Below are 143,879 nucleotides of genomic sequence, written 5' to 3' on the forward strand. Positions count from 1 at the left end.
ATGTCATCGCTTCTTGTTTGGTGAAGGTGTGTTGTGGGTATGCTGTTTGACATCCACAGGTTCAATCAAGCTAAGGATGATTTGAAAAGGTAAATCAAATGGCTAAAAACAATAAAGCAAGCACTGGAAGACTGAATAAACACAAATACTTTGTGTGTGGTGAAGTTAAACCAATAGGGCTTCTTTGAGAGTGACTTAACTGAACAAAGTGGAAGCATTTGAGATGCAAACCAGTGGTGTCATTTATGGCTCCAGTAAGAGCTCTACAGCAAAAGAGCTGCAAAGCTAGACTGAGCTCATAAAGGCAAGAATGCATGGAAATGCCCATTTTCCTTTTTTGTGTATTTTAAATTACATTGCAATTATTTTCTTTTTAAAAAATACACTGTTAATGTAATTTTAAAGCATGGCATGATGTCAGGTGTTAACATTCTGCGATGTTCTTAAGAGGTTGAGAAACTAATAGAAAATGCATTGCCTTCTGATTCAGAAGTAACTCAGTACGGTGAATCTGCCTCCAGGCTTTGTGTGTGTTTTTTTTTTAATGGTGTGTCTAGTTGGTATTGTTGCTGGAGAGAGTTTCTGTTACCCAGAATAACTTGTTCTTTAGTAATCTCGTTATTTCCAAGGAAATTCTTACTTGTGTAGTGACAGTGATGCGACAGGGAGTCTCAGCTGAAGAGGCAGTCTTGATTCAGCCAAGCGTGTTTGTTGTGGGGATTTTGTTTTTTGAACTTTCTGTTCAAGCTGGCACTGTAACTAGAGCAACTGAAAGAAAGAAATCTTTCTCCTGTGATTACCTTATATGTAAATGTCTTTGGTACAGGCTGGGTGATCTGGTGAGGTCTTGAAACTCTAGTTTTCGGGCTTGGTTACCCTCCCACTGTTACTGGCTAAGCCTGTTGTAATTTTCTTTTCAATGCATTGCATTGTGGTTGGTTTCACTTGGCTATTATCATTGATCTGGTGGTTTGTTGACTACAACCAGTCTTGTTGGCAGATTGTTTACACTGTCTTGTAGTCTTCAGCTGAAGAGCTCTAAAGTCTGTTTATGGTACTTGGTATTTTAGATACTCAGACCATTGTGATCTAACCAAAACCAAACATAGAATAAAAGTAACGCTTTTCTTGAGAGTGTCTGGGAATGAACTGTAAGTGTTCTTTATTATTCCCCTCCCAATAATTCTGTGTGTTAAGTGGCCTGTTTGTAATGATAGAGGAAGCATGTGGTCTGCTTTGTCTAGCCTAAGTTAAAATACTTCTCAATGGAGTATTTATTTATACCAAATACGTTAAATATTTTTGGCTGCTGCTCTTCCCTACCTCTGCCTGTAGCGTTCTCTGGAAGTAATGTGTCTGATTCACAGTAATTAACTTTGCAGATGTTAAGATTTTAAACAACCCTAGCAAAAAGACAGATGCAACCCCCCTGAAAAAAATTGTGTCTGAGAGTTTCCCCACATGTGCATATGCTTAGGTGGATTTAGTAGAGTGTACTGCATGCTTTTCATGCACTTCTGAGTCTAGCGTCTCAAATTTTGTCTCTTGTCAACAAATTGGTGAGTTGAAGAAACTTTTAAATAGCTTGTAATATTCTGCTTAGGTCTCGCTTTCTTGCAAGTGTCCTATATTCACTTGGAATATTTTATGTGTTTTCTTTCCCACGTGGACTAGAAATGAGCATGGTATTTCTAATGGTGTTTAGATCCATGAGAAGAATGGATTGATTTATGGTCTTCAGAAGGTACCCAGCATTGAATGTCCCAAAAACCTGAAATGTTCCTCAATGGAAACAACTTTCAGAAAGCTGCTACTTCAGTTTTTCCTTCTAGATCTTAAAGAAAAAAGATGCTAAAACCAGACATCTGCCACTGAGGTTTTTTTTTTCTAGGTTCAGGGGGATTTAATGCGTTTGTGGGACATCAGATACGATTTAATCACAAGTCATTTAAAGGTTTAGGTATTGATGGAAAAGGAAGTACTCGGTGTAGGCTTTAGGAAGTAATTTAGATCGTAAAAGGTTGTCATATAAAAGCTTTCTTCCAACTTTCCTCAGCAGCAGTGAAGTTATGGATATCGAAAGTCTGCAGGAAGTGAAAAGTATTCTAGGAGGGAGGGGAAGGATGGGATCTTCTTTCCTCCTAAGCAATGGCCTGCTCATATTGGTGTGACTGATTACAGAAGAGGAAGAAAAATAGTGGTGCCATGGTTACACAAGTGTCACGTATTAGTCTTTCTTCCCCTTCCCTAATACGTCTCTGTTGTCCACACTTGTAAGTCTGTTTCTGCTGACAGCTGTGTAATTGGGAGGAGGGGTTTGCCTAGCTCTGTAAAATAGGCCTCTTAATATTTGCTTAGGTCATCAGTATAGGCTTAAATAGCTAGCAAGACCTTCTGAACAGAGAATAGGAGTATTAATTCATAGTTCTATGCAAGATAGATGACTTTTTGGTGTTGCAGATGATGCTTATATTTTATTTATTTAGCATATATTTTCAAATAGCTGTTTAAATTTTATACTACCTGTGTTTCACAGAGAAGTTACATTCCTCTTCTATGGATGATGAAACTTGACTGGTTAGCTAGTGGGAAGGGGCTAGTTCTCCGGTGAATAAAACTCCAGTCACCCTTGACCTCAATGCTTAGGTAAGGCAGACCTTTGAAAAGCAAGGCTTTGTTTTTTTAGATATATCTACCTCTAAGTTCCTTGCCTGTTACAGAAGCACTTGTACAAGAGAGAGGAGGAACTGGATCTTAAATATTTTTCAAGAGATATTCTAGAAATGTGACCATCTCAACTTCTTACTTGCATAGTTCTGGGACCTAGAGCGTTAGCAGTGGAGCAGAACCTAAATTTACCAGAGAATGCTAATTTTACTTTAATGGGATTTGGGTATAGAGAGGGAACACCTTGAATTTGGGTGATGCGGCCTTTTAGTGAACATAAGGAAGACCTTGTGCAGTTTAAAATAGAATTTATCATAAAACTTGGTATTAATTTAAACATCTCCACAAGTGTACTTGATAGTGATTATATAATGCAGCTTTTAAAATGTGATTTCCAGAATGATGTGTTCGCTGAGTGAGGGTAGAAGCCAGTACTGCCTTTTTACAGTGCTCGTGTAATGAATCCTGAGTCCTTGTTTGAAATTCCCTTTCTCCTTATCTGTGCAATGGTGAGGACCCACCTACTGCTTGCTGTGGCGATACAGTTCAGGATGTGTAGGTCCTTGCCTGGTGCTTCAGCGTTTCTTTCAGGATGAGGACGAACTTTATTGAGACAAATTGGTTTTACAGGACTGCAGAAAGGAGTGGGTGTGTTGTGGAGGGGTATTAGGGTTGAGAGTTGGCAATTAAAGGATGAGAGCTAATCATATATTTTTTTTCTCACTTTTTCTGGTGTACTTTGCCTGAGAGCTGACTATGAATTTGCATGAAGTAACTAAGCAGTACCTTTTTTCTTTCTCCTGCAGGCTGGTACGTGGTTTGGCAATTGTTTTTGTCTAAATTCAAATTCCTGCGAGAATTGATAGGTGATACGGGGTCCCAACAGGGAGACAACGAGCCCTCGGAGGCTGAAGCTGAACAGGAAACTCCACCCTCGCCTCAGAGAGGTAGACAGAAATCCGCTCGACAGCGAAGGGCACCTACAGAAGACACAACTTAAAGTACTCCATTGAACTTCTGAGTAACTATGAATGATTAAGCACCTCTGCACTGTGTTGTTCAGTGGTTTGATCTTACTGAAAAACTGACTTAAGAGGTAATATTAATGCCTGTGGACCTTTAGTTCTGAACTACCAATGTATGCTACTTCAGTAGAGGTTCAGGGAGGGCTTCAGCAGCAAGCTGTGCAAAAGTGCTGGGAGAAAGGATGGGTGAAGAGAAAACTCCGTCAGAAAAATGCTGAGCTGCTGTAGCTCCTGTCTCTGCACGCAGATTAAAAACAGGTCCTGCACCATAGGCTTAGCCTTCGTGTTAGTCTGAACATAGTAAGCATTTCATACTTGAAATGTTTTCTAAATTATTTTCTCTTTACAGCACTGTAACAGCATATAATGAAATTGAGTTTTATTTGCTTAGCTATATATGAATATATATTTTTCCTTCAACCTTGAGAATGCATGTGAACTTGAAAAATGGTTGCAAGATCATCCGGCTTTAGAAATACTCTAAAGTGAGATTTTAGTTATGTTCTTCTATATATAAAAAGTATAAGCAGAATATGAAAAATCAATATTAGGTGCACATGACTTGGAGGTGTTTATTATCTCCTTTTAAAAAAAAAAAAAAGACGGCAAAAAAGGAATCAGGTGGTAAGACCTGTTTTCTTGGTTTTGGTATGAGAAGGGTTACAGGTTAAACAGTCCTGCTAGGTTTCTGTATGTTTTTCCTTAACGTTTTACTCTTAAGTCCAACTCGTGTTGGAGAGGGGAAGGTGCCTGGGTTATTGTTTAGTATTCTGAAGTGTCATCGTTGGTTTTTGGATACTAAACACTTCTCTAGTTCACTTTATACACCTTTACATCAGGTATATGGTACTCCATGTAACTTCTGTCCTGGAACCAGTTAAGGCATTCTGACCGGTTTGGTAGGCATCACTGTAACACTTTGGTAGTGTTATAGCAATGAATTTGGTACCTCATGTTCGGTGGAGGACTTCCTGATTTTTACTGGTAATAAGCAGTTGCTCCTGTTTTCTTTGAGAATGAGCTATACAGCTATTTTGACATGGCACTTCAGAATGCAGAGCTCCACTTCTGTTTATCTAGCAGCTCTGAAGATTGATGCACAAGGTCTTTGGAAAGAGGAGGAACATGCATGTACCACCTCTGGGGTGTGTGTGTGAGAGAGAACTACTAACAGGTCTTGTCATGAACAGCTCCAGTTTTCTCTCAAAGCTTGGATATGTGGTGGTGTCTGGATCACTGTTCCCTGTATATAAACTTATCAGGACTACAAAACTGGTGTTATACTCTCAGCTGTTAAGAAGGTTAAACCTACAACTTCCAAACTTGTGGTTTGGTTCAATTATACAGCTAAAAGCAGCAGCATTTAGCTTTTTCTTCAAGTAGGCCTACATCTGGGAAAAGAGCACTCTTCTAGTGCCTTTATGTTTTAATTTGTCATTTGTGAATACTGTTCAAAAGCTAACAAGAGCATTCACATTATAAAATAATTGGGATGTTTCAGTATTAAAATATGTAAGGTTGGCCCTAACCTTCCTTTGGAGTCTAAAAGTCTTTGTTTTGTTTACTAGCATGTATATATAAGCATGCTTTGTATTACAGGGTTACATTTTCAAGCATGATTAGGCAGTGCTATGCACATATCCTTTAAACACATGTAGAAATACTGATTGTCTCCTTTCTCTAATCCTGTCTGCTGGTAAGGGAATGCCTAAGGATGACTTTTTTTTTTTATTAGTAAAACTCCTATTTATTCAAACGGAGCAAAAGCAATCGGATTCTATTCCCTGCTGCTTTCAGTTTGCCTTGCACAACTTAATGTCACAATATTCTCATGTCTGTATGTCTTCTCACATGATGAGACTTCCAGTTTAGTAGTGCTGACCAAGTACTGGTACGTTTTGCTTAAGAAGCATCTTCAGTATCTTTGTCTTGAGCTTTGCTAATATAGGCTTACAAATAAAGATACCTTTTTTTGTACTGACATAGGATATTGACACTCCACTGCACTTCACTTTTTACCTAGACTTTAGTGCACAAAGATGGCAAAAGCCTGATGCTTGTAGTATCCCAGGCTGAGATAAGTAACAGTTGACTCAGTCTCTGCTTTTAGTAGCTGTTGAAGAAATGTGAAGTTATAGCAATATACATAGCTAGTCAGGGTAGCTCTAAAGGTGCAAGAATCAAGACTGGAGCGAGATTATGAAGGAAAAATCCATGCGGGTTTGAATGCTGACACTGATCAAATATGCAATAAGATGGACATGGAACCTCTGGGTAGCTCATCTGCTTTAGCCAAACAACTTCTTTCTCCCTTCCTTGCTGTATGTAGGTGTACATTTCACTCCTCCAGGTTATTTTCAGTCTGTTTTTTTGTTTTTAAACAGCTGGCACTATTTTTTTAATGTTGCTGTGACATAGCTGCCAATAATAATGCTGTCTGCCTAGTGTGTAACTTCGATGATCTTATTAATAGCAGGCCAAAGGGTTTCTATTATGTGGTTTGGAAGAATTTTGGAATGCTGATGTCTTCTGTTAATATGTAATTTTTCCTAAAGGAATCTGTAGTAAAATCTTTGTACAGGGCACTTCATGCAAAACTGTAAAAGCAAAGCTATGTGTGTGAAAGCGTAACTTGTGATAAGACCTGGGTTGTGATTGCTGGCAGTCCAATATACTCACGTCTTTGAATATTTTTACTGATGTATTTCTGAAATGTTGCTGGTGGGTAAGCACTTAACTTTGAATTGATGCATTCAAGTCTGAAACCTTATGGAGGCAGCAGGTTACACGGTTGGTCTGGTTTTGTTTAGTAGGATCTGTTTTTAAAACTGTTTATTGCCTTATTGTTGCAGCCATTATCTTGAATGTATTTTGGGTTCTTGTTTGAAATATAGTCATATCACCTTTGTTGCAGGGGCTGTGTAACTTTGAATAAGCAGTAATTACCAATGTTGTATGTGACAGCTAATTGAAAACGGTTACTGCAATGAAGGCTGGAATAGACAGCATAGACTGGTTGAAAAAATACAAAAGCTATTGCTAAAATTTGAGTTTTGTTCATGCTGGATTGCATAATTCGGACCTGTTAGGGAGCCACTAAGGTTATTATTGTGGTGTTTTAACGTTTGCCCATGAGGCTAATTCTATGCAGTTCATCCACTAAGCACTGCTGCTGTAGCTATTTGCAGTAAATGCCATATACTGCGCTGCAATTTGTGAGCAACTTGCTGCTTAATATCAGGTTTTACACTGAACTAGACCTGTGTATGTACTTGTTTTGTTTGGAAATGACCAGCATAAAGAATGTGTTCAATGTGGTCATTCGCTTCAGTGTTACGATACTGTACTCAAAGCTTCTGTGGTTGTCTGTTTTCATCGTTAACTGTTCTTTTAACTGACTGCACAGATGAAAAATAAAGTAACCAGACTTGATATGAATATCCAACCCAAGTGGTTTTCTGACTGACTTTGGGATTTTGCCTGCAGAATAAGACTTCTTGTTTGAGTGTGCAGCACTGCAAAAGACTTGTCGAAAGTCATGTTCTCGCTGGTGTAATACCTACAGATGACTGTAATATTAAAAGGGCGGGTTAGTGTATATCTTTCACAGCAGTTGTTACTAAAGGTGGCTTTCCTGCCTTTTTCTTGAAAGTTGTCATTTTGTTTTAGCAATTAAAAAAAACCACAACCCCAAACAAACAACAAACCCAACAAAAATCAAACCACCCTCCTTTATTCTTCATACTTTTAAGGTTGGTTGTAGACTTCTTAGTTTTTCTAAAAGTAAGTATGTTGATAAAGTAGGAAATATTTCTTTTGGAAATGAAGATGTACAGGAGAAAGTAATGAGAACACGCTTCATCCTTGATTGCTTCTCTTAAGTAAAATGCATAAATTGAATCCTGGGTTCTTTTGTTGACTAATAAGGTATTAGAAGTAAAATTTGAAGAAAACAAAGATAAAATCTTGAATCTTGAGAGGCTGAGCTGTTTTGCTGTTGTCCTGCTTGTCTCATCTGTAGAAACAGGCTACTAATAGAGTACAGTAGACGGCCATGGCATGTTGTAACTCAAGCACTTGGGTCTTATCACCTCAAAAAGTTTTGAGTTGTACATGGGCTTGTGTGTTTGGGTGGGCTAATGTAAGTGGGAACAGTTGATGATGGGCTACTGGGGTCAGATCCCTGTAAAACACGTTTGCTTTTTCTGCTTTGGTACCGATCTGAAGGGAACGCTTTGTGGTCTGTTCCAGTAGAATTATACAAGTGCCATTGTACAGCTCTGCTCTGCCCAAAGTTCCACCAAGGGCTGTTTTAACCGATTCTGCTCCTTCCCCGTGGCACTTGTGTGTTGTCAGGTATCTCCTGGGGCCTTGATCCTACACGATTAAAATACACTATCTTTGTAAAACACAAGCAGTGTTTCATATTGCTTGGGTAATATTTCTATGAATTTTATTATATTTTTTTTAGATGTAGGATTAGGTTGGAAGTTGGCAGCGTGAACATGCTGGATTTTATGTTAAACCTTTAAGATGTACATCAGCTGTATTCTTCATGTAGATCAGAAGCTCTGATCCCCCAGTATCTCTGTTCCCCCAGTGGGTGTTCTGTAGTCAGCAAAGCGTCATCTCTGAAAGCTGGGTAGGGTGGAGGCTGTTCCACGCTGCTTCATGGACCGCCTGTGAGAAGGGTTTGCATCTGGTCTAGGACTTCTGTTGACGTGTAGCGAAGCGGCACTCTGCTTCAGGCAGAAGGAATGGCAAGATGAACCTGTGGGTGGACGGAGCAGCATCATGGAGCTAACAGAAGGGCTAAGCGGTGCCAGTGTCTGGGAGTTCTTGGGGTGCAGCTACCTTTGGAGGAGTTGCAGCTATGGAAATCTGGGGGTGAAGTCTCTCAAAGGCGTGAGATCTCCCATCAGTAGAACTCGGACAGAGACTAACATCCTGGTTTTTACAAATGGGGACACTGAGACAAAATACAGCTTGGCCTTTATATTCCTGCATTTCTATTAATTTCTTTTCAGCTTCAGCAATGGGAAATGGGTAACACAAATGTTCCTTTAGCTTTGGTAGCAGAGAGACCATAATATCCAGGGGAGGATAGGATGGGGCCATAACTGGTCACTTTGGGGTTATTGTCAAAGTGTTGCTCGTGCACCGTCGGTGGTGTACCTCCCTCTGCTGGCATACTTTGTGTGTACTGCCACAAGGACTCATCCTGAAATGCTAGCAGTGTACTTTGAATGCAGAAGGGTCAGAAGAAGGTATCCCTTGCCCCGGGGAGCTGTGGCCTGAGAGGTTCTTGGCTGTGGATCCCTCGCAGCTGGGCCTGTGTGTGCTGTACAATTCATGTGACTGACTTCCACGCTGTTAAAGCTTCCAACCTTCTGTGCAGATGACTGCAGAGTTTTGAAATGAAACTCTTGCCAAGGTGTGTGTCACTTGTGTTGCCCTCTGAACTGCTGCAGAGGATTGCTTGCTGTATGTCATATCAATTTCCTCTGTCCTAGAGTATTTTAACATCTTGTATGGGGAGGTGAAAGCCTGTCAGCAAATCTGTGTGTTCAGAAGTAACGCTAGCTCTGGCTTGAAGCAAGTTTTGCTCCCACAGTGTGCTAGGTTGAACTGCTGGGGCTCCGTTGACGCTGAATTTTTATTCTAGTCAGTCTTGAACTTCCTAGTGCAGTGCCCTGCTCCTTGATTAAGGACCTAATCAGGAGCCTTCTGTCCTCCTGAGAACTTCTTGCTTTGAGTTAATTGCAGTTCCTGTATCTCAAATCAGCCCTTCAATGCCAGCTCATGAGCTGCTAGCCTTTCTGTGTTTAAAGATGTCAAGCAACATCCTTGCCATGGTAGAGCGCATCAACGTGTCTTTTGCACACTGGTTGTTTCCAACATGAGTGATTTCAGCTTCTTAAGAATGCAAAGGGTTGCTACCCTCAAGTTCTGTAAGATCCTGCTTTGAGGACTTCCTAGAAGAAACAGGAGGCGCTGTCTGGGGATGTGAGAGGGCTGAGCTTGGTGCAGGGTGCTGGTGTCTGCAAGGCACAGAGAGGCGGCTCTAGGAGGTGACACGGTTAGCTCGGGCACGCCAGGTCTGCAGCGCTCAGTGCCTTCTCCAGTGCTGATAACCCCCAAAAGCCTGCTCGGTTTTGTGGCTGGATGGCACCGTATCTGCTGTGACTTCTGATCCTGGCACAACTTGGCCTTTGTCCTTCCAGGAACAGAACTGGTCTGATGGACCACTGGTGCCAGCCGGGTGGGGGCACTCCGGCCACGTGGGGAGATGCTCGGCCTCCCTGCAGACCAGCGGAGGGGCCATGCCAAGGCAGAAGGTAGGGAGCTGGGAATTGCACTTGGTGGCTCTGAGTTGCAGGTCTTCTACAGACTTTCTGTGCTAGCCCCTTCGTTCTCACGTATTTAACAACTGCGACATTTAAGTACTAGCAATGACATTTGTTGCAGCCTTAGTTTTTACGCTTTCCAAAGGATTCATATACTGAGGGGCGGACGGTTTTCCTTTTCCTTGTGCTCACTTCCAGGATGTCTTCACGTTTCTCCTGGATCCTGGAGCGAGTGTGGATAGAAGAAAGTGCCAATCCCTGGACTGGCTGCTTCAACAGGTGGATTACTCCCAGTGCAGGTCCAGTCTGAAACCCTGGAGGCTTTTAGTACCCGAGCTGGTAGAAAGGGAGCTTTGGGGCTGGCTTCTCACCACTAGATGGCACGGGCCATCCAGCTTTGCGGGTAGAGGGCCACCTCGCAGGAAAAACGTTGAGCATCCATCAGGTCCGATCCCTTGAGCTCCTTCATGGTTTTTTCTGGTTTTAGTAATTCCCAGTGTTTACCGGGGCTGGGAAGTAGAGGGGCAGCTCAGCTCCTTGCAGGGGCTTGTTCAGCTGTATGCTTCGTGCCCAAAAGGCTTGGAGTCCTGTGTCTCATGGGACTTGTGCGTTGTTCTGTGGCACAGCAGGAACACCGGGTTTTGCTTTGTAAAGGAAAGCTACCTCCAAAATTATCAGCCCCACAAAGAGAAATCTCAAAAGTGCCAGGAGTGATCTGCTTTTCTTACCTCACGCCGTGCTTAAAGAAAAAAAAACAACAAAACACCCCAAAACACATCACAGCGGCACATCTTTGGATTCCAGGGTTACAAACATAGTGCAGCACTGTGAAGGGCAGCTGAAGGAGTGGGTTGGTGTCCTGGGATTTTCCCCCTAGGCTAATCCAAGGACAAGCTGCCTGCTGTCAAGATCTCTTCAAAACGAAATCACAACTGTCCCTGGCTTCTCAGTTTCACTGCAGAGATGTCAGGTGAAATGCCACCCCACCAGAGCTGGTCTTTGTGCTGCTGGTTATCGAGCGAGTAAAACAGGGGCTCGTGATCGGCTCGCTTTAAAAATCTTCTCCCCAAGTCTAATATTCATATTAGACCAATAGTAGTCTAATATTAATAGTACAAGTATAACATTATTAATGTAATACTAATAATATGAATATTAGACTTGGGGACAGAGAGCCTGTGTCCCGTTTTCTTTGCGTTAAAGCCCAAAACCCTTGAGCAGAGCAATGAGATAGAGGTACAGTGGGGGCTGGGTCACCCTGCCGCTGGATCTCTGTGGTTAAGCACTTTGTGGCTTTGGAGAAACCTGTTTTCCCTTTATTGAGCCCCTCGTTTATTACTTAAGAGTAACAGCTCGTCCCCGTTAGCAAATCTAACATTTACACTTAGAGAGCTGCTGGCGTTTAAAAAAAAATAAATTAATTCTTTTCTCAGCCTGTATGACTTGCCAGGGAAACGAGGCTTGTTCCAGCTGTGTGGGTACGTGCCCGAGGAGCCCTTCGTCCACTGTTTGGCTCTGGGGGGCTGCTGCCCTGGTGGTAATGGGATGATCCCTAGTGCCTGGCGAGACCGTCTGGCTCAAAACCGGGAATGAATACATTGGGCCTAGAAATGGGGCTGTGTGTAATCACCTAGCAGGGCTGAGAGTGACACTGGCTCTTACGCCGCTGCTCTGCCTGGCAGCAGGCAGCTCCATGGGCAGCAGGAGCACTGCTGGGGCGTGGGACCACCTCTGGAGAGGACTTGCTTGCCCACACGCTGGGCCACTGCAGCTGTGGCTGCCTGCCCACCCCGTGGGGGCTTGAGCAGGAGGAAGAAGCCTCTGCCCTGCATCCAGCAGGAGGAACAGCTGAAGCCTGCCTCTGGCATGTGTGTATTTAAGTCCTAAACCAGATGTGGCTTCTGGTTTTTTCTTGTCTGAACTCCACCCTGAGGCTGACTAGCCAGGATCCATCCATCACACCAGGGAAGACAACAATCATGCTGGATTTTCTCCCATCTCCAAGACCCTTCCTCTCAGTTCATGTTAGGTGAGATGTGCTTGTCATCAACACTCACCAGGACTGGAAGATGCTTCGAAAGTGATTGTGAGGGACAGCGGGATGAACCTGTTCTAGGGAAGGGAAGAAAGTGTGTGGACAAGAAGAGAGCGTGGGGCTGGTGGGGTTCAGTGTGGGCTTCCTGCTCTGAGAAGAGGACACAACAACCCGAGCACACTGTCTCGAGGTACAGGTACATGACAGGAGCGGTGTTTTTTCTAGGAACGCCAAGTACTGCAGTGGTAGCTGCAGCACTGGGTTTCTTGAGATGTCCCACAGAGAGATAAAGAAACGTACATCCTACAGTAGGTAACAAAAGCCTGCAACCTGCTGCCACAGGGTGTCAGGAAGATGCGGTTGTGAACCTGCAGATACAGGCTGATGGAGACTTCCATCTGCATCCCAAGTTCATAGGATGATGGGTGGTATAGGCAGAGCTGTATTTCCTAACTTGCCTGGTCCAACGATTGCAAGCACTAGGGAGAGCCAGGTTTGTGGCTTTACCCCGAAATACCCATCTGCCCCTGTCAGAAACAGAATACAGGGCTGTGTGCACCAGGGCCCAAGCCAACAGGGCCGTCCTTACCTTCTCAAAAGGTTGGCAGGCTGATAGTTAGAGATGCTCAGAGAACAAAAACCAGCGGCATATCACGCACACACGCACGTCCCCTCAGCTAAGGAAATCTCCAAAGTCCAGAATGAATAATAAAAAAAAAGCCTTTGTTTTACAGATAGCTCTTGTGTTCACTGCTAAAGTGATAGGCAAGAAACCAGCATTCAGTACAGTCCGTGGGAGATCGCAGCCTTTCCTGCCCACCCGTGGCCTGGGATGCTCCGTGTGCTGAACAGGACCAGCAGGGATCAGAGCCAGGCTCTGCTTTTGGGCTTTGTGCTGCAGTCAGCAGGTACAAGACTGTCCCACCCTCTGTGCAGTTGATTTCACCTGTGTAAGGAAGCTGTGAAAAGCTACTTAGTTCCCACTTGTGCAAAAGGTAGGGTATAGAAAGCCTTTTTTTTATTTATTTATTTTATTTTTTTGCATTCTTTACCTGAAGTGTAAGGGCTACAGGCAAACCAAGCCTGGAGGACTTGCTGCTGTGTGCACGGGATGGGCTTTAAAAATAGATGCATCTCAGCTGGTGATGGGGCTGCAGCTGTGACTTTCTGTGCATAGGGCTTGTGTCTTTATTTTTGTGTCTGTAGAAAAGAAGCATTGCTGAGGAAGGGGAGTCTGCTGAACTGCTTGCCTGGCTGCTTGTCGTACAGTTTCCTCCTGGGAGGCTATGGATGCATCCAGGTAGAAAACACTGTATTTCAATTTTCTACCTGATTGGGAGGGTTTTTTTGAGGTTGGGTTTTTTTGGTTTTTTTTTTTGTTTTTTTTTTAAGGATGGGAAATGGAGCTATGTTCGAAAGGGCATGGAGATTTTATTCTCTGCTGCCTTGCCTGGAAGCAAAGGTTAGCATTTTCTGCCAAAGTTATTCCTTGTGGATGGGTTGCTCCACAGATTTTGGTTTGCTATGGAAGAGATGCCACAGGCTCCTGTGCCACTGCCCTATTATGGGACTTGGAGCAGAAAAAATTTATCTGTAGCAGAGCCCCTATGACAAGTAGCTGCTGGGATGTAATGGTTTTGTATGAAATGCATGGGTTGTGGAATTTCCCCCTATGCTAGCACAGCCTAAGGCAGGTTAATTTGCTGGAAAACTCATCACCTGAAGGAGTCTGGGTTGCGTGGTGATGGTCTGGTATCTTACGTTGGCCTCCACGTAGGTGCTTTTGTTTCCTCTAATAGTAGTATTGTCGGTTTGTGGTACAGGAGCAGCTTGTGAGTCTCTTGATGCTTCCCTGTGTGGTTAACTGTTAATTACAGAGCCCAAATACCTGGCTGTTTATTCCTGTGCTGCCAGCTGCCCCTGCAGTTCATTGCACAGGCAGTTCCTTGCTGATACAGGGCTTTGCTTGTGTCATTAGATAAAGCATCGAGAATAAGCTCTTTGAAGGTTTGTTCCCAAATATTATGAAGAGAAAAGCAAAAACGTGCAAACACTGTAGAAGTGAAAGCTCATTCAGCTGGATGTGTGCGCTTACTGCGTACGGTAAATATTACTTGCAGTTGTGTCATCCTTGTCCCCATATGAGCAAAAAACGCACAGAAATGGGATGAGGCATATGTGCTGGTAGTGGAGAAGCAGTCAGAGTAAATGGAAAAGAACTTTCACAAAACAGTTCTAACTTGTAAAAAAAAAAAAAAACCAAACCCAAAACCAAACAAAAAGCAAGCTTACTTTGTCAGAAACTCATTTTGAAACCCAGACTTCAAAATTAAATGCTGTTTGCTTGCATGAAGCTCCTTTAGTCTTTCTTGGTGATTCAGCCCATCCCGTGCCAAGGACAGCTGCTCCAGATGTGCAGCCGCTTAGCTCCACATCTGGCACATGCTCCCCCTGAAAATGTGTAATCACAGTTTCAAATACTTTTTTCCAGCAAGGCAGGGAGGCATGCAGGACTGCTTATTGAAGGGGAGCTAAACATCACCTAAAGAACTCTCCCTGTGACCCTAACCTGATGGATTCTCCTGTCCTGACCCCTGTGTTTCTCGGGCCCAGTACGAGGAAGAGCAGCCCAGCCCGGGAATGCCTTCAGGGTGGGAGCTGGGAGCTCTGACAAGCCCTCCATGACCACCTGGGCTCCCGTGCTGCCATGAGCCCAGAGCTGGCAAGAAAGCTGCCGGGAGAGCGGAGGCGCGGGGGTGTGCGCTACCTGTGTGCCCAGCTTTTCCCCATCTGGCACAGAGCACGTTTTGGCTGATGGGACTTTGGTCAGGTCTGATCCCAACCCCCGGAGGCTGCCTGCGCGTGGGGGAGGTGGCTGGGCTGGGGGGATTAGCTCGGATGTGGGTTGTGATGTTTGCAGCCTCAGGCTCCAGGGCTGCTCCCACTCGTTGGACCCTCGGGACCAGCGATTTGCCGGTCCCGATACCAGCTCCAGGCTGGTATCCTGAGGGGTTCTGGTGTTCAGGTTGTGGCTTGAACTGTGTACATGGCCACACCAAGTTTCAAGAAGAAGATACGGGGTCTGTGGGAAGGATCCATCATCCTCAAAATTCAGGAGCCTGTGATGTGGTCATTTGCTGCCGAACTACTTCTCTCGGCCACCCTTGAAGACCTAAGGAGACCTAATCATTGGAGTCCGGCGAGGGTTTATCTCATCCTAAAGTAGATTTAAACATATGGCTTGGTCTCTAATCAGTTTAATGAGGACCCTGATGGTATCTCACATGCAAATGTCTTCAGGTAGGTGAGATGAATCGCATCTGGGTTGTCTTGAACCGGGAGCAGAGATGGGCTAATCCAAACTGGGGCACTTCTGAGCATCACTATCCCCATGGAGAAGAAAGGAGGGAGTGAGAAAGAGGCTTCCTCATTTGTGTATCTCCGGGCCTTCAGCAGCTTTACTCCTTGGGTGGAGCTGGTGGTTCTGTGTGCTGCCCACGGTGTGACAGACAAGTGCCCACCTTCGCGCTGTGCAGAGGCGGCTCCACCTGCCCACTGCTCTGGGATGGAAGCGCTGGATCCCGCATCCACCTTCTGCCTGTGTACGCAGGGGAATGAGGTGTCCAGTGCAGCACAGCCCTGCTCGAGGAACGTCCTTTTGGTCGTCGTAGCGCTTCCTATGGAAGTGGTGTAAGTTGCCAGCAGGGCTGTGCTCGCTCCTTAAGTAAATCTGTGCGTGGAAAACGGAGAGCAACGTCTTGAGCCGTGAGGCCTGAAAATAACTGCAGGTCAGGCACTGCAGAGTGCACATGCTCATTCTCATTTATCAAAAAATAATTTCTCTTTGAAATGCAGCATGAAGAAAAGCCAAGTAAGTTAACTTCTCCCCTTCTGGAATGCAAGTTAATTACAGGTACCTGTTTCTAGCTTAAATCACCTGAGATAAAAGGCTTTCGGGTGGGCTGCTCCTTCCATCCTTCATAAAAACAAAGCACAGGGTAGAAAAAACAGTAAAAGTCCATAGGGTTTTTTTTCCTTTTTTGTGTTTGTGGCCACTCACCCTTGTAGTTTTTTCTCTTTGAACCTCACTGGGAATAAAGGCAGACTTGAATCACTGCACAGGGAATGCCCTGGAGCCTTCTGCATGCACAAAAAGTTTTTATATACTTTTGATTCCTTTTTGTAAGACAATCTAAAGCCAGAGCAAGCTTTTTTCTTTTTTTTCTTTTTTTTTCTTTTTTTTCTTCTTTTTTTCTTTTTTTCTTTTTTTCTTTTTTTCTTTTTTCTTTTTTTTTTCTTTTTTTCTTTTTTCTTTATTCTTTTTTTTCTTTTTTTTTCTTTTTTTTCTTCTTTTTTCTTTTTTTCTTTTTTTCTTTTTTCTTTTTTCTTTTTTTTTTTCTTTTTTTTTCTTTTTTCTTTTTTTTCTTTTTTTTCTTTTTTTCTTTTTTCTTTTTTTTCTTTTTTTTCTTTTTTTTCTTTTTTTTTTTTTTTCTTTTTTTCTTTTTTTTCTTTTTTTCTTTTTTTCTTTTTTCTTTTTTTCTTTTTTTCTTTTTTTCTTTTTTTCTTTTTTTTCTTTTTTTTCTTTTTTTTCTTTTTTTTCTTTTTTTTCTTTTTTTTCTTTTTTTTCTTTTTTTTCTTTTTTTTCTTTTTTTTCTTTTTTTTCTTTTTTTTCTTTTTTTTCTTTTTTTCTTTTTTTTCTTTTTTTTCTCCTTTCTCTTGGCTCTCTTCTTTCAGCTTTTGTCCTTCACTACTTGTCCTTCACTGTAACCTTCATTTAACCACACTTAAGTCTGCCTTCATATAAATAGCAGATGCTTCAGGGACACTTACTGTGCCTTCCTGGTTTGCAGCAGTTTGGGTAGCCCTGCCTGCAGTGTTGTGTGAGATAAAGCTCGTTGGGTAGGAAGCTACCAAGGGCCTCTTGGATTTGGTTTCCTGCAGCTTTGCATCAAAGAAAGAGCTCTAATCATTTTTTCCTGTAATTAAGGGAAATTACAGGGAAGGAGAAAAAGAAAAATCCCTCTGATTTCAGGGGACAACCCCCCGACCCAGTAGCAAGATTTTTACATCCTTCCCTTGGCTGACAGAAGCTGATACCCCGTGGGTGCAAGCGTGTGTGGACCCAGGGAATCGTGATTTTTGTTTGGGCTTATGGTATGTGTAACCTCCTGGGAGCCGACTGCCTGCGGAGGCGGCGGCTTGTGCAGCAACGCCGAGGCCGCGCGTTGCAGATGCGATGAGCTTTGTATATCTCCTGGAGACCTGATACTTCGTGCTCCCCCGTTCTGTTTTTTTTCTGTAGTCAGCCTGATGTATCGACTTGTGGCTTGTACAGAAAAAGACGCTGTGTCTCTCGGCGTGCAGCAGAGGGAAGGCAAGCCCCGGCGGGGAGGTGGTGCGTGTGCCCAGTCCATGGTGCCTGCAGCAGCGCTCCTCAGGTGCTGGGCTTTGCCCTGGGTAGGGGCTCAGGGGGCTCATGGAGAGGTCCATAGCAGCAAGGCGAACTCCTGTGAGAAATGTTGACTTGATGGACTTTGCTTGTGGGTGGTGCAGGGCCAGAGGTTAAACGCAGAGAGGTGCAGAAGAGCCGGTGGCAAGCTGCAGATCCAGTCTGGGCTGAGCCCAGCTCGGCGCTGCCCGCTGAAAGGACAGAACTGAAGCACAGAGTCCTGTGAGTCACCTCCTACCGCAAACTAAACCCTAGGAGAGGTGGGAAAGTCATGTTCTGCGCAGCATTGCCTCTCCCTCGGAGCATTTCAGCTTCTCCTGCTCAGAAATCCATGGCAACTGCAAGGCAAGACCACGTGGCCGTGGGTTTATCAGGAGGCACAAGGAGCTTTTGTCTCCTTGCTTCTTGCCACGGAACTGCCAGCTCCTGATGTTCTGCTGCGCTGGGAGGCTGAAGAGGTGGGCTCAGCTGCGTGTGTGCCCAGCGGTGCCCTGATGTTTTGACCTGAAACTATCCTTGTTGGTCCTTTGCTCCAGGAGGCCATCCCAAAGTGGTCCTAGCCACTGACCTGGAAGGTGGTGGGATGAAGAGCACCCAGCAGCTCCCCAGAGGCACAGAGCAATGCCCTGGGAAGGTGTCTCCCCCGAGGTCAGGCTGCGAGCTGAGTGCACCGTGCCCTGCATAACTGGTGAAGGTTAAATATTTGAGTTTTGAACGGAGAACGACATACTTGTGTTTCCAAAGTGAGTCCAGTGGCCAGCAGCATGTCCAGCATGATCAGGCGTTGTTAATGATGTGAACTGCACTCCAGATTTAGCTCCGGTTTAAACAAAGTAAGATTGCTTCTGGAGGGAAGCAGCTTGCTGGAGGGAAACAGGGGGTACAGGTTACTGAGAGCCTGTGCTCGCCCTCGTGCTGGCTCCCAGGAGGTTAAGCCTCATGTCACTCCTGCTCCATCTCTGAAGTCAGCAGGTTTATGATAAGGCTGGGTTAGATGTTTCTCCTGCTGCTGTTCACTTCATCAAGGTACTCTCCAGCCTGGATTCATCGCTCTCTTTGAGTCCGAAGAACATCTGGGAGGACTCTGCATTGCTGGATGTAACTGTCTGTTTACTCTGATGTTGAATATCCACACAGCTGTATCCAGGGCTCTTAAGACAGAGAAAGCTGCTGTCTTAGGTGGAATTTGGGTGCAAACAGCAAAAAAAAATATTATTTTTAAAAAAGAAATATAAATAAATCTGCATTATCTGGACAGTTCATCTCTAAGATGACAAAATCTAGCGGAAAAAGGGCTCGGCTGATTCAAGAGTGATGTGTATATGTTGCTTGTGAAACTGCCAGCGTAACAGGTTAAGATGAAATGAACAGCCACGTTTCAGAGTTGGGAGGAACACTCTGTGTCGTCCTCTGGGGGTGGCGAGACCCTGTCTTTGCCCTGGAAAGGTTCCTGTCCAAACGCGAACTAATGCTGTGAACATTGTCAGAGGAGAAAGGGGCAAGGGAGGGAGGGTTAGTACCTTTGGAGTAAATACTACGAGTTTCTAAAGCCTTTTGGTTGAGACTGAGGCACGTTAAGATGGAGCAGGCAGCCTGGAAGTGGTGTTCAACAGGGAAAAGCGGGATTTGGAGCAGAACAGCTACAGATGCTCGGCTCGTGGGCACAGGGAAGGTGTCACTGGCACAGCAATACTCCGAAGAGCGCTGGCAGTAGACGTGGGAGGGATGTTTCTGCAACATAGCCCAGATGTATGTGGCAGAGAGCGCCAGAAGCTCTAGGGTCTAGAAGTTAGAGGGGATGTGAAGATGCTGGGGTGTGATCTAGCATCAGGCAACGGGCTGGGACGTTGGTTTCCTACACCTTGGGTTTGCCAAGCTGCAGCGGCGCACAGCTAATGAAAACACAGCAGCTGGGCAGCCCTGGCTTGCAAGAAATGGCAGAGGTAGCCCCAGGGGGCTCTGCAGTTTGGGGTGCAATGAAGTTATGTCCTGCATCGATGCGAACTGATAATTTCTCTAAAACCCGCTCACTTCAAGGCTAGCTTTTGCCTCTTTCTCCCTCGCTCATCATCCTGGACGAGAGAAGAGAGGCAGCATTTTTCTAATTAATATGAATTGATATTTACTTAATGTCTAGACTAAGCAGCCAAATGTGTTCTGCTTTTGCCACTAGTGTGAGGCAGACTTTTTTTTTTTTTTTTTTTTTTTCACACTGGACACCAGAGAATCTTTTCATGCTGGTCATCAACTTGGTTGCCAAACAGCAGCCGTGTCTTGGCAGCTGTGTGGGGACGCTGTGGCTCAGGGAGGGGAGCAAAGAGGCTCTTTTGCCTGTTCTGAACCATTCTGGCTGTCCAGTCCCTCCTCTGTTGTTAGCTGACCTTTTTAAATTTAGCAGAGGAACAAAATGGAGCACTCTTGGGAAGCAACCGTGCATCGTTGGCCGTCCCCTTGCGAGGACACGATGAGCCAAACCATTTTTTTGGTTTGCTCTCAAGGCTTTTGTGGCGCTCACGTTCCCCAGCAGGGATGTTGTTCGTTGGCAGCTGGGAACTGGTGTAAGCACAGAGCCAAGCCAGTCCCAGGCTGCTTTTCTCCTCCTTCCACACGTGGGGTGTTGACAGAAGGTAGGGCAGTGCACGGGAGAGTAACTTTTGGGAAAGACTCCGTGATCCTTAAAGCCACGTGGCTGTTTCAGATGGAACCCACACCTTGCTAATGCTTGACTTGGCGTGTAGTAGAAAAGGGGTCCTCTTACTGCTGGGGGGAAGGGTGGCTATGCTGAGTGAAGGTGCTCTTCCCATTCCTGCATGGATTGTGGCTTCACCAGTAAATGCTGGAGAGGGGGAACAGGGCAGAATGGGTGGACAGTCACACCTGTGTCCTGCCACCCCCCCTCATCCTGGGTTTGCATTGAGAGGACCTGCCGTTCACCCCGAGGACCACGCTGAGCCGGTTCCGGATGCAGCTCATGCAGCAGGAACAGACACCGGGAGTGGGGCAGGAGCGTGACCCCACGCACCGTAGGCACCAACGGCCGTATTTTGGGCTTGATGCCTTATGTAGCTGAGTTGCATAAAAGCTTCACCGGCTTCTTCTGGAGAGGCAGAGAAACTGTCCTTCCCCTTGTTTTATACCCTCAGGTTCTCACTTCACACTTAGAAGCACTGATTAGTGAAAAGATGGAAAGAAAGCAAACTCCTAATTTTAGAATGTCTTTGATAGTATTGGCAAGCAGCAACAATATTTCCTTTTAACATGCTTAGAGGACTCTGAAAACAAGAAAAAACAAGACCCAGTGCTGCCTTTTTTTATATAAAAAAAGCTAGTAATTTAATAATTTTAAAATGACTCTCTACAAGATAACAAACTGTAATACAAGCTTGCAATAAAGGTTCTCCTTTTGAAAGCACAAACTATCAACGTAACTGCTAAGCTTCGAAACACCTTCTTGCTTTCTAAGAATACACGGCGAAAAAAAATGGACAAGGGATCCTGACAGAATCCCAAACAACACTAGCACAAAAGAGGTTTGCTTGGATTGCTTTTCAGCAACTGGCTGTTGGTTACGATAGTGTAACTGCCCTTTCGGGGTGTTACGCCAGAGCCAAGCCCTGGAGCCCATTCTGGGCCAGCTGAGGTTGTGCTGGCTCCTGCTGCCCTTCCAGGAACATTCTGGAACTCTGGAAGCGATATTATGGCAGCCATGAGCCACCTTCACTCTGGGACAATACATTAAGGCTGCAAGATTTCACGTGCTGCTGAAATGGTTTTGTTATCCAAGACGACAAATCCCATTTCAATGAGGCATGTGCGTGGACACTAACTGGGAAGGTGAGCGGTCAGGCAGGAGTGCCTATTTTCTGGGTGCTGTTGATCTCATAACTGGGTATTTACCAGTGATCCGCTTGCTGATGCAAACGCTCGGGACACATCAGTGTGGGACTACCTCGAATTACACAAGGACGCTAGTGTTTCTGCTTTAAAAACACCAGAATCGCCCAAAATTTGCCTTAGCCATCGCTCACTTTGAGGCGTGGATTTTAGTCTGAGGACCCCAGGCAAATGGTGTTCTGTGACTTATTTTTAGGGAGTTTGCAAAAAGCAACCGCGACAAATAAGCTTATGTGTTTTGGAGCAGCCAGCACGTGTGAAATTTCTAAAGCAGTCTACTGCTCTGATAACAGTTTTTAAGGGTCTAAATTGAAAATTACTGGGTAGGATTGTGTGTACTTAGTGATGGAATGGCCCCATTAAAACAGGAGGTCATTTTTCACAACAGTGTAGTGCAGAAGGACCAGCACCTATGCAACAGAATTTGGAAAAAAAGCCCAATAATTGAATGGAAGTCAGAACTGCAACAGATACAATTCCCAAGAATGTCCTAGAAGAATAAGTGCTATTTCTTCATTAAATTTTGTATATGCCTAGAGATGTTTAAGTTATCTGTTATTTCAAATTAAGCTGTCTTCTTTCCATATGAATTACCATGTGCATGTTTATCCCTCTGGAAGGGACTGGTATTCTAAGACACTGCTCATCTGCAGCCTCAAAGACGAGCCCAGTGGATCCTGGGATGCTCTCAGGAGAACTCTGAGTCCATGAACAATAAGGCTTTCCAGCCTCACTGTTAAATTTAATTGCTGATGCAAAGACATACAAGGTAAACACGTATGAATTTACATTGCTGGGAATTCATCCACATTTTGAAATCCCACGTTGCACAGTTACTAGAAATAGCAAAGTTTGAATGCCATCAGATATTAAATACATACGATTTTGCCTTCCTCCTCAGAAGGCTCTACTTCTTATATATCCTAAAAACGCTGTTCTCCCAAATGCTGTATGCCTTGCTTGATGTGTTGCTGCTTGCAGTTGTGCATATACGCTAGTCAGAATGGTCAAATGCTGTACATAATAAAGCAACATCAAGAGGAGAGTTAAATCTCATGGAATTAACCTATAGAAAGTAATTTCTAAGAAGAGAATGGAGTTCTATGAGAACCATCACACTTGCTTCATGGATTGCTACAAGAAGGTTTCACAACCAAGTTCATGTGCCAAAATCAAGATGGAATGAAAGAAGAGTGCAGCATCCAGTTAACAAATATACTGAGGAAACGGGCAGTATATACAAAAAGATAGGCGCTGCTTACCCGACGCGTAGTTTTTAAGGTGCTTAATTGATGTTTTAAGGAATGTAGCAACATATACATATATGCAGTGTATACAAACCTAAATGTGTATTAGAAACATAATATAGAACCAGATATATTCCCAAATCCCTGATTTCATTAGATTCTCTAACGCGTAAGAATGTATTTAAAATTTTTCATTAAAAAAAAAATAATGATAACATTTACATAAAAATAGCTCCAGTTTGTCTGCTTTGCTGCTCATGGATTGGATTCCACTGGGTTTCATGAGGATGCCATTTGGACCAGCGAGAGTTTGAACAACTGTGCGTGACGAGACATCTCTGTGACTCGGTCCACCATCTTCTGTAGGGCTGCGGTGTTGGGGTAATGCAAGGCAGCCACCTTGGTAGCCAGAACAACGCTCTTCAGCAGTTCACACAGCTGGTTGCTGGAGTTCATCACTTTGTTACGTATGTCCTGAGTTGTCACTTGCCTCATAAGCATGTCCCCAATGAACACAAGTTTGTGAGCGCTCAAAATGACAAATTTGCTGTGAGCCACGAAGATTCGGGGGGGCTGAGAAGCATTGACGCAACTGAAGAAGGCGTCAATGGCGTTTAGGAGGGAGTTGAAGTGAGTCTCGCACTGGTCAGAATAGAATAAAAGCAGCTGGCTGTCACGGGAGGTGGCAGTGCTGTTTGCAGTCTGGAGACCTTGAGGTGGTTTCCATTTTGAGATGTCATTCTCTACTGGCTTTGTGATCTCTTGCTCCAGACGTTGGAACTGATTGATCTGAAAGGCAAATGAAAAGGCTCTCTTCAAAGAGCATTCTCCTAAGACGTTGTTATGTGTTACGATTTCACCTTACGCCTCAGGACAGCCCTGGGCATCCCAGCTTGACCTTATGCTAAATAAGAAGTATGTTTTCTAAGATCTTTTATTTTTGGAGAGTGAGGGGCACTGAAGTGCTTTGGTTACCATAAATCCAAATACATAGAGTTCAGAAGGGAAAACCATCTAAAATACTTTATTTGCATTTCAACAAAAAGAAACCAACTAAAAAAACAACCAACCAGCCTCCTGAATTTACAGGCTGTTTGAATTTACAGGCTGTTGCTCATTTGGAATATTCTGAAATCACAAATGAGAGAGATGGAGCCAAGTGGCAGTGACTCCTACACAATCTTTAAAAAGCTGCCATCTCCGTGGGATTTTGAGATGACAAACCTTTAACTCTCACCTCCACATTGCTTGTACAATTTTCTGCCATGCAATATGGCAACAACATATTGAAGAATTAATGAGGGCACAGTGACAGCCCTCCATCTTATATGACCTATTTTTTTTTTAGCATTTAAAGTGATGTTAAGCACGATATTTAATTAATGGTATCACTGTTTACCGAACAAACGTGCAGGGGGCGCGTGTATTCAGTGTGGCCCAGTGATTAAGGCACTGAACTGCAGGTCGGGAAGGCCAAGTTCTCACGCTGGCTTTGTGACTGGCCCACTGTGAGACACTGCAGAAGTCTGTTTCCCCTCTGTGGTAAACTTTTGGAGACAGAAACTGCTTTTTCTTATATGTACGCGCCGGGCCCACCACAATGGTGCATTGTATAAAAAATAATTACCTTCTGAAGTTGAGAGGGTTGGAAATTGTTTGCAAGGGAAAGGCTTATTTCTGCCACAAGAGGTGTCACTCTAAACACTGACAGCTGTGGCTAGGCTTCTGCTCAGGTATGGAGTGGCAACAAGGAAATGAACAGGGCAGAGATGCTGATCTTCGGAATAGCTGCTCTGCAGCAAATACCGAGGGTTTCTTTGGCATAAGCAATCACAGCACACATGGTGCCAGGAAGGTGCTAAAATTTTGATGCTTATCATTTCCCATTTGGAGCATGACAGTATGCGGCTTTGTCCTTCGCAGTCATAAATCCATTAATGGTGGAGCCTGACTGGTATAAATCCCACTTGGAAAGAAACTAACCTGGAGCTGCTGTTTAGCCAAGACCTAATACCTGTCATCTTCATCATCTAGCACCTGGGACAACTGTGTGTGCTGGCGCTCACACACACCTCACAGCCATGATGCTAGCAGTTGCACACTGCTAAGGGAAGGGCCCCTCCTGCTTTACTTGACAAATACTCCTTACGTGCAAGCAACACTGCATATTAATGTGATTACTGCACCTGAGCAAACATACCTGATGGTGCTCTAGCTCCATTTTGCTTTGCTTGATGATATTTTCTTTCTCCAGCAGCTCCCTCTGTTGCCTTTCAAACTCTTCTTTCCCCTGTTTTGCATAACGTAAGACACCGTGTTAAATCAAACCCACTAAATGACATCTCATAGGTCGAATAACAGGCTGCTTTGCATCGGCTTTTTCACTGGTAGTGCACCACTAAGAGTATGGAGAAGAAAAGGATAGTGTGGCACAGCAAAAGGCTACTGCTATTTTTATATATATTATATATATAAGGCTATATATATATATATATATATATATATATATATATCACCCCGGTGGAATTACTCTTGAATGTAATACGTATTAGTGCGGCAATCTAATTGCTGCTTGCTTCCCTGAAAACAGCTTCTGCAAAAACCAGACAACTCTTACGTGGCCTTGTGCAGAACAAGGTGTTGGGTTTACCTACCTGCAGGTGAACATAATCGTAGTCGTCCATCCAGCTCTTTTCTGAGCTCTCACTGGTGGTACTGGGAGGGTGCTGACCCTTACTCAGGAGCGGAGGAAGGGAACTGCAGTGGTTCTGTGCTTTTTCTCCATGACGCTGCATGTGAGGATTGTCATATAGATAGTCAGGAGCGTTCATGATATTCTCTGGTATGTTTTTGAAACGTGAGCTACTCAACGCCTGTTTGAAGAGCACCTCTGCGTTGATGCTGATGGTAGTGGTCAGTTGCTTGGCATCATCCGGGACTGTCCTTGCCACCATAACAAACCGATCCAGGTCATCACACTTGTTCTGCAGTCTGTTGACAGCTAGAACGTTCAAAGACCAGTTGTAGCTGTTCAAGTCGTGACTGGTTTGGGTAAGGATCTGGTGAGAGTCCTCCAACCTTTGCACTTCCCTTCTCATTTTGTTAAGAAGGCTGAACTCAGATAGGCAGGAAGCATTGGCTGCTGATCCTTTCGCAAACTGGAGGTACTCCAACAGTGACTGCTCAACCTTATCCACAGCAGTGTGAATTTCATTGATGTGTTTCTCCATATATCCATAAGACCGCCAGTCTGCTGTAATGAAGGCCATAAGGTTACTGACAGCTGTCTCCACCATCTGCTGGAGGCGATAAAGCCTCTCTATAGCAGTGTCTGGGTCAAGGATTAGTCTTTTGTCCTGTGCAGTTGATGCTGAGAAAGAAGAGTCTTTTGATGTTGTTGAAGATGTGGACATATTACTCCTTGTGCTTCCTGTGCTGGAGAAAGACAACCTGTTTATCCCATCAGTCACATCCTGTAAGCCTTTAGTGTCTTGGAGGACTGGTGGTGGCACGTCATATACACCTTCTCTTCCTTCTGGGATGAGACTTTCGCTGAGTCCTGTCTGTTGTCCTGGGAATGCAACTCCTCTTGGGGTATCATAAACATCTTTTTGAGGTGCAATTTGCTGTCCAAGAAAATGGTTTTGATGGTTCACAGGGATGTCATAAACATTCTGTTTCTGTGGCACTCCATCTGGCAATAAAACGCTCTCAGGAGAAAATTTATTAAGTTCTTTCCCAGTTGCTTTGGTGATGGGAGGAGGAATATCATATACTCCTTCTTGTCTTACACTGTGGCCAACTGGAGACGAAAAATCCTGCAAATTTTCCCTCAGGCCTGTATCATCTCGGCATGCAGATGGAGGTGTAGCATAGACCTGCATCACAGAAAGCAAACCATGAAACTGGCTAGAACAAAAAATATTTTACATCTTCCACATGGCCTATAAAATGCTGGGGTGGATGACCTGCCATTGACTTTCATGGAGTCAGCTACTTATCCTGCGTCTGACGGAGCATCACTTTCAGAATCTCACTTTTTAGCATTCATCTTGATGCAAATTTTTAAAAGTAGCAAAATCCAAAGACAGCACGCTGCCACAAAGAGAATATAGGTCTAATTATCAATTCACACTCCATAACATTAATAACTTCGATGCAGTGCATCACTTTACCAGTTTTAACGGTTTAAAAAACCAAGGAAATCTTTAAAGTACTGAATCTCCTTTTCCGTCAGGATCACGTATGAACTCTTGTTTAAATATGTCTTTGGTCAGACATGAAAATACAGGATCTTGTGGAAACAGCGTAATACTTACCCCTTTGGCGGGTGGTATGTCATAGACTCCTAAAGCTTTTGCTTCGCCCATGGGAACTGGAAGCGCAGGCCCCTTAACCGATGCAGGGGGAATGTCATATATCTAAAGAAAGAATAAATTGATACAGACAAGTCACCTCAGGAAAGCTCTGGTCTCAGGTGAGTTTTCCTGGTTTCTGTGTTTCCTCTCATACAGCTCAAAGATGATCAGAACTCTTCAACTTTGTTTCGTATGGGAGAGCTGCTGGGATTGGCCTGGGATTTTGGACAGTTAGGAGGAAATGCACTTTGCTGGGCCCGCTCTGGGCAACTGTGTGGACAGCAAGCTGGAGAGATGAAGTCATGGCTGACTTCCGTCCTGACAGTTAAATCAAGGCCAGTCTATTATACATACCTGTTGGGGTGAACAGGGGAGCAGTATAGTCACGTTACCAGAACGAATCACACCCTTAGTGACAGAGATCAGAGGGGCTGAGGAATAAGCTTGTACTAGTACGCACTAAACTCTGAAACTAAGGCTGCCCTTGTCAGCATCACCTATCTGCTTTATCAGGTGCAGTGTGAGCTGTCTCACTAGCAGAGAGTACAGCTGTCAGATGTTTCAAGCATCCCGTTTGGTGGCGTGTCCAACGTTACAGTGGGTTCTGCATGTAGTCTAAGGCCACCGTCTGAATGTCTCTTAAGCCAGACTTCCCAACAGTTCTGGCCATTCGGTGTCAGCCTGTGTTATGTACTACTGAGCTTCAACGTTATCCTCTAAAGGAGCTGCTCTTTCAAAGAGCCGTGGAGAGATGCAGGATCGTTGGGTTATAGGTCCTGCAAGCATTTAGATGTCTGTGGTCTTGGGGACTGAATGCTAAGGGTGTTCCCCAGAACAAAGATGTATTTAAGTTCAGTGACATGGTGCAGTAGACGTGGTGAAAATAACTCCCTGCATAGTAGCTGTTCATCTAGGCGATAATTTTACCCTTACTGAGTAAATTACTGTCAACTATGCAACAACAAAGTAAGGGGGAAAAAAAGATTGTTCCCAGGGAGCAAGTTTATTCTGTTTAGATACAGTCTTTGATCAAAACACAGAAAACAAATGGGACTTTTGCGTTTGGTGTGCTGCCAAATCTTAGTCAACATCAAATACAACTTTGAAATACTTCTGCGCTCTGTGAATAAGCCACAGCATCTAATTAAAACATATTTTCCCTCTGAAATGAGAGAATTTGCTTTGCTCATAAACTTCCAGTAGACATTCATCACCTTCTGTGCCCTGTCAGTGCTGCTGGCAGTTTTATTGGTACTTACCCCTTGGAGAGGGCGAGCAGGGGGGATATCGTAGGTATCCTTCTGGTATTTGGAAGGGAATTCATAAACATAACCTTGTCCTGACCTGACTGGAGTTATTACCTGTGCGATAAAAGAAAAGAGGAAACTAAGTCTCTGAGGATGTTGGCGTATTCTCTCTGTAACTGCACAGGGTATAAACAATCTAGTGCTATTAACATTCACTCTTTACGTGGCAACGTTAGTAACACGAGTCTACATGCACTTCTGACAGTTGAACACCACCAAGTGACTGTTAGTAGCTACAAATGCACCATCTTTTCCTTTTAGACCATGTTCTGACATGGCTGCTTGCTAGTGCTACAGCATCTTCTGTTTGTCAAGCACAGGTTCTCCAGCAGGGCTACGGGAGTTTCGTCCCTTCCTCCCACTGAGCACAGACCACACAAGCTGACAGCTGACGGTTACACCACCCGACATACACGCTGATCCTGCTGAGGTGGAGTGTCCCCACTTACTGGCAGAGGCTTAAAATACTACGTTCAGGCTCTGGGAGGTACTTCCCACCTACTCTGGCAGGGTGTCTTGTGCTACTGTGCTCCATAGCACAACATCCTGGATAACTGGGTGTGAGCTGTGGCTCTGGGAATTCTTTACATAGAAAAGCTATGCTTAACCCTTCCAAAGCGGGACGTTCAGCTTTCCTCTCTGTTTGGTTCGCCTATATTAGTGGCTAAGAGATAGGAAACATTAAGCCATTCTTGGAAGTATATAATGCAAGAACAGCCTGTGAAAGAAAAAAAAAAACTAACTTAGAATTTTCATTTTTTGACATTTTCTACACCATTAACTACCATAATGACTTCAAATAAACCTTGGTAAAATGCCTCGTGTCTTGGACAGCATCTGCATGGCAGAATTTCAGTATAGTGTGGTATAAAACAAATGTTACCTAACCTCAAGAAAGAGCTGGGTTTACAGTGGAAATGCTGACATCTTAACCTCTGCTGGTGCTATTTAGCTCTAACAAAAAAATAGAAATACTGTAACACAAAGGCATAAAATGTCAAATTACAGAGGCCTGTACAAGATGTAGCTCTGTACTCATATGGGGAGAATTCTGTATGACAGCTCCCTAACTGTCTTTGGAAATGTATGTATGACATACAACAGAGTTTCTGCCCAAATGCTCAGTAAAGATCCTGTAAGTTTTTGCTGTAAGGAATGCTAGTATCCCGGCCAGATTCCACAGGGAGCTTTGCTTGACTGAGGTCTGCAGGGAAAGCCCCTGATGCTAACCTGCTACCCCCTCTCCGCTATGGTAACAACACAGGCTTTCCTTCTTGTACCAAATATTGCTGTGTAATCTCTCTCCCTGTGCCACGAAACAACCACTGGATTTTCCCCCTGGGGTGACTGCCGTACCAGTATGCAGTACACGCCTGACCGACTGGGAGCAGCCCAAGGCGGTGTGGCCACTGCCCCAGGCGAAGGAAGGCCATTCAGCCTGGCAGGCGGGGAACCAGTGGGTTTTGCAGCTGCTTTTCCTTGAATTAGCATCAGAGGAAGGAACTGGAAGCTCTATGGTCTCCAGAGTGCTGGGTCACTTTGCTGCCCATGAGAGAACTCCTGCTGAATTGGGTGTGCGGTTAATAGGGCTTACATACAAGAGTTGCTTAAAAAGAATCTAAAAAGGTATCGAATTTATGACAGACTGTTCTCTCCCACCGAGTCACCTACTGCACTGTAAAAGGTACCTACAGACACAACTTTCAGAAAGTTCTCCCTTAAATTACTGGAAGAAGCTTCCCATAATGGATCGCTCCAGACATTACTCCTCCCAGGCCACTCTCATGTAATACTGGGATTATTTTGTTTGCCTGAGAAACTGCTAACCTGGATCAACATTGCTTCCTCATGCTTTTTCTGCCGGTGAGGGCTGGTGATCAGACTAGCTGTCTATTTTTTGCCCCCCCCCTTTTTTTTTTTCCCCCTTTTTTCTTTCAGTTGGGTGCTGCCAGTCAAACGCTTTCCACCCAAGCCAGGAACAGAAAGATTTGGTTTTAGGCAATGTTTACTCAGACTTCCAGGGACTTCAAAATTACCATCATAGTGTTGCTTTAATAATGAGTCACTGGGTGTTTAAAAATGCTCCTGCGGGAGAACAGCCAATGCACAGTAAACACGCAGGGCTGTTTCCTGGGTAGCCCGTCTCTGTGATCCCTTCTGCTACTGTGAACACTGTGGCACTAGGCTGCTTGCTAATATGCCGGGAAACTGCTTGACCGCTCCAGAGGAAAAAAACCCAGTCTGTCCATGGCAGGCAGCCAGAGACCCCCCCACCAGTTGCACCCCTGCAGTTTGGCTCTGCTTTCCCCACTGCCTAGCAGAACAAAGCAGGAGGCAGGCTCCAAAAGGCAGGTATTGGTCCCTTGGTCTGAAATTTTTATAAACCCTTGCTCAGCTGTGGTCTGCTTCAGAAGCTGAACTCTTATCGTAAACCCAGAGCAGGAATAAAATTTGACCACATCTCTTCCAGGCCTCAGATGTGTGATGCTTCTTGCAGTCCTGCCCATGGAGGCAACGTATGGCACCTCTGCAGCAGCTTTATGGCACCTCAGTTCTCCGAGGTTTGCACAGCACTTTAGAGAAGCGCCTTTCCACAGGCTCAGCCCTAACTGTCCTACCCATCTCATGCCTAAGCGCGTTCAGGATACAAGACACCACCACCCTCTCCTTGCTCAGAGAATTAATTGCCACGAGCAAACTCAAAGAAAAGTCACAGGCTTCCAATATAAAAAAGGGAGCTCAGCTGAGCAGCGCAGGGAATAAGGCATAGAATCACAGAAGGTTGGAAAGGACCTTGAAGATCATCGAGCCAACCCTAAATCTAACACTGCCAAACCCACCACTAAATCACATTCCTAAGCACACACAAGTAAAAGCACTTGCTGTGGTTGTTACAGGTAAACACGGTGTTTCGCTTTTGTAAAAAGAAGCTCTGCTGGCAAAGCAGATGATATCCTTACGCTGTGGAGACCAGAACACATGTGGAGAAGCTACGCTCGTGCTCAGTATTTACAGAGAGATCCTCCCTCGCTCTGCGTACAGGAGTATCATGCAGCTGTGATTATTCTTGTAGCTCATCCTTAGAGACCTTTCCCATTTTTCACAAGAGACTGACACACCAGATGATATAGGAAAGGTTTACAGTACTGCAGGGCTGCTTATATACTGTGCCATTATACAATCCTGAATAACTCCACTAAAGCCAGACCGGCCAGATGAAGGCGGCCCGTCTCACCCAGAGCTGCAGGGCTTCTGCTATCACGTATCTTGACACTTGCTCTCTTTCCCATACTTGACTAACCCCAAGGAGCGGCCAGGCAGAGTCACTCCTTTATTTAGGTGAAACAACCCCCTGCCCTGAGTGCTTCTGGCTGTTGTCAAAGGAAGCGAGAGGCTAAACCACGACGTGCCTGATTCTGGGTATTCATGGGTACAGCCTGCCTGTAGGGTGACTGCAGGCAGGAGACCTGAGCTGCCTGCAGCGCTGTGCTTAGCGGTGCACTCTACTTAAGGTGGCATTTATTTTCCAAATAAAAATGCATCAGAGGCTTCTATGTCGGCTCCTTTTTAGGCTTGTGAAAAAGCTATACAGAAGACAGAAAATACAACTTTAAGAAACCCAGCAACAACCAAGCTGTTGTTAACATGAAAGACAATTTTTCCTCCCAGTGACTCAGGTATATTTCCCCGTGTGGAGGATTATTATCTAGTAACAACATGTTCTGAGCGATTTCACATAAAATCTTCTGCAAATGCTGATCTGGTCTGCAGTGAGTACCAGAACATTTCCTGCTGTACCTCTACTCCTCTTCCAACACTCCTCACTAGGTTAAACGTGCCTGTGAACTGCTTGTTCCTAGTCCATTCAGAACAGCAGCAGCTCATCGCCAAAACCTATCCTGAGCGAACGTTGTGTAACAGTAATTCAAACAATATCCACGCTACTTCACAAAGTGAAACTGTGGAGCTTTGTTCTGATTCTCATGTCTCCAAGACATGTCTCATGTCTCCTCATAGGTCATGTGAGCCAGGACATGTGGCTGCACTGCTGCTTCTGCATGAGGAAGAGGGAGGTAGCAGAGTAGGTGAATTAAGAGAAGTACCAAACCCAGTATTTTCAGAAGTAACTTTTGATTTTGGATCTTCATCCATAAACACATTGAATGAACTTGCTGCTTCTGAATGAGATGCTCAGCCCTTTCAGTGCATTGTTCGACCATTTTTTATGGTTTTGAATGTTTGATGGCGGTTTAATTTTGAAGATGGACTTCAGAAGGAAGGAGGTGGCTGCAAAAGAAAAGGTCCTCTTCTCTCACTTCTGGAACAGGGATAGAAGCTCTATCTGGTACTTCAGAGTTTATTTCCTAACAAATGTCACTGAACTTCAGGCCTTGCGAAGATTTTTCCTCCTTTTACCTGTTCTCTTTTAAGAATGCCTGTGGTCATCTAAGTTTAAATAATCCTGCATTTCAAACCAGCAATTTTCCTTGTTTACGCGTTAAGGGAAACAGATGGTGTTCCCACAAATTATCTAGCCGAACATTCTCAAAACATTGTTAACCACTTAATCCATGCAGAGTAACTAACCGGGACCTGGTTTGGCTCTGGCAAAACATGTAATGAGCCTACTTCAAACTTCCAGTACCGCAAAAGAAAGACAACTGTGCAGAAAGTTTGTTCTGTTCTTGCTAAAGACCATACTCTTCCAAAAGCAATTACTTGGGTCTTTTCCATGCCAATGGCATGTTACTAACCAAGAAAAAGAGCTGAATGTGCATGTACTTTGCAAAACATCCAGTCCTGTGGTTCATTAAATCCCTCTTCCTTAAATACAAGGAAAAAAACCCCAACTCATTCTATTCCTTCCAGGATTAAAATGGATGTTAGGCTGCAATAGAGAACATTCCTAACCCAGGCAGCAATAAAACAGTTCTCATGCTTACGGCAGACGCACAGCAGCGTAGTTTACATTGTTTAACAAGGAAAAATAGCAAATAAACCTACTGAAGCCAACAGAGTTACTCTGAATTCATAGCAGCACCGTGGAGGGCAGAATTTGGACTGTTCCCATAAGCAGCAATACCTGAGATGCAGAATGATGGTGGGAGGTGGGAGAACTGAAGCTGAGGTTTGCTGCACCTCCGCAACACCTCACCTCACCCAAACCACAGGCACACAGGGGAGCTGAAAAGGGCAGCTTGCTATTTCCCAGCACAGTCTCTTAACCCCAAGAATGTCTGCTGACGACTTTTAAAATAGATCAGTTCTTTTTGGAGGTAGAAAAGAAGAGGCACGTGAGGTGAAATTTCACGTATTCATTTTAAATCTGGATGAAGAATTGTATTAAAATATATCTCCTCCCATTATGCTCCCCTCTTCACCCCATGGTAACTCTCAGCAGTTGGTGAGCTATTGCCACCAGCTGCTGCTAATCTCAGCTGTCAGCCCCGTATCTATTAAAACCAGCTGTACCTTACCCTGGGAAGGGTCCTGCCCTGGAGGAGGCCAAGTGGTGGGGTATAAAATGGGGCTGCTAGTAAACCCTGAATGTGGGGAAAAATGACTCAAAATGTAAGTAAAGGGGAAAAGAGCATGTTTGTTTTCTGTTGTGAAGTATTTCTGTAAGTTTAATACAAAGCTCTAGTGGTTGAAATCCTGTTCCTAAGCCTCTTGGGTGGATATGTAACAGCTACCTGGGCTTTCTTAGGCTTGTAAGAAAAATCAAATAGTTAAAGAAAATATGGGGAAATTGTAAGAGAGAGGAATTAAGGGGAAGAATGTAATTCCTGCTCTCTTGAACTCCCAGTCCTTTGGAAGGCAGTGGCAGGAGCCACTGAACAATGCAAAATCAGGCTGTGAGCTGCCTCTTGGCCATTCTGTTTTGCTGTATGTATTTAAGAAAGCCAGGTATGTCTCCTTAAATCATTTTTCTTTGGGAAAGTCCCTGTGGCAAAGTTGAACAGCAAGAAGGTTGTGTTAAAGAACGGAGTTTCTAAGGTAATCTGGGTATTTGAAAGAACCTAGCTAGCTGGCTAAAACCCTGTCCTTTTTACAGAGAGCACGTAGGGTGTCCTCTCTGTCTTTTGCAAGCTGCGTTAAGATTCCCAATAACTGATAATGAATTTTCTGACAGTAATACCTATTGTATCACTTGGTACTGCTTACTGTAAAAAAAGAGCAAAAACGCTCTTATGATGCAGTAGCCCCAGCTTCTTTATTTTCTATATATGATGACACACAATGTGTTTTTCAGCTGTCAGTGAGTAAAGGTTGGGGTTTCATTCTCACATGTGTTACGGATATTCACTCATAAATGTATTTGTAGGCTGATCTAGGTCTTAGGATTATGAAATGGTAATGCTTTAACCTAAATAACGTATCAACATTGGGCCACTATAAACTGTCACATTGGAATATTTTCTGCCACAACTGAACCATTGAGGAGCTTTCGATCAAAGCTCACAGGCTGAAAGAGCGGGGAAGAAGCTTGTAGAGGCATTTCTTCTAACGCACCAGGCTTGTAGCTGCCACTGTGAGTTGTGTCTAGCAATGAGCCCAAACATTTCTGCAAGGTAAGAGGAAATCAGCAGAAATGACTGCATTTTCTTTCCTGGGTTGAGTGAGTTATCACCTCTGTGTGGTGGAAAGAAACGTGGTATGAACACACACAGTGATACTACCACTTGCCTTTGGGTGTTCCCCAGTGAATTTTCTGAGAAGAAGATTCAGATACGTGAAGAAAAGGAAATGTGACAATTACTACCCTGATACAGAACTGATTTATTTCCTGATCTTGCTTTCAAGATACACCTGCTTATTTTCTCCTATGCTTACAAAGATCTGCTTTTCTCCTGAAAGTGAACATGCTCTTAGGGCTAAAGCGTGTCCAGATGTCGCTGATTCATGGTGCGTTAAATTAAAAATGCTTAACATTGCAGGCTCAGGGATTTAAAGAGCAGGTTTTAAATGTGGCTCTGTAGTGCCTCACCAGTAGATGCCCAGTCTTAAAAAATGCCTGTGATATTGTAATGCAAATGACAACAATGAAAATGGGTGTTTCACTTTTCTCCTTTTGAAGTCATATTATTTCAACCAGATTTATGCAAGTTTTGGGTTGTAAGTCTTGAAGATGTAGAGCTGAAGTTGTGAAACTGATTTAAAACACAAAATGTGAAGTCATGAGCTGGCCTTGATTCAAACCATCAGCTGCTGGTGATAATGGTATAGCCATAGCCAACTGCTTTGCAACTAGCCTAATTCTGACTCTTTAACTTCTGCTGTGACCTTTTCCATTAATTGGCACACAAAAGCAGGTTAATTACACTAATTTTCAGTTTTGTTTCTCCTATATTTTGTCTCTCCAAATATTTTTTTTTTAATCTATGGAGTTACATAAATGACCTAAGCTCTGATTCACATGAGGGCTGTATTAAGTGTAGGGGAATGCTGCTGACTTGCATCAGATGTTGCTTTGGATTATAGTGTCGAGTTTTTGCTTGCTGCTGGTGTTCATGATCACAAACTAACTGCAGATACAAAGGTCTGTCTCTCTGCAGACCTTACTGAATGAGCAGTACAAGGCACAAAAAACCTCAACAACTTTGTCACTGACAAGACTTGACTGGGGTTTTTTTTGCTTTGTTTTATGATGTTTTTGTGACCTGGTTCTGCTCTCTCTCGTACCAACTCTAGGGCTTTCTGCTAGTTGTGTTATGAGCAATGTTTCTGCTTGCTTCAGTGGAACAGGCTTGGTGCTGGCTGGCCTTGAATTGCAAAGCTGACTCAGAAGGGGTATTTCCTAGCTTCTGGTGGAGTCATTCTTGCTTACAAAATGAGATTAAAAGGAGCCAAACTAACATTTCTGAGGATCTCCCATTTTTGAGAGGAGAGGAAGAGAATAAGAGATGAGCAAAATATCCCCATTATTATGAAATTATCAGGATTTCTAAGAGAAGTGTGAAAGAGGATACTTTGCCCAATACTCTTGTTACGAGTTTTACCAGCGCTGTCCCTGTGACAATTACTTCTTTTTAGACAGTGAGATCCCCATTTCTGCATGGATCGGCCAACAGGACTAAAGAGCTGCTGTGTTACCGTACTGGTGATAGAACAGGCATGGGCTTTGAAATAAATGTCTGTGGATGGCTCTTACAGAGAAAGAAACCCCCCAGATTATTGTGTGCTAAGTTCTAGTGGAGAAATAGGTGCAACTGCTAAAGCATTCTCTGGAAACCTGTGCTTAAATTTGAGCTGGAGTTTTAATTAATGAAAGTGTGTGGCGAAACTCAAAGTGTTTTGGTGTCTGGCCTGTAGTAAATATTTAAAGCAGCATCTTGCTTTGGCTGTCCCAGCCTGTCTAGTCTTCCCATTTTAAAAAGGTTGTCACATTAAGAACCATTTGGCAAATACGCATTTGTTTTCTATGCCAGTAATACTATGACTTCTCTTCTCAAAGACAGAAGCCTGAACTTAGGGCAAGTTTGAAGGAGGAGAGGAAACGAAGAAAAGGATGTGAAGGTGAGGTGCTGGGACAGGTAGAACACTGTGGTCTTACTGTTGTGAATGACATGAAATCCTAAGGTCTCACAAACAATAAATCAGTTTGTTCACTCCGAACAACTTGTTTCAATTCCTTTGAGGAGCTTCATCTTATTTCAGTTATTTTTTCCCTTCTACGCTGAATTTCTAGATGGAATGCTAGGGGCTGGAGGGGAATAAAACTTCATTTGGGATTTGCTGAAGTATGGTATTTCCATGACTACTTGTTTCCTGTCAAATATTTTATTTCTTCTTTTAAGACATTTCTCAGAACAGGTCCTTCCCTGTCAACAGTTCCAGTTTTGGTGACTGGCAATTCCCAGTGGGTAAAAAAAAAAAAATATGGTTGAGATAAAGTACTGCCAAAGAGTTTCAGTTCCACAAGACTGTCCTCAGAGGTACACTTGGGCAGAAACCAATGGAAGTGTCCCTAAAGCCTTTAGGTTGGCAACCATCTTGCTGAGAGAAGTAGGCTAAGAAAACCTTCCATCAGGAAGAAGCTCAACTTAATTTGATTTATAGAGGCTGTCTGGCTCACAAGCTGTATTTTAGCTCCATTTTTGTATGGCTTCCTCAAGGCAGCTGTACAGACAAGTGCTCCCATTAACTGGTGTTTAGAATAGCTTGCTTTGGCAAGTTTGTGGAAGGTATAGACACCTTTTAAACAGATGTAAACGGCATCCTTAACTGTCTGTTGCATCTATATAATAATTATCCCAGACCTTAGTCAGGACTGGTTGTGAATATAAAATGTTCTGATGAGACCCTATAGGAATAGGTTAGTTTCTTTTAAGGATTAGGGATGGACTCTTACGGAATGTTTCTGTCTCCTAAGAACTTAACTACATTCATTTCACTTTGATTCCATTCTAACAATCTGTTTTTGTAGAAAGATTTAGAATCAATTTTTTGAAAAAATGGATGAAATATTAGCACTGCTATTTTGAAAAGAACAATTGAGATGTTTCATGCCAGACATGTGGAGTGATGATATTCTGATGCTAATTAGTCTTCCTCCAAAACAAAATGTCTACAAAATCACTGAACATCTGTAAAGCCTTTAGATTGCAATAGAATTGTTTTCTGTCAGCAACCTGTCTTCATCTATTCATTTCCTATCTCCAGAAACCATGCTTCCTCCTTATGATGAAATTCACTCTCTGAATAATCGGTTTTCCACTTGTGTTTTTGTAAAATGCTGCTGTGTTTAGGTTTTAGTCCTTACAGGGAAACTTAGATTACCCCAAATCAATGCTTGGTTAGTGGGCTTCCAGATGTAACCAAAGGTCTGGTTAGGTTTCTAACCACCACAAAAAGAGCCCATAAAATTGCATTTTTCTTTTTATAGTTTTTTTTAGCTAAGGTTTGATCCTGCACTTGTCCCTGTGCAGGCGGGTTTGTGTCCCAAGGGACCTCAGTTATTGGATGAGATTGCAGGACTTGCCTTTTTTCAGATACTAAAGGGAAAAAAAATGCATGCCTCTGGTCTACAAATAGAACTGATTAAAAAGAGCCCCACGCTTAGGAAGAAACGGGGAGTAATGTTGAGCTCATATGTTTACTCAGCCTAATAAAATGCAGTCTTTTTCTTAAAATACTTCTCTACACATAGCATCAGTGACTAACTGCTGCTTACTCTGTCTTGTGGATGAGGGTTTCTTCACTCTGTGGTTTTCACAGAGATCAGATCAGGAGGACAGATTAACTGCACAGGCTCTTTATCAGTAAAATATGTGACATTAATAGAAGAAAAGCCAGAAAGTTACAAGTGGAACTCTCAAGCCTAAGTAAAAGCCTGTGTGCCATTTTTACCATTGAGTTTGCATTGAATTTGAGAGAACTTCACCCTTTAGAGTGCACTTTGAAACAGAGCATTGAGTGCTGAGGTATGTGTTACTGCCCCTGCTCCACTCAGCAAATTTGCTGTGGGTTCAGCACTTTAACATTGAAGTGATGTTTTGTTACTAATGTGAAAGCAGAAGAAACGAGGGACTGTAAGATGACTGGCTGGGTCATTTGAGTAAACCATTTCACAGGAAGCTGTGGTATTTCAGACTTGAGGGTAAACGGGGACATCATTCAATCTTGTAATATAGATACAACTTGCCAGCAAACTACAGAATACTAGATATGTTTGTGGTCTTTCTGATGACAAAATATACCTGCCACACAACTCCTTACTATGCTTAATGTAGGTCTCACTTCATAAATGTGAAAATAGGCAAGAAAAAAGTTAATAATGTGAAAGCAGGCTTATTTCTAGAACAAATGTTTTATATAGCAGTTTTTTCCTCCCGGCTAAGACAGCACTTGTTTAATTGGAAGGAAAAACGTCATAACGTGGCTAACTGGCTCCTGCTACTAAAGTCTGTGCCAGAACTGTCAGGGTGGTGCTGCTTGTGGGGTGGTGTCTCCACTTCTCATGGATTCACCCAACACAACTCTAAAATAAGGACCAGGAAACAAGGTCTGTTCCCTTGGCTGTGGCTTACCCAAACCTCCTGCTGAACACAGTGAACCCTTGAAAAAGGTGGAGATAGCAGGATGGTGGGGTGTGAAACCCTTGATCTGTCAAGGGCATGTTTATACTTGGAAATGGGCCAGAGATGTTCACATGTGGACATGAGTTCCTTCCCTGTTCTGCTTTATCCACTTTTAAAAGGTGGATAAAGCTTGAGTGTTTCCTGAACTGTAAAGTTCTAGTTCAAACAGAACAACAAACAAAAAAGCTGATATGTTCCAAGTTGGCATTAATCTCTATTTGCCTGGCTTAGTCCATGCCTTGTGAGAGCTGCAGTTCAGGGCTGGTAACCCCTACAGTGCAGCCTCTTCCCTGCTCAAACAGCTGTGGTGCATCAGCCTTATATTCTGTTTTGTGCCAATTTCCCTTGATCTAAAGTTCTCTGGAAAGCTACTGATTCCTACAGAAAGCCTTCAGAATTTGTCAAAACTGTATTTCAACAAGGAAATGTTTCCCTTGTGTGTTTTGGCCAATGCTATTTCCAGGATAATAGGGAGTGCACAACAGATCAGTTAGGGGTAACACTGCACCAGAAAAAGCGTGTTTACAGTTAGGGGTAACACTGCACCAGAAAAAGCGTGTTTAAATTACGGTAGTGACTTTTTTTACATATAGCCTTCCCTGTTTAAAGCTCATGTGTAAACTAATAATTAAACACAGATGCAAAAGAGACTTTGTGCTTTGACAGCATCTTTCTCAAAGGGTGTTCTCGAAGCAGTCTGTACAGAACAAGTTCCTCTCATAATTACCCCACATATTTTGCAGGTGAGATTGCTGAGGTGCAAAAACACTATTCAAGACTATGCAGCAGTCTGGCAAGGATAAAAACCCCAGGTCTCCTGAATGTCAGATTTGTCTAAAGGCTCCTTCTCTTTGCTGGCTGCAGCAAAAGAGAGTAAGTTTGAAGGCAGAGCACAAAGAAGGAAAAAATTCTAAGATACAGCTTTTGTATCTTTATGCTCCTCAGACTCTCTTCACACTTAGGGGTGTAACCGTTCAGTGACTAGACTTGCAGAAGAGCTATAAAAGCTTGGGGCTAACCAAGACTAATTTTAAACCATCCCTTGTTATCGGTTTTGTTTATAGGGTGAGTTTTAGAAGGTGGCATTTCTATGTGATAGAAGGAGCTGATACAGCTCTGTTGTCAACAGCTTGCTTGGCCAGAATCAATTAATCACTATAATTACCTGCCTCAGGACTCCTTTTTGACTTGCTTTGCCTTTCTGGCTAACAAGATGAGTTACCTCAGCACAGCTTTACAACATGCATGCTGTTGATTTACTGTTCCTTAAGGCTAGGCAATTCCTGCCTGACAGCAGTTCCTAAGCTCTGCCTGTAAAACTCGTATCACATCCAAACCACAATTTGCACAAAGAAAACAGGCAAATGCGTGTAGAAATGGATAGGTCAGAAACTGCTGCTGGTCCTGCTTAGAACGGTGTCTAGAGCCTTCTCTAGCTACTGCTATGGGAAAGGAGAAGGCTTGCGTATAGGATGCCCTCACCGCAAACCCCTTCCACACCCTGAAAACTGCTGAAATGCAGAGCTTGCTAACCAGCTGTTTCTGCTGATGGGAGAAGGCAGAGTGGCTCACTTAAGCCACTGGCACAGGTGTCACAAGTCTGAGAAGAGATTAATCATTCTGGAAGCCAAAGCAAAGATTCTCAAAATCAAATCTTCAAGGTTTCCAGCTTTCCTTTGTACAAAGGATTGCTTTTAATGATTCCTAGAGGAGGAGAATCTGGAGGATGGACTGTTTCCTCCGACAAAGGAGATGAGTGCTGAAGTGCTTCCTCTTAATTAGGCTTTTCTTTCACAAAGGCATAAGCAGATAGTTGCCGCTGTAGCAGTAAAAAGCAGTCTTGCAAGGTTAGGATGACAAAGAAGGGAGTATGTTTTGCATCAGACTCCTCTCTTACTAATAACCCTACACTTCTCTTGTCTACTAGGGTTTCAATCCCACTGAGCTATTTTTAAGTGTAGGACTAGCAATTCCAAGGGAGTAGAGGCATGTCTGCCCCTTGCCGAAGCAAGCCATTGCCATGAGGTTTGCCATCTAGCATGCCTGCCACTAGCAAGACAGTAGCTGAGACTCAGAGCTCTTAAGCTAAATAAATTTAAAGTTGGGATTAAAGTGATCCTACCCTAAGTAGCAAGAATTGGCTAGTGCTAAGCATATCAGTAGCTACTTTGCTGAGGGTAAAATGATTTATAAATGTGCATGTTTAGTTTATTTTGTAGTTGGCAACGTAGCCATTTGTTTTTATACAGCATAGCTGACCTTTCATAGGTTGCAAGGAATTAAAATGAAACAAGTCAGCCAAATAAATGGTCTTGATTTTCTACAGAAGGTGACCTGAATTCAGGAAAAAATCATATTCGAGCTTGTTGAAAAATTTCCAGGCAGAAACTTGGAGAAAATAGATGCTTTAATGCTTCTGATTTTTGCATCTCAACAGAAGTCTGCACTTACACTGAGACTCTGAAATCTTTGGTTTAATTTATCTAGGGTTTTAACAGTCCCTGTAGCAACCAAGTCTATGTAGAATGTCCTATTTCAGAGAGAACAGACTTCACATGCAGTTGGAGAATGCTTTCCTTTCAGGCTTAAATTGTGCAGGGTACACATACACACTTGCGTTACGCTAACTATGCCAGTGGTTGTTTAGGTAGGTCAGGTCCTAAAATTAAAGTACATAACACTCCAAGCTGTTAGCTTGGGCTTCCCAACAGACTTCAGTGCAGCTCCTGTGGCATCTCTGCTGCAGCGCTGTAATGCTTCATGCAATGTACAGTAAAGTGGGATCTCTTCTGTGCTGTACCATCAAAAGGCTGTTCACCAGGTGCCCATAAACTACCTTGGAGGATATCTAAATGCTGCTGTGGATAGGTAAACTATATTGCCCCTGAAAAAGATTTCACTGTATCTAGTCTGTAGGGAAAGGAGAAATGGAGAGAAAAGATGTAATATTTCTCAGAAAACCTGCATAACTGCTCTAACAAAACTCCTATCTCTACATGAGCAGCAAGTGCAATTTTCTCACTTTATCTTTTTGGACACCCCGCAAAATTTCATTGTGGAAAAGCTGAGCAAACAAACCTCTTTATAACCTGACTTAGTATGATTTCACAGGTCTCTTTCTCTTGCTCAGGAGGAAGAAAAAAAAATAATCAATTTTTACCAGGGAAAATGAAATTGTAACAAGGAAATAAAAGCATTAGTAGATGCCTTCCAAAGGCCTGATATGAAAAAGGCTTAGTTGGGGGTGAGGTGGGGGAAAAACCTGAAACAGCCTGTCTTGTTGATCTAAATTAGGTGATGAAAGTTTAAACTGCTCAGGAACTTCTTGACAGAGACATCATCTGCTCACATACCTTTAGAGATTAAGGCATAGTAATCTGCAAGTTAAGGAGGATGCTAGCATCTGGAGCTGTTGAGCAAGGAATGGAGGGAATGTAGGAGCTTCTCTTTGGCTTAGCAATAAGGGATCTGGAAGACAAGGAGAATCTCCTTCCTCCCTTGGGTACCTTCCTTAACCCTTTGCAGCCATTGGGGTACCTGGCTGGTACCCCATGAAGGTACAATGAGGGAGTGACAGGGGATGGGGAGAGCCTTAGAAGGTCAGCAGGAATAAGGGACCCACATAATGCAGTGCCTCTCATGGGAGCCTTGGGAGTTCTCAGCTGCTGCAGCGATGAAAGTGGGAGCTGCAACAGCTCCGTGGTGCAATCAAGAAATTTAGCTGGAGACAACCATCAAGTGCACCCTTATAAACTTCAGGTTCAGTATTAAAAACATCCCTCGCTATCATCATCCTCTTGCGCCCTCAGACTTCCAAGTATGGCCCTTGTCTCATCAATCACTGTTTTCTTTGTAGTTTAGACCCACTGGGACTTCTCCAGCAAGGCAGTACATCATTTTTAATTAAACAAAAATTACTTGGGCAGATGATGTTAATTTGTGGGAGAGTTAATCTTACTGCAGCAGCTCTCTTTGAGCCTATAATGCAAGAGTGCCACAGGCAAAACGTGCTTCAGCTTCCTTGGGGAGCCTGTGAGGACACAAGCTCACGTACTCTCCCTCATCTTTAGATCCTGCGGAAGCGCAGCTCCAAAATCCTCTGCTGTGTATCTTCGTGGCAAATTAAGCAAGCAGTTAAGAACTGGGCTTTTATTTGCCTCCCACAGGCAAATATACACCGATCCTTCCTATCATAGGCTATCACTGGCCATTAACTACTTTACTGGTGCTCAGCACAAGTGAGCTGCTTTGGAGCTATGACATAAAAGCAAATGCACACACACCTTGTTAGTCAGAGCTGAACCATCAATACATCTCTGCATGGAAGGTGGCACTTGGTAAATATCTTGTCGCACGAGACCGTGACCGGTGGGTATTTGGTAAATTCCCTGATTCGGATGGGAAGGTGGCACTTGGTAGACAGGATCACGTGCTGAGGCATGTGAGCTTGGCACTTGGTAGATCTTTTGCTGGTTGAAGGATTGATGCATCAGTCCTGAATTGGACATATCCTGGCCAGAAGGACTGTCCTGTACCACTGGACCTATCAGGAGTTTCACACGGTTGCCTGGAACAATGCCTTGCCGGCCATGCAAGGAGCAGAGCCACCATCCTTCAAGACCTTCAGTGTTCTGTTCTATCACCGTCAAAATGTCTCCTTTGCGGAAGGCCAACTCTTCTGCACATTCAGGGACATTGTCATACAGGGCTCTTGCCATAAGATTCTGTGGAGAAAGAAGGGCAAGAAAAACACATGAACAAACATACTAGAATCTTCTAAAACTTCACATTCTAAGTGGAGAGAAATAAGAACTTATTTTGTAAAGAGTACAGGAAATCAAAATAACATGGGAAAATAATGCAGCACAGGATTTCTCTGCCCTACGCAGGAAAAATGAGAGGCTTGTGTTAGCAACACTGCTAGTGAGAAGTCTTCCAGTAATGCTAGGTCAGGTAGGAGCTCTTTATGTGGTCTAGTCACCTGAACAGACAGGGAGTCAGGAGAGCTCTGCTCTTGGCATTGAGATGCTCTTCCTGTGAATGGGGGCTTGTACCTTCATCACTTGACATTGACTTCCCTGTAACTGTGCTGTGTGCTGCTACAGCCAGCTGATACTTAAAATAAAACTTGAATAAGGCTCTCGGGGACATAATCCAGAGCAGTTGTTTCCAAACATTTTTTAAGTTTTTCAGGGTCCCCAAAGACTTTCTGCTAGAGGTGCAGATCCCATTAGTGTGAAGGCGGTGAGCTGGCTTGTCTTAGCTGTCACCTGTAGGCTCCTTTAAAGTCAGGGATCTGTAGATCACCTCATGAGAAAAACCAGCCAAAACTAAAAATTGACAAGACGTCACGGGTTTTGAACTATGATGCTCACATTGGTATGTAGTGCTCTGCCTTCTCATTCTTTCTGTAAACTTCCTTAGCGGTGTGGTGCAGCACAGCACTGGCTTAATGGGCAAAAAGCTTCTTCCCCCCACTGCCTCAAAACCACCATCACCAAAAAAACCCCAAAACAACCAAAAAACCTCAAAGGAAAAGGTTCCCCAGAGTCCCCCTCTCTGTAGAGAGATCTTGAAGAGAACGTTTTTTACAAAGGTGTCCAGTGACCCCAGATGGAGTCATGCCTTTGCTGTGGGGAAAGCTGTAGCAATATGTATGGGCTTGTCCTTATGTTGAAGAGCGTTAAGAATTTAGGTTCCAAACGTTACCATAGAGTGCATCTGTATGCAACCTGGGAGGAGTCTAAAAGCAGTCAAGTGCCTTTGAGCTGTGCCAACGTACCTCAAGCACACTTACATTCATTTTGCTTGACTATGTCAGTGGAGCAGTAATAATACAGGGAACTTCACCACACGGATCTACTCCCAAGCATTTGCCTACTGTTTCAGGCAGGCTTTGCAGCCTGCCCTGACCTCTGTTTTGTTGTAGCTATGCTACCGGCAGTACCTCTACTAAGAAGTTTTAAGCCAGCTCTGAGTTGATGTATGATTGTGGTCTGACTCTCAGGGACTGAACCAGCTCCCTTTGCAGGCCCACATGGCACATCCAGGTCTGAGTAACTGGCCAAGTGTCGGTATTCAATGGAAAGTAGGCAAGCTGTCTGCACTGACATTCTTGGACCCCTCACAAAGGCAGTGAACACTTAATTTCTTGGCTCTGGTGATATTTCCAAATGCATTGGCAACAACTGTTCCATGCCTGCCTGCTTTTTGGTGAAGGCAGTCAGCAGAGACAGTTATAAACTAATTGTAAGCACTTGAAAAAAAACACAGGAAGCCCTGGGTCTGGAGTGTTCTAGCTGAAGCATGTGAATGCTGTACACAAACCGAAATGGTGCTAATCCACCCTAAGATAGGATATGCAGCTGTCTTGACGACTTATCTTCCCTCTATTAAAGGGATAGCATCAAGTTCAGTTTAGTGTTTTCATCTGTCGTGTTTATTCTCCTTCTTGGACATATCAAAACTTTTTATTTTATCCCCCACTTGTATCTTTCCCCATTGACAAGCACTGATGTTTTTGCATCATCTCTGTGCTTCATCAAAACAGCAGGCTTCCATTTGACCTTGCTCAGTTCAACTTTTCCTAAGTGTAGTATACAGCTGGGAGGCTGTATGAAGGGGCTGACTGGTGGATGGAGGAAGGGTCAGCTCAGATGTCACATAAAAGGTAGAAGAATATGCTTTTCCCAAGACGTAGTGTTGAAATGGGGTGCGTGAGATCAGTTTTCTCGTCTCTGAATGGGGGATCAGCTTTCAAATGTATGAGAAACACTGGCTTTGCCTTTCATCGGTATCATTAGTGAGGCCAGCATAAATCAAGTTTGGCTTGGAAAAGTAGGATTGCCATTTTAAACTCCCATGTAAACAGCAGCACTGGGGCCCACCATTCTCTCTGTACAGCTACTCAGCTCATCAGTCAACAACACTCAGAAATGCAAATAGAGATAAAGCAGGGAGCAGTTTTGTCCGTGCCTTGGCAGAACTGTAAAACTATTCTTTAGCATGGTCAAAAAACAGTGGTGTCATCTTGAGCACTGTATCTATGCTCTTGCCATGTTGACTTGGCTGCTCAGCTGAGTCGAAAGAGCTCAGAAAAGATAAGTTCCTGCCCAGTCTGAATATTCAAGTTAATCTCTTACCTTTCTACATTTCTTTCTAGTTTGTCTTGCACAGGATAAATCTACTAATGTGACTAGCTCAGGCTGTGCAACTGACTGTTTAAAGGAAGCTTTTGCAGAGAGTATTATTTAACAAAGGAGGAAGGTTGGGCGGGGGCACAAAACAAGCAGGCTAAATCAAAGATCAACGCTTATTCTTCCATACTTTAGTGATTAAAGGTATTTGAAAAGCTCGATTAGCTTCTGTAGCAAAGCAATTCTCAGAACAAAGCTGGAAAACTGGTAGAATTAGAGCAGATAAAAGTTCCCATGTGAATTTTTTTCCAGTTGCTCATTATCTCTGTCCCAGTGACCTTCTCACCACCTGGCATGCAGCATGTTAATACTTTCTGGATATGCTTCAAGAACTTCTTTGCTGCAAACGGCTTCAGATTCTCGTTGTCAGTGTTAACTCAGGCACCAGTATGTGAATTATACTAATTGGTTGCCACTTGTTTCACAGCAATATCCTCAAGGCCTTTTAAATGGCCCATGCCACCAGCATCAGCCACTGATGGAGTACTGAAGCCGGCAAAATATTCCTGCAAATAAGAACTGGGACCAGAAATCCTAAGCCTGCTGCTTGTTGCCAGCAACACAGCCACTGTTCCTGCTAAGCAAACCTGTGTTTTGAGCATTTCCCTGATTTCATTCTTCCTTCACAGGATTTCTTAATATGAGCTTCAGGAACACTGTCACAGTTGCTTTCATTAGTCAGCAGAGTCAGTCTTCAGAAAAAAGAAATTATCACCACAGAATGTCATCAGGAAAGCTTTTGAAAACCACAGAGCACCTTTGACCTGCTGTGGTGATCAAGACTGTAGTCCCTACTTTTACACACACAAAAAGAAGTCCTGATCAAAGGCACCCCTGAACACTTGTGGGCTGTATCTGGATTGATTTGACAAATGCAAATAATTTTTGGATGCTGTGGGCATCACAGCCTGCATCTCGGAACACTCCCCCTCACTGGTCTCACCAGCTCAGAGACTGGGGAGGGTTATCTGGAATTAACTGGACTTGCTCTTAGAGGCAAGGATCTGTCACTCACCTGTCTGTGAAATAGGCACCGAATAAGCACTAACACGTCTGATATAAGAAGGTAAGGCAACAGCAGTGACCTTTTTGTATGACTAAGTGCTATACAAATAAACTTGACCATTTCCTAAACAAATTGTCAATAGAGAGGGCTGCTGAGAAACTTGTCTTGAAGCTAGTTTTTCACAGCTGGCAAGTTGCACAGGTGTCCCTTTATTTCTAATACAAAGAGAAAAAAAATATATAGGTAAATATACAGCTCTATCATCCTGAGCCCTCTGTATTATAGCAGCTATTACTTCCATTAGTGCTTCTCTACAACTAATGGTTGACTGGAAAGGTTCAGTTCAGCTTTTGTATCCTCAAGCCTTGCTAGCAATACTGGGATGTTTGGAAGTGGAAGCCAGGGTCAGGCCCCCACTGTGTTTGTACTCTATACAGGCAAAACAAAAAGAAAATATTTGTTCTCAAGAAGCTTAAATTCCTCTTAACCTTGGACTCTTTGAGTGCAGTAGAAAGCACCTTCTGTAAAATCACTGAATAAAATGAAGTTTTTTAGTTGTCTGCTAAATAAAGTGCTATCCCAATTGTCATCAAGTCAAAGTGAAAGTGAGCCTGACCCTAATGACTGCTGCCTGGGGACTGTAGCTGGAACATGCTGCAGGAAGAGGCTCACCAGACTTTGTTGCTGCCCTGAAAGCTGTCAGCTGTTCTACTTGCAGAACCTAAACAACAAAACCTCAAAACCCTCTGTAAACTATTTTTCTTCTTAGATGCTGAAGGAATTACAAGCCAAATTCAGATGCATAAATGAGGTCTATCATTGAACGGTCAAAGGTGTGTCTAATCTCTCCTTAGCCTACTGCATCTGATGGTTAACATGCCTGCAGTTGAATAAAGACATGTGAAAATACTTTGAAGAATATGATCTATTTTGGTTCGCCTTCCCTGCAGTGAAGGGATCTGGTAGAATTCTGTAATTTGAGGTTTGGAGGATGAAAAGGTTGTTTGTTGATGAGGCTGAATGGCAGAAGAGTTAAAGAGTGGTGGAAATATCTACTCTTTCTATTAGTGTGAACACATCCAGTGACGTGGGTAACAAGAGCGTGTGAGGTGCCCACAGCCATGGAAGCAAACACAGGAATAATAAATGACACGCTATGAGGTTAAATACAATGGAGTCTTTAAGGGCTGAGTGTCGCGGTGCCAAGCTCCTAGCGCAGGGCTGCCGACTTGACTCCTCGGCCAGCTCTGCAATGAATGAACGCTCGAGGAAAAGGTTCAACCAACCATAAGCTTGAAGAATTTCAGTCACTTCCACAAAAGTGCCACATTAGGATGTTCCAGAGCACACAGGCTTGTGGATACCGATCCCTGCGCTGTGCTTGGTTGGTGGGACATGTTGTTTTGTTCTGCTTTGTCTTGTTTTTAAATATTGCTTCCTATATGTAGAGTTTTATGTGCAAACAGAACTAGGGAAATCACCTCTGCTTTTAAATGAAAAAGGGTGGGACCCTTTTAGTCTATTATTGGACAAACTGTTTCTTAAAATGCCAAACAGCTTTTCTACGTTTAGCTAGATCGGGAGAAGGAAGGAAGAGAAGAACAAAGGAAGGAAAGGTGGGGGGAGACACCCCAAAGGAGTGTCTGTGCTCTAACCAGTAGCTTCATTTTGGTTGGCTCACTCTTAATTATCCATCACATAATAATTTTCAGTATAGATTCCCCCGTCTTTTAGGTTTCTTTAAAACTAATCACTGCCATTCAAAAGCAAGCTTAAGCGTTTATGTACCCATGTATGGTTGCAGTAGGTCTAATAGTAATGATTTGCCTGTGAGACTGAAGAACTGATCTGAAAACCCAGTAAAGAATGAGTTTTATTCTGAGAAACGGTTTTGACTACAAGCAGTACTGGCAGAAGATAGGCAAGTTTGTGCTCTGCGCCTTCTGACATAAGGGCTTCAGTGCAAGAGTCACTGGACAGTTTAACATCGGTGCTTTTTAGCACCTTCTCTGCTTCTCACTGTCACTGCCCCTGAAATAAAGAATTTATTGCATGGTGTTTACAACACAAGAAACTATCGAGGCACAGTAGGTAACAGGTATATATCTATAACAAGCATCTTTTCATGAAGTCTACTTAATACAAGTTGACAGAGGTCACTGAATAAGACACGCAACCTTGAATAATGTGTGTTGCTGGTCTCCTCAAACCTGGAAGCAGGCAGCGCTTTTTGTCACACACCAAGATGCACCGGCATGTTCTTAGGTATGTCCATGTGGGTGCCAACATGGGAAATGAACTACAAAATGATGCCTTGTTGCTTGGCCGTAACAGCCCCTACCTGTGTGCAGACCTGTAACTGCTAATTGCCAGCAGCAAGCTGTGTGCAGGCACTTAGTATTTATCTTAAGTCGATAGCGAAGCAGAGGTGGCAGGAAGTGCTACCACAGCGTGTAGAAAAAGCTTGCTGCACAACCAAGGTGTTGCAGTTAACTGCAGCTTTGGCAGGAGGACTCTGCCAGGCCCTTGGCATCTCGTTCAGGCTGCGGGTCTGCTCTGGGAACTGTGAGCTTCCCTGGCTCTCAGCTAACGACAAAAGAGGGAGCCTGGTTGTAAATGCTCGCCATGGTAATGTTTCAGTTCACGCTTACAGACAAAGCCCCCAGTTCCAATTTTCAGGCACTTTCTTGCTTTCTTCCACCAAATTTTCTTTTAGTGCAGATACTTTTCTGGTCAAGCATTGCTAGCCCAAATAACTGCAGGTCCTGCTGGATGGAAATTAAGGCTGTTTTCCATGTGCAGATTTGGAAGTTTGGCTTTACAGCTAATGAGAGTTAACAGCCTCAGCAGAGCCCTAAGGAGGACAGGTCTTCATCCACCCTGAGTATCCTTGCACTCTAGCCCTATGCATCTCCAGAACAGAGGCAGTCAGTCACGCTCAAGTACGCCAAAATGCCTGGAGGTTGTGATGTGGAAAATCTTGGGTCTGCAGGGGAGAAAAGCAAGTGCCTTATTTTGGTGTTCTAGCTGTCCCAGCCCCTCTGTCTGGCCCGAAAGGTCTGAATTTCAGTTTGTTCTGCCTGGGGTTGTTTTGTAGCATGACCATTACACAGAAAGTTAAGGATGAAAAATGGGAATGTCCCCTTCTTACTGGATTGTACTTGGATAAGATGAAGTAGGCCTTATGGCTGTCATGCTTTGGATATATTTACTGTCAGTTTTTGCAGGTACAGCACTCCAGCCAGCTCAGGTGGCAGGCAGGCAGTGAGCAGACCAGGCAGGGCCCAGGCACTTCACACTCCTGCTCAAGATGCTGCTGTGGTCCATCAGTTCACCCAAAACTTGTATTCAAACTTAATGTGAACATGCAAGAGACTGAAGGCTCTCCGGCCTGAGAACATCTCTTGTTTCAGCAAAGCTGTTCTGTTTTAAGCAAGTGCAAGATATTTGTGTAGCCATTATTTTTTTTATGCAGTCAGCAAAGTGCTTTGTGACACTGAGATGTGGCAGTGAACCTGCAACTTGGGAGAGAATCTAAATGTGTGAATCCAAAAGAAGGAATAAGGAGGGTAGAAAAGGCTGGGAGGGAAGTAAAAAAGGAAAAATGTGAAAATGAAGGTTAGAGATCTTAACTGAAGCTTTGGCCTGTGTGAATAAAATACTTCATTGTTCTGCACTGAGTGCATCACCATGAAGTGCCTGACATTTCAAACTAGACAAGTGAGTTGAAAAGGAAGTATTCTGGCTCTGTGTCTGTTGAAGAGTAACAAAACGGTAACTCTACATTGCCTAGAAGGACAATAAACCAGGCTCTTGATCGAGTTTTGGGTTTTGGCTGGGCTGGTTTTGCTTTATTTTAGTTAGAGAAGTTAGAGAACATAGATGCAGGGGTGTGCTGCTCTGATTTCCTGGGCACTACAAAGGTAATCGCAGAAACAGAATTTGAGGTCAGATGTTAAATAAGGAGAGCTGACTTAGCCGCTTCTGTTTCTGACGCAGTGAAGGATGGATGTATTGGATGACAAACACCCTTTGAATCATGTAAAACCTCTGAGGTGCTCAGAAGCATGTAGGGGAAGTCTGACAGAAGTGGCAACTCCCTTTTACTACATAGCAACCCTCTGTTTGCAGCCTGTGCCTTGAGACGCAACAGGTCATCGCTACGCTAGCAAAGGGCATATCTGAGGTAATGCTCACCCGCTCAGCCCTGGGGAACACCCCGAGATTAATGCCCACTGCTTCTGTGCTGTCAGACCACCCACCCTGTTTTGGAGCATCACAGAAGACTGATATGGTTTGTGACAGTAACATTTGCAGCGAAGTAGAGCAGTGATTTCCTGTGATATATCCTGATCTTGAGCTTATTCCCCTGCCCTCTGAGTTAGTGGGGTTTTACAGGAGTGCTGAAATACCACTTTCTCTGCTCTTTCTGGGAATGCAAACCACATCCCCTGACTTACCTTCAAGACCTATTAATATTTTGGGAAATTCCACCACACCTAACTCACAAAGTTTTCTATGTATGTTTTACCCTTGTAACCGGTTTCCTTTCCCCCCACCCAAGGAAGGGTGTGATCTAGTTCCATGACTTTAAAAGGCCTTTTCAAATCCATCCCAGGGCTGTGTGCCTTCTGTGACATCAGCTGGGGCTGGGGGGGGAGGGAGGAAAAAATAAAGCATGCAAACAATAGCCTTAGAGTAAATATGATCTCACTGTGATTAAACCACAGTACATCAAAATCAAAAAGCAGATGGAAAACCTAACCTCTTTCCTTCAGGCAAGCAATTAAAAACTTAATGAAAGGAGATCGGATGTTGAATGCTTAAGAATTGAAGGAGCAGAGGAGAAGGGAAAGGAAAAAAAAATGGAAAGAAAGAATCCTGAAATGTGTGTTTCAAGTTCTTAGTTTTCCATCTTCTGGCATTTGCGAGCAGTCTTCTCCCAGACAAAGCTTCCTTAAAAAAAAAAAAAAACACCACACCATCCTCCTCCCAAATTTAACCCCTCTCTGTACAGCTCTGAGGAAACATTCACAACTAGACTGTCAAGAGACCATAGCTGTGCAGACACAGGACCTCGGTATTGTCACCAGCTTATTTCTGTCTGATGTCTTCAGCTTTGGGGAAGTATGATTTTTTATTTTTTTTTTTTTAAATCTAGAACTTAGCTGAACCAGGACATGCTCTTCTTCTCCCAAGTCTCTCCAAAAATTCTCCATAGAAGGGAAAGCCACCCTTCTCTGTCACTTTAGTGTCACCACCTGGGATACTACATAGCAGCAACAACTTGGGGTGCTCTTAAGAGTCCAGCTTACTTAAAAAAAAAAACCCCAAGCTTGGGAACTCCTGTGCCCAGGTTCCTGCCAGCCCTCAGCAAGCTGGTGGGGGGAGAGGCAGCAAGTTGCTTGTGAATCAGAGATGCTTCCAGGGGAGCAGAGGAGGCTCTGCCAGGTCTGGTCAGGGTCTTCTCCATACCACAAGGCAGCAGCCAGAAGTCAACAACCCCCCAGAACAGCTTGATTTTGGCAAGCTGATGTTTTCTAGGGAAGCATACCCCTGGAGAAGGGAGAGGGAGGGAGAGTGCAGGTGTGCTTTAAGCAGTTAGTTATTACGCTTAGTCTCAGATTGAAATACAACTTTAACTGTGTTCTTAATCATATGAGAGATTGGCTTGTGCAGTTTCCGTGCAGTTGGGCTGCAAACGAGATAAAGCAGTGTAAGCAAGGAGAGAGGAAAAAAAGAGAAGATATCTGCTTGTAAAATAGGCTCTTTTATAACAGTAAAAATTGGTTTATTACCCTAAGCATTTTATCTGGATGTAAAGTCCATAGGACAATGATATTCATGACCCTACCTACTGGAAGCTGCATGTTAAAACACTGCATGCTTCCAGTTGTTTTATACTTAACAGTTTTGGTCAAAAAATTCCTTTGAAAGAGAATCATTGAATTTTCGTGGTCTGTATTTTCCTCCTCCTGCCCTCAACTAAGCAGGACATTCATTGGAGGAGTTGAGACTTACTCCTAGGATGCTTCAGCATTTTCTATGGTTTGTTGTCATCAAATGATCCACCGTATTGCTAAAACTTTCAACCTTGCTGTGAATGAGGCCTGCTTATGAAAGGCCTTCCGATGCACTGATGGCATTCCTGTAAACTTACTCTTATTACTCTTCCTTTTCCAGACAGGCTAATCCTCTCTGACTGTGAATGAAGTGTTTTTAAAATGAATACAAAAATAGAAAGGCAAGAATGGGCCTCATCCCTATAGAGAAAAAAAAATATACAATTTTTGTCATGCTATGCACTTCTGTTTCTAAAACTGCAAATTATAGCTTTAGCAGTCCTGTTTCTTGTCAAACACAAGCTATGTCCAAATCTGCTGTGGAAAAATGAACTTAAAATTAAGACAGTTTCCACTACTGTAATGTCTAGACCAAAAGGCAAAATAAAAAGGCCACTTGCCAAGAAAATGGGAACAGTAGAAGATAAGGGTTCTCCACAATCGTTGCAGCTAAGGCAGGCACCCATGCATGCTCTTAAGTGCTTACGTTGCTTTAAAAATGAAATTAAACTCTAGATCTTGGAGACAGGTGGGTTCCTAATTCCTATTAGTATGAGTGGGATTTAAGTACTTAAATGTCTGTGGTGAGCTAGTCCAAACAAAATAAGCAAAACAAAAGTGACTTTACCTAGGCCCCTAAGTAACCTAAACCCATCTATTGTATGCAGAAGTCATGCCTATGCCCCTAACATCTTTGATAACAGCAGCATGACAAGAAGCCCTATGCTCTAGTCATGGTTTTCTACTTCTTGTAGGCACAGAGACACAAGTTTGTTTACTGTTTCCAGATACTGAGGGAATGTCCTCTTCTCCTGTATGTCTGTGCAAGAACAGGATCTTGTGCTTGGCTAAGGAGTACCATGAACGCAAGCTATTTGCCAGATGACTTTGCAAGCAGAATAGGATTGTTGTCTCCTAGCGTTTCTAAAGTTGGTCAAAATAGCTAGTAGGTACACCCATGCCAGCTGTGGTGCATGGAGGTGTATGTGACTCAGGATTGCCTCACTTGAGCTTTTATTCGGGTCACTAGACACACCTGGCCTTGCTGCAATGATTCTGATATTTGTAATGGAGCACAGGCAGTTCAAAAATATGAACTTCTCCTAAGCCACCACACGTTTGAGTTCAACGTTCAGTGATAGGATACTGGTGCAGGTATAATCTTTCCTAACCCGACCTGTTGCTGTGCTTAAGATCAGAAGATTCCAAAGGTGAATTTGAACATGGTCTTAGGAACTGTGCTCCAACACTTACTTAACGAGTTCACAGTAATGCTTCATGAGACTTCTCCCAAGTCTAGCCGGTATTCTGCAAAATAGTGGTAATTAGCTTAGAAGGGCTGCAGAACATTCCTGAAATGTACTTTCACTTTTCCTTTGCAGAAGATGTTTGTCTAATAGTAAGACTTTATGGAGTTCTTCTGCTCTCTGATCTGGCAGGTCCCCCACTGATCAGCTCTTTTTACAGTATGGCACCATTTGGAATGACTAATGTTGGGTCAAGGTACCTCAAGGCAAAGTAACAGTCTAATGTGACTACAACCTCTAGCAGGATGTTAAAAGCATAAGTAAAACCCCCAGGTCAGTATCCTCTTGTACTATCTAGGGTCAAACTGAATTGCAACTATCAAAAATACAAGGAAGACTGTTCATCTGGCAGTTCTGCTTCCCCATCACATACTAGGAACTACTGGACAGAGACAGATTAGGCTACCCCAGTTTCTTGATGAAACAGATTTACAGCTACATTACTCAGGAGCAGGCATTAGCATTAAAACATAGAAATTGGAAAATCTGCAAACAACTGCAGGTTGTTTAGCTATAATGCTTTCTGACGGCTCTTCTTCCTCTGAAACAAGTCCTGTAACATCCCTGAGCCTCAGCACCTCCATCTGTACATAAAAGAGAATTAACAGCACCTTGCCATCCCACCAAGTCTTTAGGAGCGCAAACAAATTCTATTGTGGAAGTTTCTCAAATATCCTGAGGTACTGAGGCAGTTACCTCTGTTAAGTATACAAATACATACTTGACCCACAACTGAAGGCTTATAAGCAGTACATAGGTCTGCAGGAGGGGAGGGGGCCACAGTGGGGAAGAGCAGGAATCTGAAAATGACAGTGGCCCTCCAAGCTTTGGGAAGGACCCAGTCCTATTGCTGCATCTCGCTCGTGCTGCTGCCGATTTAGGCCTGATGCTGCTAGACTTCTGCCACCTCCCTCCCTCCATGCCCAGAGGAAAGAAAAATCACAAAACTTGCACTGCAAATTCACGACGGTAACAGAGACAGTGCTTGGACAGTTTTTTCCTTTGTTGGTTTGCTCCTCTAGTACTACCTTTTACAAGGTTTTACAGTTCCTATTTACTTCTAACTTTGACTGTCACCCTCTGATTGCTGAGGTATTAAAAAAAAAAAAAAAGGGGGAAACAAAGAGGAATGTGAGGAATAAATGAAACTGAGAGGATTTGATTAGTAAAGTACAGGCAGTTCTTTTCCCTTTACACGGCCCGACATTCAGTCTTTCATTGCCAGGGTTACAAGCAGCTTTTCACAAGCATTTCTGGTTGGGAATATAGTATTTCTTCCCAGGGACACTATTTTGTTTGTCTTGGCGTGCAGGCATTGTAATCAAGTCTATATATTACAGGACTGTGCCTTAGCACAAATGGCAGGCATTTCAAACCCTATTTAGGTTTCTTCCTTGCCCAACAAATTATCTAAAAATAGATAATCAAGACCTCATACTTTACATCTACGTCATTCCTTTTGGCTTAAATGAGGTAAGGAATGTAGTTGTTTTTCCTCTCCCCTTTCACTAACTGTTTGGATCTTTCAGTAAACAGATTAAGTCCCCCTTTTTCCTTCCCCCTCTCTTTTTGTTTTGCTTGTGAACAGCCAACAAGCTACAAAAGCCTTGTTATGATAATGTCTTCTCCCTTTTGCTTCTGTCACACTTTATTGGCTGAGGTATGGGCATTGGAATTGCTGGCCAGCTATATCCTCTCCCTTCCATGTTCTTCTCTCATCATGGCAATCCATTAGTATTTCAGTTCCTACATAGTTAATTTTAGCTGCAACTACCTCATCCTTGGAATCACAGTCCGAGTTTGATTTCAGAAAGGATTGATCCTACATTCTGAACTACAGAATATTAGAATGGCATCCTGTGAGAACTTGATGGGATGCAGTTTTGTACATGGAGATTCAGTGCAAAAGGATGCTGTTGTCATTGAATGAAGAACTGGGGTGTTGCCATAATAAAGTGCACCCTACAGGAATTAGTTTCTGAAAGTAGCTTACAGACAAGTAGGACTACGAAATATGACCAACCAACACTTAAGTATTTGTTATACTTAACGTTTCCCATCTTTCCATGGCTCAGTTAGAATAACTTTTGTGTCCTCCAATATTTAACTGGTAGACCAGGACTTAACATCGGGTCAAATCTGTCTTTGCTTTGAACAGTCACATCTTCACTGAATTTCACACGATGCGCAAAAGATAGACGTGTAGAGACATATATATAAGGTAAAATTCTGAACTGGCTTAAATCCACAGGGATTTTCCCAGTAGCTTTCAGAGGATTCAGACTTGAGTATTAAGTTGGAAGAATGTTTAAAAGAGTGGGGTGGACAATAAAAGAAGCTTAGGTGAAAGAGGAGAGGGAACAAGTTTTCAAAACACTTGAGTGAAAAAAAGGTAGACTGAGCAGTGTAAAGGATTTTTAGACCAGAAATTACCTCGGGTTTAGTCACAGTGAAAGTGAAGCCATGAGTGATGGAGAGACATACTCAGGGTCTCACACGTGAGTCAGTTCCTGTTCTGTCCAACTCTTAATACTCTAATTAAACTGTAATAAGCACCTCAATCGTTTCACTAAATGAGGCTACATCTTATGGACTATCACAACATAAGTAGACAGGCCCCAATACAACACTAGGAACAGTTAAACAGACCCAATTCTGCACCTGAAAGCTAAGCCACCTCTTGTGATGCTAAGTGATGCTTGTGGCCTGCCTTCGGGACATACCATGCTCTGTATTTTCTGTATACAAGAAAAACTACAGGACCACTGTTTTTCTATAGAAAAATAAAAGGGGAAAAAATACAGAAAGAAAATGCCAAAGACTGAATGAGCAAGTATTTTCTTTATATGTTACTCCTGGGATAAGAAACAGCTCTAAGAATGTTTGTCCAAGTTAAACAGTGTAACTACCTACTTCACAATTCTCAGGGAAAGTAAACACCCTAGTCTGACAAGAAGGTTTGTGAGGCCAAACCCCTTCGTCTCCCCCCCCCCCCCCCCTTTTTTTTTTAAATAGCTTTTTCTTTCTTTGTCTAGCTTTCTCTATCTAGAATTATGTAATCACAAAACCAAACCAAAATGCTCATTCCAACCAGACAAGGCAAAGAAAACTTCCCCCTTTTGAACCACCTTCTCATTCCCTACGCTAACAGGGATACTGCTCTTCTACCCCCGAGTGCCTGACACTTTGTAGTAAGAGCCACAGCTTCTCCAAGCAGGTACAAAGTCTACCTGAACTGATCTGAGATGGAGTAGAAAGGGGCAGGAGATGAATTTGATCTCAGACTTCGAATCAGCCAGTAGTGAGATACAAGGCGGAAAAAAACCCCAAAGGTCATTAGAACCAGATAAAAATTTTCAAACTCATGGAGTATCTTTGTCTGTCTATATCTTACACAATTTCTTTTCCCCGGTTATTTTTAACCAACCATCATGAAATGGAGAAACTGGCAGCAGCTTTGAAAACTTCACTCCAGTGACCTCTCCCAAAGTTTGGGTATGAGAGATCCTGAAAGCTTGGGCTGAGCTTAGAGATATATGGAAAAGCATGAAAATCTGTGTATATTTACCTAGGCATCACTCACACATCTCATTCTACCCAGATTTATAAGCCTTATAGAACTTTATAGCATCAGGGCTGTTTTACAGTACGCTGCCTAAATCCACTGAGAAGATGGCCCTCACTTCCAAACTAAGCATATAACGTGTGACATTTCCAAATCACCTTTTTATTGATGCTTAAGTTATTTCTGGCAGAGGAAGGAAAGTTTTTCCTTCGCTCCCCCTTTTTTCCAATCGCACAAGCTGATGGTATGTCTGTACAGTAACCTAATGCCCCATGGGCAACTCTGTGCCTTGCCCAAAGTTCTTTTGAGTAATATTGGGATGAAAGCCTTGACATTTGTGTCTTTTGGGGAAAAAAAACCACCAACCAACCTCTGATAAAAAGTTAAGCCGAAATGACGTACCGTATTTAACATGGGAGACAGGCTACCCATTTTTTAATGAGATGGCTGGGTTTTGGTGGGGTTTTTTTCCCCGACTTGCGACCCATCAAACAGACCCCCCCCCCACCCCTGGAAAAGTGCCCTGGGCTCAGGATGCAGTCACGAAGGGCTGGCGAACGGGCGAGGGACACGGCGGGGAGAAGCCGCGATACCTGTCCCGGAGCGCGGCGGGCCCCGCGGACCAGCCCACCCCTCCCGAGCCGCCGGGCTCGCACCGAGCGCCGTCGGCAGCGGCACCGCGCCACGCCGGGCTCGGGGGACAGCCCGCCACCCCACCGCCACCCGCCGGCCTGTCCCCTCCGCTGCCCCCCTCGTCCCACCGCGGGCGCCTCCCCTGGGGCTCCGCGCCTGGACACAGCGCGCAGGGCTCGGCCGCCCCGTCCCGGCTGGACCCGCTTGACCCGGGCGGGGGAGTGCTGAGGGGAGCCCCGAGCCGGCCGCCTCCTGTCAGGACGGCGGGCCGCTGGCAGGCTCTGGACGCCCGCCCGTACCCCGGCCCCGGGACGGCCCCCGCCGCCGGCTCACCTTGTACTTCATGGCTGCGGAGCGCTGAGGAGGCCGGCGGGGCTGCTACAGCGCCCGCCGCCGCATCGCCGCTGCCTCTCTGCGCCCCGCCGCCCTCCCCGCCGCCAGGCTCCCCCGCTCATTTGCATAGCGCCTCCCCATTGGCCACGCTCGGGAACAAGGTGGGCCCTCCTGCCCCCGCCCACTTCATTTCCCGCCTTCCCGCCACCGGCGGCGCAGCGCGGGTTACGCGGCGGCGCTGAGGGGAGCGGGCGGGGGGGGTTGGGCCCAGCTGCTCCCGGGGGGGGAAAGCCCCGCACGGAGCGGGGGCGGCGGCCCTGCTCTCTGTCACCCAGCGACTCTGCCCCCGCCGTTTCAAAGCCTCTCACCTCCAGTTCTCTGCGTGAAACAGGCACTCTGAACAACAGGCCTTCTGTGCCGCCCCCGCCACTGCCTCCTGCGCTGGGGGATTGCTGGGCCTGTCGAGGTTCAAAGCGCCTGGGCTATCGGTGAAGGGAGTGCTGGGAAGAGTGACTGAAGTGACAGAGTGGTGTGGCACTTCTAATGCCTGTTGCAGCCTGGCCTGGGCCGGCCCTGCCAGCTAGGCTCTTGCAGGGGTCCCAGCCTGTTGTCAAACCCGCCCGGTGCTAAACCTTTTCCATCCATCCCTTCCGTAGTCACCTTGTGCAGCTTTTGGAGGGCTTGAACACTTACTTCATGCTGCTCGGTTCTTCTCTTTGCATTGTTTCCTTGTTGATTTTTGTTCTCCTTTTAACTTTTTACTTTAAACTAGTACCTCGGGAATCAAAATGCCAAGTGTTCGCTTTGCCTGGGAAAGCCTGCTATTTAAACACTGGTTAGGCACCAGAGGCCAAGATGTCTTTAATGATCGAAAGCTGTCCATTATAAAGAGTGACCATGGCAAATAAGAACTATTTAGAAAAGAGTAATAATTAACTCTGGTATCTTGGGGGTAGGAAAGAGCGGGGAAAATAAGTGTGTGCTGATCCTCCATGCTTTTTAAGTCTAACCCCTTAATCAGGCATGATTGACAAGATGCACATAATAGGAATCTTTGTGTATGGGGCATACTCCAGCTTGTTTGGGTGAAGGGGAAATTAATTCTCTCCTTTTTGCCCGAGTTGGAACTTACCCAACATTTCTAGGTCACAGATGGACGCAAGACTATTTCTAGTGGCCTAAGGAAAAACAGCAAAGGATAATCTTGTACTACCAGATTACAAACATAACTTCATTCCATAGTACAGTGATATCCATAAATTCTCATGTGACTACTCTTCTAGAGAGGGATCCTATTGCTAAAATGGCTTCATGGCTTCTAAGGAATGTCATACTTTTATCTGCAATCTCCTCCGTTCTCTAGTTTCAGCATAAAATACATGCTTGTACTAATTGAATGTGAATTTTTTTTTCTAGACTACCCTTGACAGTATATGCCCTAGTAGTTCATCGGTGTGAGTCCCTGTCAGTCCAAAAGATGTCACAGTTATTAGCGAGAAAAGCGAGCTTCTGCTTTCTGTGTTGCAGAGCATGCCACTGTGACTGGGCTCCCTGTGCAGTGCTATAGCTTCACTGGCTATAACCCCTTGTAAGGGTTTTTCTTTCCATTTTTGTTGTTGTTGTTGATTCTTCTCATTTTCCAAGAAGATACTTGTTATCATTTTGTATGTGCTGAGTTTGGGGCAGCATTTTTTTAAGTGTAGCATCAAAATAAATTTGGTTAGTTTCAGGAGAATAATACTCATTTGTATGTTGTGTCCTTAGACACTGTATTTTAGAAAAGAATTCTTCCAGTGATTATGCATAACCAGCTTACTATTAGGAGAGTGCAAATCTCTTTGGAGTGATTCTTAACTGTAGAGTTTAACCTTTGATTTTCTTTTTGCATGTTTTTCCCCTTAATACTCTAAGGATAAAACTTTCTCCTGGGCGGAGAAAAATTTCTCCTAAGTACAGAGGACGCAATGGCTAAGGTGTTAGCATGGTATTGGACTAGCATGCAAATCCTGTTTCCTGACCAAGCTCTGAATAATCTCTTTATGTGGCACCGTTGTCATGAAGATAAACGCATTCAAGACTGTAAAACCACATTAATAAGAACTGGATAAGTATCAGAGACAAAAATAAGAAAAGTAGAATCATATTTCTGACTTCATCTAATACGGAGTGCATCTGGTTTCCAGTCACTCCACCAATACTGATACTTTTAATTGTTGTTTTTTCCTTTTTCAGAATGCTTTACAATCACATTATGAAACGTAAGCACATTTGAGAAGCTGTGCCTTCTACTTTTGTCTTAGCTTGTGTTGCTTTTAATGTATGTAAAATGTCCCTGACTGATCTTAATATAAGGTAACTGATGTGTTAATGTAGAATTCTAGTTGGGTGGTTCTATGGTAGATTTTGTTTTGCCTTTATCACTCTCTGTAAGTCATATTAAAAACTTTTAATTAGATGCCATTGAAATGACACTTCGTGTCATTGATAGCTATACTTTACAATTCTGAAGAAGCAGAAGCAAGAGTTGGTATTTTACAGGGAGAAAAAGAGATTGCCATTGCACACCTCCTCCTCAGTGAAGTCCCACTGCTCATTTAATGTGCGTACCCTCCCTCAACCTCTCACCTACTTCGTTTACTGTCTCAAGTTTTCTTTGCACTTTGAGGGAGTTTTTAATCTCCCCAAGGGTGAAATACTCCCGCTTAGTGCAACACTTCTAGCAGAGCTAGCAGCATGGTAGAGGTCCCCGATCTATCGTGAATATCAGGAATTAGATCTACCTTGAAAAGGAGATTTGTAAATATGATCCTCTAGCCTTGACACATTACTAAAAGAAGTCAGGATTGTGGCAAGTTCACATTTGTGGTTAGCGCAAGCACTTTGCTTTTCTTGATGACCTTCTTGACTGCCGTGCATTTACTATGTAATACTGTATTTCAGGCGTAGTCTAGGAAAGTTTTGAGTTGGTTGCCTTGGATAATCAGCTCAATTATGCAATGGAACATGCTGATGAGGAAGCCAAGACCTGGTATTACTGATGTCTGTCTTGTAGAGGCAACTTGAGCTATATTGCCAGGATTTATAACTACAGGATCCTATTGAAGTTCTCAGGAGGGTAATTCCTGTAATGTGTCTTCTTGCTTCACAGCACAGCCATGGCTTGATTCACTGCCTCATATTTTATGCTGCTGGAATTCTAGCAGAGTAGCAAATGGGTTCTGTGACTTGGTCTTGTGCCTGCATCAATGGCTTTTGTTTCTTTGCTTCTGCTGACGGCAACTAATATTACTCTCTGCTCCTTTGGGCAACCTGCTGCTTGCCTCCTACTCTCATACACCATCCTGGTAAACTTATCACTTGCTTTATTTTTCACTCTATCACTGGTCTGTGTCTTCCTGGTGCCCTCCTGATTGCTGCTTGGGGTTCCGAGGTATTTGGGGGATGGCGGCAAGTAAAATGGTAGGGCAGCCAAAAGGACTGCTTGTCAGCCAGGCTCTGCGGCTCACCGGCCACAGCCCTAGGCACACAACATGAAACAGCTGTCAGCCGGGCTGGGACGGGAATACCCGTTGAAGCAAATCAGCCAGCTATCACCCTGTGACAATGGATAGGAGAAGAACACAAGACAGATATCCTGCTCTGAAAGGTTACTCAAACAAAAATCCCTTGTTCCTATTTCCCCATGATACAACCTGAGAAAAGAGAGACACAGCAGAGTGTCTCCCTTACAACTGAGAGACTCTTTTCAGGAAGGGTCTGTGAGCTCTGTGTTTGGGAAACACTGAGCTATCTTTTTTCTTCCCTCCCCCCTCCCCCCCCACTGCACAAAGCTCTAACTATCCTTTGGATAATGTTGTGTGGCATCTGCATCACTTCTTGCTGTGATACTTGGCCGGGGGGGGGGGGGGCGGGAATTGGGATTAAAATTAATTTAGTTATAGTGCCACTGCACTTTACGCGCAAAGGAGTCGTGGTGATTAGCCTTGGTCCTGCTGCCTATATAACGCTACCCAGACTGGTTCAGCAGGTATGCAGTGGATGGAATTCCTTCAGTATAGAATAGTTCTATACACACGCAGAGTGGTGGAATTTGCTTGCTTGGACAAATCTGTTAAAAAAGATGAAACGCTGCTGTTTCCTGAAAAGAACACTAACAAAAATTCACCACTGATGTGGGCAGGCTTCTGTGTCTGTCTGCACAGAAAGGCCCCCTCTCCCACCTCACTAGGAGATAATGAGAAAAAGATTTCATTCTCACCCAAAGAAGGGAATATTTTGCATTTCAGCAAACCAAAACAAAGTCTGCTCTGTTTTTCTTTGACCAGCGATGGAAATCTTTTCAAGCAAGTGGTCTGTTCCATTTAATGGTAACAGAAGTCTGTCCTGGCAGACAGAGGGGTGAGTGGTGATCGCTGTAGTAGTCAGGTTTACATTATTACATTCTCAAATTATGAGGATAAAAATTGTTAATAGAACAGTCTATTTAAATTTGACTGTCCTTTGCCATTCTACCTAAGATGCATTTTAACCGTGGAGCTAGTTCACTTGCCTTGCTCTTGAATTCTAAATTTCTTTTAATATATATGAACTAATCCTACACGCATTCCACCTACCTTCACAGTCAAGCACAAAAGCTGTTCACATTCTCAAGAAGGGCATTTTATGCAGTGTTTCTTCAGAAATCACTCATTTAACTTTGTAAGTCAACCATCAAGGCCCTGTTTAGTGACCCTCCTTCAGATAAAGGGAATAAATGGAGCTCAGCTCCCTCTGTCCTTTCTGTTTTGCTTCAAATGCCAGCCAGAGAGAAACATACTGGTGTCCTCCCACCCAAAAGATTTTGAAAGTGAATCCGGCCTTTGTTAGCTTGAGAAATTATGGCAGTCAGTTGGGATTTAGATATTCTGGCACTGGCCATCACTGAGCCACCAGCCTGACCCAGTGAATGAAATCTGAAAAGTCTGTTTAATTAAAAAAAAAAAAAAAAAAGAAAGAAAAAAAAAAAGAAAGAAAGAAATGGGAGGAAAATAAATACCACTACGATTTTCATTTGTTATGAGAAGCAGGCCGTCACCTTCTCAGGGGAAAATGAACACAGGAGAAGGAAACAATGGAATCGCTACTAAAAGAGCATGAGGGACCCATCTCACTCTGCAGAAAGGAAAAGAGAGAATGTAAAATCAAAATGAAATACATTTATCTGTGATCCAGTGCTGAGCACTAGCTGCAGATGAGGATGGATAAGAAAAGCTTTTCCAGGTCCATGCAGCACAGCAGCTCCCCAGCCACCTGGCTGGTGTAGAGCACGCGGGTCAGGGGGACTCTATGTTCTCAGCAGCACTGCGAGGAATTTGTGTGAAGACGGCAGCAAGCGTAGCTGAGCTGCCACATACACTTTGCAAAGCTGAGGCAAGTAAGAGCTCTGCAACCCTTGGTATGTGCACTGGTGCAGGTAACGGTGGTGCTTTGGGTGGGAGAGATGGCAGAAGCCGGTGGCTTCAAGCCAGGTGCAGGGCTGTGGCAGACTGGGTTCCCAGTGCTTGCCTGCCCACAAACTGGTATGTTAGGAGGGCAGGAAAAATGTCAGGTATGCGGGGAATACTGGAGAGGGAAAAGAATGTCAGGATGGAGCATGCACTGGCCTATTCCTTCCAGAGATACTGTCAAAGACTTACTCATTTCCCAAACAAACCAACCAGTCTAACAGTGGTGCTCACAGAATACACTCCTTTATTTTCCCCTCTGGCACTGAATATTTTTTATATATGGGTTAAAAAATACAGGCTTGCTTCCAGACGTGTGGCATGCATGCCATTCAACCTACAGACGCCAAAAGAGGCTTTTTTTTGTTTTTCTTAATAAAAGCTGAAAAATAGCACAACTATGGAGACTGCAAAATAATTCTGTTCTCTGGTTCACAGTTGTGTGGATGAAAAATGATAAATGTAATACATGGAGGTTGCTCAAGAGGAAATGTATATTTAGACATCACAGCTCGTTTAAGATGAAAGGAATCCAGAATTGGAACCGGAATTGCCTCAGACGAGAAACTTAGGCACAAAGTTTAGGTGTGTTAAGCTTTTCATGCAGTCGTAATTAGTCATAGTGCTGGCATCCAAAAGCTCAGATCTTTACCTGAACTTTCTACTTGAACTTTCCCCAGTTTGGGCAAAACTCTGGAGCTGAGATTTTATTCACATGGATCATGTTACATTAGTCCACTAGGTATTAAAATTGTTAAAATAGGAGTGAGTCGAGTAAGGTTTTTCTTTGGGTTGGGTTTTGGTGGGTTTTTTTTGGTGGAGGCCAACCAGCCAACCACAGGACTATGATCCCAGATTGGAAACAGCCCAGACTTTTTTTAAATACATGCATCCAGAATACTAGTTTGTGGGAATGAAGTCCTGAGTCAAGTAGCGCATAAGCCACCCGCAGAGGAGTTCCTTCGTAAAAGCAGGACTGCGAGTGTGGACAATAAAGTAGGAAACAATGGCCTGGACTAAAAAGGTTTGCTGACGTCCTGTTTGGTATCTAGGAAGATAATAGTTTTTAGACTATCATCACTAAGTTTTTTTCTCAGCAGGCGTGATCTTGTCTCCACACATGCACACACAGAGTAATATCAGCAATTCCCATGCCCAGAAGCTTTGTCTTGAATGCAGTAGTGCATGGCTTTGCTCTTTCCAGGCTCTGGTGCCGTGCTGCTGCCTGCTCTTCCTGCCTGCCTCTCCTTCACCTCCTCCTGCCTTCCCAGTCCTGCAGTCAATGGGGTGGAGAGCCCTGAATCCAAACACACGTGCCAGCACTTTTCTCTGAATTTGTGGATGTTTTGGTCCATCTGTTGCAGAAACAGCCTAACATTTATTCCTGAAGTGGTATTTAGAAAAAGGTCCTGCGATTCAGTGGGAAACATTTAGGTCTAAAGATCACAAGGATGTTGCACAGAAACATGAAGCTACAAAACAGCATATAAAGAGGGGTGTGAACTGAAGTCCTTACACATCTGTTAGACTATAAATACTGCATCAAAATCCTTGAAATCTCATGAATCCTCTGTGCAGAGCATTTCTGCATCTTAGCCCCATCTCAGGGAGCTAGGACCAAAGAAACCCTTATCTAAATACTCTCCCCTTCCCCCCGAAACAGCGTTTCATCTTTTGTAACAGGCACACTAACTTGGCAAAAACTCAAAACTGACCCTAAAATACAATCCCTTGACCATAAACTGTCCATCAGTTTTATACATCATCCAGGGAATCGTCCTGTGACTGGACTAGCCAACTGTGTCCATTTCGCTTGCAAAACCTGTTATATTTTTGTTTTCTCTGGTTTTAGGAACCTTTTGTTGCATGTCTCCCACACTTCTTTTAGCAAAGGTAATCTGCTGTCGTTATATTTTATATCCTCATGTTTTCCCTCTCCCCATCTCTCACCCGGAACTCTTGCACAGCACCAAACCCATTTCTCCCTGGTAGGGCCAGCAGCTTGGTTGTTGTCCAGTAGCCAGCAACTAGTTCTTTCCACTGGGAGAAGGGGAAGCAAAAATGAAAATTTAATAAAATGCAAGTTAGCAATTAAAAAAGAAATCAATTAATCCAAAGGGGAAACTTATGTTTTGCCTTTACCACCAAGCTTCCCCTGAAGTCTCAGCCCGGAGGTGTTTTGAGGCTTGAGGAATTTCAGGGAAATTTGCTTCTTTTGGAGGTGCTTGGAGCAAGGATATATGAAAGGAAAGCATTCAACTTTTCTCTCTTTTGCCTCAGCTAGATCTGTGGAGGTCAGTTGATATCCATAACAACAGGGAACTGCACGTGAAATGTCTCACACTGTCTGACTTATTTTTCTCTTCTTTGGGTGTTGGTGTTTAAGCTCTCATCTCATACTCAGTGTAAATTTGCATCTCCACAAAACTGCCAAAAATGGTTATCTTTGCTGCCATCTAAATCTGTTTTTGGTCTACTCTCCCAAAATCATTCTTTAAAGGCAAACGACTGGTTTCCAAATGCCTCCTCCTCTTCTGTTATTTTTAACAAGCAATTCAGTCTGATGTTGTTTAAAGAAAAAAAATCATTGCCTTACTGCGTGTTGCAGGACTCAGGAAACAATACTAGAAGAGAAGGAACGTGGGAACTCTGTTCCCTCTCTTTTCCATTGCTCTCGTTTGCAAACTCTGAATGCTTCCAGCAATGGGGTAGCCAAAGACGGGGTGAAAAGGACAGAACATGTTCCCATTGGCAAAGCTTCCCTCGACTTAAATGGGACCAGAATTTGGCCTGCGCCGTGTAGCATCCCAAGCCTTGGCTTTGACTTAATTGGCTCCTCATAGTAGACTGTCTCTGCTGAGGGAGACAGCGCTTGCAGATAACTTGGCTCTCACAAGTATCCACCACAGTTACTCTTCTGCTTGCTTCAGTCTGGATACTTACACTTGCACAGCTGATAGAAGCACCGGTCTTGGGATGACATGAAAGGAAGGCTGCACACAACCATTTGCTGGTCTGTCCTTCAACACCTACGTTCTCTTCTCTGTCTGCCCTTTCGCTCACATCGCAGTTGACTCACAGTGTTTGCTCCTGAAGTCTGATGAGGGCTTGAGTCATAAGTGCTGACACGAGGGTTTGACTCCTCTCCTCCTCAGAGTTCAGCCCTGCTGTCTGGGAGCTGTAAAGATCTGTGTCCGTGTGTGCTCATGCCTTTTGAGGAGGGGCTTAGCTCATTTCTTGTGCCATAAGGTCCTGGAGATGTATGTCTGGAAGCCATTGCTGAAAATCCCTGGGACTGTCAGGGTGCTGTAGAGGCTCTCCTTTAAAGTTTTGACACAGAGCGTGTTGGCTCTGGCTCACTAGACAGTAAGTAGGCACTGCAGAAGCACCTTAGTCGTGCTTTCAAAAGTAAGGCAGCGTGGTGTGCCATAGTGAGCGCAGCTGCCATGGGATGGGTCCACAGTAGCTGTTCCAGGAATTGTTGTTTCCAGTGAAAGACCATGGTATGGATGAGTGTTTGCCCAAAAAGAAAGCCATGAAGGCTGTACGTGTGCAATCCCCTCTCCCCAGAACATAAGCAGTGGTCTGACATGAGTACCTAGTGATCTAAATGCTGGCTCAGAGACGTGAAACTCAAAGATGTGCTGGGGGAGCAGGTTTCGGGTATATATGTGTAGATGGGTAACAAGGTTTGGACTAAAGCTGGTGGAATAGACTCCTTGGACTGGTCTTATCGTTTTGTTTTCCATATTTCTCAGAGATGGATATTCTGGTGCAGAGATGAGAAGTGGGAAAGCATAAGAAATGCAAGGTTCCAAATGCTGACTCCTGATCTAAGCACATGGGTGAAAGAAAAGTCTGTCTGACCAAGTTGCATTTGTAGGGGTGGAATGGAGGGAGACAATTCTTTGAATTTGTGGGAAAAGGGGCAAGAAAAGGAAGGTGGGCAAAGAAATAGGCGATTATTAATCAAAATAAAGGAGACAAGTAGTCAGGGGCATTAGGGATACAAAGCACCTCACACCTTATGTGGATCAGAACAGATTATAGCCTTTTCTGTCTTCTGAGAAATCTGTTCCCCTCACTTTCTTATTTAAAACATTCTGCACGTGATAAATAACAAAAAATATAGTTCTTAAAGACTGAACCACATTCTGGTAGCAGCCAAGATAACTTTATGAAGACAGACAAACTTGTGTTAAATTAAAAAATACATATATCATGCTAGAAAGTTATGTAAGATTCTATTTTAAAATCATCTGGTCCTAATTTGCTAAATTTACTGCCTCAGAGCTAATGCCAAACTGCTACATTTGATTTATAGAAATACTTTAGCACATTTTTCCATCAGGCTATTGTAGAGTATATTTACTGCCTTTTTATTATTGTTAAAAATGCAGACTTCTTTAAAGGAAAGGAACATTTTTGAAGAGCTTATTGATAGTTTCTCACAGGATGCCAGGAGACATGCAGATAGTAAACAATGCTGTGTGCTTAGGAACATTCCACTCGATTTTCAACTCCTTCACCATCTATTTTTTTTCTTTGTAATTGAACAAAGCAATCCATCTGGTAAATGGATGTTTGAAAATGTCCAGTTTGTGCCAAACCACTTTTCTTAAGCACAGACTACATTTTTTTCAGGCAAATATTTAAACAGCAGCCGTACTATGATGCATTGCTAACCATTAAACAAACACACACAAAACCCAGACAGCGGGCAGGGGGCAGTCAGGGTGGAAGAAAGCTTAACAAATATTCCATTAAAAAAATCTATCTAAAAATATCATGCTAAACAACCCTCCTTCTTCCCCTTTCTCTCCTTGAGAAGGGCTTCCAAATGGGAAATGACTGCTAGGGAGTGGAACCTATGCCCTGTGTTCAGCAAAGTGATTGAATGCGGGCTTAAATTCATTTGTATGTGTGTGCTTCACTAAACTGGGTCCTTGATGAGCTTTGTACGCTTGTGCAACAAAATTGTATTCCAGAGGAGTTACGTTTCTCAAGATTTTGAGAATTCATCATAGGTTTTTTTCTCCTGCATCTATCTCCTGTTGAACATATCTGCAAAGTTTGCACCATATGCAGTGAGTTCTCAAGTTTATGGATGCTGGATGGAGCTCTGGTTCAGGCCTGTCCCTAATTTTTATTCATCTCTGTATACTGATTGACTGAACCCAGAAGTGCCACAAGCAGAGGGAATTTTTCTAGTATTTCCAGCTTGAGCAGAAGTAGCTGGTATTACACATCTCCTCTTCTGCTGTGGTAAACTCAGACTAACTCAGACCAAATCTAGCAGTCATACCAGTACCTCTTCTCCAAAAGTCCCCACACAGTTACCTGAAACTTGTGTTGCCTGCTTTCATTTTGATGCCTCTCTTTTCTTATCCATCTCTACAACTGTTCTCTGTTCAGTCTTAGATTCAAATTCAGTCTCCTAAAGTCACACAACCAACTAACCAAGTTCAAGGACTTTAACTTCAGCCTTGTTTTGAGTCCATAAACTCCCTCCTATTTTGAAGTCCTAATCTTTGAGTAATTTTGAAGCTTAATTAATGAAGACTGATATTTTTTTGCCTTGATGCAGCAAGACATCAGACTTTTAATGGCAGCTTCAAAAAAAGCATCAATGCTTTTAAAGTGTCTGGTCTCAATAGCAATACTTCTAGGTGAGTTGGGTTTGCACAGCTGAAGAGGCTCTTACCTCAGCAAAAGAATGGGAGGGTGTGATGCTCATCCTAGCAAAGCTGTGGCTCGTGTAGCTGTGACTCCACGTTATTATCTGTTTAGTCTCAAGATAGAGAAGACCTAGTCAGTTATGCCAGTCTTACAGTGCCAAGGTAAAATTTATGAATTTTATGAAAAAAAATGAATCCCTTGCCACTGTGTCTGCTTGTAACATCCCAAGATTTTAGGGCATTTCTATTTTGTGAAACAGGTACTAGACTATTGTAGTTTTTGTAGATGTTGCTATGGTTGTTGGAGAAGGACTGTTAGAAAAGGGTAACTGTGTGTGTTGCTCAGTGTGAAAGGCTCCATGCTAAGAAAATTTCCCTGCAGCTCATCAAGTACAAATCCACCAAATCTTCTCAAATGCTTCTGTGATATAGATGCATGAGAGCCGCTCATGAAGAAATGGGCTGACATGAAAGGGAAGGAGGGTAAAAAGGTCACAGCTCAGAAAAGAAATGATTCAGCAGTAGTTTTTGTGAGCTGGCATTTGTGTTTGCAGGTCAAAGTCAGTGTAAGGTTGCAAATGTTCTTTTGTGTTCTGCTCTGGAAAGGAGATAACGGTGCAAGACAAGCAAAGCACTAAAGTCTAAATTTAATTTGACACACCATGAAAATGAGACAATTGTGTGCTAGCTGGTTGAGGTCCAGAGATGTCACCTCCCATTACTATCATTTGCTGAGTGGTTGCCAACATTTGCCCGTTTTCACAGCCCCATCAATGCTATAGATGAATATTTCTGGGACTCCTCAGTAGTCTGAAGAAAAGTGGAGCTTTGTTTTTCGGGAGCTAATCCCCTTAAACCACTTCCTCTTCCCATTGGAGTGAGGTTTTCTTAATGCCTTTTTGTGTGTTTTGTTTTGTTTTAATGACCAGTGCTCTTGGGGCTGTTTCCAGGTCTCCCTGAAAGGTCAGGTCTGCTTTTCTCTTTGCTTGCCATTCATATGGTGAGTAGCAAGTGCTCCTCCTGACTGCTTCCCTCAGGCTTTGAGACAGCTGTTTGCTGACCTCAATTCCTTTCTTTGAGGTTGACAGTGATTATTTCGTTATTTCAGTCTTCGGAAAAATAAGAGAGTTCCTTACAAACTTGTGAATTTATATCCCTTTTTGCTATTTATCACTACTTTGCCCAAATCCCTGGGTAAATAAAAAGTACATCTGCATCTTTCCACCTTTTCTTAACACAGTGATAGAATGAAAGACACCTGATGCAGAGAAGAATTTTTTTACCTGCAGCTCTGGAGAGCTTTCATCTCTGCTTTAATGTTTGCCTTTGTTGTTGCAGGGTTTGTTCTGCGTTTCAGAAAACAAAACCACACTTGTGACATGTTTATATAGTCATGGTTCTAGACTTCAGATGTATTGTGTGTCAGCAGGTGTCCGCAGATAATATGAAATACATCAGGCATGCCATTTTTATAGATAGATATGATAAAGCCCCTTAATTAAACTAGTCATACATCCTAAAGAAAGACTGCACCTGTCTTTGGTTCATTCAAGATCCTGGTGGTGTTGAGAACCTGGAAAGCTATACTTAAGCTGCTTAGTTTTATGAGTGATAACTGTCTCTTGGGACCAGTCCAGTTGATAAGGCTTATGTTGAAGTAGGTGACAGGGTATGGCATTCGTATGTGTAGCGTAATAATTCTGACTTACTACATATAGATAACTTCATACCTTCATACCAGATTAATTCCAAGTGTCACCATGAATGGTGAAGTTAGATACAAAAAAATATGTCAGAGTATGAGAAGATTTAACTAAGTCCAGCCTTCAAAGCAGAAACTATCTCCTCTGTAATCAAGGACATGTCTTTTTATAACAGTATTAAGTTCCAAAGTTTGGTGCTAGATAGCTAATGTGAGCTGGATTAATTTTGCTTATTTCTCTCTCCATTACTTATTTACAAAAAAAATTGTACTATTTCTTGGGTTCACTGATATATTTTCAAAATAATTTGGGGCTTTTTGGCTCGTATCATGGCTCCAATTCCATAGAAGAATCATCTCATGATTTTTTTTCCTGCTATTCGTGACTCTATGATCCATTCCTCTTCAAGGTTTCAAAAATGAATTGATTGGAGAGAGTGCCACTTTTGGACCAGATGAGGTCAGAAGACAATTGCTGAGATGCTAATATGAACACATCTCTGGTCTACAACCACAATATGAGAAATGGAGTACTAGAGAAAAAGTTGGTTCGTTTAGCTGTGTTCTTTATCAGAGGAAAATAAGGGAAGGACTGCATACATCTTAGCCTGTCAATGGTATATTGACCACACGGTGGCTGAATTTTGGTTAAAAGAACATCTTCCAGTGTTTAAATATTTATTGACCTAGAACTATATATGACAGAGATGTAATACAACTGTTTGATCACGTTGTCCCTTGCATTTAAGAAAATTTACTGCATCCTCTACTCCATTTTTTTTCCTTGATGGAAGTAGTAGGTCAGCAATCTCTGAACTGCTGGCTGTGCTTTGACATAGAGTAGTATCATCAGTATTTTGCTGGAAGGAAAACTGAGGCACTTGGTGATTTGCTCATGATCACACAAGAAATGCAAAAAAGTTGAGGTACAGGCAGCTGTGAGATGAATGGCAGGGAGAATTGGCTGCTCAGCTGCGACAACAGTGCTTAATAGGGGAGCATGGACATCGCTCAGTGGCGCTGCTGTGTCTTCATTGAATCTCCCCCATTATACCCTTGGCTGTATTGTAATGCTACAAAGAACACCTAGCTAGATTGCCCTTGCTCTCCGGTCTGTGTCATCCTCCTCCTCAAAAATCAAAGTGGTTTGGAGGTTTGGTTCACTTAGGCATGTGAATGTTTGAGGGCTAGGCTTCCAAAGATAAATGTGGGTCCACCAGGCATGGGACTGGGCTGACTGAGCATGGAGTCTATGGACAGGTCTACCTTAAGGTATCCCAGCTGACATATGGCTGCAACTCCAGGAAGGCAGTGGTATCCAAAAGGTCCCGTTGCCTTATACCCACCCTTTTATGGTTGGTTGAGAGTTGGGTGCATGAGCCTCTTGAATCCAATGCCTGAACATTTGTTGGGATCATGGCCAAGATACCTGAATGTCCTGGCTCAGCAAAGCTGAGCTGGACTTGGAGACCTGCATCTCCCCTGTCCACAAATGCATTTCTTCTGGCAGAAACAAGACATGCAGAGTAGAAAACACATAAAATAATAATAATCACATCTTCAAAGTATGTTTGAGCTGTTTCCAGGTAAAATTTTGGTCCAGGAATTCTGGGAGCTGGAGAGATTTGGTAGTCAGAGTAATAGTAGTAGAAAAATCTGGGCCCAGTTTCCAGTCCCTGATGTTCAGCCAAGTGAAAATTCATCCATTGTGTAATTGTCACAGCCTGCTTGCTTAGACGGCCACGACCTCTGCCACTTTTATCCTGTAAATACAAAGTGGCCTCTTCCCTGGTTCTGTTCCCAAGGAACAGAAAATTATTTCACTGCAGTCAACCATCTCAGTGCTCAAAGTAGCCAGTAAGTTTTTCCCAGGACTTCTGAAAATCCTCTTCATTTGATGGAATGCACACAGAAGACAAAGATACCTTAGAGGGAAACTACTTTTTTCAATTGTTTTCTGCTTCTACTAATTTGCGCCATACATAAAAAAATAGAGACCCTTAAATCCATTACTGATTCAGTAACTTCTACATCAATATCCTGCTCTCTGCACCAGCAGTCTTGCCTACCTTGCTAGCTGCAGTGACAAAATGTGTCTTTCTGGTTCTTTAGCACGAAATCACACCTCACACTGGGAGTTTCTAGGTCTCACATTCCGAAATGCTCACTTTCAGAAAGGATGTGGTTTTCCTGTTCTGTATGTTGCAGCACAGAGCTGCACCAAAACGCACTCTGATGAAGCTTGCTGTGTAGTGTCAGCTGTGACAAATGCTTTACCATTTTTCTTCACAAAGGATGGAACCTGCCGTTTTAGTCTTCTGAACTGCATCTGGCCTGCTGGAAAGGCTAGACTCAGGTTTAACTTGCATGCTGGGCGCAGTAGGACAATAGGACAATCATTAGGACAGAGGAACAAATGGAGACATACAGTGCAATGATTCTTGCCTAAGTGCTTAGTAAAACTGGCCCTGACTTACTCTTTGCTTTGGCTTCTTCTGATATTAAGGTGCCACCACAATAAATCTTTACTCTTTCAACCTCTGTGGCAGGTACCTAACTAGACTTTACGTCCTGGCTTGACTCCATACCCACAAAGCTGCACCATACAAGGAAACCTTACATGTCACCTTTTTGCTTGCCAAACATCTGCTAAGTCCCTGAGAGCGCTTAAGAGGTCTAGTCTGGGCCCTCTGGATTTGGAGTCTGCAAAGGGCCATGCTCACTGGAGCTAGTGTCTGCAACTCAGTTGCGAAAGGTATAGCAGACTTCCCAGGAGCATGGAAGAAATGCAGGTGGGAACATCTCCTTAAACCAAATGGTGGGGAAAAGCAGATGCAGCGGTTCCTCTGAAGCGTCTTCCAAAAGGGCTACACATTTCTAGGAACACAGGGCTAGTTCGGCAGGGACTAGCTGTGTCACTGAAGAAGCTATATTCATTCGCTCAACCCAATCCTGCTACACGTCATAACACACAAACAATTTTCTTTCCTTTTTGCCAGCAGGCAGCCATGGTTCATCATCAGTGCATTTATATCTTCAGGGAGGGATACACTCCTCTCTGCTGGGACTGCAGTAGTCTGCAGGTCTTTATGCATGAGGACCAAAGTTTCTCTGTTCTTCCTGACCAATTTGCTAATAAATTGAGAAGAAAAAGGGTTCACCATGTTAATGCTATTTCTCCACTCACTGGCCAGCAGTGGACACCTCTTGTGCTAGGTGTCGAGGATGGCCCTAAGGTGACTAGGAGATGCGCACAGCTGTGCAATTAAAACATCCACCTGCCTTCTGGGAGCATTTGCCATACTTGCTGCTCTTGGCCAGAGGGCCATGCTGGCTAATGCTCCGTGGTAAACCTGTAGCGACACCGATTTGACAGAACTGGAACTGCTGAACATACTCAGCATGGAGTTCCTTAACTGCTAGTATGGCAATGATGTCTCCATCTTTCTTCTCCATAGAGAACACACACACACAAAAAAAAGCTTTATAATCTAAAATCCCTCAAAGTTGTGGTTTGAAACTGCTACCAAATAAAAGTGTTGAGGAAATATTTGCCCACCGATTAGTAAACAGTTCTTTAAGGACAAGTTCTTGAGATTATTGCACAATTCCTGGTCTGCAACCCCATAATGAAAAAAAGTGACTCTTCTCTAAAACCACTGCCTGGCCACAAGTCAGGATTTCATTTCAAGGAAATGCTGATATCAAAATAATGAGACCAATTCCATTCATTACATTTTAATAATTTTCCAGACCATCTCATTTATGCTGAAGTGGCTTCTGTTTTTCTCAAAAGAAAATATGTAAAGCGTAGTCATCATACATAGGTTGGGTTCTTTTCCCCATGTATATGTTTTGAGTGTGAAACACGGGCTTCCAACAATTTGCTTTTGGTCTTGATTTCATCTGGGTTTTTAATGGGACGCACAACAATTTTGAAACAGCTTCTGACCTAAACAGCTCATTGTTCTCCTTGTATGGCTGAGGACCACACCATGGCGATTTAAGAGACGGTAGTTGCTAGTAGATCTCAGGTATTTTCTCCCTCTCCTGACAGAAGGTAACGTTTTACATACAGGAGATGTTGTGGCAAAATTTCAGCCGATACTGAAAAAAACCCAAGTCAGGACAGACATGGTAGTATGGGGACTGCAAAAGCAAAGGACTAGCTCAGGGCATGTTTGCACTAACCTGGAGGAACTAGATAAATTCTCCAGACTCTTTTTTTTTCCTTTTTTTTTTTTTTCCCCCCCCAAGATAGCCTCAGGTCTTCTGAATCATACATAACATTCAGCAATGGAAAGTTTCTGAAATTTTGCATTGGTTGAATTTTCACAGTGCATCTTCCAAAAGTACCCATGGCAGCGTGCAATATTTATATCCAATCCAGTATTTTCAGACCTGTTCTGCAACTGTGCAGCTTCTTCCTGGAGCAGTGAAAAAGCTCCAGGGGGACTCCCGCTCATGTGCCAGGCCCTCAGTTTAACAGCGAGGCAGTTTGATGCACTAGCACGTGAGCATCTCTTTTCTCTCTCATTCCTCAAGTTCAAAGAATACCAAACACAGATGAAAATGGCCCTGACCTTTCTACCAAGCCAGCAGTATTGTTCCATTTTTGCCTTCTAGTAAGCAGCTCTGACAGCCCAAGGCCTGCCTAATTCTACCTATATTTAACTATGTTTTGTTCTGCTAATAGTGTAAATTATTTCACATGGAACAAAGGCTGCCAGGGGAACTGGATGCTCTTCCCCTTGAATAGCACACTGAGGATCTATTCCCAGGTCATTCTTGTCGCTGAATATTTTCTGAACACTTGCATTTTGATTTGTTCCTACCAGCCTGGCATGTAAATATCTAAATGGTGATGACTGCACCAGCTCTTATAGAAGTCTTACAGAATTCCATAGGCCAGATTATTAAAGCTATCTCTAGGGGAGGATTCTACTTTATTTGTGAAGTATCATAAGTGATTTAAATGATACTACTCATCAGTTGAGGTGTTTTCAGTCAGAATAACGAAATACTGGATTCTGTACCTTCTAAAAAGGATTCCTGCTTTCAGTAACCTCATTTCTAATTTATAATGGATATTAAAATATCTGCATGTGTGTGCAAATTATATCCACATGTAAAAATACTCATTTTACAGTTGATCTTGTTTACAACTAATGTGGTAAAACATTCCTCTGTTTTTTAAATAACATAAGTGCACCTTAACACAGTCAGTAAGTACCGACTGCCACTTCATTCGAAGCACTGGTATTTCCTTTCTTTACTCATGTATTTCCTTTCTTTACTCATGTATTTCCTTTCTTTACTCATGTTGGGTGATATCACTCATCTTAAATTGTCTTATCTTCTTTCGTAAGTCCAACTGAGAAGTAAATATTGTGGTTAAGAAAGTGTAACCAAGTCTAACCCAAGTACCTGTGCTGGTTAATGTAGTATGTAATTTTGCAGCAAGCACCTCAAATAAAAAGGAGTGTGAAATCAATTTGACACATTTATTTCCTATTTTTTGTCATATTACAGTGATTATCGAAAGGTTGATTTAGAGATTCCAACTTAAAAGATAGCCTCCTGAGTAAAGAAGAGAAATGGCTAAAAACATTATCTTTTTTTTAAAAAAAGACAACAATCCCTAGAACGTGATTTATCTGAAATATAAAAAAAGCCCCACTTGGTGTTAAGTGCAGACTGAAGAACAAGTGTGAAGATTTCAGGCTTGTCCCCTGGCTTAGCACAAATCATCCTGGTTCCGCTGATTTGACTGAATCGATACACATCTTCGCTAACCAAGGACCTGGCCTTTACAAATATGTGAAATGATCTCTGGTTTCACAGTATTCATGACTGACAATCCATTCATTTCAACTGGATTAAGGTCCAGTGTCTTTCTGTTAGATTGCAATGGATATGAGACTTCTCGTGCACACTGCTTCCACCTTTCAATTGCCTCTACTCAGAGATTCAAGCAAGAAACTTCTCTGTCTTTTCCCTTCTACTTCCATTTAGATTTTTGGCTTCTGCAGTTGTTGCTAGTCCTCTGCAAAAGGACAAAAATCAGATGGAGTTTCCAATAGGTCAGAAGCTGTCCCTAGTCCTTGATGGGGTGGGCTTCTGGGCGGCTACTGAGGAACAGAATGTCCCTCTTGATGCCTTTCTGAAAGTTGCACTTACGAATCTTTCCATCGTTCTAGTTCAGCATTTAAAAAGCAATAAATGGATGTGGAGAAATTTGACCTGATCCCCTTTGGGGTGATAGAACAAAGGAGGATGTGGAAACATCAAGTTGGTCACCATTTTCCCTCCATAGGCTTTCTTTAAAGCTAAGGATTTGACTGCTAAAAGTCACTGTTCCCTACCTTCTCATGCTTCTTCAAAAAGTGTTTTAGAATTGCCATTCTCCTAGCAGACAAATGAGTGTTAAGAAACCCAGGAAATTCCCCTTGCCCTTGCAGGTGGTAGCAAGCCTTCATTTCTCCTGGAATATGAACCACTCGTACCCAACTGCTACATAGTTTTGGGAATACATCTATATTGTGGTGGTCCTCGATGCAGATTTATAAATGGCTGCTACTTTAGGACACAAAAATGTTTAACCTTGTATATGTTATTTTTCTATGAGCTACATTACCTACTTCCTACTTCACTATTGAGGAAAACCTTTAAGACAGTGGAGGAAAAGATTTCCTCCTTTCCTTCTGCTCCATGCTGTATCTATGAATATTGTATTTCCTACTAACATTATCCCCTTATATTGAAAATGCAGGCAGATAGGATGGGAAATAGCATCCACACAGCTCCTTATGAGGGCCTAGCTAGTGACTCCAGTGTATCAGATTTTTGGTATCTGAAATCAAATGAACATAATACCCCAAGGACAGTGACACAATGGCAGATAAATTCTGTGTATTCAAAATGATCTGTATACTGCAGGTAACAGCACTGAGGCATGCTGAACTCCCTGCTTTTCTACATGAAATTGTTTAAGTTTTGCTTGCAGAGATTCTAAAACAAAACCAGATGACCTTTATTTCAATGTAATTATCTTTCTGGGAAGAGAAACGCCATGCTTGTATTTGGGGATATTTCTACTGGATTTCTCTCTTTTTTTCTCTCACGCACAAGAGGAGGGTGAAACTGGGGTTTCTAAGCCTGAGATTTTCCTGTTGTGAAAAAGAGTACAGGAGTACAGCTGTTATGTGAAAGTGGTTTATTCCCTTTGTCTTCTAAGATTTTAAAGATTTTTTCCTGAATTTTTAAATGACAGAGAATAAAATCTCTATAATAACTGAGGTTTTCTTCTTTTTTTTTTTTTTTTTTTTTTTTTTAACATGTAAAAAAATGTAAGCTCTTGCTCTACTTCTCCGTCTTCCAGAGAGTGCCTGGACTGCTATCACCTCTCATTCCTCTAGGCCAATCTTTTCATGACTGTCCATCACTGTAAACACCATTCACTAGAAGACTAAAAACTTCATGTTTATTACTCATTATCATTTTTCTTACAGCTGAAGCAGTTTATTAATTCACATTAGCAAAACAAGGTTAAGGCTTTGTCCCCCTTCCCAGCCAGACAGTTCTTGCTCTCTCAGGTAGTGCCAGAAAGGACCTATGCCTGTTGTGAATAAGACCTTGTCTAAAATCCAGGCTGCCATAAAGGAGGTAGCTAGAAGCATTTGCAGGACACCATAATATCTGGAACTCATCCACAGAAATGCAATAAAGTATTTTTAAATACATACGAATCTTCCAAATCCTTGGAAATCTGAGCAGTTTGCTTTGAGAATGCCCATAAATTAAATATCTCACAGACCTGCAAACCACATCTGTTGCCAACATTTAATCCCAAATACCAAAAGTGCAGAAAGAAGCTGGCTCATAAAGTGTGCAGGGGTACTCCTGCGTGCAGATAGATCATCTGCTTTTGCAGAGTCCCCGACAAGTCCCCAACATGTTCAGTATGCAGCAGCTGCACAACTGCTGCAAAGGGGATTTCTGCATGCCAAAGAGATGGTTTTCTTGAAGATGGTGCTTTATGTACCTCAAGGACTTCAGAGGATATTTGGAATTTCATCTCACTGGGCTAGGCTCTGGATGAGCTACCAGCCTTGGCTCCCTGGAAGTCAAGAGTTTGAAGTTTCTGAAGTTCAGATAAATGGCCATACATGCACATGGTAAAGTTTTCTAAGAAATATGTATGTTATCCCTTAAGCTTTCATTGCCTTAGGAAGCACATCCCCACCCCACAGGTGCACTCACATACAGATTATACATTTTGTAGATCTATTTAAGATTCAGTTTGACAAGTTTACCAAACTGTACTGGTCCTTGAAGTACTATTTTGTCCTGTTGCACATCTGCGTAGGCTGCATTGGTAGTTGACTTTCAGAACTAAAAGCAAGGGAGTACGTGTGGTTGCTGTAATGCTTCCAACATAGGTGTCATTGCAAATCTCTACTTATCTACATGTTAACCGGACTTGTGGGTTTGGTAGTGCTATTGCGTAACCTCTATTCGTGCAGCTGAAAATCTCGCCTCTTCCTGCATAATCAAGTTCTGACCATTAAAATCAGAACCCAACAAAAAAGGTCAGCATTTAACAATCATCCATTATATAAAATGTCCACATGTTGTTTCCTATTCCCTCCACAGATAACTAGGATGGATTTTTAGGTACTTTTTGGCTGACAGTTAACACATGTTCATTGCATAGTTTGTCTGTATTAAAGTATTTTGAATCTCAGCTTGAATGCTTTTATGTGATTTCTTCTGTGTAAGGAAATGAGGGTCAGACTTTTCCATTGGTTTCTCAAGAATAAGTTGCTTGTTCTTTTACTGCTGATGTACATGACTATTTATACAGTGCTGAGGTTGGACCAAATTAGACTGTTCAGCTAATGATTAGTTCCTTAGATCCTTCCAGCAAGTGAGAAGTGCAATTCCTCAGCTATTTGGTAGGATAACATTATGGAATCATATATTTTTTTACCAGCCAGCAGATAAAATGACAGCTCTCCCTGTGCCTTGGAATGTCATTGTGGTGGCCTCTTTTACAAGTTTTGTCAGCTTAAGTAAAACAAATGCCCTACTCATTTGCCTTAGGTTACAAAATAACAACTAGGCATTTACTGTTGTTATAAGGAACCATAATTATTATCAATTGCTAAGTATGCAAACGTATTTTGTATACTCAATGGATTTAGACCTATTTTCATTCCGGTCTAATTAGAAAGCTACATGGTAATCTCAGCCTCAGGCTTTTCCTACCCATCCTTGACTGCTTAACTTATCCCTTCAAAATAAACAAAGAGCTGCCAAATCAACAGCAAAGCTTAAAAGGAGGCCCCATACACAGCGACACAGCATTAAGAGATGACTTTTTTTTTTTTAGCAATTCCCTTTCATTTTGCTTTGCAAAATTGTCCACTAACTACTAGCTTCAGTGGGAAGATTTAATTTTGAAACTCAGTTTCAGTATTTCTACACCAAGTTAATATTTTCTTTCATACATGGTGGAAGAGGAAGAAAACAAATGTGAAGCAAAGATTAGTTAGTTGACTATAAGACAAAAAAGATAAATTCTGGGAGTATAAAGTACTGAAGCAGGTATCCGGGCGAGGTTATGATCTTTCTCATACGCTTTCCAAAGCATGTTAGGTAAACATGCTGGGGTTAGCCTAGGGATATCAGATGCTTTCTCTGGGAAAAAAATGGTATTAGATGATCTCATGAGGTCTCTTTCAGCCCTAGTTTTCAAGGATTACTTTCAATTTAGACAGGGTGCTGAGCTGTGCGAGTCACTGGACTTAATCCACTACTGCTAGAAATCAGGGTGCACCAAAAGGCAAGAGCAGACCCTCCATTTGAGAACTGTGGCACCGTAGGAGGAGGTGAGAGACATGGAGGTGAGAGGATGCTGGCCATACATCTCCAGGCTGGAGGGTGTGAGCAACACCAGTCAAAGTGGGTCACTCCCCTGGCCTCTGAGACTGGCAAGGTACTAGAAGGAGGGTTTGAAGGGAGCCTGCCCACTCTGCCCTAGGGAAGGCAAAGAACTCGCTGGAAGAAGAGGGATCCTAAGGTTTGGGTCTCTTACTCCCTGCTGGAACTTGGTGGGTGTCTCTGACATAATTGAATGTTTGCTGGAAGGCAGCTTGATGCCCAGCCTCCACATCCCATGTGAGCTGGGTTACTGATCTACCCTCTCACTTTCTGTGTTATCGCTGTCCCAGTTTAGGTGAGGAAGCAGGGTGGAATAAGTCCATCTAGTGAGACAGCGGGAGGACCACTCCAGGATAACATGTAACATAATGGCTAAGGTGGCCTCCTAGGAGTTTGAGAAACCATCATCCAGCCCCTGTTTCACATCAGGTGGAAAAAGGCTTGAGCTCTCACTTCTGGTGTCTCAGAAATAAGATTTAGCCATTGAGCCTCTTGATAAAAGAGAGGCATGGTCCTCTTAGTCTCCTCTTGAGCGTGATTTTGTGGTTTTGAGTGGATTTTGGGTGGTTGCTCTGAACAAGCCTGCTGTAGGACCAGTATTTAATGTGTATTATGCACGAAGCAGTTTGGAGCTGAATGAAAGAGATAACAAGGTTCAGCGTCTGCAGGCTGAGGTCTGGGTTCTCAGGGTGCAAACCACAGGCTTTGTGCAGAACACGGCAATTAGGCACCTAAACCACCCACACAAATCTCATCCCGTCAAACTGTGGTGTTTGTCTGTTTATGTTTATGATTATGCTTATATTTATATTTTAGAGGGAGATGCTAACAAACCTCTTTGCCAAATGAAAATACCTCACTCCACAAAAAACATTTCCATCAGGAAGAAGCGACCCCATATGACAGAGATGGCCACACCACCCGCTGTGCAACCAGGAGGTGTTTGATACCACAGCAATGATGCTTCCATGAGAATTCGGGTAGTTTAGAAGTTTCAAGCTCCAGCAAAGGGCAGATGAATGCATACATCCTCATGGTCGTTGTTGTGTGTGTGACAACCCATATATTTTGGTTGCAGGATGGGTATGCTTTTTGATCGTGGGAGAAGCCAGAGCTACTCATGTGCATTTGCAAGGTTAGGTAGCCTGACTCTGGCAAACAATCGGACTCTATTTCTCTGTATCGTGCTAATATTTCCACTCTGGGATATACATTGGCTTTAAGAACTCAGGAAGAGCCGTTTGTGCAAATTACCAAACAAATCAATGGTATGTGCATTCCAAGGGCTCATAACTCAGGCAGAAAAAAAAAAAAATCATCAAATTGCTCAAAGGAACTTGTTTAGGGTGGCAATTTCCTTGCCATATATCAGCTCTCTGTCTCCAGCTATTCAGGCTGTGAAAAATAAATCACTGTCTGGTTTTTTTTTCTTCTTTTTTTTTCCTGAACAATGGGGGAAGTGTAATCAGTTTGTTTGTGCTCACTCTTTTTTTTTTTTTTTAATTCTCCTTTTTCATAAAACCAAACAAAACCTGTGACTGTTTCTGTTGACAACTCTGCCCTAAGACCTAAACATGCAAAAACTTTAAAAGGGCTTAAAGTAGTATTTTAACCAGGAGAATCAAAATAGCTTAGCTGTTTTGCCTACCACTGGAATGTAACGCAAACTATGTACACAAACCAGGCCTCACATATTAAAAAACATCAATAAGAAGTAAGATCCATTCCCCACTGTAGAAGCTATGGCTTTCATCCTAAGTTGGAAGGATGCTGTGTCCAGACTCCTGTTAGATGGCCTCATCCCAGACAGTGGTGAGTCCATATAAAATCACAACCATTTGTGGGATATTTTTTGCCAAAGCTGAATATATTTCCCTTTGAAGTACTCATGGTGAGGAGCATGTTTTATTATGCATGGTGTTAACACCAGTTCAAAAATTTAACTTCTTTTTTCATATTACAATAAGAAATCGTGTCCATGAGAGTTCGAGATGAGCTTTTTAACTACAAGCTGCAACTTTTTTTTTTTTTCTCAAATGAAATAAAGGCATTGCTTGGGAGCAGGAGACCAAAAGGATGTTTCTAAGCTAAAAGGCAGGCAGAATAAGCTTGGCTTGTCACCAAGTTGCACTGAATTTGACAAATGAAATTTCATTAGAAGTGCAGGGGCGGTTGTGAAACTGCCAGTAAATAACTGTCTCCCCAGAGTCTCACACTTTTTCCAGAGTCTGTTTTCTCTTTGGACTCCATTCTGCCAGGGACAATATTTTAAAAGCAAAAACCAGAGCTAAGCGTCAGAGTTAGAAGTTAGTAGATAATAAAGGTCAAATGTATTTTTTCCAGGAGCTACTGGAATTTATGCCATTACTTTATCTTTTCTTCCTCCCTTGCACTTTCCCTCACAGTTTTTACCACTAATGGGTGCAAGCCAAGGCCATGAATCTAGACAAGTTCCGGGATGGTTCCAGAGCTAAGTTGTGTAGCTGACCATTTTCTCTCCAATGACCTGAAGCAAAAACCAAGTCCCATGCCTGTCACCCTGTGCTCTGAAATGCTTGGAACTGCTTCAGACCTGGGTCTGAACTTGGTGGCTGATGACCCTCTCTAGTCATCATCCTTCAGTAATTCAAAATATAAATAAAATGCACATCATCATTCATCCCACCAAACCACAGCTGTGCATGCAGCTACTTTTGTGCTCTCAGGGCATTACAAAACCATGAAGTATCTCTCCTCCTTGCTGTTACTGAGCAAAGAAAAAGGGTTCTTGGTCTTGTTTCTTGCTGCTTCTGTAAGGAAGGTTTGCTAGTCTTTCTGGCTTGGGGATGTGAGACATTGCCATTTCCAAACAGGAAGCTCTATCATGACAGTTTGTGTTCTCTGTAAGGATTATCTGTTGAATTTACTCTTCTGTACCACCCCTCACTGCTCCTCAGCTGAACTGTGGGCTGGGGTGGCCCTGACAGTGCAGCTCCTTTTGCTCTGAAGGCAAGGTGAGAAGCCTGGCGATGGTCCGAAGGGTGGCAAGGCAGCTTTCCTGCACGGATGCTGGCGCTTGTGATTGAGATTGGTTGGACGGAGCACCTGAGCTCTTTTCATAGGAGGGTTCCCCCTCAGTGACACAGTCTGTATCTCTTAAATGGCACTCTGAAGGACACCTGCTTCTGAAAACACGTACTAACTGCATCTGTCTGTCGTTAGGCACAATTTTGATCATGCATAGAGATGTTTTATAAGGAAGCTCTTTCCTTCCCTGCATGCAAGGAAAGAGCTGGCTTTTCTTGGCATCAGGTTAACCCAGGCGTATGAAACACCTGCTTCTGAAGTGCACAGCAGTATCTCCATTGGACAGGAGATGGAAAAGGAGGTGCCCTCAGACTCATTAGCTAGTGTTTATTTTTAAAAACTTGAGACCATGTGTTTTGGGCAAAGTTCATACCTGGTGCCATTAGAAGAGCAGAGCTGGGATTTCAGCTCCCTAATTTGATTGATAGTTTATTTTGCTGGGAAACAAGTCCTGCGTATCACATGCTTCAGTCAATAAAATCAGCAGAACTTTACTACCTTCCCTCATCAGGCCATGTCACTGATGTAAATGGAAGTCATTATGCCAATAGTTTATGGGAAGAGGATTTAGGGTATGGAGAGAATAGAGCCCCAGTTTTTGTTCTTCCAAGTGTTCGAAAGCCAGAAATGCTTGCAGAAGCAATATGAAGAGCATATTTCCAGTGTAGAGGAAGGTGGAGGACTCAGTTTCTTGGTACAGCTTCTGCTTTCCAGCACCTTAATTGGAACTTCCAAAATTCACTGATAACCCAGATGTCTTGCCACAGCTTTTAGTAGAAAGTAATCCTAGATGACCTTCCACAAATCCCTTTTAATTAGCCTCTTTCCCAGAGTGTGCCATGCCAGCAGATGATTAATACATTAATCTTACTGTATTCGCAGCTGACTCTTTATTCTTTCTCTACAGAAAATAGAGTGGAGTTTTATTTTGAGGCCCCATGAAGTTTTAGCTTGCAGTCATCTACTGTACAATCTATTCTTACTGTTAGAGGGTCTAGTCATATTTTGGTGAGGACAAGGGGAGGGGATGATCTAAAATAAAATCTTGCAGATGATATCGCACAAACCACCACACACAATTGCACACAACAACATACAGAATGCTGCCAGCAGTCCTGCTGCTCGAGAACAAAACCTCATGAAATCTGAATTTGCAAGTTGGTTGTAATGCTATTGAACAAGCTAACAAATGCCATACCCTTGGACAAGCTCACACAGGAGGCAGTGCTAATGCGTTTGTTAATGGTACCAAATTGTGCAGATGGTGACATCAGATATACCTTTAAGTCTTGAGAAATAAGTATTTGTTTATGGTGCTTATTATTGAGAAATAATAAAATTTCAGTTATGGCACTTGATATTCTTCTTTATACTACAGAGAAAATAGCCATGTAGAAGTAAAATCTGGGGGATTTAGTTGGGCTAACTAGATTTGCTGGAAAACATGTCCTGCATATAACCTGCTGCAAATTTGATCTGAATTTGGGTCATCAATCAGATGTTAGACTGAAATGCAATGTAACATTAGGGAGGGTCAGCACTGAGTTTTGTATTTAAAACATTACAATCTATGTCAGACATTAACTACATCAGCTGCTATATATGGCACTATGGAAAGTATTTTGCAACTGGACTCGGTAACTCCCTGGAAACATTTTCCTTGAAACTTTCTGCTGGGGGGAAAAAAGGTAAAGAAAGAGATAAGTAGGCTTTTGCTGTCTCTGGGCTTTCTGAAGGCATGACTTTGTGGATGGTCATGGAGAGCAAGGATGGCCAGGTTCAGGCTAGCAATTGGTCATGTGGACCATGGGGAATCTGGAAGGAGGATCAATTAATCTGCTTCCGTTGAGTTTATCTCTCCCAGTGGCAATCTGGGTACCAGCAGGTGTGTGATGGCTTTATGGTAGGCGTGGGTTAGAAGCCACTGGAAGGGCTATAAATATTCAGACTTGAGGCATGAACTGACACGTAACCAGTGGAGGTTAGGGACAAACTTCTCCCTTGGAGGAACCACTGGGTTATTTGTGTCTTATCAAGGCAGCTGGTTTTACATCAAAACCAGTGCCTGGAATAGACAGAGGGTTAGTTGTATCAAATACGGTGATTCCTCTGTCCTCCAGCTGTCAGGCTGGGTAGGGAAGCTCTGTCAGATGGTGAAAGCACACTGTAAAAGAGACCTGCCAGTAACTTCTTACAGTAGCTGTAGGTATCCTGTATAGTTAAAAGCTGAGATTCAGGTCCTGCAAGACCCCACCAGTGCTGTCATTTGTTTGCAAAGTCCTCAAAACGGAGCATATGCCATACCTTGCAGAACAGGCACCTGTCGTTTGAGTAGCAGAGGGGAAAAGCCAGAGAATGGGGAAATCTGGTGGTACAGAAATTTGAGACAGGCTCCAGAGAAGATTTTCAACAGTGGTATTTTGCACTGTTTCCCACTACATGCTGGGAGCCAGTAAAGATTTCTAAAGATGCTTGCTTGATAGAACACCCACTGCTTGTTGTAATTAGCTTGGTCTCATTCTTAATAGGCACCAGATGAAAATTTTGAGTGGCATCTTGCATACATTTCAGTGTTAATGCAGAAAGATGGGTCTGACAGAGTTCAAGTTCTCATCCTGGTTAGTGGAGGTGTAGTTCTGTGGGGTCTGGTCTGGCACAGCACAGCAGCGAGAGGCAAGACCCAGCCACATTAAGTTTTGTGGGTTGGGGCTATCTTTTCCATTTCACTTGAAAGACTTAAAACATATAAAGGCCATTTATGTTCCCTTTTGCTCATCTCTGTTCAAGGCTGCTGAGGTCTTCTGCTGAAAGCAAGTAAGGGTTGCCTGTGGTGAATAGCTTTCCTATTAAGAGGTAGCTAAAGCATACCAGTAATCCTTGGCTGATAGCAGACAAACCAACCTCCTCTCATGTTCCCTCACACAGAGCCTTTAAGCCTTGCTAGACATGCCTGAAGATGAAAAAGCCAACAATGAGCTGTGATAATAGCTTGTAAACACAGAGCATGGCCACACCTTGCAGTGTCTGCAGCCTAAGGGAACAGATCTGCCAACCTATATCTGCCCTTAAATGCCAGGAAACAAATCATTGGTAATAAACCACAATGGCTGTTTTCCATCTGCAATCAATTTCTGTTTAACTAATGATGTTAAGTAGAAAATAGCCACAGACATCTCTTATTAGGTTCTTGAATAAACAATGGCTGTAGCTCAAATGGTTCATTAAGAGGGAGGGAAGCAGTTCCTTTTCCAGGTGTCCGTAGCTGCTAAGGTTTGCATAGCTGAGGGCAGGCAGGAATGGCCCCTGTTACTGCCATCATCCTTTGCCTGTGTGATGGAGGGACCCGTGCCTCTGTTTGCTGCGTGGCCTGGACAAGTACGGTGTGGTCATAACACTAAGGCAAGTTCCATACCGTAGTGAAAAGAGTAAGTCTTTCTTTTAATCGGAAAGGGCTTTGGGCTCAACTGTGAAAAAAGTCACTCAGAGTCTGGGAGAAGTTCTGGGTGCCTGGAGGACAATTATGAACCTGGGTTTGTCTGTATGCTATTAAGCAGAGGTCTTGAGACAAGCCACCTCATGTGTTTCCTGTCTCTCCTTGAGCAGGCCTGGGGTGCAGCTGCTGGTGGCATTGCAGTCCCCTTAAGCTGCATGTAGTTAAGATGTATTTTCAGACTCAGTAGCAGAGAGAGGTTCAAGATGCAATGTCGGGGTTGGGGTCAAGTGCAAAAGCTGTCAAAAGCTGAAAGTGATGATATGACTTTGATTTGACTTGCCAAAAGCCATACACAGAAAACACCTCTCAGCTTTTCTAGTTTAAGGTTATTCACTCTTTGAATTAGTTTTTTGTGCCGTCTGTAAATTACAAGTCCAGCTCTCTTAAAGTGGAAATTCTTTGCTATGTTATGCACACAGGGCTTGGCTGTTCTCTTACAACAAAATGCCATGCCAAATAAATAATTATGAGCATAAGGAAACGTCATGAATGAGAGAAGGGAGAAAACAGAATAAAATGAAATAAGGGTCCTTAAAAATACTGCAGGAAATGAGTAGACATTATGAGCGAAGACAGTATAATTTGTAGGCAGACTGGTGATTCTATGGTCTTTAATGGCATTTTAATCTTGCTGGTGAATCTATGTTCTTTAATGGCATTCTAATCTCGCTGCTAAGAAATGCATGTATTCATGGGACTTAAGTAGATGCTGGATCCTTTTGCTTTAGGATTAAAGCAAATACAGCTCTAAGGTATTTTCACAGAGCCCCTTCACTTCCAGCCTGCTCTTTGTTAGTCAAAAAAAAAAAAAAATAAAACAACCCAAAACCCCCAACTAAGACATCACAACAGAAGAATTCCTAGAGGAAAATATTTATGTTCATTTGGAGCAACCCAAAGCCTTTCATTTGTTTTTGTTTTGAAAGGCAAATGTTTACCCTGAGTGTGAGCCTAGCCTGCAGGTGTTGTGGTACCGGGGAACCTGCTCGGGCAGCTCTCAGGGTGGGCTGCCTCGCCGGGTGGCTTAGCTTCAGTCTTTGCTGGGTGTGTTATAGAGCTGTCTGTCTTAAGAAAATCTGACTATTTCTGGCTCGGATTAGGTTAGAGAAACTGTGCGGAGAAGGGGGTTTGATTCCTTCTAGTTTTCCGTTTGTGCTATTCAGCACTAATGGCTTCAGCCAGCTCAACTTTGAGAAAAGCAAAAGGGATTTCTCCCTGCCTTCCCCCCAGCATCTGATGCTTCTGACCGTGAAAATGTTGGTTCTGAGCATTAGATGTTAGCACTGATCTATTCCAGCCCTTTTGTGTGTATCTGTATTTAGTTTGCTATTCTGGATCCCCCCTTCTCCAACAGAATACTGATGGTGATCATGCAATAGGGGTTTATGTAAAATGGCCATCCAAAAAATGCTATATCTTGCTCCAATTTACTTTGGCTGCTTCTCATGTGAGTTCTTGTGATCCACATACATGCTGTGGTAACCCTACAGAACAATGAAACATAACAGCTAGAGGCTGTCTTTAATTGGGCAAGGTAATATTGAAAAATTGTGTGATGAGTCACTGAAGCTGGAACAGCCCAGCCTTTAAATACTGCGTTACTCAACAGCCGGTGAATGTGTCCCTGGGCTCTCTCTTCTGCAGTCATCCTTGTAACTCAGTGATACTTTCTCCATTTGATCAAGGTTGTATTAATCCATAATCCAAACTTCAGCTCAGTCTCTCTAGCTCTGGTTCTTGCTGCTTTCCAGTAGGCTGGAGCTTGAGATGTGCCTCGCTTGCGCTTTGTCATGCTTGGAAAGGAAAGAGGACTAAGCTGGCTTTAAACTTTTACCTGGCTGTAGTCTAGGAGTTACTGACTTGAACACAGGCATGAAAAAGAGTGGGCATAGACTTTTTTTTGTGCGCTTCTTTTGTCTGTCAGCATCTCCTGAGGACTACTGTATTGCAGGGGATGGACTTCCCACTTGGGAGATGTCTCTGAGGTCTTACTGCTGCATTGAAGAACAGCAAATGCAGGAGCCGCTCCCAAGGGCAGGCTTCCTGGAGGGATTCCTTTAGATAAACCACGGCCAATGTGTGTTGATGAACTACTTGTGCAGCAGACTGGAAACAAATGGAAAGCATACCAAAACTGCCTATCCACATCACAGGTTTGTATGTTTTCTGACTCTGCTTCTAATCCGGTTTGAAGGACTGTCTTTTTTACCCCTCCCCTTTTCTTTTCTCCTTAAAAAAATATAAAAATCCAAGTACTTGGTATTTTTCTTCAAGATCCATTATGAGGTATTCTGTTTTTCTTGCTGCTTTACTCGCTGGACACTAAACCCAAATTTCCCCATGGTAATTTTTAAATAACGTAAAGCTCTGCACACAACATTTTTGTAATTGGGTGTATTTCAGGCAGTTGCTACTTCAGGCCTTCATTTTCCTGTATTTCAACGGAGAGGAGAATAAGCTATCTATGTCAACTGGAGGTAGAGGTTATAGATGGAAAACTATGGCCCCCTTGAATTAAAGTATTATTCATGGAGTGAGATGTAATCCCCAGGATCCAGGCTGGGAGAACTGCTGCTCAGCTGAGGCTACTTTTAAAACTTGTAAGGCAACTTGCTTTCCTTGTAAACTAAGGAATTGGGTATAAATAAGTTTTACTGCACCTTTAAAGTACAAAACAAAACAGATGGTTGAAAGGTTCTGTGCTCTCTTGTCAGTTCTCACCCTCTTTATGTGAACTTCTTCCAGCCCTCCCAGTCTTTCTTTGTGGGTTTTAATACAGTTATTAATCCCAGTTTCCCTCCCCTCCTTGGCAAGGGGCCTCTCCCCTTGCCACTTTGGTTAGGTGATACTACTGAAACCTGATTCAGGACCTGCTAATGACGCCAACCCTGTGATTAGCTATTGTTTGGAAGCCCTAACAATTAGGTGAGGTGTATATGTTCATCTGGAAGCCGATGCTCTTGTCCAGCAAAGCATCCTCACCTCCTGAGCAAGTGTCATGGAGCAGCTCTGTTTACTGTAGTGCAAAGCATCCGGGGATGTGCAGCCAAAATCCCTGATGAACGCATTGGGAGAGGACATCCTCAGGAAGGGCTTGTTGTGCTGCAGCTGCCTGCACAATCCAGGTGGGTTGGCTTTGTTGCCTGAACTGCAGAAGCAGATAAAGCACTGAGGGCCGAGTAAAAAATACATAGCTTTCTTAAACAAAAAATAATCGAATGCTGGGGTTCTTGTAAAATCTGGGAGCTGGCATGGCACGGTAGAAACCAGCACGTATTCTTAGTCTTTGTGTTCCAGAAAATGTATCGTGAGCTGGCAGTGCTGGACAGTGGAAGGCTTGTAAGGATGAAATATTAATGCTGTGTGCTTTAACGTGCTGCATGTCAAGAGGGAGGTACTTGATTCAAATGTAACTTGCTTGGGGGGCCATCTGAGCCTGCAGACTTGTTCCAGCTTGTTATGAACTGCTGTGCCTTGTTCTGCCATCTACCTCCTAATGAGTAGTTAAGAGGACAATTTAATTTGGTTACGCAGCTCTCCTGAATCCAGGCGTAGCTGTGCCAGACGGGCTGGGTTGTGCACAGAGGGCAAACTATTGCCCTTGCCCCGTTACCATGCAAGCGCTAAGATGCATGGGCAGAGCTTGGTCTGCTGCTGTTTGGAAGGTGCTGGTGTTGGGTACAAATTATATTTCTTAGGGCAGGGAGGCTGAAATTTATCCTGCCTAGCTGAGATTCTGAGAGTTGGGTATTTCCAGGGCTTATTCAGTCTAATACCAGTTTCTGTTGACTGTGGAGAGAACAACTTGGTTTAGTCAACTTTATTAGGTGAGGTGGATTCTAATGCACTACACCCTTGAGTGCAGGGCTGGCTGGAGAAATAAAACTGATGCTAGCAAGATGGTCAAAGATTAGCCCTTCCTTCTGTAAATCCTGACTATGGGGTTGGGTGGTGTAGTGAGATGGGATGCCTGCACAGACAGATGCGGAGACAAATGTGATTGCCCTTTTTCCATTGACTAACGGAGGATGGAGTGATCCTGCTCCTTTCCTTGCTGGGCTACGAGACATGTACTTCACCTCTGCTGGGCGGTGCTGAAAAGCAAGAGTTCCCTTCTTTCTTCTAGCTGGGCACACTGAGCCCAAGTGGAGGGTCGTGCTTTTGGTCAGATCCTGAGATATGAGGAAAAAGCTCTCTCTGAGTCCTGCTGTCTCTTCCCAGGTACGTTCTGGATGCAAGCAAGCCTAGGTATTTTATTTGACCTCAATTTACACTTTCCTAGAGAGAAATGAGGAGGGTCTGCAACTGAGTCCTGACTGGAAGAAAGCAAAGCCTGCCACAAGCATCTATCTGCCTGCCTTAGTAACAGGAGAGAAAGGAAGGCTTCTGCTTAGTGGAAGAAAGAAAGTGAGTGCAGCTAAAACCTTGCTAAACGTGGGGAGTCCTTGCTACCTTTCGGCTCCTGCTTACTCCCTGTGATTTGGCAACACTCCATTCTGCCCGCACAATTTCTTCAGTGTGACTGGGCTTTGCAAAAACCTCCTTAATCCAACACAGAAAGGTTTTATGCAATTGCATCCAGCACAGTCCTATTTCACTTGATTTAAATGAGAAAGTTAAATCTCAGTCTAGACGGAGTGCTCTGTAGCTCCTGTGAATCTTGCACCCGGCGAGATGTATCATCTATGAGTATGTTTCTCATTTTCCAGACGAGCCCAGGGGATCTGCACCCCCCTCCATAAAATTCCTGTCTGTGCTAAATTGCCTTTTAGTCCTGATTTATACCTCAATAAAACACATCATGCAAAAGAGAGCATGTTTAATTGTGTAACTGACAGGACTTATGCAGGGCACATTTTTGGTGGTTATTTATGCACTTATCTCCTTTAAAAAGGGGCATAATGACATTCATTTACAGTGGGAACAGTAAAAGGTGAGGAAAATAAATGGGGTGAAGGACAAAGAGTAAACTTTAAACTAATATGGCTTCTGGAAAAGGACCTCTGTTAAAAGAATCACTGAAAAATATGAAGAGAGGCAGGTTGGATTTGGGAACTTAAGGGGTTCCAAGAAAAACTTTTGAGATTCCCCCCCTCTATCAAACAAAGCCAAAAAACAACCTTATGTTGGGGCTGTTTGATGTTGAAAGCTGGAAAATATTTCTTTCCTCAAAGCAGGAACAAATGAAGAAATCTTTTATGTTGCTCATGAAATCATTGATTCTGAGTTCTTGTTTGATTTCTTTCACCCAGATCCCTTTCAAAATTGCACTGTGGTTTTCTTTTAAAATATTTTTTTCTCAAGGGTGAATAAGGTGCTAGAGAGTCAAGAGACAGGTATGCAAGCCTGTCTTCAGGTTTCTGCTGCACAGTTTCTACTGGCAACCTTGTCCTACTGATGACAGGCACCCTGGCAGCACCTTAAACAAGTGTTGAAGCGGCACATGCAAGATAAGATGACTCCAGGATAATTAGAAATGGGTTCATTACTGGGAGGCCAGCATGATTTACTTTAATTACATCATAAATGTGCTTCCTTATCTTTTCTATCGCCTGTGTAAGGATGTAGCTTCCAAGCCTGTTCTTCAGAGGTGAAAGCTAAAGAACAAAATTAAGCTTGTTGTTCAGCTCCAATTTGGTCTCATTACTGATAAAACGTTTATGATGGCATGGAGTTAGTGCTGACAAGTGCTTTGTTCTGCACAACATGACTCTTGCCTCAAGGGCCATCCAGACTTCAAACACTGGAGAGTAGGTGTGTGGTAATGCACAGACATGCCTGTATATTTGCATATTGGGCTGATAGGGAGAAGAAATACTCTGTAAATATGTAGGTCAGCAGCATTCTTATCTCCTGGTCTTTCGCTGTCTCAGCCCTAGGCCTGCTTGCCTTACCTGTGGTGGTGTCCTCTGTGTGGGAACTGGATTGCTGTAGTGCCGTGGACCAGCAGACAGGGAGCATGAAGTCAGGAACTTGTGAAGGTTTCAGAGTGGTGGGATACAAGGCCTCCTAAAATGTCTTAGACTGCCCATAGGAGATGCTGAATGCTTCCTGTTGACATCTAGAAATTTCCCTTAAATACGAGAACTGATGACCACAATCTTCAAAAGTTCTCCTCTAATGGAGAGGTGGATGACGTTGCTCATGTCTTTGTACTTAGATGCTGTACCCCAATGGGCTGCACCAATCCCCTGAGATACCATTTACTAAAGGCTCCCCCTCCTTCACCGGAGACAATCCTCCTGGCACTATGTTCAGTAAAGATGTATTTACTACCAAGACCTGCAGTGTTGCCCCTACTCAGGATACCAGCTCTTGCTACTTTTGGTCTAAGACCGGTTGCGACCCAGCCTAACAAGGAGTGCTCTGCCTGACTTCTGAACACTGTGGGTGTTCAGTCAGCCTCCAAGAAAGAGTTTTTGCTTGCTGAACTCAAAAGAAAGGCAGCTATGCTTCTATTAAAACAGCTTTTGACTTTGCAGAAAGTGAAACTTACCATTATCCAGTGTTTTTGGCTTCCACCTATAGTACGTTAATCGAAGGAACACAGGAGCTTTGTGCATCAGCGATGGTTATCTCCATAGGAAATCCAGCGTTGTGGTTACACTGGCTGGTTTTTTGCTTTTCCCAGTTGTAGGACTTCTCCGCACTTGCAGGATTCCCTTGTTCCAAATATTTCTTCAAGGATCCAAATGCTTTTTTTTTTTCCCTCCTCTGAAAGAAAAGGTCAATGAAACAGAGATGAACAAAGGAGGAAAATGTCTTTCCGTTTACTTACTGTCCTGCCAATTCAAACAGTTCTGCATTGCGCAGGGTTTCCCTGCACGCCTCTCCTGATGATGTACAAGATTGACCTCAGGGAAAAACTCTGATCCTTTCTAAAATACAACTATAAGTAGATTTGCCACTGTCAGTGATATGTGTTTTTAATCAGCAGCATGACCTTTATTTATATCCCTGTTAAGGGCTAAGGAATTTTGGCAGGTATCATAAACCAATGCATGCTGCATGGCCTTTACTTTACTGCTCCCAATGCATTTATCAGGAAGGCTGATATCCAGAGCTGTTCAATAGCTCTGGAATGCTTATTCCCACAGTTCCTTCATCTGCAGATCTGCAGCCTAACCTTGCAGCTCTGTGCTGGAAAACCAAAAGGTCAAACAGACCTCATCCAGGGTAAAATCAGCTACTTCGTGGGCTTCACTGGACAAGCTTTAAGAGAAAATGCAGCCAATAAACCAAAGCACAAGCAATCCACAATTATGGATTGAAAATATAACACTTTATGAGTTTGAATAGCTTACCCTTTTTAAAAATATTTTTGTTGCTCTTCATACTGAGACAATGCCTAAAGCCAAGCCACCATATGGATTATGCAAACATAAACCATAGGGTTGTTCTCTACACTAGAGATCATTAATCTAGTTTTAAAATGACCAGTCGTGCTTTCAGAGGTCACTTTGGTTTGTTCTTTAAACCTGCTTGTTGTCTTGAGTATCCTAAAACATAACATTGCTGAGGCCCTGCCCTTATGCTGATAAGGGACACACAAACTGCTGTTGTGCTTGGAATTTGCCTCCTGAGCCTTCAGGTGTGGAGGTGGCTGCTTGCTGGTAACCAGCTCCTCTGGGTGCTGTTTCTGAGACCCATCATGTTTCAAAGAAAGACCTGAACTGCACGAAAAGGAAAAGAGGGGGACGACGACACCCCAAACCCTATGGGAGTTGTCAGGAAATAGCTGAGCACGCTTCTGAGAAAACTGTGAGTTAAAGGAACATGAGAAGAGCTTATGCCATGTGTGGAGGGTGTGAAGTTTTAGACAGGCTGAGGGTACGGCTGCGGTAAGCCATAACGTAATCCTTCTAGCATGCGACAAGCAGGATGAGCTAGAAGTTGAGTAGATTTACTTGGCTTTGGGATCTTTTCTGTTTGCCAGGAGAGTCAGTCTGAAGGAAACCTTGGAAACACTGCGCACTTAGGTTTTTTGAAGAGCTCAGTAACTTTTGCTATTTGTACTTCCAAATCCAGGAAAACGGTTGTCACAAATGACTCTGTTCCTTTTGACTTATTTTGACTGAGGTTATGTCAGTGACTCCTGAACTTCAGAATCCTTTCGCTGTCCTTTTAGTAGCATGCAGAGAACCCAGGAGGTATGGCTTCTCCCACACCAAATTCTTCTAGACAACATTAATGCCTTGTCCAAAAATTACAGAGGACACAACTGCACAAAGCAAGGCAGAAATGACTGCTGCCTTATAAATACACTCACTTCGTGGCACTAATGCTTCCCCCAGCTCCCAACCAAAACAGATTTATAACAAAGGCTCTGGGTGAGCTGGAGGGTCCTTCACTGACAGCGAGACTGCTGGTAAAAGCTGCACAGCAGCCTCCTTTCTCTGCTCCCAACAAATGAGGAAAACCGATGTCCTGGCAAGGACTTTTTGTGTCTGTCTGTGCCTTAAGCACAGAAGCAGCACTTCCCAGGGAAGAAAAAGGCATTATTTTTCTGTTGTGCAAATAGCAGCCAGCTGCTGGTTGTGGGTTGTTTTTTGTTGTTGTTGTTGTTTATTCTCCCTGCCCCCTGCCTTCTAAAATGTCTTCAACATCTTGAACCCAGTTTCTCACCTCTCATCCAACCGGCCGAGGATTTAAACAACAGGATCAAAAACGTCTCTGTGTCACATACAACAAGTGCCCTGAGGGGTGGAGGGGCCAGAGGCACCTTGCTGCAGCAAGCCCAGGGTATGAGCTCAGTGCTCAGGGATGTGATCAGTTTGGCCAGGTGGGAGACAACTTCAGGGGGGCTTTTCCTGAAAGCAGTGTGTGCTGCCTGGCTGCAGGGCTGCCACTCTTGGCCTTTCTTAGGTCACCTCTCTGGTCGCTGTTTCATAGAAGCTTTAGCAACCGTTTTACTCTCCTCTCCAGCCCCTGTGGTGTGAGCCGTGCACTGCTTGTGGTCTTTCCTCTGAGAGTGGAGAGCAGGAAAGTTGTTTCCCTCTCCGTCTTCCCACCAGCCAAACTTTTCCTCTGCAAGGTGTGACCTGGAGGAAGGGCAGTTCGTGCCTGCCTTGTCTCCCATCAGGGGAGTGACGGGGTCCAACAGCTCGTGCAGGGTTTCATGTTCCTGCTGAACATGCGTGTCTCCTGTGATCTGGAAATGTGCTGATGCTTCTGGGGTTGGTCTAGGTGTGAGGAATCTTACAGGCATAGCTGTAGGGTGCAGTTAAGCCATTGCAGTAATGCCAACGTCAATTCCATTGCAGTTATGCCAATGTCAATTCCTTTGCTTGTGGATTAAGAGTGTAGTTCAGGCTGTTTGAGCTGTTTCTGAAGTGATAACTCTTGAGTATGGGAGGGCAGGCAAAGTATTTGATCCAAGCAATGCCGTTTTGGAGTTACATTACTGACCTGCTGGTGGGTACTCAGCCCAGGAAGGAACATATAGCTGGGGGGAATCACCAGCTGAAGGATCCGTGCAACAGAGTAAAGCAGGGCAGCCTTTTGCTAAGGGCATCAAGTGAGAGTCTGAAGTCTGTTGGCGTGTTATTTCATCTGTTGGTATGTTTGGTTTTTTTCCATTGCCCAAGAATGAGGCATGAAACCTGCCTGTGAAGCGCCTGCAACATTCATCCCCCATGCTTGCTTAAGAGGCTCTTGAAGGGAGTTGCATTAGTTGCTTTCAAGTTAGGCAGCAGTAACCTCATGCTAAATCCCATGAAGGAAAGGCTGAAAAGCTTTCGGCCAGGACTTAACTTCATAGCTTAGGCAACCAAATAGCAGTCCAGAAGTAAAACAGCGTTTCTCAAACGAGCAATTTGGGATTATTGCCCTTACATTTCAATTAATGCGTTCATTCCTGTAGTGCCGTCTGAGGTATACAGAAAACATTTGTTTTACCAAATGGTACCGAGAGCAAAATTACCCCTCTATGATCCACGTGGTTTACCAGGGTAGATCATAGTACTAAAAAATGATGGAAAGAGAGATCCAATTAAAATCCTTTTGAAAATACAAACACTAAAGAAATCCTTGTCAGCTGTGTTTAAGGAAGAAAGGCAAACATAAAGCCCCCCTCCTCTAAAGAAGGACAACATTGTACTGAAAGGGCTAACTGCCCCTCTACATATTGCGTGATTTTACTTTGTATCCTTTCACGGCACTGAGGAAAGAAAATAAGGTACAACCCACATGCCTTCCAGATCTGCCATAAGGCAGCGTTTTTTCCCACCACTCTTGCTCCATAAAGAGCAAGTGCTCCGTGCCTTTGCTTCACAAACAGACTACTTATTGCTTGACACTGAATTTCCCTTTTACACTGGTGAAAATAATCCAGCAAATATTTCGAAAGTTACTCTTTCAGGTATCTGCTCTTCTAGCACTGAAAAATGCCTCTTTGTGCTGAATGAGGTGCTGGAGGAAGTTATTAGCTTCTAATTAGGACAACAGCCTGAGGGACAGGCTACACAGGCAGTCCTTGTGACCTGAGCAGGTAGCAGCAAGAGAGCAAGCACTGGTATGAGGACCTGAAGTGACTTGTACAAGACCCAGGTAGAAGATATGTGGCGGCGTTGGGAACAGAGTCCACATTTTCTGCATCACAGCAGGGTCTCATCTTTGACAACTCTGGGTGGGAGGATTCTTGGGACCCCAGAAAACAAGTCACTGTTTTAGTTGGAAATGACCATCTAACCTGCTCTGCTCACGAGGGAACTGGTTGGAAGAGTTCTAATGGCTGGGTGCAGAGATGGAGAGGAAAGTGTTAGTAGGCAGGGGTGAGGAGAGCAGGGAAAAGTTGGTAAAAAGCAGGGATGGATGGCTGAGGCATCAGCCTTGATTAATGGGGGTTTGGTTTTGCTGTTCAGGAAGTGTGTGGGAGCTGGGAGATTGCAGAGGTGCGTTTCATTTAACCTAAGGAGGATGTACCCAAATTCCTGAGTGACCTGCAGTGAGAGTCACCTGATGCTTCTCACTTGGAAGATCCTACTTGAAGGTGTTCATGTGCCTTTGACTGGGTGGGTTGATGGCTTTGGGGTCAAACCAGAGGCACAGAGCCGGCAGCCAGCCCCAGCTCCTGAGCTGAGAGCTGCTCCTGCAGTGGCTGCATGGGATGGGTCTCTCCTGATGGCTGCTACTGGGCTGCAGCTTTAACCACCACACTTAAACCAGAAATGCCTCTCCCTCTATTAAGCCAGCTGGAGGGTAACTGGCTGAAGCGCATTACCAGAGGTCATTTCTCCTTCAGGACTTGAAGCAGGGATCGGGACTGTATTTCCTTTCTCTGCAAAAGGCTGCAAAGCCGCTGGAAGCTGTCTGCCTCACCTTCTGGGAGGAGGACCACAAAGGGAATCGTGGCAGGTTATTGCACTAGCTTTAGTAGGGAAGTGTAAATGTTGCTCACAAGACCTGATTTCACAAGTGAAAATCTGTTGTTTCAGTATATTTATTGTAAAATATTAAGAAAACTGTGTTAGAAGCATCCTATCAACGTTGTTTGATTGGTGGGTTTTGATGATACTGATGGTACTTTAAAAAATGAATCAATGCCAAATTCAAGTTCATCTGTATGAACTTTACTTAATCTTAAGTTGCTTAAATCATAAAACTTTTCTCCTCATTGTTCAGTCACTCTCTGTTTCCTTCTCATGCTGCATGCATTACCCCGTATATACTGTATGTCCTCCTCAGCCCGGAACTACATAGTTATTTTTACGTTTGGCTGTCAGGTAGTGCTGCGGTTGTAGATGTCCACCCGGTGGTTATCTGCCTGGTGATGAGAGATGGTATTTTGGAAGGAGAAGCACAGAAAGTTCATTCAGCATCATCCAGGGCAGAATGTGCTGCACCTGCCATCAGGCATCTTATGAGCCTCTCATCTCTCAGCGGATGGGGAAAGACATTTCTAAAATGTCTTTTCAGTCGAAATCGACTTCTTTCATAATTTTTGTTTTGTGTTGGGTTTGGGGTTTTTTTGGGGTGGGGGGCGGGGGAGAAATATGAAATCTAAAATACTGCTTTTCATTTCCATTTAAAATGTGATTTTTCTATCAAAATTTAGATACCTGTATTCTTAACCAGTTGGTTTTTTTTGAAGATAGTAAAGCCAAATGTTTGCACTTCTGATAGTACCTACTGACAACTATTTTCTGGCTCTGACCCAGCTTTACTCACAGGCTCACTTAACTGAAAACCAGATTTGTTTTCAGGTCAAAACGAACAGTGACATTGAGAGGAGAATATTCCAAAACCTTTTTACTTGTACTTAACATTTTTCTTACACTACTTGATTAATTTAAGTATAGCCTTCTGCTTTTGGTTGTTGTGCTTGCTTATCATTCTAGCAAAGCAGGCCAAAAATGTTTCAGCACAATTAATTGGAACTAGATGAACATGCAGTATCTATTTTCAAAGTCTGGGGTTAAATAAGGTAATAGACATTTTTTAGGAACTGTGCAAATGTTATGGATGCAATCTGAGACTATGGAAACTTTTTTTTGTACAAGAGACCGTGATTTTTCTTTCAACAGACTGCGTTCGCTCCTTCAGTAGCACGTTATGACTTTACAACGTATAAAGCAGGGGCCTTCTAGACAGGATACTTACTGGGGCACAGCCCCCGACTAATACTTAAAATATTGGCGCTGAATGAGGCATGGGATTTATGGAAAATTAGTATGTGATAAAATGCATATGGGTAAAGGCTAAAGCTAAGAAATGCAGATATAAAGGCTATTTGCACAGTCTGGATTCAGAGTCCTTGCCTTTGTAGCTATGGTATTCTTTTAATTTCTAAACATTTTTTTATGCTAGGGGTGCTAGACTGAGATGTGGCAGGAAGGTTTTTTGTGTGTGTGCATATATATATATATATATATATATGCATATTTAAAACATATATTTTGGTCTAAACCCCATGCTTGGTTGTTCTTCCAACCTGTATTCTGTCTGCATGGAGAGAATCAGTGGAGTGGGGACCTGGACCTTCTCAGCCTTCCTGAGCGGTACAAGCAAGCAGGCTGATGCAGAACCCTGCAGTACCAGCTGCGTGTGGTGCAGGTGATGGCAGGCAGGCTACTTGGATCAACAGGACTCCCCTTGCAGTGGAGCTTCACTTGGACAAGGGAGAAGAGCAGTTTTGGTGGCTGGCTGTGTTATTTAGCCTCATCATTTCACAAAAAAATCCAGTGGGCAACACGTATGCTACTGATGCAAGGTGCTTAGATCTGGTGACAGGTTGCACCAGGATGGTAACTGCCTTGCCTGAGGTAAGCGAGAGGAGGGAAATGAAACCAAAGATCATTTTTTCTACCCTTTGTCTCCTTGAGGTGGATTGAATTTGTTTGTCTTTCCACATCAGATGAGTGCGGACGTTGCAGCCTCACTCCGCGTGCCGTGTGGCACAGCAAGCACCCGGATGCTCTGTCAACAGCGCACTCTGTAGCTCCTGGGCTGAGCTCGGCCAGCTGCCTGAGCAAACTGTGCCAGGCCTGTTGGTAAGCAACGCTGGTTCAGTGCTCAGAAAAAACAAACTAGACTAGGTATCAGGAGCATTTGGCAGCCTTTTTCCTTCCTGTCACAGAGCAGCAGGGAAATATTGGGAAATTTGGCATGAGCAACTGAAACAGGTGAATGGACGTTCTGAAATACGCTTCTGTGCTTCGCAGTTTTGTGAACTTTCAGGTACACGCTGTTGTTTTGGGCCCCTCTCAATATATTTGCAAGTGGGGATCTGCTCCATAACCAACCCTATCACCGAGGTCAGACTGACAGACCTATAGTTCCCCGCATCCTCCTTCCAGCCCTTCTTGTAGATGGACATTGCATTTTCCAACTTCCAGTCAACTGGGACCCCCCCAGTTAGCCAGGACTGCTGGTAAATGATGGAAAGTGGCTCAGTGAGCACTTCAACCAGCTCCCTCAGTACCCTTGGGTGATACAATCCAGCCCCGTAGACTTGTGTGGCTCTAAGTGGTGTAGCAGGTTGCTGACCATTCCCCCTTGGATTGTGGGGGCTTCATTCTGTTCCCTGTCCCTGTGTCCCAGCTCAGGGGGCTGGGTACTCAGAGAACAACTGGTCTTAACGCTGCCTTTGCCTCAGTCTTTAATATTAAGTACCTCAGCCTTTTCCTCATCCTTTGTCACTGTGTTTCCCCCTGCATCTAATAAGGGATGGAGATTCTCCCTCACCCTCCTCTTTTTGCCAACATATTCATAGAAACATTTTTTTTTTTAATTGTCTTTTACAGCAGTAGCCAGATTAAGTTCTATTGGGGCTTTGGCCCCTCTGATTTTCTCTCTGCATAATCTCATGACTTTCTAGTCCTCCTGAGTGGCCTGCCCCTTCTTCCAAAGGTCATAAACTCTCCTTATATTCCTGAGTTCGAGCCAAAGCTCTCTGTTCGGCCAGGTCGGTCATCTTCCCTGCTGGTTCATCTTTTAGCACATGGGAGTGGCCTGCTCCTGTGTCTTTCAGATTGCCTTCCTGAAGAATGTCCAGTCCTCCTGGACTCCTTTTTCCTCCAAGACTGCCTCCCAAGGGAGGCTCTCAACCAGGTTCCTAAACAGGCTGAAGTCTGCCCTCAGGGAGCCCAAGGCAGCGGTTCTGCTGACCCCCCTCACTTCTCTGGCAACGGAAAACTGTCATTTCGTGATCGCTGTGCCCAAGGCAGCCTCCAGCCATCACATCACCCACGAGTCCTCTGTTCACAAACAACAGGCCCAGCCAGCGCCTTCCCTCGTCGGCTCACTGACCAGCTGTGTCAGGAAGTTCTTCCACATGCTCTGGAAGTTCTTCCACATGCTCTGGGAACTTCCTAGGCTGTTTCCTCTCTGTTGTACTGTATTTCCAGCAGACATCTGGTAAGTTGAAGCACTCCTGAGAACAAGGGCTAGTGATGGTGAGACTCCTTCCAGCTGCTTATAGAATATTTCATCTGCCTCTTCATCCTGGTTGGGTGGTCTGTAACAGACTCCTTCCCCCTGATCCTTCCCATAGACACTGAACCCCATCATCACCATCATTAAGCTCTAGATAATCAACACAGTCCCCAGCATACAGGGTTACCCCACCACCTCTCCTTCCTTGCCTGTCCCTTCTGAAGAGTTTATTCATTGCAGCACTCCAGTTGTGTGAGCCATCCTACCATGTTTCTGTGATGGCAACTGTGTCATGGTTTTCCTGCTGTGCAATGGCTTCCAGCTTCTCCTGTTTGTTGCCCATGCTGCGTGCATTGGTGTAGATGCGCTTCAGTTGGGCTATTGATACCACCACCTTTTTGGCAGGGCAAGGAAGCCCTGATTCCTAGGTGACCATTCTCAGGTGCTTCCATGGTTTCTAACACATCAATACCCTCAGCTTCTCTGCTGCCACATGGATCTCCAACCTCTACCTCCACTGAGACTGAAGGACCTCACCAGCACATTGTCCCTCAAACATTGCTGTGCTGCCCCCAGGCTGATCTCTAGCGAGCCTGGTTTTATCCCTTTCCCCCTTCCAACCCAGTTTAAAGCTCTTTCAGTGAGCCCCACTAGCTCCTGTGCATGGATCCTTTCCCTGCTTTCAGACAGGTGTACCCCACCCGTCCTGGTGTGTAAACTGACTCGTGATCCAAAACCCCCAAATTCTGCTGGTGACACCAGGCTTGGAGGCAGGTATTGATCTGCTGGCTCTGCCTGTTGCTTCCCTCACCGTTGCTTGCGGCTGGAAGGATAGAGGAGAACACGGCTTGTGCTCCTGATCCCTTAACCAGTCATCCCAAGGCCGTTTTCTTGATTGCCCTCGGACTTGCTTCTGGGCAAATCTACAGACTCCTGTTATCCCATCCGCAGCATGGTTTAAGCATGAAGTTTACCACCCACCAAGTCTTTAACTGTGCATGGGGGTAGGAGGAGGTAAGTCATATGAAACAGGAGATAATAAAGAGCCCAATGAACAGCAGGCAGAGCAGACGCGAGTTAATGTAAAAGCAGAGTAAGTAGCGTAGTTAAAAGCTTAAGGAAAATAAAGCTTTGGCTGTCCTGTTGAAGTGTGTGTATCAGTGGAGTCCCCACATTCTAATTTAAGTGTAGAATTAGTCACAGGCGGTAGAGCAGAGCCTCAGGGAGGTGAAGCAATGCCCGTAGCTGCCTCCCAGAGCCCCGCTCTTCCCATGGGCATGCCAGGAACCTCCCTGGTGTTTGCCAGTGGCCAGCTAGCCATTAGCCTGCATCCGTCTGTGGTCTCTGGCTCACAGGCTCAATTTATCAGGGACCAGCTTGGTCCTGGGCAATAAATGAGCAATAAATGTTGCCGTGGCAGTGGAGAGGAGCAGGCAGCTGTCAGAAGGCTGGTGTCCCACCCTGTGCAAGCCTATGTGTTTGAGGGAGATGGGAACGCTCTGACTGGCACCTGTGGCATATGGACAGGATCCTCGAGTAAGTCATCATCACAGAGTGCAGTTGTGTATGTGAACAGAGCCCAGAACTGCAGCTCTGCTCTTCCACCTGACTGTGCACTAGCTGACACTTGCTGTATGCCGTGCTGACGGTAGGAGAGAAGGTTACAGCTCAGTAGCTCTGTTTGGCTTCACAGCTCATGCTAGAAAGAAGTGCCTTTTCCCTCCCACACCCTCCTTCAGTTAACCAGAATGAGTAAGCCATTCTGAGTTCAGGAAAGACAAACACCAAATGCTTAAATTTACACACACACACCCTCCCGAGTTTGAGATGTGGCTTGCAATTCCTCTCGGGTCTAGCAGCAGCAGCAGATGATGGTGTTGCCACACTGGTGTGCCCATCACCTCTGCCAGAAGCTGCTGCCACCATGGCAGAGATGACAAAGCAGCAAGCTCCCCTCTCCCCAAGGCAGTTTGAAGCCTCACACACTAACACCAGCTGAGGTCAATGCCAGTGTGGAGGGGGATGCTGGGCTCTCATGAGTGCAGCTGAGAGCCACGCTCCAAATATTTCTGTTTTAGCACTGGTAGCTGGTGTTTGCCTAGCCCTCAGCAGGTCAAGAAGCAGCTTTCAGTCCATAGGGACTGCACATTGCTTCTGACCTTGTCTGGTCTACCTCAGCAGTTTTATATTACGGTAGGTAAAATAATTGCTACTCACACCTCTTCCTCAGCTCTGAGGAACCCACTTTGTCATCCCTGCTCCAAAGTCATGTGTTGGGGGGTATCACTGAGATCCAGTCCCTCACCCTGCCTTAAAAGCTCTATGTTCTTAAACTCCTGGTCCGTTTACTTCCTGTATTATGACTTCACTTCTTCCCAGTTCCTGGTTTTGTCTTCTCCCACTTTCTTATGATTTCTTGGCTGCCTAAGTCCATGCTCTAAACAAAGCTTGTAAGAAAAATGAGCAAAACCACAGCAGAGCATCCAAGTTTAAAATTTATTGTAGCTTTGGATGAGTAATTAGCAATCACGTTGCTTCAAGAGCTATTTTCACAATTGCCATTGAAAGCTCATTAAAACTCGTATTTCTTTTTCAGCAGTGATGCATCAGCTCATTGAATTAGTAGTTGTAAATGACACTCGTACTTGACAGGAGGAGGACAAATAATCTGGTTGGTTAAATAGTTTGGTTGTAAGATGCTGGGGTGGGTAGTGGTCTGGTCTAATATGAACATCCTAGCGGAAGAAGCGTGCGATTAGAGCTATAAAAAAACGTAGAAACTGCCATAGTTGGCAGGATAGTGATTAGTCTCATCACTTGACTAACTGACAGTTTTGAAATTTGGTGTCTACGCTCCCTCCACCACATGAGGTAAACTGGGAACCTTGGCATGGTTTTGTGCTGTGTCTGTGATGACTTGCTCTGTGACTGGCCTGAGTGCGAGGGCGCTGGTGGATCAAGAGGCTTGGCTCACAGCCAGTTCACATTGAAGAGCTGAAGGCAGACCAGATGAGTACTCCCTCTTCCTTTTCCCACAAGGCTTTACAACTAGGTGGCTTAAGTTTGCTCACAAGAGTTGAGGCATGGGTGATCAAGTGAGACAGAGGAACAGAATTAAACGTTGGTTTCCTCGCATTGCAGCTAAGCTATAGGGTACAAGGAGGACCACAACCTTCTCCAGTTTTGTTTTATGCAAACCTGTGAGTAATCGCTCTAGTTGTCTACTAAACTGGGCCTCTTGGACAGACTAGGCAAATGAAGTCTTTGTAGATCCCCTCTAAATGTGAACTTCAGCAAGCTAGCAGGTTGCTGAGCTGCAGCTTTGTTGGCCAAGATGTTTGCCACTCCTGCTTTGCACAAGAACGCTTGCCATAGTGTCAGGATATGTTATACAAGGCAGGCAAGGGGTTTGGCCAGCAAAGTCCATCTTCCAAACACTGTGTGTTCCAGTGGAGTAACTGCTGCCTTTGACCAAATGCTCCTATACCTGCAGGCTGGCTGAAATCCTCTGGTTCCCTCTGCTGCTGTGAATAGTTTTCTATATGAGATGAAGAGACTTGATGGATTTTCTGAAAAACTGTAACAGTAGAGGAAGGGACTTGCATCCAAGATGACAGTAGTTTATTAGTGACATGTCTCATGAGGTGAATGACTGCTAATGAAGTCAATTATGGTCTGAGCTGTCAGGACGGTAACTGAAGACAAAAGGACTAGTTTGGACTCTCGTGTGTTGAAAAAACTCCAAATCCCTCGCATACCTTTTTATTGAAACCAAATGTGTTTCTTTGAAAGGCAGGGGTTACCTAAGAAAGATATGTATTTAAACATGCAGACTTAAGTGTCAATTGTCAACTAGTCATTTGAAGCCCTGTAAATAGTACCTTATCCGTTTTTGTGGTAGGAGATGTGCATATGATCATTGGAGGTTATTGTGGGTATGCTTCCCTCCCAGCGCCAATCCAGTTCTGCTTCAGAAATACCAGTTCATTCCCTTTCATGCTTATTTTCCCTGGTTTACTTGCAGTACTTTCAAATAATCAGAATGAAAACCAGCCAAAGGGTAATTGTTTTTAGCATTGGGATAAATGTGAAAACACAACTTGTGACATTTTAAGCCATTCATTTTTAGGTTGTGTTTTTGTTTTTGTGGGTTTTTTCCTCCCCTGAACACAGTGAGTTACATCCCTAGATAAACATCTTCCTAACATACCAGTCAGACAGTCATCCAAGCCCAAATGTGTATGTTGGGTTTGCTGACATAAGGAAGGGCATACCACTTGGCAGCAAATGCTTCAATGCTTCTCAAAGTTCAGCAAGCCTCTAACATAAATTTATATATATATAAAAGGTGGTGGGCTTTTGGTTTTTTTTGTTTTTTTTTTTTTTTTTTAAAGTTCTGGAAACCATTTCCCTTAAACCCCAACAATAATGAAAACCACCCGTTTGCAGCGAGGCCTGCGCTGTTGCAGGGAAGGCTCGCCTGGAATGCGCTGGCTCGGGGGTGGGATGAGCTCACGGCACAGACGGGGAGGTGAGCACACGGTGGCATACAGCCCCAGCGCCCACCGGCAGGCAAGCGGGGCTGCCCGTGCCATAACGAAACATGGCACGTTAGGCAGCAGCCTGGGAAAATAACCCTGGTGTTCACGGTTTTCTCAGGTACAAAAGCAACTCTTGAGACTTTCATGCTCCAGCAGCTCCGCTGCAGAGTGTACCACCTCTGGGAGATGGTTTGAGGAACTAATGCCCAACCTTGACTTGGGTGTGCTCCAGGGGAATTCATCTCGTGAGAGCCCTGGCCATGGCACAGCGTGGGGCTGACACAGCTCTTGCCGACAGCGGTGCAAATCTGTAATCACTCAGAGTCCGATAATCAAAGCAGAGTATTTCCCTTGCCGGGTCAGTAAGCCTACTTCACATTTAGGTTCTGCGTGGCAAAACGTGGCCTTAAGGGCTCAGTCCAGCAGTATGCCACCCAGCTCTGGCCAGGAGCTGGATGTCCTCTGCTCCTCTTGGAGGAAAAAACTGTCCCTTTCACCTGGTGTGCTCAGGACCACACACAGCCACATCATTTCGAGAGTGGGAATAAGAGCTGTTGTACCTGTTGCTCTGATCCCTGGGCCATCTACACTCCATTTGAACAGCAATTTGTGTGCAGAAGAGTTATTGCATGCCTTGTGGTTCATGGCTACAGATAAATCTGATAGTTGATCAGTTCATTGCAGTATGGTTGTGGGCAACTAATCTGGGCAGAACCTCGAACAGGATTTCATGTCTTCATTGCAAGTAGTTCAGTGGAGGAGTAGGAGCACTGCGGAGAGCTGTGGTTTCCCTTCTCCAGAGATCTGCCTCTGGAAACCATGTGTCCCATTGCAGCTGAGACTCTTTTCATTTGCTGCTGACTTTGTCCTTTGAAAGCAAAGGGTAGCAATCAGTTTGTTCATCTCAGCTGCCCTGGCTGCATCTATAAAAATGTGTGATTTCCCTTATGTGCAACAAATGGGAAGTGAGTCTAAACCACCGCATCTCTGTTTTTCCCTAAGCTGGTGCCCTGGTTCTGTAGGGACCGTCTGCCTTAAAAAGAGTAAAACCTACTGCCTGGGCCAGCTCTGTCAAATCTGGCAGCAGATTCAAACCTTGGGAGAGAGGACCTGGATTTGCCTTTCATCAGATGGCAATTTTTCAAATGTGCTAAGTGATTAACACTGGACAAGCTTGGGATCCGTAGCCTTTGGGTGGCCTTGGTAGTGCTCAGATGCATGCAGGGGCAATCAGAAAGCAGTTTCAGTACATCTGCTTCGGTTTGCCAGCAGTCACAAACTCATAGTTGCATGTAAGCATTTTTTTTTTTTTTTGTTGGGCGGATGACAGAGGAGGAGATTGTGCATTCAAAGGAGTATTACGACAGGTCATTTTTTCGGTGGCACTGGAACGTGCTTTTCTAAGCGTGGAAGCTGTGGAGGTCAGAGGAGTCTCTTCCTGCTTTTGCAATAGCAGTTAAGTTTCAGTTTACAAAACAGTTTCCCCGGGACACAAACACAAGGCGTTTGACAGCCTTGTTAGAGATAAGTGTTTTGGGAATGTTTTTCTTGAGATCATTTTTGTAACAAAACAAAAACCTACTTTGTCTAAAACTAAAATTTTCCATGAGAATTAACAGTGATAAGAGACTTAGCTGTAAAAATTTCAGATTATGTTTTAAATGTCCTGATATTTTTGGGTAGAAAACTCTAGCTTAAAACTAAAACTCTAGCTCGAAATTACCTTCAATTTTAACACTTGACTTAGTTATAAGAGCCCTGAAACAAGAAAAATAAAAAAGTGTTTTGAAATGCTTGAAGCTTAAAAAAAAACCACAATGAGGGAAAGAAGGGATAAATGTGGTTTAGATTTTCATTTTTTGTAAATCTAGATTTTTCTTTAGAATAATTCTCCCCAAGCTTTAAATATTTTCCCCCATGTAGAAGGGTTTTTTCTAGTCCAGTTTATTATGGATTCAATAGTGAAGAGTCTTGCACAATAGATAACCCAGCAAATACTGTTTGGGAAGGGAAAGAAGTCTGACCCAGTCAGTCTCTTAATGGAATTACTCAAACCAGAGGTCTTTCTGACATGATACTGTGGGTACACCTCCTTTCTCTGATGCGTTCCAGACAGCACTCAAAGAAAAAGGCATGGTGTCTCTGAACAGAGGGGTATGGAGAAGTTTGGGTTGTACAGTGGAGTACCATTGAATGTGTAAACATGTACCCAGAGGCTGGGCAAAATGAAAACTGAGTTTTGTTGAGCTCTACCATCGTACCTCCACTGCCATCTTCTAGTGGCTGTTTCCCCTTCTAGCCTTTTCTGAAATCCTCGCCCTACAGGAAGAGAGAAGAGACCTCCCTGGAGGAACTGGGGTCTCAGCCACAATAGCTGTGCCTAGACCCCCTTGTGCCACGCTGAGGAGTGAGTGGGGTGAAACAACTGGAGGTGTTTCCTACACATAGCACAAAAGATGCACATCAGTAAGGTGGAGCATCTTGGAGATCCCTTATGGTGGACATAACGCTTTTCAAGTAGGCTGTAGTGCCAGTGGTGTCCCACATTTAAGGGTTTTCCAACAACCCAGGATCACCAAGTGGGACTGAGATCATTTACCTTCCCGACCTACTGCTTCTCCCACAGCCACCAGTAACACTGTGTGGTCTGTAGGGCTGCTGGCACCCCTGGGAGATGGGCTGGTGAATAATCCAGATGAGATCCTGGCAGTGATGATTTATTCGCTCATGAGGGAAGTGGTAGAGGTTGACCTACTCCTATGCTCTCCTGCTGGACTTTATTTCAAGAGCTCTCCTCTCTGTCCCTTTACTTTGGTGCATGATTTTCCTCCGTTTCCCTCCTTCAGAGTTTTCTTCTTAACGTTTTTGTCCCCCCTGCTTTCCGCTGCTTTTGTGCTTTGACAGCCAACGATGAGAACAGCCACAGCCTAGGGCTTGCTATGAACAGAGCCTGAGCAAATCCATCCATTACTGTGCTTTTTTATTATTCATTTGTTCCATATTGAAGTTTTTATAATTTCAACTTAAAATTTGGAGGAGTATCTCGAAGGTGGGAGCATGGCAGCAGAACTTCTGGGGAAGTCATAGCACTGTAGGATTGTGTAGGTTAGAAAAGACCTTTAAGGGGATCTAGTCCAACTCTTACCCAGCACTGCTAAGTCCATTGCTAAGTCATGTCCCTGAGCACCACAGCTACGTGTCTTTTAAATACCTCCAGGGATGGTGACCCCACTTCCCTGGACAGCCTGTTCCAATGCTTGAAAACCCTTTCGGTGAATAAATTTTCCCTAATATCCAGTTTAATCCTGCCCTGGTGCAAATCAGGCCATTTCCTCTTGTCCTGTCGGTTTAAGAAACAGCTAGCCACCTCGCTACAGCCCCTGTCAGGCAGCTGTAGAGAGCAACCAGGTCCCCCCGAGCCCCCTCCTCTCCAGGCTGAACGCCCCCAGTTCCCCCAGCCCCTTCCCCAGCTCCAGCCCCTCAGTGCCCCCCTGCAGTGAGGGGCCAGAGCTGAGCCCAGGGGTCAAGGTGCGGCCTCACCAGTGCCCAGCACAGGGGACGGTCACTGCCCGGGTCCTGCTGGCCACACTATTGCTGACACCAGCCAGGGTGCTGCTGGCCCCCTTGGCCACCTGGGCACGCTGGGGGCTCATGCCCAGCCGCCTGCTGACCAGTGCTCCAGAGGCGTCAGTCTGAGGAGACAGCACCAACTGGGTTGAAAGAGGCTTTATGTGATAACGCTCTCCCCAGCTTCCGCCCTTTCCTGATTTAAAAAAGGCCAACCAAAGAGATCCTTTCCAGCAGGTCACCCTGCCTGCTGCTCCTTGATAAACACGCTTTATGTCAAGCATCTTAGCTCAATGCAGGTTTTCCCTGCCCCTGAGCTGCCCTGCTTCTGTGATAGCTGTTGCTGCCCTTCCTGCTGGGAGTGTGTTCATCAAGGGGGAAACGGCAGGGCAGGTTGTGGGAGAGGAAGCATATCCCTGACAAAAGGGAAGAAGAAGGTGGAGACCAAGACTCTGCACAAGATCCCCTCCCAAAAGCCCCTTCATCATCTTGTGTCACACCCCTGATGCCTCCTGTTTAATTCCTGGAAGTCCTTAACTCTTACCTAGTTCTCCCAGTATTGCCATCAGTGAGAAAATGGTGCTTCAACCCAGTGCTGCTTGGGCCTCTTTGCTGGTTGACTCCGGAGCCAGCCGAGGTGTGGTGGGTGACCTCCTGAAGGCTGGCCATCCCCAGAGTAGCCCCGTAAGCTAAACCCAATGAGCAAATCGGTGTGGAATGGCTCCATGCTACAAAGGCTGTTTCATGTTGTTTTAAACTCGAAAGCTGGAAAATTCAGAGCCAGCATTAAATATTTGTTCGATTTTCAAAGCTGAGCATCAGGGAGCCATTCCTTAAGTAGTGGATGTCTGTTCTCTGAGCCCAGATGTGCTTATAGCATGGGTCTTGCCAGCGTTTTCCCTTCCTCATGCTTCCCAAACAGACGTGCACACAGCTTTCTAGCCATCCATCTTTACCCTTTAAAGTTGGTATGAGTGGTAACAGCTGTTCCTTCTTCAATACAGGTGGCAATAACATTGCACAAATTGTTTTCAACTTTAATCAGTAGAGCCTGCCACACAAGTGATCCTATTTCTTGCCAGAAGTGATAAATCCGATGCAGTTTTGGAGCAAATGAAATGTTAGACAATACATTAGCCAAAGATACTCCAGAGTATCGGTTACTTTCCTGTGGTCTGTGAGTAATAACTCAGTTCTTAAAACCTACCACCTGGATCTGGATGGTCACCTAAGCTCCTGTTGCAGGCATTTAGCAGCAAGTCAGTGTGAGGTAGTGGTGCTAAGCGATATGTGACCTGATAGCCAGCTTCGTGTTACCATTTGTGTAACCAGAAATAGCAGCAGGCTCCAGCCTGGAATCTGGGATACTGGTCTTTACTAATCCATTTTACTGGCTCCAGGTGGGATGTTCCTGTCACTCGCTATCGTTTTACCCAGGTAGCCAATCTGAAATTATCACAGCTTTATCCCTTCTTTAAATGGAGCAAGCTGGGCAGACCCAGGGTAATGGCAACACACAGAGATGCACCAGGCACAAATGGACATCTCCTGAAGGTCATTTGTCCCTTCCTTCCACCTCCGGTGGCTGCCTTCGCTTAGCGCGTGCAAGGGAGAGCTTATCCTGAATGACCCAGGGGAATCAAGAACTGAGATGATTAGAGAGGGGAGCTTTTTCTTTCCATAATGCCTCTGCCAGCTTTCCTTGCCCTGAGTAAACCTGTTGCTTCTCTCAAGGAAAGAAGGTGCTGAAGGAGGGCAGTAGGGTTATCCTCTTGTTACTGGCACGTGTGCTGCGGCACTGCTGAAGGGACCTGTCACTTTGGGCTTTGCTTGTCTTAGGCACTGCACAAAGCATAACAAATTATGTGGTTTGAAGTGATGGAGTTGCATTGCTTCAAGTAAACTCAATAAGAGTTTGATGTGAGAAGGGATTCCACCTGCACCTTTTGCAGCAGGATCCTTCTCCTGACCAAAGGAAGAGCAAAGGTGAAAGTTTTGAAAGTTTTAACCAGGTTTTCTACATTAATTTTTTCCCCTAAAACAATCATGCTTGCACCTGTGTGTAGAAATTTTATTTCTAACCCAGCAGAGGGGACAACGTGCAGAAGAAGTCAGAATGGCCAAGACAAAATCACAGTTTTCTCTACTGCGGTCTGAGGAAAAATGTGTTCTCATTTACTGAGCCCATACGTCCATCATGTTTCAGCACCAAGAATTGGAAAATAATGAAGTGAGTTGTGAAGACATTGAAGCCAAAACCAGCCAGCTGAGTCAAATAAGGAAAAGATGGGAGAGATCACTCAGATAGTTGAAGCGCAGGTGGTAAGTTCTGGGGCAAATCACAGGAAGGCTGATAGTGCATTGAAGTTAGGAAAGGGTTAGAAGAAGGTAAAAAAATTAATGGTAATCAGTGTAGTTTTATGAAAACCGTCTCGTCAAATAATTGCAGCGTCTGGTTGGTGGAGGTAATGGTTTCGATATCTACCTAAACGTACATCTATTGAAATTTCTCTGAGGCATATGATTTTTTTCCACGTGACGTTCTGAGCGCAAGACAAAACTATAAATATATAAGACTAATTAAAAGCATTAAATGAATTACAATCTGGCTAATAGTCCCACTTTCTAAAGTAATTATACATGAGGAAGCATTCAGAATGGATGTTCCTGACAGATAAACCAAAAGTCTCATTCTTAGGCTAAGAGATATCCAGTTACTTGGGTTTTGACTTGAGAGCACACGTCGTATTTCATTAGGCAAAGACAATGATGATGATGCAACTGTTGATGAAGTAATAAAGAATAATGTCAAGGACAGAGCTATTTTTCAGGGTCTTCTGGATTGTCTGGTAAACTAATCTTATCCCAAACAAAAAATGTATTTACATATTTCGTCAAATTCAAGGTACTTACAGACAAAAAGTGTACTTTTAGAGCCACGCTGTTTGACTGGGACATTTTGTGTTTTGGAAACCAGTGACTCAGTCAGGCTCATTGCTAATGGACAGTCAGCTAAACACGTGCTCCCTGTGTGATACGGTATACCTGAAAGCAAATGCTGCCGGGGATTAGAGCAGATTGCTGAGTAAAGGTCAAGGAGGTGGTATTTCCACGTGTACAGCATTAATGAGCCCATTACTGAGCTACTGAGCCCGCTCCTGGTGTTTACACTTTTAAGAGGATGTTGACAGGTGGGCAGGGAGCAGAGAAGGGCTGAGCAGCACGAGCATGAGTTGAACCGTGCCCTCTAAAGAGAGGCAAGAGAAGCTAAATTGGTTTATTTTGTCAAAGGTGAGATTTTATATTCTTCCACTAATGCCTGAAAGCAAAGAGATATTAATTGAAAACTATCTCTGGATGCAGCAAGGTGGTTAGGTGCTGAAGGTGGACAAATTCAGATTAGAAAACAGCAACTAAAAATACCTTTTGCTTTCAGCATCAGCAGCTAACCACTTGACTCAGGATGTGGGGCTTGCCTGTTACATGAAGTCTAACTAAGCACGGGATGTTTTTCACAAAGATAGGACGCTGGTAAACAAAAAGTTTGTGAGAAGCACAAAGTTTGTGTTAAAAATACTGTAGTTGTTATAGTTCAAAGTCAGGCTAAGTGGATTTACTAGTTTCAGTGGCTCTAGACAGAAAGAACTGATTTCCCCCATGTAATTTTAGCAATCTGGAGTAAAAACACTGACTACCTGGAAACGATCAAATGTTTGATTGCTGCAGGCAGTGTTGTAGGGAAACTTGGTCTGATCTGAGCATCTTGGGTGGAAGGGGCAGAGCAGGCAAGGTCACATTCCAGCTTGCCAGCCAAGCGTGGAGCTCCTCAGGGGTGCTGCCACTAACCACCACCAAGCCATCCCGTACGCCCTGTTTACCGCAGGTCACCTGCTAACTCAGTGGTGTGCGGTAAAGCAGGCAGGGTACCCCCCTCTCCCTAACTTAGGGCTGCTTTCCCTCGTTCCCTCGAGGAAGGGCATCATGTGCTCAGGAGCTGTTAGGTGTGAGGAGACCCACGGAAGGGGCGCTGGGGTGGTTCTGTGCTGTGGTAGCAGTGTGGGAGCCTTAAGGGAGGAAAACCTGGCCCTGTGGCCACTTCACACTACTCTAGTGATTAAATTCCCTGGAGAGAGGCAAGCCAGACTTTGGGTCAGTATCTCAAATCTGTTTGAAGCACAAACAAGGACCTATCAGGATCGAATAGTCCCTTTCACCTCATGGCTGCCAATATCTTTATGGGTCCATAGCCGAGATGTTACGCTTGGGTTTGCTGTACTTGTGCAAATACTGAGTAAAAGTGAAGCTTTTTCAGTGTAGTTTTTAAGCTGAAGACAGCCTTTCAAAAGGGCAGTGAAAGGCCAAAGTTCTTAATACAAATAAAATACCGGGATGGCTCTTTCGTGGGTCCATGAGGCAATGAATATTTGTGTCAACTTACAACTCTTTTTCAAATTTAGTGTATCATCAGAATATAAATCATGCAGAACACAGTATAAGGCAGACTGTGTGTAAATACATTAAAGACTGAGAGGTAACAGATATAGTGGATGTGTGTATATGTAGGAAGGCCTAGATCAGGATGAACATCTTGGTGTACTGTGGGATCTGAATGCTGGTTTTGGGACAGCAGGAACCTGTCAGTGACTGAAAGCACTGGCTTGTATGCGTGTGATATAGGACTCATCATCAGCAACCTTCCTCCGTAGGTGCCATAGGAACAGAAACATTAGACATTTGGCTGCACTTGGGTGCAAGAGGAGGCATTTTCTGTTAGGTGGCATGTGTAGCCTGAGAATCTATTCCTTGCTCACTTAGGAGACTGAAAGGAGTAAGCTAGCAAGCACAGCTCTCTTCATGACATGGTTTTTATGAAGTAATTGCACTCTGGGGAGTGTGATGTGTGGTGGGGGTAACATAGGAGTGAGGGACAGGGGTTCACGAATCTCTCGGGTAGAGAGACAGGAGCTGAATGGAGAGGCATAGAGGGCCATTACTCAGTGTAGAGGTAACTGGCTTTCTCATAAATGATCTGCCTCCACCACCACAGAGGTCAGCACAGGAAATTTATGACGCTTGACTGGTGTGAGCTGTGGTAAAATGTGTGTGTGTGAGTATCCATCCTGTATGGGAGTGCTTTGTACCCAAACAACCCTGCTCAAGGGGCCACGGGCCAGGGAAAAGTACCGGCAGCACAAATACACCCCAAAAGCCTCTTGATTCCTTCTGTGAGGCCTTCCTTTTGGTTCCAGCTCAAACACTGCAGAGCAAGGCTTTTTGCACTGGCAGTGAGTGGCACGTCTCATGTTTGTTTGATGTGTTTTGACTTCTGGAGAGGCTGGAAGAACCTTGACTTTACATCCATTTGCAGCTCAGATTAGTTTCCTAAATGGAATAATCTTTATCAGCAGAAGGACTTCTGATGTTAGTATGATTGGGTCTACACGGGGGCCTTTGCTATGATCAACATTTTTGAATTTTTGTAATATATTCATTTTCAAAGCTGTGCTGGAGCCAAAGCATAGAGTAGGTTGAAGGACCGGGGCCCTGCATATCTTCCTTTCATAGCAATGGCATTGCCCATATGTTTGTTCTGCTTCATGGGACAGATTTAGAAAAGCTTGTTCTGATAAAATGTTTGCTTGCTTGGCTTGGCATTGCCAAACACCATGTCAGCTTTCCACACAGCCATCTCGTTCGGATTGGTTGAGGAACTCAGCCTGCCGCTCAGCCAGCAAGTGGCATGACTCAAGGAGAAGATAATTGGATTTCTTGGTTGGTTGGTTGTTTTTTTTTTTTCTTTTCCTGAGTAATTACACAAGAATTGCAAAGCTACTTTCCAAAAGTGGGAAGAGAGGGTCTGAAATGGATCTGAATTTTCTACTGGGTGTTTGGGAGTGGAAAGCCACTTTAGGCAGCAGCTAATGATGGTAATTGTAATACTTCCCTTTGGGTGGGGGATGTTTCTAGATGTGTGGCTTGTCCATGTGTGGTTTTCTGTGACTACCTCCGCAGCACAAGCCACAGTTTCTTGTGTGGCTGCTGCCAGCTACTCAGAGAGCAAGTCTTGGGGAGTCTGCTCTCATACCGGCAGGAGGGGAGGGGGAAACAGGCAGGGACGTAGCTAGAGATAAAACCTGAATACTCAGGGACTGATCTGCACCAAGGGATTCCCCAAGTACAAAAGACAAGCATCTTGCCTGCATGGAGGATCTCTGTGGCTCGTTCTGTCCCTCCTGAGCATCTCTTTCCCATTTTAACATTTTATCTCATGAGCTCCATTACGTGGACAGAGAGGTGGTGGGTGCCTGCAGGTAGCTTAGTAAATATAGGAAGGATGGAGCGATCAACCAGTATAAAAGTAAGTCAGATAAAATGGAAACATGAACAGTGGGAGCTGGAAAGTGAACACCACTGAAAAGCGGGAAGGCAGGTCGGTGTAGTCCACAATTCCTAGTAGGCTGGCACATTCTCCAAGAGAAAACCAGTAAAATTTGGGCACTCAGCATTTATTCAGACCTGTGTACTTGAAAGCTTGTCTGTTGTTTTCTTAATTTCAGTTTGCCTCACACAAGCTACTGCTTCTCTGAGACCTGTTTGTCATTTACGTCTTTATACTGCTGTGGCTCTGCCTGTCACTGGGATGCTGACAGAGAAGTTGTTTTGCAGGGAACGCAAATAGTGGGTGGATGCCAAAGGGATTCTGGTTTGGACATTGTTTTATTTGTGGAGGCAAAAATGCTGAAGACTGAAGAAAATAAGTGAAAAGAAAATGAAATCTCATTCTAATTTCCCTTCTAAACATGTTGCTGACCAGGGTAAACACATTTTCAGGGTGTGTGAACAACACCATCTTTCACCTGTGGCCACTCTCTCTTTTCTGCTCTGTTTCCCCACTGGGGGTGGTTTTGGGCAGCAGTTGGACCCTCTTCCACCTTCCCCCACCCAGGCTCAGCTTGCTGGATTCCACCACAGTGGGTCCCAGCCAGCAGGAGCTGGTGGCTGCCGAGACCAGCAGTCTCACCCTTCACCCTGCTCTCGTTGGGGCATTTGCCTGGCTGGGAGCAGAGCCAGCTGTTGCCCTCCTCCCCTTCCCTCCCCTACCATGCTGTTATTTTTAACCCAGATCAGCATCTGGATTCACTTCACCCTGTGGCCTCCTGCTTCTGCCAATAGAAACAGACTGTGAAACTACAGGGTTAACCCCAACTTCTTCAGGCTCCCTGCAGCCCTTCTCACCCTGGGCAGCTCATCCCCATCTGCTGGAAGCACCTCCCCTAGTCACGTGGAGGACCAGTACTTTCCACTGCTATGGCAGATGAGGACAGGCTCATATCGCCTTTGTTGTGGGATTGGGAAGAAGCCTGGCGCAATCTACATAGGCTTCAGTGAAAAGTTATTGGATCCCACAGTGCATCCATAACTTGTAAGGTGTGCTAGTAGAGTCAGGTATTTTTCTTCTCTGCTTTCCTTATGTTTTTCACTATGAAATTTCACCCAGTCTCTTGTTATAGTCCTCAAGGCTGTTCCACCCGTGACAGTCAAAAAGGAAAATATCTCCCCAATAAATAACGGTTAGAATTGTGAAGTTGTGGGGCTAAAACTCTAAACTGGAAAATGCACAGAAATGTATTTCGGCGTGGAGTTTGTATATTTTACTTCTGAGTCTGGCTGTGCTGACCTCGATAGGCTCCAAGCATAATCCACCCCCTGCCGAAGTCGATCAGGGTAGGATCCATCTTATCTAACTTTACAGGTGTGTGCACTATACGCAGCTATAGCTGGAGTCATCAGACTGCCTTTGTAGTCTGGGGAGAGTAAATGTGTTTTGGCACTAATCAGCCTGGCTTATTTTAGTTTTCTGCCGAAGTATGTGGGCTTATGTCTTTTCGTGGGGAGTAATTCAGTTGCCAGTAATGAGTTCAGGTTTGGATATCTACATCTCAAGTCAGCTGATGTGTGCACTCAAACTTTCCAGTTACTTCACTTGGCTCCAGACCAGGTCTGGGCAGATCAGCATTTAGTCGTGACCACTCATGTAGCTATAATGATGATAACCTTTGCATTCTTGCCTCAGAAGATCTTTAACCGAATGGATGTGGTGCTCTTGGAAAGAAGGACCATAAATTATTATAGTTTAACTGCCCTATGTGCTCTCAAGAGCTACCCAGTGGTGACTGACAATATTTCTACACCTTTAATGACAAATGACAGGTTATGGCATGAGAATCTCAGAGTAATTCAGGTAGGAAAGGGATGTCTTGACCACAACTAGCCCAACCTCCTGCTTAAAGCAGGGCCAGCTGTGGGGTCAGCCCAAATCACTCAGGGCTTTGTCCTGTTGGTCTTGAAAATCTCCAAGGATGGAGACTTCATGGTCTCTCTGAGCAACCTGCTCTGTCGCTTGGCTGTCTTCATGGGGAAAATTACATTCCTCATATCAAGCCAGAAACTCCTGTTTTGTTTTACAACCTTTGTGTCTCATCCTCCCACCATGAACCTCTGAAGAGCCTGTCTCAAGTCTTCATGGTAACCTCGTAGGTACACTGGGGCTATTGATAGATCACCCCAAAGCCACTGCTTCTCCAGGCTGACTGAGCCTTGGTCCCTCAGCCGCTCTTCACAGGTTAGGTGCTCCAGCCATGACCATCGTGGTGGTCCTACACTGAACTGACCCTAGGCTATCGGCGCCGTTCCTGTATTGGGGTGTGTGTGTATATATATATGTGAAACTGGACACAGTATCTAGATATGCTCTAATGAGCATAGAGCGAAGGGGAATAACTCCTTCTCCAGATCTGCTGGCCGTGCTGGTGCAGCCTGGTGCCCTGCTGGCTTTCATTGCTGCCATTGTGTGCTGCTGGCACACCGCTCTGCGTGGACTCCCACATCCCTTGGGTAGTCAGGTGCTCCCCAGCCTGTACTATTCAATTAGTAGGGTTTGGCAGAAGTTTTGTAGTGACAGAGAGCTGCGCTAAGAAGTAGCGGTCGCTCTTATTATTAATTATTGTTAAGCCATGCATTTAGAATAGCTTCAAAAAAATCAAAATCCATTGGTATTTATTGGGAATACTTTCCTAAAGCAAAATGCACGCAGGGATTTGTTGTTTAGCTGAGTCCTGATACAAAATAGAATTTAGAATCTGATGTGGCAACTCTCAATAGCTCCCATAAAAAGAAAAGTTAATTATATTTCTGGGAGATGCTGGTGCTGTTTGGAATTCTAGAAGGGTTTGGGTTGGAAGGGATCTTAAAGACCATCTAGCTCCAAACCCCCTGCCATGGGCAGGGACACTTTCCAGTAGAATGAAAGCCGTGAAGTGCTGAGGTGCTCAGGATGGTTGAGTACAACCTTTTTATTTTCTTTTCGGCACTTGGTGTGCACCGTGTGCATGACGTGCACCCACCGATGCGTTCAACCCTGTGACTCCCTTGCGAGGGAGGAATGAGTTACGCACACTGTTTGAAAGTGGGAAGCCAAGGTGCAGAAACCCAGGCACCTCTGACCTAATTTGAATTGGCAGAAAGTCAGACATACAGCCCAGGTTAGCAATCCACAATCCTTCTAGAAAGGGAGAAACGGATCCCTCCAGAGGTTCCTGGATTTCATCTCCTCCCTGCTTGTTTCGGGGTGAGGAATGGCCTGTCTGTCTTCACTGGTGCTGGCAGAACCTGAACAGTCAGTCTGAATTATTAGTCTTTAACTGAGGCTCGGGGCTAAAATCCTGGTTAAAGCTAAGCCCTGGCATTACCGTTTAAGTGCTTCTCCTCCAGACTAGTCGCAGGGAACTGTGAGTGCTTCTAGGTTTTCCTCCAAATTAAACAAAGCCTCCAGACCATCCCTCATGTTGCCTGAGGGAAGCCATGGAGATGGGGGGCTCTGAGGGAGGTGGCAAGCAGGCCATTCTCCTCCTCCTCCTCCTCCCTCACTCCCACCTTTGGCAGGACATTTGCCCTCCGTTGGTGTTGGCGTGGGCTCGTTGCCGCTGGGGAGGCGAACAGGGGGCTGTACTTGCTGTTTCCATTCCCGTCTCCTTGCATCTGTGGATGATCCTGGCAATGGGGGCAGAAACTGCACTCTGCTCCTGTTGAAAAGGGACCTAACTTATTTTGCTGGGGAAAATGTTGCCATTTAGCTGCCAGAGTACTTGGAGGTATCCCAAGTTATTTCCAAAGAAATGGCACTGAAATATCCCTGATGTTCTTCCCCACGTCAGTATCTTTACTGCTGATTCCAGTGACACCAGTCACCGCGGCCGAACCGCTTCTTTTCTTCAGCACTTCTGCAGACACCTAGATGGATCCTAACTGCGGGTGGACGGAAGGTTTTGGGGTTGCTTCTGTACAGTTCTGGAGAGAGAACCTGAACTCTCAAGCTGTGGGGAAAAAAATCCCCCATGCGTATGCAGCGCAAAGCAAAATGACAGCACCCTGGGACACCAACCACCAGTTTTATTTCCAGTCGGTGGGAATTCTGGCTGGGTTACACTGTTCACAGGTTTGACTAGGAGAGCGCTTCAAACAAAGAAAATTTAATACTGAAAAGAAACTTTGATTGCCTTTTCCTAAGTGTTGCAGAGGTCTCTTGCACAACCAGCTCTTAGCAATGAGAAATGCTGAGGGTCCCTGTCTCAGTCCTTCCTCAGAGGTGCCCTGGTGCTTTGGTTAGAAAAGTCATGTGGTAACCTAAATGACAGCAAGTCTCAATTAAGATTTAGTTGGGAGGATAAAAACTGCCCAATAATTTAGTCTCAGGGATTAAGGAAAACAAAACCTTACTGACGGCTGGATAAAATTCACATTCCTTTCAATTGTGATCATCCTACATCAAGGAAATGTTTGAAATGTTGGCAGTCTCCTACGATATGCCTGCAAAAGTTATTATATTGCTTTAAGTAATATAAGAAAAAGGAACCAAGAGCTATAGCACAAATGTGTTATATAAATCTTCATTGGGATCACTGTTGTTTTTACAAAAATAATTTGATTGATGTCGGGTCCCAGTGGGTGACCTTTAAAAGAGACCACATCAAATGGAGGGGCAGAGCTGCAGCTCTCCACCCCCACGCTGGCTCTTCTCCTCGCTTCTCCTCACCAGAGTGCCTCTAGACAGCTATGTCATCTGTAGCCATAAAATAAATTGAAGAATGTCTGTCTCACTAAAGGCAAAAAAGGAGCCCTTTCCTCATCTCTGTTGAAGCGGGCCATGTCCTTAGTTGTGCTGCAAAGTGAGCTGTGTACCTGCACGGGGGCTTAAATGACCATAAAATCTCCTCCTCCTCCTCCCTCACCTCGGATCAAGGCATCCTGGGTTAAGGGGTGATGCTTTTGTGTGGCCTGGGCAGGCAGCAAGAGGCGTCCTAGCTCTGTGCTACTTTTAATTTACTGTTTAATTAGTGTGAGAACAGAGTAATTTGTTACTCACGTCTATCAGCATCAAGCTGTTAATGCTAGGGGAAGGAGAAAATTTAATTTTCAGAGGGGCTTTCTGAAGCACAGCTCCTCCTCAGATGTACATGTGGGGTGGTTCATTGCCAGTGATGCTGCTTACCCGGAGTAAACTCAAAAGAAGAGTTCAGCAGAGAACCGAAGGCGTGCAGCTCAGAAGATCGCTTGTCCAATATTTGAAACAGGCTGCAGAGGTCAAAACTCACTAATTATTGTGGCAGAAAAATCTGCTTAGGCATTTTTTTTGCTTTTTCTTCAACAATGGTCTGTTTGCTTGCAGCTTAGAGAAAGAAAATCTTTTTTGTACTGCTTTGAATCAGAAAGATGAGGAAAAACAATCAAGTGCTATCGTTGCACAAGAGTGTCTCACTTTTAGACAGCTATACAAGAGTAAGAGAAGGCAAAATAAAGTCCTGCTGAGGTATCCTGCGTGCGACATTTAGAGATGCTGTATTGGCAAACAAGAGTTTGTCTACTCGGGTAGAAAAGGCACTGGTGGAACAAACCATGACCCAGAGGGAGGTGAAGCGTTAGTGAAAGCGGATTTCTTTCCTTGTGGCCTAGGGGTGAAGAGGGGGAAAGGGATATGGCCACCTACTGTCCTATGGCCATGTTCCTGCACCAGGCCACCGTGCGATTGTGTCTCCCAACACATCATGTGGAACCCATGAAGAAATGGCACCCTGGTGCCCAGCTAGCCAAGGCAGCCTCTCTCAACTGGTGAATCACAGTAACAGAGGTCATTTCTTGCAGTTCAGATGATTTTATAAAGTAGGACCCCTTTTCCCTTCTTTAATTCTTTCCATGACCACATGAACAAATATCCTCTCCTCATATGTTTCAGTCCCTACTGCTCCTTGTCACTCTCTAGAAGAGCCCTTGGGTCCCTCTCTAGCAGCGGACAAACAGCAGGAGGAAGCCAAGAGGTTTAGAAAGTACCTTGGAGAAGGGGAGAATGTCGCAGAGCTTAGACCAGCTCAGGCTGAAGAACCCAAAAGGCCACAAAATCCTGTGGAGCTTTCCCATGGATATTGCAGTCATTTCCATAACAACAAGTAAGGTCCAGAAACCAGGATTAGGTTCTTTATGGAAGATAAGTCAAAGCTGCAGCAATGGGTGCGTGTTTGGATGCCCTTTTGGGCAGGGAGCCCAGTGCAGCTCAGGCACAGGACACGAGGATTTTGATCAGTAATTAGACAGATGGAAGAACGTGAATATACACCTGGGTTTGATCCCTGCCAGCTGTTACTTCAGGAAAGATGTCTTTGCAGTATTTTGAGAGTGTCTCCAACACAAATACAAGGTGGATCACTTACGGGGCATGTTGCAGCTACAGCTTTTTTTCTGGCCTGCCATGTAGACGCAACCACAGAATTTTAAATCGGAGGGATCATAAAGAGTAATTGAAGATCATTAATTTTTGCCCTGTAATATACTGGCCTGACTAAACGTTCTGGGAGTCTGTTTGGTTAGATCTCTTTGTGGCTGCTGATAGAGGAGAACTGTTGACTTGGTCTTAGACAAGATGTCAGAAGGTCTGAGCACAGTCAGCTGCGTGCTCTAGACCAAGTAATAGATGTATTATACTACTTGTTGTACCACTCACAGACAGAGAATGGTCTCTGCTTTTCAGGCTGTTTGCCAGATGCTGTTAGGAGTGTTTTAAGTATTTGGTATTCGTGACATAGTCTTTGATGAGTATTGATTCATTCAAATTGGTTTTTCCACTGAGTGGTAAGAACAATGGTTTCCAGTTTTGATTCTTGAAAGTACGACTTTAAAATTCCATTAAAATGCCAATATTTGTTTAAAATTTGCTGCTTCTGATAAAATGCCTGCCACTGAGCCTGCATGGTAGAGCACTCAGTGAATGCTTTGTTCTGAAAAAGCAAATTTAGGTGAGAAAAAGCTAATGACAATTCTTTTGTTTTTAAAAAAGCAACCTGTAACCTACAATTAAAGATATTCTGAGTACTTATGGAATCATCTTAACTATCATTATCAGTTAGTCCACCTGGATTACTGGGGAAAAACTCTCCAGGAGCAAAGAAACCCCATAAGTTTGGACTTAGGAGATCAGGCTAGATCTACAGTTCAGTGCTTTACGGGGTGCTAGTGCAGCAGTCAGTTACATTTGTATGTAACAGCCCCTTCACGTTTGTGCTCTCTGTGGGAAACCATGCAAATCAAAGTGCATAGTGTAGTGGTAAGGAGAAAATTTGCTTTTGGGGAAAAAAGTAGGCAGAATGACTGGCAGAAGTTCATGGGGACCGTTAGTGATGAAGAATGCCATACCTTCCCCAAACTACTTCACCCTTCCTCGTCTCCCTTCCCCCTTGAAACACCAGATTGCTCCTTCCCTATTTGCAACTCCTCTCATGTCCTCTGTCACATGCCTGAATTTTGAATGCTCCTGCTGCAAGGTGTCATATCTCACCAACCTTCAGAGCCTGGTCCCAACATGTCCATTCCTCTCTGCTCCCAGGTACGGGCTAGGTCCCTAAGCTGCAGTGCGCCCCTGGCTCTGAAGGACAGTCTAAGCTCTTTCCAAGGGGCAGTGTGGCTTCTCCGATGAAACACAAGTTGCTGTTATCAGCCTTGTTTTGTTTTCCTGAGAAGCAGACAAAAAAATCCACGCTCCACACACTTAGCCTCAGCACAGCACTCCCATGCCTGTTCTTAGTTAAGCTTTTCCTACGGTTTATATGATGCTTTTACCAGGATAGGTAACTTTTTTTAGTGACCCTGTGAAGCAACATTGCTTCAGAGGAAGCCTCAGCACTGACCTGGATTTTCTCTCTGTTGTTCTCTGGAGGCTTAGAGAGGGCTGTTGTGTCTGCAGCTGGTAGATATGGACTTCAGCGCCCTACAGGGAGGTTGCTGAGGGTTGCTTTTAGTGAGATTTGGCAGATACACAGGTGTCTCTAGCCTCTCCTTGTCCTTCTGGCTGAATATGGACAGGTCTCAAAAAGAGAAGTGCAGGGGAACTGTTCAGTGCAGTAGAAGCAATAGTTCCTCTTTAAAAATTGACAGGGTGTTGCAGATTACTTAGCTGAATTTACTCTACAAGCATTTTATCAAAGTGTATTCTTTAGCCCAGGAAATGATTCCTTCAAATAGCCCCAGAGTGGGCAGAACAATTCATTTTCTGCTTACAATACACAACGTGACCCAAATCATATCCTCTTGTCATATCCTATGGCACCCTGAATGGTGTATCTCCAAGAGGCTTGGCTGCCTCGTGCAGATCACCATGTAATCTTTCCTGAGTATTCGTTCTTGGTCTCTGTACAATCGCAGATCAGTTGTGAACAGCTGCAGAAAGTGAAAGAGAGGGGCACATACCGCTGACACAGCTTTGTAGCTGTTATTCAAATAATGTTTGCAGATGCTTTCTTGCCAAATTTTTTTGCTGTTTAAATCAAATGCCACCAGCATTAGGAAACAGCTTGCCCACCACCGCAGACTAACAAAATAGCAATCATGTTATGTCCCTCCATCACTATGAATTGACTAAGTAAAGCAAAAAATTCATGATGTAAATTCAACCACGTGAAAATCTATAGGCTAGAAAGCCTAGGAATTAATAGGAGTGACCGAGGCAGACTTATGGTGAAATCTGCGCTTGCAAAGAATGATCTCTTATGTCTTTAAAACCCTATTTTAAAATTATCTTTGAGCTTTCTCACATCCTAAACCTCTGTTTAGATAACTACTAGAATGTTCTGATACATGCAGGACAGATTGAAGCAGATCTTACTGTACGTTCAACACAAAAAAAGAAATTAGATATTTCCTGTCTGATAAGCATAATTGATGATATAATTGAGACCTGACAATCTGTTTGGTAATGCCCAGCTTAGAGTAAGGGTGGGCTGTCTCCAGAAGAGTTTATAATGTGTTTCCTCTTGGCAAACGACAGGTACGTGGGGTTTGGCCCCTTCTCCAGCAGCAGTGGCAACTCTGCAAATAAACTTGCTGCTGCCAGCCAACTTCCTGACTTGCCTTTGGAAATGCAGCAGGGCTTCCCTGATTTCTCATGAAACGTATCTTCACTAAAGAACTTAGTGGTACCCAAATAGTCCAAGGAGGCAAATTGCAATGGTCAGTTGTCACACAAAATATTATTTCAACAAAAAAAGCCCATGAGAGCAAACCGGCTATTAATTTAGCCTTTAACAAGCACAGAGTTCATATTAATCGGTAGGGTTGTTAAAAATCTCAAGAAGGTCGCTGCATACCTAAATGCAGAGGGACCGGGCTGTTACAGACGTACAGGTTCAGGCTCAGAAACACCAGCAACAGCAGCGGAGGGGTGTCACTGGGTGGCACTTACCTTGCCGGGGATGCCTCTCCTAATGCTCTCTGCCAACCTTCTCTCAACCCTTCTCGTCGGGTTTCTTGCACCCTTGGTGAGTTTAACATAGCCCGAGGAAACCATGCCCACCCGTTGGCTCCGTAGGGAAGGCTCGGTTGTAGGAGTACATTTTTACTCTGTCTCCCCTCCTGCTTGTAAAAGAGAGAAACCACAAATGTTTTTCTTCCGGTTTTAGTCATTTCCTCTCCGCTTGGCAAACCTTGTTTTTTGACAGTATCTCTTAGATATTCAGGTTGAGTGCTCTTAGAAATTCAGGCCGAGTGCTTCTTGAATGAGGAAGCCCATGGGGAGAGGTCAGTGGCCGTCCATGGCTGTCTTGTAGGCACCAAATTCAGTGGAGCTGTGCCAAGGGGCAATTTCATTTTATTCTGATGGTTTACTTGGCAGCCCTAATTCCCGAGGCTATTTCTAACCTTGCTTTGGTGCTAAAAGAGAGCTTTGTAGCTCTGGAAAGTGAGATTGTGGGCGCCGAGCTTTCCATGCCGCAGCCCAGCGGTGCTGTGCATGGTGAGATGGCTGCTGGCTCCCACAGCTCAGCACCTCGGTGGGTTATGGTCATGGGCCATAAGAAACACCTCTGTGCTTCAGGACCCTCGCTGTCATTCTCGCAAATGATTAAGAAGCCTGAGTTGTTTTTAAAAATGGGATTAAGGAACAGTGGGGTGGCTGCAGATAGAGGTTTTATCCCACACAGGTAGGGATCGTGTGATGGAGGTTTGGCGTGCGCCCCGTCACCGGTGTGGAGCTGGGACAGGGCTTGTGAGACATCGCCGCAGATGGTTTGGTTCTCCTGACCACAGGCGCTAGTGGTTTCTGGAGAAGCAACAGCTGTGATGTGATGGTGAGGGCAGGTTTGCCAGTGGCTGTTTGCAGGGCCTGAAGGGAACAAGCTGTCAAGCAGGTGCCATACAACCATGCTGCCCTTCTGCTGGCCTGGCCAAGCAGGCAGGGGAAAACCTAATTAACTCAGGAGAAAGGCACTAATGTCTCTCATGCAAATAATACTGAGTAACTGATCTCTCCGTAGTGAAATACAGGTCAGTACTGAGGCGTCTTTAAACTCCCCTTAATGCATGATGGAGCATGGCTGAAGGGAGAGGGAGGGTGGCATGGAAAGAGGTGAAGAGATGGTGTGAGACAGTAAAAAAGAAGTTATACGAATTTGTTTGCCAAAACAACATCCAAAGAGCTCTGTCAGTGAGTAGGGAAATTGAGCCAGACCTCTGAGGTCAAAAGCGGTGAGCCGGGAGGGAGTGGGAAGCATCAGGGCCTGATGGGCTGCCAGCAAGAAAGCTGGAGTTAGCAAGAGAAGAGGAGGTGAGAAAGAGATAAAACCTAATTCATTGCACTTCAGCTTCTTAGTCTCAGTGCACATGACTTCCAAGTAGGGTACTTGCTGAAGCCCTTCCTGGGTAGTACAAAATGTATATTACTAATTTTGTGTGTCTCACAACTGCAAAGAAGCCTCTCGATCTGTCCCCAAGTCTGTTTTGCTCCAAAAGGGACAAGCAACCACAGCTGATTGATCAATCACCTTACAAAGCAAGTGCTGTTTACATTTTTATCTTTATCTAAACTGCCTGTTTGTTCGTTGTAGCTTTTCCCACCTGTAACACATTGTTAACTCTGCTCACCCACGTAAACACACTCGTTAAATTGCTTGTGGAACATTTTGCCAAAGACCGGTCTTTGCATCCGAGATAGGATGACCCAGACCCAGCTGTGTGCTCACTAATAGCCAGCAGCTGGTCATGCTGGTCTCCATCCTGAAGTTGCATTCCCCCGTGCTTCACGAGCCAAGCTGGCTGCAGCTCCTAGCTCCATGGGTGCTAGTATCTGCTAATTCATTTCAAGGTGGCAAGATCAGGACTTCAGGTTCAGGTCCACAAAAATGGATTGCCTGCCTTGCCCTGGTCCAGAGGTTATCAACTCTGTGGATGCAGCAGCCTGGCTAACTTCTTTGCTCCTAAATTTCTAGGTATGACCATGTGTACCAAAGTGTATCAGCTTTAACCTGGCCACTGAGCCTCCTGGGTTGTGATCCCACCTGCACTGGGCTGCTGCAGAAGCAGGGGCAGGTGCCAAGCTCTAGCAGCAAGGACTTCTCCAGCTTTTGCACCTTTTCCACCTCAGACAGTGAACCAGAGCCTGCAGGCACCTCGGTGCCTCTGTGGGCCATGTTCAGAAAGCCTGATTTCCACAGAAATGAACCTTCCTTAACAAAGACAGAAGGTGCAGCCATGTATTAGCACTGGGGGTGCATGTTACCTCCGGAAGAACAGGGAAGGTAGAAGACAGAAAGGGTCCTCAGGCATTTGGAAACCTTAGAAAATCCAACTACGTCAGATCTGAACAGGCTGGAGCTGTTATGGTGATGAGGTGTGAGTATTACTTTCTTAACCTGCGCAGTCCCCAGGGCAGACTGTGACAAACTGACAAAAGATGCCTCTCGCTGGTGAAAACCAGTCACCTTTTCATCTGCGGGTATGAGCCATCTCATACTAATTTCTGCTGCGCTGGGGAGATTGCTGTTTTCTGTGCCAGTGGAGAGGTGAAGCATTTGCCTGGTCCTCAGAAATCTCATCATAGGTTTGTAAACTCTTTGCAGTAATTTCAGCTAGGAAATCTTAGCCAGGATGTGCTTAAATGCTCCTGGTGAAGTCAAATAATAGATATTTTACAGAAAATCCAAGGAAACGTATCAGAGTATGCTCCTTCATCCAGAAATGAAAGATTAACTTCAAATGAAAGGGAAACCCTAAATGCTTTTGCTGCAGTGTGTTGAGCACATCAAAATAATTACTTCAGTTTTCCCATCTCTTTCAAGTCAAGGTCTTCATTCCCAGACTCTCATTTTCCTCAGCTGGACAGATTGATGCTTTGCGTCCAGACCGGTGCTCCTCCTTTTCAGGTATGACAACTGTGTGTGTGTCTTGTTATTTGGAATGGACTCAGCTTGTCCTTCCATATGTGAAACCCATTATTCTCCAAATTCTTCGGTTGAATGATTAGTTCCAGGCTTACTTGTCCCAAAAAGAAATGTAGCAGTCCTTCTCAATGGTCACTGAGTTGGTGAAAAATGCCAGCAAAGTGTAGCTCAAACACCAAAAGAAAACAGACTCCCCCCCTCAGGCAGTTTCAGCACGTTTCAGTCTGCATGCGCACTACAAACACCAGCTACTGCCGCATTTTGGCTTGCAGAACCTTCTCCTTCCAGAGAGATTCCTGCTATAAATGCTAGTGGGTTCAACATGGAACAATTTGCTGTCTGTTAATTCTTTTACTCTCTTACAGCCTGCAGTGCTGCTTGGCAAAAGTTGTTTCCAGACGTATCGCGCCTTTAGAAGAAATCCTTTCCCTGTTCAACACTGGTCCAACAGGTCCATTTATTCTCCCAAAGAGTAGCTTTCACCCCTGCTATAGTCATCTGTAATCATTTTCCCCAAGTCCAGTGGCCATCTCTTTCCATTTTTCTAAAGATACTTCTCTCGCCAGATCATCTTCCAACAGCCCCATGAATCTGTATGTTTACAGCCCCCTTTGAGGTAATTAGTGCTTTGTAATGTTTAGACTCATCAAGTCTTGCCTGAGCTTCAGCCCTGAGAGCTCTCCATGTGTCTGCGCCCCAGTTCCTCAGGAAAAGGATGTTTTACGTAAACAGCTTTTATGCAGCACAGTTGCATGAAACGTGACATGAAACAAACATTGCAAAATGACACAGCAGGCTCGAGGACTTTTGCATCTTGCTCCTTTCCCATTTGCACTGTCTCTGGCATGCAGCTGCTGTGGCAGGCAATCCTGTTTAGCCCCACGTGCCTCTGAGCCGGGGACAGCAGACCTTGAGATGCTCTTGGAGCACTCTAACTAATTAAGCGTAACAGAGCAAGCCTCTGATTGTGGCTTGTTTGCGTCTTTTTTTTTTTTTTTTTTTTTTTTTTCCCGTCCAGGAGTTGCTCTGACATAAATTCACCTGTGATGGAGCTTGCAGGCAGGTCAGATACACAGGCAGAGGTGGATGTGCCACCCCAGTGTAAGCGGGAGGGTTCACAACAGCGGTATAGCTAGCTGCTTAGGCAGTGGACTGAAAGTCAAAAGGCTTGAGGCTCTTTTCCCACCTCTGCCATGGAGTGTGGTCTCTGATAAGATATTCTGGCACCCTGTTAATACCTCTTTCTCTTCTTCTTGGCAATATCAACTGCAAGTCCCTTTGTATCACGGTCGACTTTTGGCTTATATTTTCTTCAGTGCCATTAAAAGCTGCTTGCTCTCCCCCTGGCCTGCACGTTAGATGGAGATGTTTAAAGTGATCCCCAGCACAAACCTTGAATAATGACAGGAGTAACGAAAAATGAACTAGAGAGACTGGGTCCTGAGAAACGCAAATTACACTTCATCGGTGTTTGCATTTGCATCAGCGTGTCTCAGTGAGCTCCCAGGGACAGCTAACTTCTGTGGCAGACAGATCTGTTTCAGGGGGTTGGGTCTGACCCCACCAAACACTCCTTTCCTCTTTCATTGGAACAGAAATGTACATTAAAAGAATCCCAAATGTAGAGATATTGAAACCAGTACATACCGTCTGCCTTGGGTCTCCCACTCATTTCAAGGCACTGAGTTCATTTCTGTGCTGGGGGAATGAAGCTGTCTTAAAGCATCAGCAGATACCAAAAAGTAAAACCATCCACTGAGTTTCAGCTGGGCTCATGTCAAAATTACGTGAAATGATAAGTCTCACTGGGCTTGCGAGTGAGGCTATAATAATTGCTCAAAATTATGCTCAGGGCATTAGAGATTTGCTGGAAGATTCATGGCTCAGAAGCAGCCTTTTACAGTAAATCTGGTCCCACATCTGGTTTGACATTGCAGTCTGAAAATGGGTACGGTTGAGAGAGTTTTGTGTCTTGCCAGGAAGGCTGTAGCACAAAGCGCTTGATATGTTTTTCACCCCGTGGAAACAGAAAAGCCCAGACTTCTGTTGGTTTGGATGCTGACTAAAGCGGTGGCTCTGCGAGAAAAGGCAACCGTGGCTTCTGGGTGTTGTTTTACAAAACTGAAAATACATGTCCAGGAGGTGGGTTCTGGGCATGGTCTGAGTAAGTTGTGTTGAACAACATGCTGCTGCATTATGAAAGGGCAAGCAGAGTCCTTCCTGATGGATCCCAGGGCCAGGGTGAATTAAACACAGCAAGAGTTTGCCTGAAACCGTGCGGACGGTGCAGAACAGTCTCCACTTGACGGGGCTGCTGCTGTGCTTAGCAAATGAGACGGGGCTGGGACCAGTGGGGAGGGAAGGTATAGCGCAAGCCAAACCATTGCAACTGGCCTGATAGATCCATTTCAGCCATGCTCGGGGTCCTGATTCAACTCCCACCTTTGGGATGCTCGCAGTCAAAAGAAATAATAGCAATAAGTTACTGTAAAATGGGAGGCTGGGATCAGCTTCATAAGTTATAGCCAGCTGCACTTTAAATTCCCTCTTTTACTGCTTTCTAAGTGAAAGCTTCTGAAGCAACACTTTCTCTCGGGGCAGATAGATTATTGCACTAAAATTTCTGTGGGATACTTTGTTTATCTGTGCTAAGGTTGGGCTGCTCAACACCTGTTTAAGTAAATAACATAAAACCCAAGGACTATCTTTAGCTACTGCAAAATGTTTTCCCTAAAATAATGAAGTACGTGACTAGCATTGCTTGGGCAAGAGTTTATCATGTTGTCTCAGTATCTTTTAGTGTAGTAGGAAGAGGGCAGGGCGGTAGAGAATACCTGGGAGTAAAGCACCAGTCCTTATCCTTGAAAAAGCAGCCCAGACTGGCACGGAGGCAGCAGCAATCCTGGCTCCACAGATGGCTGAGGGCAGAGGCTGGGGTGTGCGCCTGGTTCTGACAAGAGGGGGTGGGCAGGGTGGGGGGGAAGCCTGTCTGGGGGGGAAGCATCAGATAGTGGTGTGCATGGAAGAGAAAATAGGGAAAAAGTAGATGTGGTGCGCGTTAAGGTCTGTGGGTTGTTGTTAACTGGGAGATGCTTGTAAAGATTTGGTTTGGGTGGAACATCCTACATCCCTCCAGAGCTGCATTTCTGGACCAAGGCTGGCGTAGGGGGTAAGGGCAGCTTCAGAGGAAGGAATCAGTGGGGCAGCCTGAATGTGACTTGCTCGATCCCTGTGCTTGGCTTTCGTACGCAGGAAAAGATGTGGGTGCACTAGTTGTGTACTGGTTGATCACAAGATCGCCCTAAGTCACTAGCACGACCTTCCCTTAAAGAAATGGAAATGTGATCTCAGCATGAATTGCCAGGAGGGGCGTAGGAATATCAATGCTATTTCGTAAAGCACCAGCAAGTTATCATCTAGAAGTCTAGTCACCTACCTCCAAGAAAAATCAGTTTGCACTGGGACAGATGCAGCGATGGGTCATTAGGTTTGTTAAGTAAATGGTTAGGGGTTGTTTTTCTGTTAGGGAAAGGTATTAAAAAGCCTGCTGGTTTGTTTAGCTTAGCAAAGCAAAAACTTCAGAGGGATACAATTGCTGTCTATAGATACTTCAGCAAACACACACCAGCAAAAGAAGAGAGCTGTTTAAGCTAAAGGAGAGCTTTGACACAAGGACTAATGAACCTCAAGTGCTCAGGCCAGCCCTGAAAGGGGACCTCTCCCCTTGGCAGAAGCAAGAAGGGGGTATTAGTGTGATAAAAACGAACCTCATTTGAAGGGCCAGGTGGAAAGGCATTGTATGGCCTGGGGCAGGGAGGTCCTTCCCAGTTTACGTCCCCATTAGCAGCAGGTTTGCTATACCTGGTAGTGAGAACAGAAGCTTTGTAGTTGGTCAGCAGTTTAACCTGGGCAGTATTTAACATCTTCCCTCGTGTTTCTAGAGCCTTGTGCTTGCACAGTTTTGTGCTCCTGTGGGAAGAGCTGCAGAGAGCCGTTGTTCTGACTTAGCTTCGCTTTGGGTTTGTTTGGACAAGGGTAAAAGTCTGCACTGAGACTGAGCTACAGATTCATATGGAGCCCAGCTGTGAAGAAATGGAGAACTTTTGTGAAAGGCTGAAGTATGTGCAAGGGCACTTGCAGCAGTTCTGCGGGTTGCGTGTCTTGTTAGTCTTTGCTGTTTATTACCCCGTTGTTTAAAATTAATGGGAGTTGTATGTACCTTGTAAATGAACGTATAGGATCATTTCCAAAGTCTGTGTCCATTTATTTCTCTCCTAAGTAGAAACTAATGAGATCTGCATAAACTGGTCATTGTAAATAAACTCCTTGACAAATATTTGCATGTTTCTGTTTTATAAGTTAGTTGTAAATATTTTTGTCATCCTTCAATTGTTACCAGAAATAAGTCAGTCCTGGAATTCACTCCCTGATAATATGTTACATCTTCCTGGAATAACTACATTCCAGAGGTCACATTCTGCGAATAGCTTTCCTAACTTAAATTACTGGCCAAATAGTCTGAAGGATCCTATATGACTGCTGTTGCAAAACCCAGCTTTCCCCGTAGCCATCTGCATTTAATCACTTTCAGGGAAAAAAGTTACGTGCAGAGCTTTCAGAGCCATGTCTTTCTTTTGAGAGTGCATACCTGCAAATGTCTTCATTATTCCATATTTTATGTTCATGTGAATGATGTTCATGCCTCCCGTTCCCCAAAACACACAGTGGGGTACTGCTAACAGTGACCATTCTTCAGGGTCAAGTTATGCTTTGGCGATAACTTCAGTGTTATCGCTATGGTGCTATAAAGAAATGAGGAATATGTGTTTGGGCTTTGTTTAGAACAGAGCACTGCAGTGTTCGTGTATGTTCTTGTTGCTGTAATTTAAGGACTTCTAGGTTTGGTAAAAGTTAGAAATCAACCGAGAGTCTGGCAACAACACAGGTAACAAAATTATCCCCTCATTCAAACTAAAGTTATTACTGTCCTTAGGGCAGGACTCAGTTGGCAGGGAGAAGGGGGAGGGATAAAAAGGGATGGATGGGGAGCACAGGTGGAGTGAATCATCTGTAGGAATCATCTGAATTTAAGAGAACCACTTCACCTCATCTCTTCAGCATGAAAGATCTTCACCCTGCTAAAAGGAAACTTTACAGGACACAGGACCAAACCCTCTTTCTCAGTTATGCCACCTAATGACACGTGCCTTCTGCAGCTCTGTGAAGTTAGTGAGGAGCTGGAGGGCAGAAAGGCAGAGCTTTGACACATGGACAAATGCAGCCCCTGAGAACGGAGCACCATGGAAAAGTATCAAGCAGAGCAGGGCATTGCTAGGGGAAAAATACAGGAAATTCTTCCTGCAGTCTCGAGGGAAAAAGGCTTATTTCAAGGTCAGAAGAAAGCAATTATCTCTATTTTATTCCAGGTAAAAAAAGCCCAATTCCACAATCATATATCTTCCTTTTTCCTCAAAGTATAATTTATCATAAATGGACAAGCAGAAAAAAAGCTGCTTCTGAACAGCCTATGTAACTTTTTTTTTTCCCTGCTAACAGTAGAACAGTGGTATGATCCTGACTATTTGATGAGAAAATAGGAAGGGTCCTCTAGAACAGACACTGCTGCTTTTTTTAACATTTTGCACAGAAATATACTGAATTGGGCAGTGTATCAAAACCTGCAGTATTTTGGCTGAACTTTTTTGAGTTTGGGAGCATATGGGGATTTTTGCCCCAAAGGTAACATTTTACTTTCTACTAGAGGTACACAACGGATAATTTCATTTAACCAAACCCCAAGTTTTTCTAGAGGAAGCCATTTGCAGTGGAAAAAGGTCACGTTTCAGCTCAAAGAGCAGATGATGGGCTGCATAGCAGGAGGACCAGGTACCTAACGTAGCCCCGGTCGCAGCAGCAGGGCTTATGGTGGGATATGTTTTCCTTGTGAGCTTTTATAACCCTGGCAGTGTTTGTAACAGCAAGCAAGTAGCTACCAGGACTCAAATAGCTCTCCGGTGACCACCATGTTCCTGAGGCTGTGCTTGACTGTGGCACGACTTTATATAGCAGTTTATTCCTTAATAGCTACAGGGATTGACCACATGGAACAGCGTCCTCGGAGCCAGCACCACGCTGGCTCCGAGCCTGTGAGGCCCCCTAATTTCTCCTGTTACAGCCTGAGGTCGCTCCCTTTGGAAAGCCCAGGCCTGCTCGGTGGGATCAGTTACAGGGCAGCCGCTGCCAAACACCTTTGTGGGGCTGCTGAGGAAACAGCCTCCGGACCAGCGAGACTTGGCTTTTCTAGTGGTGGGGAGCAATGCTGGACTGTGCCCCCTGGGGAGGGCGAGATGGACCCAGACATAAGGAAAGGTTTCTTGGATGTAAGCTGAGGTTTATATCAAGCACCGGTACTGCAGGGCAATACACCTCAGGCTCTCTGTACCCCCTGGGGGGCAGCTGGGAGTTAAACCTTCAAGCGACGGATGTCCTCAGGATCCCACATACAGGGGTCTCGGGCATCTGCCTCCACCTGATGGGGGGCAGTTGGCTGAAACACCCAGCCACGGCTTGGTGTGAGCAAGGGTTGCCTGCTCGGTGGGCCAGCAAGCATCCGGCAGGTGGGCATCCTGCTTCTCCCCCCGCCCGTAGTCACTGTGCAGAGATGCAGTGACGGACAGCACTGCTAAACCTGCTGAGGCCCTGGGCTGCCCAATGCCACCCTGTGTTGTTGCAAGACTGTGTGGAGTGGTCACTCATCAGTACATACTCAATCCCCACCAGGGAGGGACAGATGGTGACATTTGGATGGGCAGGCCAGGCTCTGCTAAGTCAACCAGAACCTGCAGTACAGTGTTTATGCTGATTTCATGCTCGTATGGTGGCTTTGCACTGATGGCAAGGTCTGCTCCAGCATTATTCTTGCCGATGCAAGGGTAACTGTCAAAAACTTTTAACCAGCTTGAGCCAGCAGAATGAATTTATATCAGATCAGCTTTTGCATCGCATGGCCACGTGGCTTCACATACGGGACTAGCAGCATGGGAATGTACTGTTTCTCATAAATGATGCCCTGCCTGAAAAAAAGCAGCTCTGGAGATCACCTGCACTTGCAGAAAGGGTGGGGAGGAGTAGGAAGAGAAAGAGAGGATGAGTTTGCCTGTTGAGGACTGAGGACTGCATGTGACTCACAGCCAGTGGTCCTAGGAGAGAGTTAACCCTGGAGCTCAGCCCTGGCTCTCCCCACAGGGCACTGCTGTGCTTGGAGAGGGGCTCGTAACCCCTGGGTGGAAGTGTGTCTGCAAAGGATGAGGGATGAGCTTTTATTTAAGGAACCTTTCCAGAAAAAGCTGTCCATGAGATGATTCTTTTGCAGTTCAACAACATACGTTGCAAGAGAGAGGGAGTACGATATTCTCCAGATTAGGGAAGAGGACTTTGTGTTTTGAACTGATTCAGAGAGGCCCCTTACAAAGGCTTCAGAACAAAACTAAAAATAGCTTACTCCATTAATACCAAGGAAACACTTTTTTTTGCCAAGAAACTGCAATCCTATTTTTTATGCCCACTGATTTTAGAAAGCAGACTTCTACATGCCTTTGCGTTGGGCCTCTTTCTGAGTAAAGAGCATTAGGAAGATCAAGGTTGCTTTGTCCTTTGAAGAGCTATCAAATAGCAGTATCAGATAATGTGGATTATCATCTTATAGCGCTCTACAATTTTATTTGTTTAATTACTGCTACAGAAAGAGTTCTGTGGGACATCTGAGGCTTTAGAGACAGACACTAATTAAACAAGCAAAATGTGAGATCTCTGTTTTCCTCAACTGTATCAATAACAAAATTCTCTAACAGGTCAACACAAACTTCTCCTCTCCCTCTCATCTGAGGTGCAGGTACTCAACAGTGTAATATTTTCATAACCATCTGATTTGCATAACAGCAGATAAACTCAAAACACAGAGAGAATTTGGGCCAGGAAATCCACAGTGGCTGTTGCAGTAGCTTTCCAGAGTCCCTGACAAACCTCACGTCAAATCCCCAACTGCAGCTTTACACAAAGAAAGTCTATCTTTCCCTGTGGATCAGCATTGCTATGAAAAAAATATTATTAAATCATAGGTAGAAAGGGTGATCTGTTCAGGGCAGGGTAGAAACATATCCAAGCTCAACCTGGTCCCAAATCTTCTTCCAGCAGGTAGGTGCTGGGAGGAGCATCAGTACAAGCTGAACATGCCCTAGAGACCTGAAGATCATTGACTACTTGCCTAAAGCCATTGGGAAGCCCAGCAGCTGACCCTGGGGGCACGGAAAAGGGACACTAAATCGTGTTCAAGAGTATGCCCACATTATAGGGATGTGGGTGAAGGGCTGGCAATTTCTTTCAACAGCCTTGTTCCTCTGTCAGAATGATGATATTTTAGCTCCTGTCTGGACTGCTGGCTCTGCTTTTATTTTGGGGGTTTTGGCCATTTTCAGTTGAATTGTTAGCTGCACGATGATTGTAGAAACCCAGGTGCTATATACAGTTGCTGAACCCTCAGCATCCCTTCTATTATTCATTCCCCTCCTTAACAGAGCCGAGTCCCTGGGGTCAGTTGCACGCTATTGCAGTGGGTATTGGACAATACTTGACGTGACACAGGATACTGCAATATTTCCAGGAAGAGAGCAATCTGAGGCAGGCAGTTCCCAGCGTGCACACATGTGCCTGTCTTTGTGTGCCTGCTGGCTATACTGTTCTCCAAAGCAGGGAGATAAGAATGGGATTATCCTGTATCTGCCAGCTACAGGCTTCTCAGGCCTTTCTCTGAAGCATCTGGTGCTGGCTAGCATCAGAGACAGGATATTGACCCTGGTGTCTAAGCAAGTCTGGCAATTCCCATATTTCCAGGCATTGGACAGAAACAGACTGTTTTCTAGTAGAGGGTGGCTCATATTTCTTGCCAATGCTGACAGTCAAATGCCGCTTTCAAATTCTCTCTTACTCCTATAATACACAACCTCAGGCTGAAGGTCAAAGGGTAGATCCTGGATGTTCCCATGCAAGGAAAATCAATTTAGATTCACAAAAGACAGAGCAGTCAGTGCAGAAGGTCACTGTGTGGTCTCAGTTGCTCTTCGGGTTTAGAAATTTGAACGGGGAGGAAGGAGGGGGATGAACAGGGATGAATTGATGGAGCAGGATCGCTTGCAGACTGGCAGAAAAAGAGCTTGAGAAGAGGCACAGGCAGAAGAACCATCTGCAGTAGAGATTGACCCATCCTACTGTGCCAGGACCTGGACTATCCCAAAATCTCATCAGCAGTTGTAATCTGGGCTCAGTTTATCCCATTGTGAAGCGAGATGTTCACCAAGTTTGGAATTCAGATCCAACCTGAGACTTTTTGCTTTATTTTATGGAGAAATTTGATACCAGATAATTTGCTTTGAATCCAGCAAAGGACTTGGACAAATGGAGAATGACCTGATTCCTCACACAAGGATGAATAAAGATGCTGCTGAGCTTAAAACGCTGGGATAAAACTACGAGTCTGCTCTCCGGCTGTAGCAGGAAAATATTTGGGCTATAACAATGTGACCCCATAGGAAATCAGAGCTGAGAAACACCTTCCAACAGGTTTTGGGGTGATTCTTTGCCTTGTAAAGATGCTCATTCCCCTTGAAAGGACATTAGTAGGAGTCAAATATTGTTTGGAGGGCCCGAGGCAAAAGACTTTGAATGAAAGGCGATGGGGAAAACAACTCTCAGGGCAATAACGCAGTGCACATCTACCCCCAGCACACGGGGGGTGGGTGAGGTGTCGGTCCCCGCCACCCCCACCCCGGCTTGCCTTTCTGCTTTCAGCCCAGTGAGTTGAATGGAGCTGCACTCCATACATCTCACCAGGCAGCGCTTATAGCTCATGTCAGGGATGTTGGCAGACTCACACTACTCATTATTGCATCAGGTTTCCGTGAAGTTTCACAAAGGGAGACAGACTGTTGCTCCTCTGAGAGGCTAACATCGTCATTTGGTCAAAAAGCACCCGGTGAGTGAATTCCCCTTGCGCCTCATCATGTTTTTGAGCGCCGCTCGGTGATAACACCATGCACAGGTTCAGGCTGAAGGACCAATGTCCCCACAGACACAGGCTGCTTTGCAACGTTCACATGTACGGCCGAGCACGACGGCTCCCCAGGGCCAGACCCAGGCTGCTGTTTTCATCCGCAGAGTCTAACACCCCGTCGAATTCAGCAGGGTTACATCAGAAGTAGAATATGAATTAGGAGCTTAGTTTTTCATTTGGCATCTAGTTCATATTTGGTGTGGCTATAAATAGGTCGTTGGGCTGCAGTTCTGATTTCCAGATTGATTTATTTATTTTTTTTTTAACCTCAGCTACGCTTTTTTAGACCACGAGTGTGTGATGAGTCTCAAAACATCAGACTTGGAATTGGAAAGGGCAGATACCTGAGGCATGGCTCACGCCTGTCCCAGGCTGCTCCCTGCCTTCCCACTGCGGGTAGGAAAGGGCCAAATGATCAGTCTTGGCGCAGTCAGCCAGAATTGTTTTGAGTTCCTAGGAATTTAACCCTATGACTTTGACCTTTGACAAGAACACTTAATTATTTCCAGCTCTCCAGCCAGGTCATAAACTGGGCCTTTAGAAAAGTTTCCGGCTTTCCATAAAAGAGAGCTCCCGGCTCCTGTCGTAGCAGAGTTTACATTCTTTGGATGGAGGGGCTTCTTGAATCAGCGGGACACGATGGCTGGGTTACAGAGTTCAGCATTTGGTTTTGTTTTTAACAGTAGATGAATCCGTGTTCCAAAATGCCATCCTGTGTCCAGATTTTGTATCTCCCAAAATTTTCCTTTTGTTCTTTGTTCCCCCAGATTCCGGGATTTGAGATGATTCCATTCTAAAAACCAAGTCTATGAAATTAGAATGAAAAATATTCCACCCTTTTCTTATTTTCAGGGTCACACTTGGATAATAATCAGTTTTTTATTCATCCAAATCCCCAGCAATGACTGCCTCGTGCTCCTGAACTTTTAAGTTTCAGTAACAGCTTATGAGAGTATCTCTTCCCTTGGCTGACGTGTCCAGCTGCATATGGCACGCTTTCTGTGCCAGGCAAGAGAAGCTTTTCACCTTTTCTGGAATGGTCTCCGTGCATTCCACTTTGTCAGGGGGACATTTCTCCTTCAGTTTAAAAACAGTAAATGCAGAACATCAGTTCTGCCAGACTATCCAATAAATCGGAAGGCAAGACGCCAGCTGCAGGACATCGAACCTTAATAAAGAAGTATTTCATCCCACGCTTTCTCTGATTTAAGTAAACACGCAGACCTAAACAACCACGATGCACCAGGGAGTAAAGAGACTCTGCCTGGCAGCCTTGCACGGCTCCTGCGCTTTAGCATCCCGGGGATGGGCGGGTGGGGAGCGTGCTGACCTCCGTGCCCGTGTCAGTGCCGGTAAGCAGCTCCTGAAACCATCGAAGCCTCACTTAAACGACAGTAAGGTTTAACAGAGAATGTGATCCAGCCTTCCACTTCACAGCATTACCAGTAAGTTGCAGCTTTTTTCCTTACATGGGGATGTGGTTGGTGGGGACATTCTTTTAAAATGAAAAGGCGGCTCAGTACCAAAAACCACTTGCCCACATTTCTAGCGTGATGCACTGTAAAGCAGCAAAACAGACGTGAAAAACAAACTTTTACTGAAACACCTATTTTTAGACTGATTTCCCAGCTTTTGCAGCCCCAGGCTCTGCCTGCAGGATCTGAGGCAGAGCCCGTGCCCCAGGGCACTGTAGCTCGAGCTGGCCTGAAGCAGGTGGCTCAGGTCCAAATCTGTGTTTGCATCAGTCCAGGTGTGCAACCTGGGATCAGACCAGGGTGAGGAATCATTTGGAATTCCTGCACCCCGTGGAGCTTTGGCAAAGCCTGAGCTGCGAGCAGAGCCCCCACAGCTTCACCTCCAGGTTTGGGGTCATTGAGATGCCACAGCCAGCTGCAGAACCATCACGACCTTCACGCTGGTGAAGCCTGTGAGATGTCAGTGAGGAGACAAACAAACAGCACCCTTTCCTTGCCTCATTGCATTGAAATGGAAATGCATGCATTAAAGATCATTGGTGGTAGCAGTGATTACATTTTCTCAGTCTGCAGAGAACGAATTTGTTTAGACAGTGATGCTACAAAACTTGTCTTGGAGAACAGAAAGCAGTTGGAAGCATCTTTCCTGTTCCTGCTCAGAGGTAGCATCCCATGCCTCGCAGAAGGCTGGATTCTTGAGCATGACCTGGGAAATTCCAGCCCTTTCCCTGCCTCTGGGGTGCTGCCAGCTTCCACCTTAGTTATATGTGGGAATGCAGCCATTACCAGGCAAATGGGGAAAAAAATAAAATAATAAAAAAAAAAAAAGGCAGAAAGCTTTACAGGCCACAAACCCTCAGGAAAAGGGCTGCATTCAAGATAAATCCATTTAGCTCTAAACACAAATGGCATGTTTGTAAAATGGTGCAGAAACTCAGTTGCTAAAAACAAGGCAGCGATTAGTGGTAATGCTGAAGTCGGTGTCTTGAAGGGTTCATCTTTTTTTATACTTTTGTCCCTTCACAGTCTCCTGCCTGTACACAATGTCCTGAAAATGCCTTCTGCTGTATCACCCTCACCGACAGCGTTCTGCAGCAGACGAATTGCATTTTTGTGTATCCTTATATTCTATAAGTCTTTTCTTCAGTTCAAGCCTGCAAATGATTGACTTTTTAAATTGCAATTCCATGCTGCCTGAACTGAATTCCCACCCAGAGGTTGCTTTATACTGCTCCAGCAATGCCAAACTGTTGAATTGCCAGCGTGGTATAAAAGAGACCTGGACATGAGAAAAAGCATCCTTTCATGTCTCTAGAATATTTTCCATATTCTACAGAAGTACCAAGTACTTCTGTTTTCTCAAAATTAAAAAAAAAAAAAGAGAAGCAAACTCACCCATGTAATATTCCTACTTCCCATATATACCATATGGTATTTTAAATACCATCTTTCAGTTAAGTTTTATGGTGTAAATACTTTCCCCATGAGGTTAGGAAACCAATGTGTTGGACACTGTATTTTCTAACAGTTATGGTATATTAGATCATGGTCTTTTGTGGTCAGGTATGACATCAGGCCACCACAAAGCCACACCAGGAGAATCACATGGAAGAAAACATGTCAGCTTAATAGCTTTCAACATTCAGGGGAATTCGGAAACACCAAAAGCTGGGTATGTGGAATGAT

The 143,879-nt window shown here is 44.2% G+C and overlaps 2 protein-coding genes across 3 annotated transcripts in view; one reads left to right on the forward strand and one right to left on the reverse strand.

Annotated features, from left to right (window-relative positions):
* Positions 1-7,357, forward strand: part of SMIM13 (small integral membrane protein 13) — a 12,963-nt gene extending 5,606 nt beyond the window's left edge. The window contains exon 2 of the mRNA XM_037380435.1: positions 3,474-7,357. Within this exon, the coding sequence (XP_037236332.1) occupies positions 3,474-3,667 (194 nt within the window). The 3' untranslated portion in view covers positions 3,668-7,357. The remainder of the gene's footprint in view (positions 1-3,473) is intronic.
* Positions 7,358-22,121: 14,764 nt separating this feature from the next.
* Positions 22,122-95,589, reverse strand: NEDD9 (neural precursor cell expressed, developmentally down-regulated 9). Of its 2 annotated transcripts, none has more exons than XM_037380224.1 (7): positions 95,376-95,589; positions 43,694-44,134; positions 28,282-28,383; positions 26,984-27,085; positions 25,319-26,542; positions 24,865-24,954; positions 22,122-23,453 (listed from the first exon to the last, which is right to left on the reverse strand). In XM_037380224.1, the coding sequence occupies exons 1-7, from the start codon at positions 95,376-95,378 to the stop codon at positions 22,944-22,946; spliced, it is 2,472 nt and encodes an 823-aa protein (XP_037236121.1). In that variant the 5' UTR covers positions 95,379-95,589; the 3' UTR covers positions 22,122-22,943. The 2 variants fall into 2 exon arrangements, with proteins under 2 accessions (XP_037236121.1, XP_037236120.1); XM_037380223.1 differs by lacking the exon at positions 95,376-95,589 and adding an exon at positions 59,513-59,625.
* Between the last annotated feature and the right edge of the window lie 48,290 nt (positions 95,590-143,879).

Source organism: Falco rusticolus, chromosome 3, assembly GCF_015220075.1.
Source record: "Falco rusticolus isolate bFalRus1 chromosome 3, bFalRus1.pri, whole genome shotgun sequence".
NCBI lineage: Eukaryota > Metazoa > Chordata > Aves > Falconiformes > Falconidae > Falco > Falco rusticolus.

Coding starts and splice junctions, on each gene's coding strand:
- NEDD9 (XM_037380223.1), bottom strand. Junction 28,384..43,693: donor GTTCAGCTCTGACTAACAAG/GTGTGTGTGCAT, acceptor TTTATCGCACAG/GTAATAACTCCAGTCAGGTC. Junction 26,543..26,983: donor ACATACCACCCGCCAAAGGG/GTAAGTATTACG, acceptor TCTGTGATGCAG/GTCTATGCTACACCTCCATC.